At 43.1% G+C, this 122,150-nt stretch overlaps 2 protein-coding genes across 3 annotated transcripts; both read left to right on the forward strand.

The window, feature by feature from the left end:
* Nucleotides 1-11,323: 11,323 nt before the first annotated feature.
* ESPNL (espin like) lies at nt 11,324-21,878 on the forward strand. Its single transcript, XM_077485156.1, has 4 exons — nt 11,324-11,416; nt 12,159-12,275; nt 12,436-12,597; nt 18,487-21,878. The coding sequence occupies exons 1-4, from the start codon at nt 11,324-11,326 to the stop codon at nt 19,939-19,941; spliced, it is 1,827 nt and encodes a 608-aa protein (XP_077341282.1). The 3' UTR covers nt 19,942-21,878.
* Nucleotides 21,879-31,750: 9,872 nt separating this feature from the next.
* On the forward strand, nt 31,751-109,358 carry KLHL30 (kelch like family member 30). 2 transcript variants are annotated; one of them, XM_077488498.1, is made up of 10 exons: nt 47,639-47,950; nt 48,524-48,658; nt 48,740-48,813; nt 62,242-63,064; nt 85,521-85,683; nt 99,128-99,214; nt 102,942-103,097; nt 103,204-103,392; nt 105,166-105,311; nt 106,996-109,358. In XM_077488498.1, exons 4-10 carry the CDS (start codon nt 62,294-62,296, stop codon nt 107,251-107,253), a joined length of 1,770 nt encoding a protein of 589 aa, XP_077344624.1. In that variant the 5' UTR covers nt 47,639-47,950; nt 48,524-48,658; nt 48,740-48,813; nt 62,242-62,293; the 3' UTR covers nt 107,254-109,358. The 2 variants fall into 2 exon arrangements, with proteins under 2 accessions (XP_077344623.1, XP_077344624.1); XM_077488497.1 differs by lacking the exons at nt 47,639-47,950; nt 48,524-48,658; nt 48,740-48,813 and adding an exon at nt 31,751-31,898.
* The last annotated feature ends 12,792 nt before the right edge of the window (nt 109,359-122,150 follow it).

Genomic DNA, 122,150 nt, shown 5'->3' on the forward strand with positions numbered 1-122,150 from the left:
TACCAAGTTGACTACATCCCCAAAAACACATGAGGAAGCCCCCTGGTACATTTTCAAAACTATCTAGATAGCACTTTATATCCTCCCTCCGCTAGGGCTGTGTTAATGATATCCTTACATGTACGAGGAAACTACTTCCACCAGTCACTCGAATCAATCTCCTGCCCTAATTCCTACTCCCAAGCCTGCATATAGACAGAGCTGTATTTGTAAAGCAGGAAGACTACATAGCACAGGATAAACATCAACATAATTATGCTCATCTTGCAGTGAAGTTTTATGAGAAATAAAATCAAATTACAGTAAACCAAACTTTCTGGTTTTTTGGTGATATGTTTCCCTGAGTAGCACTGGCAGGTAAATGAATAATTTATTATTAGTTTAGAGTTGCTGCTGAATAATTTTATTGTATAAATAGTAGCTTTATATCTCTTTTTTTGGTTTCTTTCTGTTAGGCTGCTTTCAGACTGAGGTGCTTTGCAGGCCCCAAAGTGCTAAAAATATCGCCTGCAAAGCGCCCTGAAACAGCTGCTGCTGTGTCTCCAGTGTGATAGCCCCGAGGGCTTTCACACTGGAGCGGTGCGCTTTCAGGGCGGTCAAAAAAGTCCTGCAAGCCACATCTTTGAAGTGCTGTAGGAGCAGTGTATTTACCGCTCCTAAAGTGCCCCTTCCCATTGAAAACAATGGGACAGTGCTGCAAACCGGTTGCAAAACGCCATTGTAACGGCATTTTGCGGGTGGTTTTAACCCTTTTTCGGCCACTAGCGGGGGTTAAAACTGCCCCTCTAGCGGCCGCATAGCGACGCTAAAATGACGGTAAATCGCTGCTAAATATAGTGCCGCTTTACCTCCAGCGCACGCAACACCCCAATGTGAAAGTAGCCTTACTGTTGCTTATAAGTCATTGTTTTTCTCCATGTCTTGTGGCTTCAATCCCTTGTGCAGACATGGGGACAGGGCTGAATGAAGTTTACTGTGGGAGCACAGCAAAGAATAACTATCCAATAATTCAGTTAGAGGTTCCATGAAGTGAGAATTACTGGTACTATATATTGTTAATTAGAAATGGAAGAGAGAAGCATGGCTTCAATTTTAATTTGTTTTCATACAATATATTATACTTTTTCATACAACAGTGCTTATTTTTAACTAGTCGGTTATTCATTTATGCTCGTCAGTCTCAGGACCTTGCCTTTATCTGTTTCCATCTCATTACAATATCATGTACTTACCTTAAAATTTGTTGTCTAAAATGTATATGTATATAAATGCAAAAATCTGCTGGTGGGTATAAGAAATATCATTTGGAAGGTTTAGAACATTTAGAAGGTTCGAAAAACTCAAGAAGTAGGCATTCAACTTTTGGAACCCGTTAACTTCTTATTCCTTCTTCGTATGCAGCGTTTAAGATGACAGGACGCACACAGGTATAAAGAGGTCAGATTTCTGGGGACCTGCCAAATTTCCAGGTTAAATATTAATGAGAACAAAATCACTGCCAGACAGGGACTAATTCACTGCTCTCCGTTGCCCTGTGTCTATCATTCAGTGAGCTTCAAGTGTTGGTCATTTACTCATGAGTGTGACTTATTACTTGTGTGCTCAATTCATTATTCTTCCAGAAATATGTGACTGGTGCCCAGGATATATTCTTATATTTCATATCCTTTTACACATGAAACTAAATGGGCACACAATGCCTAGACTAATATCCTTATACTTGATATAGGCTACAATACTGTCCCATTACACCATTTTTAGCAATTTATCTGTCATAAAGAAGGAGTTTTAAAACTCAAAATCTATATTTTTTTAAATTATTAGTTAGCCCCTAAAAGCTATAACTTTGACAATATTTTTTGTCAACTTCCATTACACAAGAAACTGTCAGGGGACATCATAAAATGTCTTAACCAGCTTTTCACAATTTTTTTTATTTAACCGCTTCAATACTGGGCACTTTTACCCCCTTCCTGCCCAGACCAATTTTTAGCTTTCAGCGCTGTTACACTTTGAATGGCAATTGTGCGATCGTGCAACGCTGTACCCAGATTTAATTTTTATCTCTTTTTTTTCACACAAATAGATCTTTCTTTTGGTGGTATTTAATCACTACTAAACAGGAAATTCCCCATATTACCCCTCCCCTTACAGAGAGTACCTCAGTTTTTTTCACCAGTGTCTTAGGTGTTGGTCATGAGTAAAGATGTGCAGTGCTGAGCTCTGCTGATACAATCCTTTGCTGGGGCAAGCCATGCAACCGGATCCATTCAAAGTGTCTTTTCAGGCTAAATTGAATGGTACCCGGGCCTCATGGTGTAAGAAACAAGGTCTTGCCTGTAACGCTTCTCTTCTTAGAGAGCTGGACCCCGGGATGCAGTGCTTGGTTTTTTCAGCCATATTTCCTGGTGGGGTGCTTTACCGGTCCAGGGGTGTGGATCCCCCGATAAAAAGGGGCCCTGGTCCCTGAAGGTATTTTTTAAATGGAGCCCACCGTGAGTGGTGAAGATTTGGTCTGTCTGGTTTTACCACAGAACCCTGCAGCTGGATAAGGTAAGGGAGATTCCTATGGAATTTTTCTAGTTCTTGTGGGTTTTCTCCTTTAAATAAATGTTTTCATTCCTAAAGTCACCACCGGGGGCTGTCAAGAGCACGTACCTGTTTCCATGCTTGTCAGTCTCACTCTGTGTCCATACAAGCTGCACGCTTCCTCCAGCCCAAGCCCAGGTAGGACGTGGGAAGGGTTTTTTTTTCTTTTAAATGTCCCCCACCTGGACAGAGGTACCTCTTCTCTCCAGGAGGCAGAGGGAGCATGGGCCAGTCGGCGGTATGCTGCGGTGCTTCCGCTGCTGCTGCCATTATGGCGGTTCTCTGTCCTTCAGCTCTCCTTCTCTCCTCCACTCCAGCCCCCTCCACATGCAATCCGGTCAGATCGGAGCCCGCTCATGCAGGAAATCTTTTTTGAAGAGAGTGTGGGGGGACATGGTGGGAAAATAGACAAAGGGGGGAGCGGCTTAGCACGGCGTTGGCGTACCTCAGACGTTCACAAAAGCAGGGCTGTGTCTGCTATAAAGTGCACCTTTTTTCAGATGCATTCAGCTGATGGAGGGACACAGAGCAGATGGGGGCATGTGAGTGCTGGTGACACAGGCATTCCCAGGGCACATTTATTTATTTATTTTGCATCAGCCTGAGCATTAATAGCAGCGGCAGTTGCTGGACTATTGGCTCAACAGTGGGTGCATTTTTTCGGTAGTACCTCTGCATTTGTGTTCGGCACTATGACCAGAGGGAGAGGTACAAACACCTCAAAAGATAAGGGCACAAAGGGGTCACCCTCAGGCTCTAAGGACCCTCTCTCTGCAACACTGCCCCCCCCCCCCCGAAAAGGCCTAGGGAGGCTGGTCAGAGTGAGCCATCAGGGTCATTAGGGGATGCAATTGCTTCCGAAAGTTCAGCCCCTGTCTATATTACTGAGGAGGTTTTTTTCCTCGATTAGATTAAAGGCTTTAATCGCATCTTCACAGAGTGGAAGAAAACGCATTAGGTCCCCTTCTACTACCCAGGATCCTCAAACAGAGGAACAGTGGGAGAGGGAAGATGAATCCCCCTCAGGGGACCGTGAAGAGACTGATGACTCCTCTTCCGAGGGATGAAGTGGGGAAGGACCTTCTTCAGCTTCACAACCTGAGAAATTGCTGGTGCAATCTCTTACGGAAATGGTCCGCTCCTCATTTAAGCTACCCTAACTGAGTCAGTTGAAAAGCCCCCTTCTTGTTTGGGTTTACTAAAACCTCCTCAGGCTTTGTGTGCCTTTCCTATCCATTCATTGCTGGAAAAGCTTATGTATTCTGAGTGAGTCTCCCAGATAAGCATTTTTTCCCCCTTAAAAAGTTTTCAACACTTTATCCTATGGAGGAAAAATTTACTAAGACGTGGCGTATACCAGCAAATGACGCTGCTATATCCTCTGTGAATAAAAGTTTGACTTGTCTGGTTGACAATGCACAAATGCTTAGGGATCCAACTGATAAAAAAAATTGGAATTCCTGTTAAAAAAACATTTTCTCCTTGACAGGTTCAGTGGCTCAACCTGCAGTGGCGGCAGTTGGGGTATGTCAGTCCTTGAGAGACCATTTGAAATAGGTGCTCAAGTTTTTCCCTGAACAGCAGGCCCAGGATTTAGCAGAGCTGCCAGCGGCTTTGTGATTTGCAATTGTAACAATCAGAGATTCTATTCTTCAAACCTCTCGCCTTATGATTGGGTTGGTACATATGCGTAAAATCCTATGGTTGAAAAGTTAGTCAGCCGAACCCCCATGCAAAAAGCTCCTAACTGGTTGTCCTTTCCGCTATGAAAAGCTGTTTGGGGATGATTTGGACAAATATATCCAAAAGATATCAAGTGGGAAAAGTACCCTTTTGCCAGTTAAGAAAAAGAGTAAACATTCTTCTTTGAACTCTTTCTTCAGTGACAGGGGCATCAGCCTCCAGGCAGTTGCGACGGCCTCCACCGTCAGGTACAAGAGGTAAACCTCAGGGTCAACCCTTCGTGGGCAGTGCATCACTGAGCCTCCATGGCTCAAATCTGCAAGGCCGCAACTTGGTCTTCATTCCATACATTCACCAGATTCTATCAGGTGGATGTAAGAAGGCATAAGGATATCACCTTTGGGCGCAGTGTGCTGCAGGCAGCAGTATAAGTCCTCAGGTCTGATTGCACCCTACTTTTGTTTGTGTCTCCCTCCCTTCAGATAGCATTGCTCTGGGACATCCCATACAGTAATTACTGTGGCTCTGTGTCCCGTGATTCACGATAAAGAAAATAGGATTTTTATAACCGCTTACCTGTAAAATCCTTTTCTTGGAGTACATCACGGGACACAGAGGTCCCTCCTCTCTTTCTGGTTACACGTGTATTGCTTTGCTACAAAACTGAGGCACTCCCGGTAAGTGGAGAGGTTATATGGGGAATTGAAATTCCTGTCTAAGGTGTGCCAGTGTCCATCACCTGAAGGTGCCATATAACCCATACAGTAATTATTGTGGCTCTGTGTCCCGTGATGTACTCCAAGAAAATAAGTTTACAGGTAAACTGTTATAAAAATCCTATTTTTTTGCTAAAATTTGGAAAAAAACTTTTTCTTTTTCTGTCAGAAAATTTTGTAATCAAGTCATTTTTCTCCTTCACTGATGGGAACTGATAGGCTGCTCTGATGAGATGGCACTGAAGGGAACTTTTGAGGAGGCACTAATATGCAGCACTGATAGGCGGAACTGATGGGCACTGAAAGTCAGCACTGACTGGCATCACTGATGGGCACAAATTGGCATCACTGATGGGCACTGACTGGCATCACTCATTGGCACAGATTGGCATCACTGATGGGCACTGACTGGCATCACAGCTGGGCACTGTTGGGGCTGCACTGATAATCAGGGCACTGATGATGTGATTATCTGTGCAGATCTTCCCTCTGAGGAGATGCTGTCCATCAGCTCTTCTCTCCTCACACTCTGTCAGTGTGAGGCGAGGAGAGGCAATAACCAGCATTTCCTTGTTTTACATGTGATCAGCTGTGATTGAACACAACTGATCACATGGGTAAAGTGCTTTGTCATCAGCTCTTTACCGAGATCGGGGTTGCGCCATGTGCCCAAGTACGGTGAGACTGGAGAGACAACATATGAGAAAAACGGGAGGGGAGGGACCTTCAGCAGATTGACAGCCTCAGCTCTGTTCCTGTGAGCTGTGTGGATGGGATGTATCTTCCCTCTAATCAGCCCTTGGCACTCTGCAGTGTGTAGTTTCCGTTATCCCCCCCCCTCCCCTTTTTTGTGCACTCTGACAAGTTTTTAAATTCTGGACTTAGAATGGGTATACAGAAGAGAAGACTGCAGATAGACCAGTACAACATATGTAGAAGGATTTGTTTAATCTCTGCACATCATCTGATGCCAGTCACTTCACTGGGTATATGTGAGGGTTTACAACCACTTTAACCACTTGCCGACCAGCTGCCGCAGTTGTACTATGGCTGAATGGCACAGCTGACATTATGCAACATCGATTCGTCCTGTGGCCACTAGGGGTGCGCCCGAGTTGTTCCGAGTGCCTGGCGGTCACGATCACCGTTGGGCTCCCGAGATCGCCGCTGACACACAGAGAACCAGGATCTGTGTGTGTAAACAATGCATTTTTATAGCATTGATCGCTGTATTAAGGCAAATGGTCCCAAAAATGTGTCAAAATTGTCCAATGTGTCACGCTGTATTGATGGGCACAGGTCATGCTGCATTGAAAGGCACAGGTCAGACTGCATTGATGGGCACCGGTGAGGCTGCATTGATGGGCACTGGTCATGCTGCATTGATGGGCACTGGTCGGGCTGCATTGACAGGCACAGGTCATGCTGTATTGATGAGCACAGTTCACCCTGCAATGATGGGCACAGGTCAGGCTGCATTGATGGGCACTGGTGACTGGTGAGGATTCACTGATGGGCACTGATCACGCTGCATTGATGGGCACTGGTTGGGCTTCATTGATGGGCACAGATCAGGCTGCATTGATGGGCACTGGTGAGGCTGCATTGATGGGCACAGGTCAGGCTGCAATGATGAGAACTGGTGAGGCTGCATTGATGGCCACTTGTGAGGCTGTGCTGATGGGCACTGGTGAGGCTGCACCGATGGGCACTCATGAGCAGCACTGATGGGCACTGATAAAGTTGTTAATATTTATTTTTGTAACTTAATTCTGAATAAAACATTAAGGGTAATTTTATGAGATAATTTATGAGGGAGTGTTTAGGGGCGGGGCATGGTAGGAGTTGGGTGGGACAACTGGTGGCAAGTAACCCTTAAGGCCTGGCTAGTAGCTCAAGACTTGAAATTTTGAGCACTGAACTAGTAGGCTTGGATTCAGTGGAATAAGACAGGGTTCAAAAATATGTATGAAGCTTGTGAATTATATAAGGAAGACTAACTTTTATCAGTTGGGGAACAGCTTGTGGCTCAATTTATTTTGGCTGAGGTCCTTTTAGAAGAAATTGTAAGACCACATGTGGTCCAACAGTTTTAAATACCGGGTCTAAGTTATGTTTGCTGGAAATTCTTCCCTCAGTATCCTCAGAGGCTTCTATTGTAGTTCATCTCCAACTATTTATTTATGTTATAATCAGATCATGTATATGCATGTACACCCCGCATTCCACCCAGATCTCTCTCCCAAATCCCTCTCCACAAACAGTTCATCTGCTGCATTTAGCACTGCATACTCTCTGATTTCATGTACTTTGTATGGTAGCCATGGGGTTGCCTTGTGTTTTTGTCTCTAGCATTCTGCACTTCACATTCTCCACAATTCTTTCCTTGTTATGTTGTCTATGTACACCATGCATATTGTTCCCTGGCTACCACAACAGATATTAAATGCTATCTCACATTTTATAAATATTTAGGATCTTTGCATGTGAAATGCCCTGTGCCTTTCTGCTAAGCAACATCCCTATGAAAAATAAGTAAAGTCTGGTGCAAACAGATGCACTACTTCTCCAATATTTTACAAAGGGTAAGAACTGCCCTAGAAGTGCAAAATGACTGTCCCCCACCCAATCCCTGTCCATGATCAGCTCCCTCTCTACCCCTTCTACTTTTACCCTTCAGTCCATGGCCAGATCCTCCCTGACATGCTCTCCAATTAGAACACTATATTGTCCATGATCAGATTTAGCTTTACCTCCTTCTTTAGCCAACATCAGCTTTCACAGCCCTTAACCATACTTTGTACTAGACATGTGCACACTGAAATATTTATTTTAGGAATTTCGTTTTCGTGCGAAAAATAAATGTATTTAGTTACTCCCAAAATATGTTTATATTTATTTCGTTTTTCATTTAAAAAATGCATTTGTCCGAAAATCCAAATTAATTAAGGTCGAATCTGTCATTGAATGCTTATAGTGTCTCTGTCGAATGTTGAAAGAAGATTCGACAGAGCATTAAACTGTATGACTCCGTATAGTTTAGCTGCTCCGTCGAATCTTCTTAGAACTTTCGACAGACACCATAAGCCAAAGATTCAACATTTGTATGTTTTTCGCTGCTTTGTCGAATCTTTGTTGTTCATGTTGAATGTATATAGTTCAAACAGAAAATAGACTGGTGATAGTGATCACTGATCAGACAGGTCACAAGATAGGGTATATAGAATCTATATAGAATCTCAATCTATAATATAGAATCTATAATAGTAAATCCCTCCCCCCCCCCCCCCCCCACAACACGGGCAGCATCTGAGGCTATCACAACACTAGCAACACTAGTATCAACACTAATACCAACACTAGTATCACTATCAAGTTCACAACACTAACACAATAGCAGAAGATTATTATGAAAAAGTTAAGTTGAACTGTAGCTTGCTTCACGATTGTTCTGCTGCTGTGCTTATGCTTAATTGCTAAATAATTCAGGTTCTTTGACAAACGGACCAGCTAAGATTGCCTGTCTTCTGAAATGATTCAGTGTGTGTGTCTCTCTCTGTGAAAGTAAGTTGGCTGTATGAGTGTACTTAGTTCTAGCTATTTTACTGCTCCTCCTCTTTGGTTACAATCAGCCAATAACATTCATCACCATCATTATTTTTATTTTACTTCCCCCACCCAATTCCAGCAGCGATTTTTTTGCTATCTATGTCGAACCTTTCCTCTCTATGTCAAATCTTTTCTCTCTTTGTAGAATAATCTTGGACTAATAGAGTTAAGGTTAGGCACATTCGACCACAGGTTCGATAGACACAGATTGTTATTGTCAGCATCATGTCGAATCTCCTATCTATATCGAACTGCTGTCACAACGAAAATGAGAATAAAGCATTTGTTTATGTCGGATCTTTCGTTTTTCGTATTCTGCACTTTCGGACGAAAACAAATGCGCATGTCTACTTTGTACTTTTTTCACCTATTTTCCTAATGATCCATGATAATCTTTTTCTTCTCCTTGCCCTTGGTCAGTTCACTTTCTGCCTGCTCACTCTCCCAGCTATGATCATTTACTTTCTGCTTTTCCTTATTCCCCCTGCTCTGCATCCTCACTCTTTTCTCTTTAAATAGCGATGTCTTCTCTGCCTCCCCCAATGTCAATTATCAACTGTCAGTCCTCTCCTATTCCCCTTTATCACCTGCTTTGGTCAGCTTACACTTGCGGAACTAAACCCTCCTGTTCTTTACACCCAAGAAAGCTACCATCTTAGCCTCTGTTTGATCTGCAGTTGTCATGGTGCTGCACATGTGATCAGTTATGACACCAGTCATCTGATAGCTTGACACTTCAAATGAGAGCTGGCATAAGCACTCTAGTAGCTTGAATGTAACTTTTTGGGGGAAAAAGGCAAATAGGTGGGTTTGGTTCCACTTTAATGCTTCCTGTGGTTCACATCCAGGTGTCATTCTGCTTCTTCTTTCTTGCCCTCAAGATCCGTAATCAGATCCCACTCTGCCGTGAGGTCTATGATCAGCTACCTTTCTGTCTTTTATAGAACCCAGTTCCACTATTACTGTACAGTCCCCCGTTATGATCAGTTCTAGATGGCACACTTGAGCAAATAATATGCGTCCAGCTGAAATATTGTCTAATTGGCTCATAAAGCATGTGAATTACTCAAAGACCAAACACCATTCAGCCTAAACTAACTAATTTGTGAATGGGGCCATATTTCCCAGCCCCTCCTACATTTAATAAATAGGCACACTTTTGCTAGAGCATTTATTTATTAGGTCTTCATGTTGTCTTCTTGCACATGATACTCCTGTTTGAGCATCTACTTTTTCAGACTTTTTTTTTGTATGTATTTGCATGTATTTTTGCATTTAGGCATTCACGCAAGTTCGTGCATTTTTGCTCAAATGCGTGAAAATCGCTGTCTTGTTCTGCACAATATGTAAATGGCCATTTGTGTGTATTTGCGTGCACTTACACGCACGAGGCGTAAATTTGTGATCAAAAAAGCAGATTTCTTTATTTTAATTTTTTTTACTGAAGAATGCACGGCGCTTGTTTACGCACCAGTGTCCATAGGCACATTACTATAATGTGGCTGCATTTTAGCTCAGTAAAAAACGAACAAACAGTAATGAGCTTTTTTCAAGCTGCAGTGTGCAAGAGGCCTTATACAGCTGTATTAGACTCAGTGCACACTGGGCTTGAAAAAAAGTCATTCCATTGGCAGAAATCTTTTTTTCTCATATAGAGGGATTTTGTACATAATTTAGGTGAGTTTAGCATTTTTTTCTGCCAAAAAGCTCCAATGAGAAATGCAAACTGGAAGGTTTTTATTCCCTGCCTCTAAACACTGAGCTCAAAATATGCCTCTTATCGTCCTAATGTGTATTGGACACATAGGATAACACTGTGCCACGTCTACAAGCAGAACACAAAAATCCTGTAAAAGCAATGATTTTTAAGCCCGTGTTCATGGAGTCTTATAGGTTTACTGGATCCTAAAGTCAGACTACAACACTCCATAAAAGTGCCAAGTGTGTAGGCATTTGTAAACAGATGCTACGTTTTCTCTGACTTGTTTTCTCCTGTCACTGGCTGTCCTTCCATCCATCTGTCAGTTCAGCAGGAACAATAAAAAAGCCTTTATTTTTACTGACCTTTGGCCAAGGTGCTCAGCGTGTGTGTCTCATTTCATTAATGAATCGGATGTGCTATGGATCTTTTCTTGTAGTTACATGATCTCCCTGTCTACCGGTCCAGGGGGCTTTTTCTAAGTGGCAGTGGGTGGAGGAGGCAGTTAAGCGAATCAGTAGCACAATAAGGGCAGGTAACATATCCCACATGCCTATAGAGTCCCCCTCCTCTTGGATACATTACACCAAGATCTCTGCCTTCCTCTCACACTACACCTTAGTTATCATTGCCACATGATCCCCCTTCTCTGTCTTCTATAGCAGCCAGGTCAGCTGTGAGAGACAGAAGTCGACAGGTTTTTGGGAAGGGATAAGTGTCAGTCAGACACATTGTCTGGGCCTTGGTGGGGACAGGTGTTAGAGGGGTAGACAAAGCATAAAGGGTATACAAGTAGGTTAATGATGTGTGAAAGTGAGTGGGGCCTAGACGACTGATATAATTTACATTACAGTTAGGTAGGTATGTAAGTGACAGGATTACGTAGAGGGGAAGAAGAGACCAATTCATATGCAGGAATGAAGAAAAGCACTTGTGGTAAACAGACCATGGAAGAATGGGACTTACATGTATGCTTGACATTTTAAGGATATTTTTGGGTCCTTAGATGTACTTTTCCAGCGTCATCATGGAACGTTCGAACAACGCTGTGATTTCTGACCAGAGGGCAGGACGTCGCTGTATTTCCAAAGCCAAGATTGCAGCACTCTTCGCTAACACCGTATGCAAGATTTAACCTTTTTTTCCCTTATGAACATATATATATATATATATATATATATATACACACAGGCATACCCCACTTTTAAGTACACAATGGAATTTATTTACTAAAGCTGGAAAGTGAAAAATCAGGCTCACTTCTGCATAGAAACCAATGAGCTTCTAACCCCAGCTTTTTCAATTAAGCTTTGGTAATAAAACTTGGAAGCTCATTGGTTTCTATGCAGAAGTGAGCCTGATTTTGCACGTTCCAGCTTTAGTAAATAAATTCCATTGTGTACTTAAAAGTGGGGTATGTCTGTGTATATATATATATATATATATATATATATATATATATATATATATATATATATATATATGAAAAAAAGTATCTATAAGATTGCCACAAAATATTTAATATATTTTTAAATATTAGTTTTGCATTTTAACAAATCATATACTTGTGTACATATTAAAATTTGTTATTGTTTTTCAAAGATTAAACTTTCACCTAATTTGTTTCTAATATTTTCTGTCCAAATTTTCAGTTTCCAAAACTTAACATGCTACTTTTATCAAGACTAGAAAATATCAGTGACTGGATTTAATGGATAAGGCATTTACATTTTTTTCACTAACCTAAAATGTATTTGTTTACTGCATGATGCTTTAATTACGATACATTGTAACAGAGCTCCTTCAATTGTTCAGCTATATAAATCCCTAAAAAGTTGCTCTTTGTTTTTTGTTTTTTTTAGATAAATACACGTGGGGAACCATCTGGAAAGCTGCAAGACGTCCTACAACTTTCAGACCGATCACGATTTAATCAATGTGTTCAAAAAGCAAGAATCACAGGGATTTTTCTCCATGCTGTAAGTTCCTCCTGGTTTTATTGTATTTCAAACCGATAGTTTCAGATACATATACGAAGTCATATAGTGTTCAGTTTTCACAGAGTAAAGCAATTAGTAACTATTTAAAAAAACTATTTGTATAGAAAACTTTTGGTCACACTTTCTATGTCATTTATAGGCAGAACATGCTGAAGATGATAATCTTTCCGAATCAGGATACTCAATGGATTTAGATGCCCTTGTACCTACTCATGATGAACAAGGCCGTACAATACCTGAATGGAAGAGGCAGGTGATGGTTAGAAGACTTCAAGCTCACTTGGAAGAAGAAGCTAAACAGGTAAGAAAAGTATAAGGCATATTATCACAAATTATTATACAGTACTTATTTGTGGATACATAATATTGCATAGTAAAGGGCAAGTACAGTATCTAAGCCCTTGTACACACGGTTGGACATTCTGACAACCAAATCCATTGGATTTTGTCCGAAGGATTTTGTCCGAAACTGTTGCATACACACGGTCAGACAAAGTTGTCGGAAAATCCGATTGTACATAACGTGATGACGTTATTTCGTTACGACGGGACTACGTTCAGGCTAGTAGCCAATAGCTTTGGTCTAGGAATTTGATCTGAGCATGCGTGGCACTTTGTCCGTCGGAGTAGGCTACACATGATCGGAGTATGTCTTATCGGAGCATTTTGTGGAAAAATGTTACCAGCAAGTTGGAAAAGTTGGTCCGTCGGATATTCCGACGGAAACAGTCCGATGGAGACCACACACAGTCGGAATATCCGACAAAACGGTCCGATAGGACACATTCCGTCGGAATCTCCGACCGTGTGTACAAGGGTTAAGACTTATCCTAAAAACACACCTTCACACAAAACTATTTTTTTTCACTGGGGTTTTGCATACTGTCTGTGTTTCTCATAAAAAAAAATGAACGTGATTAAACAGTAGATGTCAGTGGTTTAAAAATGATTCAGAAGAGTCTGCATCCCTTTTCTCCCTCAAACACTACGAACAGAGGCAGTGGGCCCAATTCAATAAGCTAAACACGCGTGTCATTTTCAATATTGATTATTTTTTAGCAACTGTCACTGCTGAAAATAGAGTTTTTTTCTAGCAAAAAAAATTTGATTAGTAAAGTTTAGTAAATTGGGCCCTTTGTCTACTTGTTTCTAAGCCGCAGGTTACTGAGGTCCACATACTCCACACACAGAACAAGGTTATCTACCAAGAGCCACATACTGTCTACATTATACAGAAAGGGCTACTGAAGTGAAGTCCACCTAATGGGGGAGATTAAACTTGTGCACACAGAATCTGGTGTAGGTGTACATAGTAACCAATCAGTTACTAGGTTTTGTTGTTAAAGCTTAATTGAACAAGCTGAAGTTAGAAGGTGATTGGTTGCTATGCACAGCTGCAGCAGATTCTGTGTGCACCAGTTTTAGTAGAACTCCCTCAATCTGTACACTGAACAAAACAGGGCTACTGAAAGCTTCGCAATCCCTAGAATTTTCAATACATGCTATTAAGGTTCACAAAATCTGTACATGGAACATTAAGGATGAGAGACCACTTACTTCGTACAGTTACTGAAGAGATGAGAGACCACCTACTCCTATATGGTACAATAAGGGTTAATGAGAACCACACATATCCTACATAATTCAGTAGGGACTTCTGAATGACACATAATCCATTCTTGGTACAATAGGGGCTACAGAATGTCTGGTACTCCCTACATTGCACAAAAAGGTCTATAGAGAGCACAGCCACAACATTTATATCCAATCTTATGAATCTCCCCAATGCAATCTGCCGTCCTTGTGTTTAGTGTAATTTTCTTGGCACATTTTGCTTGTTGTTGGGTCTTCGGGGGGGGGGGGAAAGCTCAAAAGTGAAGGTAAAAGGGTAAGTGTAAAACTGCACACAAACGGTCTCAGCATCCTCCATGGAAAAAAAGATTCATAAATTTTAGTGGAGTTCTTACTGATTTAAAAATCTTATTTTTTATTTTGCAGATTGACTAGTTTTAAACTGTATTGCAAGTTAAGTGTAAATCCTGGCTACATACAGTAAATAAGCAGGCTATAGTACTGCATATGGACCAGCTGGTTTAAATGTTATTAATATTACAGCCATCTAGTAACAACAACTTTAGTCACACCTCATCATTACTATGCATGCACAAAAGTCCAAATATAACACACTTTATATACTGCATTTAGAAAACGTGAAAATAATTATTTAATCCTCATGCTAGCTCATGTTTCTGGATACATATACTGTACATTTTTTATGAATGGCTTCTTGTAGCATATTAGTAGATAACTCTTTACCGGTCAATGGTGGGCACCCTTTCAAGGTCGCTAAGGTGTTTTTGCTGTTCACAAAAATATAACTGTAGGCAATAACTAAAAGAAGCAATTATATGCATACATTTTGAAATCTGAATTGCCATTTCTATATAAAAAAAACACTTGGATTAACCACTTAAGGACCGAGTCTCTTTCTGAGATTTGTTGTATACAAGTTAAAAACAAGTGTTTTTGCTAGAAAATTACTTAGAACCCCCAAACATTATAAATTTTTTTTCTAACACCCTTGAGAATAAAATGGTGGTCGTTGCAATACTTTCTGTCACACCGTATTTGCTTAGCAGTCTTACAAGCACACATTTTTTGGGGAAAAAAGACACTTTTTTAAATTATAATATATATTATAATTATATATATATATATATATATATATATATATATATATATATATATATATATATATATATATATTATAATAATTTAAAATATAAGACAACAGTAAAGTTACCCCAATTTTTTTTATATTGTGAAAGATAATGTTACACCGAGTAAATTGATACCCTCTACAGATTGCATGTTTTAAGTTACAGAGGAGGTATAAGGCTGGAATTATTGCTCCTACTCTACCGATCGCGGCGATACCTCACATGTGTGGTTTGAACACAGTTTTCATATGCGGGCACTACTCACGTATGCATTCGCTTCTGAATGCAAGCTCGGTGGTACATGACACTTTTAAAATCTTAATTTTTTTTGTCTTATTTTTTACCTTTTACCTTTTTACCTTTTTTTTCTTATTTATTTTAGCTTTTATTTTTAATTTTTACACTGTTCTTTTTTATTTTTTTATTTTTTATTGTGTCACCTTTATTCTTATTACAAGGAATGTAAACATCCTTTGTAATAGAAAAAAAGCATGACCTGTTGGACCTGTTAAATAAAATAAAAAAGCATGACCTTCAGGACCTGTTAAATATGAGATCTGGGGTCAAAAAGACCTCAGATCTCATATTTACACTAAAACGCCATAAAAAAGCGGCAGAGGGCACCGGAGCACAGCGGGAGGGGGTCCTCTCCCGCCATCGATAAAAGAGATCTTGCGGCGGGTCCGCCACAGAGACCACTTTTATCTTGAAGCGGACCGCCCGCTGAAGAAGAGAATACCGGGGTTATGGCAACTCCCTGCTGCCATAACAACTATATTAGTCTTCAAAGTACCGACATATAACGACGGTGGGTGGTCTGGAAGTGGTTAAAGAATCACAGCTAAAATTGCCTCAAAGTCTACACAAATGTCCACATTATATTTAAGCTGGGACAGTTCAACAATGCTTGTTTGGGTTCTTAGTACAGTGCATCCAGAAAGTATTCACTGCGCTTCTTTTTTTCCACATTTTGTTATGTTACAGCTTTAGGATTAAATTGATTATTTTCATCAAAATTCTACAAACAATACCCCATAATGACAATGTGAAAGAAGTTTGTTTGAAATCCTTGCAAATTACAGTCAAAATTAAGCTCATGTGCATCCTGTTTCCACTGATCATTCCTTGAGATGCTTCTACAACTTGATTGGACATGATTGGGAAAGGCACACACATGTCTTCATAAGGTCCCACAGTTAACAGTGCATGTCAGAACACAAACCAAGCCATGAAGTCCAAGGAATTGTCTGTAGACCTCCGAGATAAGATTGTATCAAGGCACAAATCTGGGGAAGGGTACATAAAAATGTCTGCAGTATTGAAGGTCTCAATGTGCACAATGGCCCATAATCCGTAAATGGAAGAAGTTTGGAACCACCAGGACTCTTCCTGTGGGCCTCCTAGCCAAACTGAGCAATCGGAGGAGAAGGGCCTTAGTCAGGGGGTGACAAAGAACCCAATGGTAACTCTCATCTCTGCAGCACTCCACCAATCAGGCCTGTATGTTAAAGTGACCAGACGGAAGCCACTCCTCAGTAAAAGGCACATGATAGCCTGCCTGGAGTTTGCCAAATGGAACCTGAAGGACTCTCAAAACAAAATTGTCTGTTCTGATGAGACAAAGATTGAACTCTTTGGCCTGAATGGCAAGCGTCATGTCTGGAGGAAACCAGGCACTGCTCATCACCTGGCCAATACCATTCCTACAGTGAAGCATGATGGTGGCAGCATCATGCTGCGGAGATGTTTTGCAGCAGCTGCAACTAGGAAATTAGTCAGGTTCGAGGGAAAAATGAATGCAGCAATGTTCAGTGACATCCTTGATGAAAACCTGCTCCAGAGCGCTCTGGACCTCAGACCCCAAACACACAGCCAAGATAACCAAGGATTGGCTACGGGGCAATCCTGTGAATGTCCTTGAGTGGCCCAGCCAGAGCCCAGACTTGAAACCGATTGAAAATCTCGGGAGAGATCTGAATATGGCTGTGCACCGATGTACCCCATGAAACCTGATAGAGCTTGAGAGGTCCTGCAAAGAAGAATGGGAGAAACTGCCCAAAAATTAGGTGTGCCAAACTTGTAGCATCATACTCAAAAAGACAGACTTCTTTCACCTTGTCATTATGGAGTATTGTTTGTAGAATTTTGAGGAAAATAATGAATTTAATCCATTTTGGAATAAGGCTGAAACATAACAAAATGTGGAAAAAGTCAAGCGCTGTGAATATTTTCCACTGTAGTTATGTCATGTAAAGTTCCATAAACATTCTACATGGCATCTTCCACATAGGATTAAATTAATTCTAAATTGAAGCCAAGTTAAAATCCTGTCAAATGAAATTACATTCATAGGGGTTCATTTAGTAAAGGTGAAAGTGCAAAAACTGGTGCAGCAGTGCATGGTAGCAAATCAGCTTCTAAATTGACCTTGTTCAAGTAAAGTGATACTAAAGCCTTGTTTTTTTCCCGTTAAAAATAACAAACATGTCATACTTACCTGCTTTCTGTAATGGTTCTGCACAGAGCAGCCCAGATCCTCCTCTTCTCAGGTCCCTCTTCTGAGTTCCTGGCCCCTCCCTCCTGTTGTGTGCCCCCACAGCAAGCAGCAAGCTATGGGAACACCACAGCCAAGCCGCAGTTCCCTGTGTCCTTTCAGACACAGAGCCGCGGCCCGGCCCCGCACCCTTTATCTCCTTATTAGCTCACTGACTTTGATTGACAGCAGCAGGAGCCAATGGTGCTGCGCTGCTGTCTCAACCAATGAGGAGGGGAGTCCCGGACAGCCGAGTCTCTTGTGCCACATCGCTGGATCTGGATGGACCTCAGGTAAGTATTAGGGGAGCTGAGAGGTGCTGTTGCACACACAAGGTTTTTTAACCTAATGCATAGAATGCTAGAATGCATTAAGATAAAAAAACAAAAAATGTCTGCCTCTACAACCACTTTAAGCTTTGACAAAAAAAAATTAAGCAGAACTGCACCAGATTTTACACTCTTCAGTTTTAGTAAATCAACCTCATAGTGTCTGTATACACAAACCCTTTGTTTGTCTCCACCACTGATTGTCACAATTTATTTACATCAGTCACAATTTATTACACCAGTATACAGAGAACTGTGATTTGATGAACCACTAGCCCCTCCAATAATAATTTTGATTTGTTTTTGAATTCTAAAATTAATTCAGCCCTTGTATACCCATGACAGGTTAAGTTAGGGAAGTTAGCCATGCAAGTGGGTTGGTTTGGTTTCTTTCATTCATTCATTCATCAGCGGTAACACCATTGTAATACCATTTTTTGATCTTACAGTCAGTGAACCTTGCTTTTCTGAGGGAGTGTAACTGGTACAAATAGGAATTACAAGTAGGCATTTCTAAGTAACTGTCACTTTGATCAATATTTAGCATCTCAATTATCATAAATTGCAGATTCTTCAATAAATGCAACTCTGTTTTTTTGTTCTCACAGAGTGAATGGAGGTATTCTCGTTCCAGGGGTGCCCTGCTGGGCCCCTATGGGGAACTAATCACTGAGCAGGAACTTCGTGTATTTGATGGACAAATGGAGGAACTTCGGCGACGCAGAGAGTGTCAGAAGTATGAGAGGCAACTAAGAAGGCAAGTGAGGCAACTACAAGCTCTTCTTCCCGCACCCATGGTTAACGTCAGCATAAACACTGAGCTCCTCAATCAGAAAGAGGATCCTGAATGGTGTACATGCATGACAAATGTGATCGACAGTATGTCCAACCTTCTTTCCACCACTAATGGAGACTCTGCCACTGAGATAGTTAAAGCAGGAAGTAATCGTTCTTCATCACATTCTCCAATGAGAGAACTTGTACAGTGTGGGGTATCAGTAAAAAGACTTAGAGTTCAGTTTGAGAAGCAGCAACCAGGAGGAGGGTCTCCTGTCAAGTCATCTAAAGTAAATCGACAGGCAGAAGATGCCAGTGATTCTGGAGTAAGTTCAGAAGATTCCACATCTCTTAGGGCTTCCCCTATCCCCCCTCGGTCACTAAGGAAAGAACGCATTGTCCTTCTCTTTCTAAGCCATTGGAAGAGGTCTGCATACTCCCTACATGCTACATTAAGGGCTACAGAGAGCATAGACTCCCAGGAAACTGTGTCAGACAAATCTCAACACCATTCAGATAATTCTAATGGTGTTCCTAATAAAAGCCAAATGACCAATAATGTGAAAGAAAAAACTGAAAACAAATGTGATGCTGAAATCTCAAACAGAGTACCTACTAAAAATGAACCAAGAGAAAGCTGCCAGCAAGTAATGGTAAGTATTGAGGGGAATGGCTTGACTCAAGACAATGAGGAAATAAGGAATGGACATGGTTTACAACAGGAAGATTGCCCGCGTGTAGGAAAACTTATAGAGCAACTGTTAAAGCAAAGATCAACTGTTCAGCGCCTGATTGGAAGCTGGAAATCCATTCCCCCAAGTGACACTAAATGTACTGAAAATACTCCCATAATTCAAGCTCCTGAGCAGTTTGTGTCAACATCACGCAATCAGACTCCTAATCATGATAGTCTTTCATTGGACTTGTTCATGTTGGGCTACTTTAGACTACTTGAACAGGACTTGCCAGAAGAAGAACGAAGGATGAGGCACCTGCTATGTTTTGAAGTTTTTGACCAACTAGGGCGCCATGGCTGGCCAATTGCTAGAGAATTTCACTGTACTGTCTTACAGGAGATAGCCACAGGACAACGGACTTGGTCTGATGGCTTTGAGGACATTAAGGTCAGATTCTTTGGGAATGGCACAGACCAGATGCAAAATCAGAGATTAAAATTAAACAAGACTGTCCAGTCATCTGATGGCAATGACATTTATCAGTGTATTGACAGAAGCTTCTCATTCTGGAAAGAGAAAGAGGCTGAAATATTTGGAGTTGAGTCTTAACTAAAGGGTAACATAGCAGCGAAAAAATACTGCAGCTCAAATTCAATTTCAGCACTTTGTAGCCACTGGTACATGTTTAGTAAGTGGTGATACAACTATATATACTCTTTTAGTAAATGGACTAGCTTTTGTTATAATCCAGCCAACAATTCTTGTGTTGTAAACTAAGAACATATACAGTATATATAAAAATATGGTATATATGGAAGGAAATGCTATCCCACCTGGAACTTTACAATTACTTTACATATGTCCCATACCCATTTATCATCACATTTATACCTGCTTTTCGTTCACGTATCTCACTAATGTTAGAAATTTATATGTGTTATAAGTAATATTTTACTTCCAACTAAAAATGACATTTGGAGACACAGAAAAATTCCAGGGCCAATTTAAAAGTACTTTGCTTGCTTTGACTAGATTTCATGCATTGCATATTTCTCACACGCTTTCAAGGGGATGGGGAGAAGAAGGAGGAGCAAAATAGATTGAAGTTCATCCAGGACAGATGTTTAAAGTGGAAGTGGGGCAGACTGACCATTGGGCCACTCGGACACTGCCCGAGGGCCCCGTGCCACCAGGGGGCCCCATCAGGGTTGCCAGCCTCTGTAAAACCAGGGAAAGTATGTAAAAATCTGTGTTTTTTTTTACATCTGTCACTGAAATGTCCCTTACCGACATCCTTTTGGTCTAAAAATCCCAATATTATAGCTGCCCCATCTCTCCAGTACCTTCTCAGCTAATAGAAACATGTCTGTGTGTATTCTGTGTGATTGTATACTGTGTGTATGTGTTTGTGTATACTGTGTGGCCCCATAATGTCTGATTGCCTGGTGGCCCCATAATCTTCTATTGCCCGGGGGCCCCATGAGTTGTCAGTCCGCCCGTGAGTGGAACTAAACTGTATCTGAACACCATATACTGAAAACTCGATTTAATTTATTTTTATTATTCAAAGCAAACTAACCCATCCATTTGTGTCTTGATGCTTTATTTTGTTTAGAAATCACTTAAATAAATCACCCCCTATCATTTCTAGTAATGGCAGTCTTGAGTAAGGACAGATCCTTCATGTAGCATTTACTTCCTAGAAGCCATCTGCCCTTAGCCCAGGCATGCAGGCAGTAGGGTGTTCTTAGCTGAGAAAGACCCTCCTGCAGATGAAAGAGAAAAAAATGCCCATGAAGACTCCTGGGATGTATGACATCAATTTGGTCAGGCCAGAAACCAGGAAGCAACTGAAGAAATGCTAAATCTATTCACTAATATCAGCAGCATAAGGGTTAAAAATAGTTAATGAGAGATGATGATGAGAGATTTTAGTTCTGCATTAATGATACAAGAATTGCAATGTCATAGAATGTTAGCACAGTATTCTCATCATTGTGAATGAACTATACAGTTATTGTACTGTATATGCATCTCTCATATAAAGTACATTAGAAATATGTGCTAAAAGCTCTCATTTGAATCTTTTTGCTCTGAAAGCGGAGGTCCCCCGACCATTCTTTTTTCTTTTTTTTTCAGACATTCTGACAATTTGCTAAACACTATATAACACTCACTTGTTTAGTGTATTAATTCCCCCAATGTCCGTTTTCGATTAGAAAATGAACTTATAAAATCTTATGATGTCCGGTTAGATCTTGCTTGTGGGCATGTGAAGCCCACAAGCATTGATTTCCAGAATGTGGTGAATGCTGAGCTCCCAGCATTCACAGCACCTTTGCGCACATGCTCAGTGTTTACAACGCGGAACGCCCCATTGTGATGGCAGCCAAACAAATACAAAACAAACTGTAATAAAGCAAATCTTAAAAGGGGCAGAGACCAACATCTGGAAAGGTAATGAAAACAAAAGCGGTCTGGCAGAATGTGATTAGCAAACACCTGCATGCCCTCTTTTAAAATGGTAATTTCAGATACGCCCTCATCAGGTGATCAGGTGACCTGCGTCACTTCCAGGTTCACAATCTCACGTGATTTTATGGTAGTGTTCCGCACTGACTCCTTGGAAGCATGAGACTAAGCTCCCAGGAGACAGTGCGGCACTGGGGAAAATCTATATACATGACTACTCCCGTGGGAGTGAAAGACAGGAAGTGCCACAATAAACACCGATACTAACGTAAATACAGCACAAATTTGGTTTTTTTGTTCATTTGCACATATGTGCAATGCACTAATGGGGATAAGATTAGGTTAGTAATTTGTGTGAACCTCCGCTTTAAAGAGAATGGTAAAATAAGAAATATGTAGGCTGCCATTACTGAGCTATTATTTTTAAAATATTTATTGTCTGGCTATATCATGCTGACTCTTATGCTTCAGTGCTTTAAGTCAGTGACCCAAAACAAGTCTGCAAATAAGGAATCCTGACTATTTGTGATTCCTTCTGAGCCAGTAAACTAACATTTTCAGAAGGAAGTAAGCAATGGACTTGATTTAATGTCTGTTGAGGGACACAGGAATGCAGTAGGACTTTTGGGTTATACTGACACCTTTAGGTGGTTGAAACATTAAAAAATAAAAATGTTAAGCCAGCCTAATTTTTTGCTAGTGTCCCAGAAGGTTGGCTGCCTTTTCCTTAGTTCTGAGAAAAAAACTTTAGCTAAATTTTCCTGGTCTTTTTATTTTTTCTTCATTCAAGATACTCTGTACTCTATAGATATTTATTTGGTGACTTCAGTCAAGGCACTGAGCTTTTTATTGGATAACAAACAATATTCCCATCATACGTGTCACTTACTAATTGTGCTTAAGGCTCTTATTATCCTCTGTAATTCAAATTCAAAATCCTTACGGCCTTCTTCTGAAGAGCCTGCCTTCCAGCAAGTTTCATGTAACTTGTGTAGCATCCCTGTCCTAAAAAAAAATGTAGTTTGCTGGCTGGTCTGTAAGTCTACAAGCAATATAGTTGTTGTAAAACCCCATCCCTCTCTCCCATGTAATGTTAAGAGGAAAAAAACACTTTCAAATTCCTTAAAATAACTGATGCCCAAACAAAACACGTCCACCATTTTTCAGCCATGGACTCAGGACAGGGAAATGCTACGTTTGGATTTACAAGGAGTTCACAATAATGTGATGAATGCAGTGTGTTCTATCCTGTAGCTGAAAGATTAGCCTGCTGTTCCAGGCATGGGAATTTTTAGAGCTCTTACAGATGCACAAACCTTCCCAATACACTCAGTATTTAAAACATTCTCTATAAGGCTTGGACACAACCTATGGAATCATGGCTTTCTCCTGACAACGCGAAAAGAGCTTTTTCCCATTTCAAAGTAATTTATTGATAAGTAGTCTCTGCCCACTGTAGACACTCCAGTCATCCACCAAACTTACAACAAAACATAACACCAAACAGGTTGATGATGTTCTTACCTTTATGGATTTCACTGACTACCAGTTGGATTTCTTACTTAGGTTTCAGCTCAGGTCATTTGAAGTAGCTGTCCTCTATTCTAGGTGACTCAAATTTTGGATCTGATGTCCTAAAGGAGACTTGTCCATCTCAGGGACAAACCTTTGTGTCCTGGACCTTTTGGAACAAATGTCTGGATCCTGCAATTCAGCTGTGACCTGGGAAAAGTATGTGTGCCACTTAAGCTCGATAGGGAGGGGATAGACAGTGTGTTCACAGCTGCTGCTAGAATGGTGACAGGGGATAGAGCCCATCCTGGCTCCTGCAAAAGTTCAAGCAAAAAAAAGGTAGCCCCTGGAATTTGCACATCTATTGTTTCCTACTGTGATGAATGGAGTGGTAACCTCAACCTGCACTCTTACCAGGCCACAGACCTAACACGTTTCATTCCACCCCCTCAGAGCTTAGATCATGATTCCCCATGACTAAGTTTCGGGAGGGGGTGGAGTGAAATGGGTTGGGGCGTGGCCTGTTCAAAGTCAAGGCTGAGGTTGCCACTCCATTCATCACAGTAGGACACCATAGATGTGCGACTTCCAGGGGTTACCCTTCTTTCCTACAACCATGTGAGGGTTTCTTGCTGGCATCAAAGCTTGTGTCTCACATGCATGCAGGTCTGATGCATGGGGAGGGGGGGTGGTAATTTTGTGTCTGGCATTCCAAAGATACATTTGGAAATCCCATTCTTCATATGCTAATGATACTACAATAGTATCTCAGACAATCACAGTCTAGCTCCCATTTGTGCCGTAGATCTCTATCTTATCTGCTCAGACCTCTGCATAAATGTACACACCTATTTTGGCAAACGATGGACTGTTTTTTCATCCTGTATTGATGGTTAACTCCTCTGAGTTTGGATGTGGAGTCCGAAGGGGTGACACCTGTGGGCAGTGGCATCGCTCACTCTGCACCCCTACACTGATCTTTGACTCTTGCATGTCCTCGGCTGTCTCCATGTGTCAAGCCTGATATGCAGCAGACAGCTTCTCTTGCACCTCTGACTCGAGGCCCCCCGGTAGAGCAGACAGGGAGTGCAGGAGTGCAGAGTCGTATGAGTGCCTGATTGGTTGCAGACCATGGAATCCAAAACAGCTGTAGGAAGAGTGGTAGCTCAGCAGGATTCTCCAGGCGGAGGAGAGGGATGGTACAGGCAGGCCGGGTCATACACTGGCGGACACGTCAGAAGCAGATGTGAAGACCGAAGAATAATCAGGATGCAGGCCGGGTCGGCAACGGGCTGGCAGCAAGGTAGCAGAAGGAGCAGGCAGGTGCGGTGGTCAGACAAGCCGGGTCGGGTGCAGGCGGATAGCAGGGATCGTCAAAGGCAAGCCAAGTCGGGTAACAGGAACAGGTAACAAGATGCAGGTAGCAAGAACACACGGGAACGCTGTAGAGCAGACAGCACCAAATCTGTGCACTAGCAGTGTCTAAAAAGGCTGTTTGGCGCCAAAGCTGTTACCGGGTGCACGCACACTGATGCGCGCAAAGATACGCAAATGCGCACGGGCGGCAATCTGACAGTTCTTGGATTCTCATGTGCACGTTTGCATGCATATGAGAGTGTGCGCACACGTGCGCACAGATGCACCGGAGGTGTTCGTATTCTTCGGCCGCCAATCTTGGATATTGGCTAGCCTTTCCTGACACCTTGTCTCACGGAGCGGATCAAAGCCGCCTCCCCCTCCTCTCTGTTTACATCTACACAGAAGGAGGGAGTCTGGGGAACACACACCGCGTTGTTCTGAGGTCTGTACAGTTTCCTGTAATGTAGATGGATCATGGATAGAAGAGGGGGACTGTGACCAAGAAGGGGGACATGTTAAGAAATGATGGCAGCGTAATGGGGGAGGGGGGTTTAGAAAGATATGCACTTGGGGGGTACTATGTGAGGAGAGAGGGGGGTTCACTAGCACAAGTGGAGAGGGGGTCTGCACTGAGGGGGTCTATACTGATGAAAGGGGGGTCTGCTCTGAGGGTTTTTTTTCTGATGAAGGGGCTCTGCACTGAGGGAGGGGGTCTGTACTGAGGGGGGAGGTCTATACTGAATGAGAGGGGTCTATACTGCGGGAGGAGGGTCTGTACTTAGCGGGGGGTCTAAACTTAGGAAGGGGGGTCTGTACTGAGGGAGAGGGATCTATACTGCAGGAGGAGGGTCTATTGAGGGAGGGGGATCTATACTGTGGGAAGGGGGGTCTATACTTAGGTGGGGGTCTGCACTTAATAGAGGGGGGGGTCTGTACTTAGTGGAGCGGTGTCTGTACTTAATGGAGGGGGGTCTTTACTTAGTGGAGGGGGGTCTGTACTTAATGGAGGGGGGTCCGTACTTAGCGGAAAGGGTTCTGTACTTAGTGGAGGGGGGTCTGTACTTAGTGGAGGGGGTCTGTACTTAATGGAGGGGGTCTGTACTTAGTGGAGGGGGATCTGTACTTAGTGGAGGGGGGTCTGTACTGAGAGAGCACTATAGTTGGTGAAGGGGGGGTGACACCATGTTTTTCCACACCGGGTGACGCCAACCCTAGTGATGGCACTGCTTAGGCTTCTCTTTGTAGCTTCCATTCTAGGCCCCTGAATCAGGTACCTTCTTCAGCTGCCTTTACTGGATTTACTACATCGCTAATTCTTACTAAGGTAGCACTATATCCTTTATTTTGGATATTGCACTCCTTGCTGTAGGAGAACTCTTTTTCCATCACTGATGGTTACACCCCTTGTGGTGTTTAACATTTTTTTACCCTATCCCTCTCCTGAGGGGTTTTGTGGCCTGCAAGATTGACGGGGATCAGTTCTTATTTATTTATATTTTTTTACTACAAGTATATATTTAGCACAGACAATTTAGGCAACTTTTTTTGTGCATCCACATCAGTCTCTGTCCCCAAGGAACTTACAATATAAGGTCCCTATCTCACATACATACATACATACAAGCACTTGCATAATAGGTCTAATTTGGACAGGACCCAATTAACCTACCAGCATGTCTTTGGAGTGTGGGAGGAAACCGGAGTACCTGAAGAAAATCCACACATGCCGATAGTGTCCTGAGTGGATTAAAACCTGGGCCCCTATTGCTGCAGGGCAGAAATGCTAACAACTATTTAGTATATTCCAGTTGTTCTGGGTCCTACCAATGTTAATAGCCCTGATGTCCATCCTAGTGCCCTTTTTTTTCTGGCATCCCTTTTGTGGTATGATCAGGAGACCTTCACTAGAGAGAGTCAGTGTGCTAGTTGCTTACACTTCCTGTTAAACCGAGGGTCCTATCATTTATACCCAGCCATTTTCCCTAACATTTTTGGGGTTTTATGGGATTGTTGCAAAGTTACAATTCATATGGTCTGTTTCCTTGTCCTGTTACTCACTTTCTCTCGTTCTGAGTTTGGGAATATGGATTAGAAAGTACCCCAGACTAATCTTTTGGACCAGAACGTTATCTTAACTGTGCAGGCTAATGGCCAATGTGGAAATTATTCATTTTGCCATCCTAGGAGGATTCTTCTAATGGTTGTTTCTGCTTTCTTCATCTTGAGTAAGGTTTTGTAAAACAGACATGTTCCCAAGTCAACAGGTGATCCATCTGTTGGTTGTTCTTTTATTCTGACCTCTTATAGATCTCATCTGGAGGTTGTTAGATATTTGCCGCTGGAAAACTTTGAGAACTAACCCTGTATCTGGCTGGGTGAGCCAATGCTTTACACTGTTGGGTGTCTCTTTCTTGATCACATGGTTTATTATTCCTGCAGTCAAGGTATTGGCTTTCAAATCCCTGCATCTGATGTGCCCCACCTTAAAGAGTGAGTGTGCTTCCATTCTTCCTTCTAAGGAAGTATCCATTGCTAATAAGTCTTGTAATTCCCTCTGAGGGTCAGTGGCCATAATAATTCATTACCCTGCTGGAACATTTCCCTAAACTGGGATACTGTGAGTCCTGAGGTCTTAGGGTAACCCGATTACTAGGAGATAGATGTTCTTCTCTTCTGGACTTAACCCGATACGTTCTGTTAAAGTTTCTTTACATTCCTCCCTTTTCCTATTTTCTACCAAACTAAAATTTCTGGTGTGTTAATACCTATGGGATATTTCAGCAACTATTTATCACCCTGCAGTTGGACTGCTTTTGGCCTAATAATGTTCTACATTTCTGTGTCCCTCAATGGACTTCAAGAAAATGATTTTATGGTAAGTGCAAAAATCGTATTATTCCTCTCATTAAAGATATTTTATACTTCTTTAGGGAATGTGGACAACTTTGTATTTTGCCTTTGGCTGCAGACTGGCAGGGAAGTCTAGCTTGGACACCCCCAAATAATTTGTTTTAATAGATTAACCAAACAGTTCTGAAACAACTACAGCCTGGAGGTGGTTGGTTTTCTTCAGGTTCTCTTGACAACTCACTGCCATTCTATCATTCTCAATTAATGTGGGCGAAGTCATGACACTGTTCTTCAAACTCTAATAACGGCATATTACACATATATGTACATATTTATGTAAACTTATATTATTTTGTGTGTGTTTGTATAGTGCAGACATTTCCAAATAATTTACAGATACTGTATACTTCAACACTAGCATATGTATGTTTTTCTTTTTAGGAGATCCTATTCTCTAATATATCATGTATATTGAAATGGTTTATATAATTGTAATGTACTGTATATACTGCAACTGTAATATGCATTTAAAGTACTTATGTTCACTAAATATTAACAAAAAAGCCACAGAAACGTTAGTGTGTAAAAGCAACATATTTTAAACTTGTACAAAAGAAGATGTTTTGACAAGTGCCTTATTCAGTTGCCTTAGACCTGGCTCACACTGATGTATTGCGGGAAACACAGTGATTCCTGTGCGGTTCCTGCACCGCATTAGAATCGTGGCATAATGTATGGCTCATTCCCCTTGCACGGAATTTGCATGTCATTTGTACAGGAATCTGGTGTTATTCCTGTACAAATGCCAGGCAGACCGCATCAGTCTGCACACAACATTAATGCCTAAGTTTATTCAATAAAAAAAAAAAAAATCAACACATGGGTCAATACTTACAATCAATGCAAAGTACCCTTGTGCTGCTAGCTGCTTTCTTAGTTGAAAATCAAAGTCCTCTGTCCCCCTGTTTCCCTATACCCCTAAAGCTGCAATCTTTCGTTCTGCGGGGGTTAATATGCTTGACTAGACCTGTCACAGGTACTCATCAAGAGTGCTGACTATGCCCACCATTTCTGCTCCTCCTTTGCATTCCTAGACGGTATATTATAGCTTCCATCAATGAAAAGCATACTATCAATGGATGGGTGGACCAATAAATTTCCACCTTTTCCATCCATAAATTGCTTTTCATTGATGGAACCCATAGTACAACTTTTGTAACTGGAGGAGGGGCCACATAGGGCCCTGAGCAGAGTTGACACTCTTGATGACTTGTGACAGGTGAAGCACTCAAATTAAACCATACAGCACCTGGAGATTACAGCTGTGTGGTCTGGGGGTAGAAAACTTCAGATTTCTACTAAGACAGCCTCCCTCATTTTGAGCTGCAGCTGTTTTCTGTAAACTACAGACAAGATCGGGCTGAGGCAGAAAAAGCACCCACCTTGGGCCTTCTGCCTCCACATCACACAGCCATCTCCTGCACTGCAGAACTTAGCAGCACTGGCCTGGCAACTCCTCTCACCCTCAATTGTTAGTTCTCCCCTGGAAGCACAACTCTACTTTGGTACCTTATTCCCTTCCTCAGTTCTGCCCCAACACCACCCCATTTGGATTCAACACTCCAGTGTCATGTGCGTCCCCCTGCCTGTGAGCTGGAAGTTGGGGCATGGCTGAGGGGAGAACTGCAGGAGTGAGTGGTGTAGCAAGGCTGGGTGTGAAATGGGCTGACCATGAGTTCTGAGCAGAAGGAAAAGACACCACAGGGGTGGGAGAAGGAGAAAGTGAGGTGGCAGAGGAAGAGGCCAGATAGTTTGGAGCAGCGCTGGGGGTTCTCTGGCACTGAAATTCTTCCAAGGTGAGAGACACAGTTGGGGTTAATTTCATTACATTACACTGTGACACCATCTCATATGACTGTGAAGTTGGGCACATCTACTGCTTTTCACTAATGGGCCTCATATCAGTTTATACTATGAGACCCTCTACTAATTATACCTATCATTTAACTCTACTATGGGATCTCTAATGTATTGTTTACATAGTGCCTGCTATGTATGTGGATCTACCTTGCAGGTACAGAACATTTACATGACTGCAAGGTAGATCAACAGACTTAAATAGGATGGTCAACAGGTGGCAACATATGGTAGTGCATTGCTTTACAAAAAAGGGTCATGTGCCATTGTAGGCACATACAGTAATGCATGTTAATGCACTGCAAAATAAGCCAATGAGCCCTTACTGTTGGAGCATGGACAGTTTTGGAAGAAAATTACCGATCCCTGGTCAAACTAAGGTTCAGAACTAGTCCTTACTTAAAGCAGACCTTCACCCATTCTAGCAAGGTCTTCTCTTCAGCTTCCTCCCCCTTCAGTCTTACATATTTGCCGAAAAAAAGTAAAAACTTTTAAATGATTTGTTTTCTTGCTAAATCCTTGCCTAGAAAAATATGATGTTGCTGGCCCCCATGTATGTGCAGACATACGCTGTTTCCTGGGATGTGTAATATAGAGATCCCAGAAGACAATTTGGGAGACCTTGTGCATGTGCAGAAATTCCTCAGGGTCTCTGCCAGGTCTATGGGAAGTGACAGAGACCACAGAAAATTTCTGCACATGCTCCAGATTAAACATGGCAGTGTGGGAGAAGAGCGGTGAATGGGGAACATCGATTTCATGCAAGGCATTACACTTTATAATGATTTTTTTCTGAGTTTCTGTGGATGCAATTTTTTAAAAAATTTTTTTATTTGAACTCTTTTGTTCAACTCAACATATCTACATAAATATATACATATCATATACATATCAACAAACTCAACTTTGTTGATATGTATCTTTTTTTCAGCTTTAGTAACTTCAGTACACAGTAAGTGGATTCCATGAAGATCATCCCAGCTTATATATTTTTTAATCCTCTGGCCCGTTTCTAGCAGGTTTACTTTACCTTTTGGAATTTTCTCTAGAGGTAATAAACTCAAACAGTCCTTTTTGGCCATTGCTTATCGTAAACCAAAAAAGTTCATCTTGCTACTGATATGCCTTCACAATGGGGCAATTGTGATGGATTTCAGTTCAAATATAAACTAAATTTACCACAATTTGAATTACTAAAATGTGTGTATCTACATTTGGAAATATAGTGGGTATAGAAAAGAATCACCCCCTTTAAATAGAATCACATTTTGTTGCTTTGCATCCTGAAATGAAGACAGACACAGTTTTTGTTTTATCCAGCTGTACTTACTCAGTGCAACTTATAACATCCAAGTGAAAGATACAACACCAACATGTCATAAAAAAAAAAAGAAAATTCAAAAACAGAATTACTGAGTTAGAAAAGGTAAATGTAACTGACCTTGAGCAGCTCTACAAAGAAGAGTGGGCAAATATTGCAAAGTCTAGATGTGCAAAGTTAGTAGAGACATATCCCTACAGACTAAAGGCTGTAATTAAAGCAAAAGTTGGTTCAACAAAATACGGACATAAGGGGGTGATCCTTTTTCCAACTTAGTAATTCTGTTTTTTTAATTTATTTTTTTCTGACATGTTGGTGTTATATCTTTCACTTGGATGTTATAAGTTGCACTGAATAAATACTGCTGACTAAAAAAAAAACTGTCTGTCTTCATTTCAGGCCACAAAGCAACAAAATGTGATAATTTCAAAGGCGGGCAATTCTTTTCTATACCCACTGTATAGGCAATTTTCTTGGTACAAAGGCAAACAACGGCTCCCTATACACTTGCAGATATCCCTGCTAAATGCAAGTGTGTCAGCCGGATTTTTAAATGATTCCACCATACATGGAGGAGAATGATTGTATAGTAATATCTAATATTTTGCAGTGAAATTAACTGATTCCATAAAATAGTTTTACAGTAGCTTGTTACAATACCTTTTTCTAATACATTGGATACCTATCCAGTGAAGACTAGGTGGCATCTGCTCTGAATAAATGACATACCTGCTATAGTGAAGTGGACCATGAAGGAGAAGCAAGATGAGACCAGAAGCTGCAATGATATTACAGAAGACTGGGCACTGTTTTGGAAAATACATCTACAATATGGTATACTATCCATCCAAGTAGCGGTGTCTTTGTGGTCTTTGTGTCTAGCTTTAACGTACACATGTAAGTAAAATGCTGCTTCATGGCAGAGCCTAGCCCAAAGTATTTGTGTGTACAACTTGAACCATCCAGGGTGGGGGCAGCTGACAGGAATGAGGAATGTGAGGGCCTGACTGTCCCTGAGTGGGTGATCTATTAATAATCCCTGGGAGCTCTGGCTACAGACACACACTAGAAATACTCCATGGAAGTGCCAGAAGAGCAGAACTGAGCACACAGCCATACACAGCCTTCAGATCTGGTGAGTTATCGGTGACAATAGTGTGTAATATACTGCTTTCCAGAAACTACAAACATCCCCGTGCACCTCTCCAGCAATGCAGGTCCATCACTACTGTTATATTACTTCTTCACCATCTGCCAGGTTATTTTAAAAAGCAGCATTACGTAATTGCTAGCGGTAAACACATCTTGCAGACATCTGATGCTAGAGAAAGTCATGAGCTTCATAGTGAACAGGCAAAGCACCTAATTTATTAAGCTCACCACATTTTGGAAAATGTTTTATTTTTGACGATTCTACAAGAGGATCTATGAATAGCAGCTTTATTTGGTATCAGACACCGATCGGTGCCCGATGTCTGTGATGCATTAGTTGTGTGTTGCAGTAAAGAGCGTGTTTAAAAACTTGTGGGGGAAATTTGTATTTTATTTAGAAGGTAAACCCAGACATGTTATATGGAAAGGGGTATAATGGAAAGAGCTGCATGGTTCCATCCACTGTTCTAAAATTTGGAATACATTTCTTGTTTTGGGGATTTATGATGGAAATGAGACGTGTAGTACTACCTGCTGTTTTAGGAGGATTTACTGTTCTTGACATTTATTTGATTAGGTAGACTTTTAAATGGGCATGGGCTTAACAATTAAAGCCAGACTGCAGAAAAAACCTCTTATTTAATTTTGGATAAAGAAGGAAAGGCTTACTTACTCTTAGGTTTATCATAATGAAATATGTTATTAATCTTTGCAAATGCAATACATAACTGTGTGTACAAGTTAACAGAACAAAGATATTGATGTAGACCAGTGGTGGTCAACTTTTATTGATATGGGGGGCTCAAGTGCGGCTAGGGTTGCCACCTGTCTGGGATATACCCTGACAGTTCAGGTTTGTAATCATGTGTCCAGGTTTCAGTCTGCCTGAAACCCTGACACATTATTCAGACAGGAATGTGACTCAGAACAGGGCTTGACAGGATGGAGAGGGAGCACTATGTGCACTGCATTACTATTCTCTTAGGTGTGCCCAAAGGTGTCCTGAGCCTGTTACAATCTTATAGTGTATACTAAAAAAAAAATAATAATTCTGTGCGACGCTTAAGTGTTCGGGTCTGGCTTGAAGAAAAAGTGCCAACCCTTACCGTGGCCCTCGACATCACCAAAGGGCTACATATAAAATTCTGTGAATATTCAGTGTCAGACAGAAGAGACAGGATAGGGTATAACAAAAGACTAATGTTATGATACAAGGATGGTCCGAGACTGTGGATATAATACAAGAGATGGTCAGAGACTGCAGACATGATACAAGAGATAGAGAATATGGACATGCTACATGAGACTTTCAGAGACTGTGAACATGCTATTGGAGTTGTTGGAGATTGGGGACATGCTTCAGGAAACAGTCATTGAGAAGAAATGTTACATGAGACTGCTAAAGTGCAATAACTACATAACTGTATCAGTGGTATAACTGGGTGATAGGGAAACACAGATTCGTGACTGCAGGGGCTCCACGAGGCAAACAAAAAGTGCCAAAGGGCCGTACGCAACTCTAGGCCACAGGTTGGGCATCAGGGACATAGACAACGTGGTCATCACATCAACACAGGAGGAAGAATGGTCTGAAAGTAGTATGTAAACCACTACAAATGTTTTATGATTTGTTACAAAGTCTAAACCTCTGCTAGACATCCCATTGTACCAGAGATCCGTGGGGAAGGGGGTGTCGTGGTCCCAAGGCTATCAACAAAAAGTATAATGTTGGCCAATAGTCATTCTTTTGGAGATATGAGCTACCTTATTTTGTGTGGTGGTTTGAATCAGAGTAAGTCAATTTCCTATCCTGTAGAGAGAGTAAAATAGATAATAAATAGATAGCTCTGGAATAAGAATAATAAGTCGGTGAAGGATGGTAAAGGTTAGAGAAAAAGGGGGGCTCTGTAAGGTTTTTATTGCCATCTGTATCCCTATTGGGGAGATTTCAATACATTTCTCGTTTTAGACAGGAAGTGATGGAATATATCTCACTTATCAGAAAAAAAAGTAATATATCTCCCAACAGGCATACAGAAAAAACTTATCTGCAGCCTTTTCCAATTTTGTTATTGATGCCTGAGCCTTCCTGGCCTAAAGATGCTTGCATCCTCATTTCCTATATGTACATCAAAGGGACAGCCTGACAGAAATTTGAACTCTTCCCAAATATATTTAAAAAAATAAAATAAATTGGTGGAGTTTGGCTTTAATGTGTTGACAAACACTCTGGCACTCCTGCTTCTATAACAGAAAATGGCTTTAAAAGATTACACTGCGCATATTGCAGGCTTACGGTTCCCAGGTAATAGAACAAGGTTATGGGTTATAATATGGTTTGCTTGGCCCCATCACTTGCTACAGCCCCATCTAAAACAATATAAGCTCCTAGGATATACATATACAATACATACCTCCCAGATCTGTAAGATTGGTAAAGATAAGAACACGCTTTTGCACCCCCATCCCCCAGTCACATGGCCCATAACAAATTAAGCATACTTTAAAGCAAACCTTTTAGCTAAGAAAAATCACATCCGTCCTCCACAATATTAAAAAGCCAACTTTTTTTCTTTCTTTGCTTCTACCTATTTCTTTTTCTTGCCTACCTTTCTTTTCTCTACTTTAGTTTGCACCTGCCCCTTCCTCGATTCTTGCCTTAGAGAGTGTGATATGTAAGTCTGGCTATACATTATACAATTTTCTTGTAAATTTTTTCTTTAGATTTACCAAAACCATATAATATGAGGTCAAACGTTTTAATTTCAAGGCAGGCGCTTGCACTACATAGTTGAAGGCAAATTGAATAAGAACATTGTATAATGTATGGCCGGTTTATGCCTTCCTCTGAAGCCTTCTGGGGTACTCACTTCACATATTCCAGGAGGCAACAGACCCACAAACAGAGAAGTTGCACAATATCTTGCTGTCTTGGCTAAGAGAAAGAATTGAAATAGACCAGGCATGTTCGAGATTTCGTACCACGTTATCAGGCAGCCAGCTGCAAGTCTATGAAAGAGACAGCTGGCTCCCAGTGCCAAAAAAAAATGGTTGAGTGGAAAGAGTAGTGCACTACATAGTTACACTACGAGCACTCTAGTTGTGAAAAGAACAGTACTGGATTCAATGACATTGTAAGTATATATTCTCTGCTTTACCCCCACTAGAAATTTTCCAACCACTACTTTTCATTTTATATTAATGTTTAAAATATGCAATACAATCATCTAAAGAAAAAATCAAAAGCTTAAAATTGCAAATTTGGCCTCTTTCCCCCCTATGTCTCCTCTTCCCCCTCGTGTCTCCCTTTACTTTCTTATCACCTGCTATTCCCTTGTTGCGCTCTTTCCTACACTCTTCACTTTTCCCCTTTTCTTATTTAGTTTCCTTCACTTTTCTGTCCTCTTACATGCATGTGTTAAATAATACAAGGTATATGTTATGGAGCAGCACCTTTTCACTGCCATCCCTTGGCTCTCCATACATAATCAGCTCACATGCTAAGATGAGTGTCACTTTACTTGGTACTTGTGGCATGCTGGGTTCACATTCCACAACATTTGTCAACAGTCATATATGTGCAGACTGACCTTGAAATATATTTTTGTAATTTTGTAAATCCCAATAAAAAACTTGCATGGAAACAAACAAAAAAAAAGAAAGAAATAGAGGTTAAAAGTGGGACATAGAGGAATGCTGGAATGAGGAGTTAGGTTCTAACAGTGGTATAATCCCTGCAAACGGGAAATAGTTGAGAGCGGTAGATATGTAAGAAAAAGCTATTTTTTTCAAAACACCTAAGTGCAGATTAGTGCCATTCACAACAAATATATTTTCTTTCAATTTTGTTTTTATTAAGAGAGGCTAGCAATAGTACACATATAAATTACAGAAGATTTCATGCAGAATTGCTAACATAGAAGCTGATTTACTAAAACCAGAGAGTGAAAAATCTGGTGCAGCTCTGCATAGAAACCCAATCAGCTTCCAAGTTTTTTGTCAAATTCAGATTTTGCATTTTCCAGTTTTATTAAATCAACCCCATAGTGTCCCAGACCACATGGAAGTAGGGGATGCTAAACACAAGGTGAAAATATTTTCCAGAACACTGCGGTAGATTTAGGCCTCTTTTATGCGAACGATCCGTTCAGGTCTGCCTGTCAGTTTTTTAGGTGGACCTGTCAGCGGTGACATCCGACCCGCTCTGATCCGAAAAAGTGTGACGGAGGAAAAACCTACTTTTCCATCAGTCATCGGATCGGGTGACGACGGACACTGCAGCCCAAAGTCATCCAATCTCCCTTAGGGAAGAGCGGCGCTCTGACAGGTCCATCCTTGCGCAGTGTGCAGAGATGGACCTGTCATCTTCCTGCTCAGCGGGGATCGACGGAGCAATCCCCACTGAGCAAGCGGATGTCCATGGGGCGGATCATAACGGATCCTTCCCGTGTGAAAGAGGCCTTACTGGTACACTAAGAATCTGGTGCAGTTGTGCATGGTAACCAATCAGCTTCTAACTGCAGCTTGTTCAAGTAAGCTCGGGTGCCCCATAGCCAGCTGCTTGCTGTAGGGCACTCGACAAGAGAGAGGGACCAGGAGCTCCAGACGGGGACCTGAGAAGATGAGGGTCAGGGCTGCCATGTGCAAAACCACTACACAGGGCAGGTAAGTATGACATGTTTATTATTTTAATAGAAAAAAAAAACAGACTTTACAATCACTTTAAGCTTTGATAATAAAACCTAGAATCTGATTGGTTTCTATGCAGAGCCACCCCAGATTTTGCACTCTCCATTTTTAGTAAATCAACTCCTTTGTGTCCAGAGCTGCTCATCTGTGGCTGGCGGTAATTACTATTACTCCATGTGTGGCTGTGGAGCCGCAGCTGATCGCAAATACCTGGCCATACCTGCTATGGGAATACACTGACTGATCTAGGCCTGGATGTATGGCCTTGGACTATCGAGGGGGTGATATCTAAATCTATGGCTATTGGCAAAGCCTTTGTTTGCATATTTCCTTTTTTTGTTTTACATTATGAAGGCACCCATTTTCACAGATATGTGAATCCTATTTGTATATGAGACATATCACATCCCAGTGTGGAGTCTCTATTGTAATTTACCAATATACTGCTAATTGTTTTCCTTTATAGTTATATTGCTGTGTATTTATCTTTTTACAGCATGCACAGATTATCACATAGCTCCCAACTGTCCCTGACTTCGAGGGACTGTCCCTGATTTGGAGCAATGTCCTTCTGTTCCTCATTCCTCCTCATTTGTCCCTCATTTTGGTCTGATCTATATCGATGTATATAAAATGCACTTTTTATCTATTAAAAAGTGTTTCCCGGTGCTAAACCTTTCATCTGATTTCTAAATTGCTGCATTTGTAAATTCTAAAAGCCAATATAAAGGAATAGTAGTGGTAAAAACACTTGTGGGTTTAACCAATCTTATTTTGTTGTACAATTCTCCTTTAAGGGGGTGTGGCAAGGGGTGTGTCCTATGCCTGCATACTTTTGCTGATAGGTGTCCCTCATTCCCATCTCAGAAAGTTGGGAGGTATGTTATCATAAAGCCTAAGACAATATATGACTGTCTGTCTGGCTTCATATCTAGAACACTCTTCTGATAAGGTATCAGGGCTATTTGCACTCCAAGCTAAAAAAAAGTCTTATCTCTGTCTTCAGAGCAAGCACTAATGGGGAATACAGAATTAGAGAGAGTTGAGAGCGCACTAATGGCAAATACATGGCCTCTCTTCTCCATCCTGTACACGAGAATGCCAGGCTTATTCTAGAATGTATTTTTACCCATCACTCGTCTTTACCAATTAAGCCTGACACAGTGTGAAGGACTATGAGAGGGTATCACTCCACAGTGCCTTTGTGTCTAGCTATACTTCATTTATAATGTACAAAATTATTAAATGGATCATGAAATGTTGATGTATTGGATTACAGATTTGGCTCCCTACCTGCAGCATGAATGATTCATTAGAGCTATTTCTAAAGATTCGTTTTTTTTCAATCTGGAGTTCAGTTCAGTCCTATATCCTCTATGTTTTTAATTCCCATGATCAATACTATTATCCTTATGTTTTTTTTTTGTTATCCCTATTATATCATCATTGAAATTTTAAATCAGCTTGTTCTAATGGAACAGGTTTGCCAGCTATGCAGAAATGTTTGGATAGTCTGTAAGCACTCTTTCATATTTGCAGTGGAGTGAGTGACTTCTGTTCGCCTCAGGGCACTTTCTTGCCACCAGAGTCCATCTGCGGCTTTTTGCGTGGTCCTTTACCCAGTAAGGTCCTGACATGCTTACAAACACATACACATATTAAGGCCAATTTTTTTTAGACAAGGTCTAATTAACCTACCAGCATGTCTTTGGAGTGTGGGAGGAAACCGGAGTACCCGGAGGAAACCCAAGCTGGCACAGGGAGAACATGCAAACTCCAGGCAGATGGTGTCATGGTCAGGATTTGAACCAGTGACCCTATTGCTGCTAGGTGAAAGTGCTAACCACTACACCACTGTGCTGCCCTCTGTGGTGCCCTCTACAAAGCAACCTGCATTCCAATCGCTTATCAGAGAGCACTTAAAGCGGAGTTCCACCCAAAAATGGAACTTCCGCTTTAAGCACTCCTCGCCCCACCACATTTGGCATGTAATTTTTTTTGAGGGGGGGGGGGTGGGGGCTTCATTAGTAGGGGGACTTCCTGTCCAACTTCCTCCTTCCACCCTGGGATCGCCAAGCCGACTCCTTACACCTTAGGTGTCCCCTCCCTCTAGGCGATCTCCTGGGACACGTGACAGGTCCCAGGAGATCACCTGTCCACTCCGGGAGTGTAGCGCGGCTCGCACATGCGCCATGTGTGCCCGACCATGAAGCCAAAAGCTGTCATGGCAGGGTGCCCAGAGTGGCAATGGAGGCGACGGTGGAAAAGAGGGGGAGAGGAACGCCGCTCCGTTCGGCCGCATCGCTGGACCGTGGAACAGGTAAGTGTCTGTTTATTAAAAGTCAGCAACTACACTTTTTGCGTGGTTTCGTCATGCCCTCTGTTGATGTTGAACGATGACGCCGGTCAGGGCCTGACCAGCACGGAAACCGGAAGTGATGTTGTGCGCTCCACCACGCTCTGCCTTCTACCCGGGAGTGTAATACAGTGTCTGCAAGGAACAGCACACTTCCAGCGGACGGCTGGAGGTGGTGATAGCGCCCTCTATTGTATTTCTTTATGCTTGTTGATTGCATTTTAAATGTAAGCAGCTAGGATTAAGGGGGGTTTCTGCTGTATGGGTATGTTGCATTATAATAAACAGGATTACGCTATGTACATCTATCCTTGTGTTTTATGATACAATCGGAGTACCTTTGACCAGTGGACCTTCTGGATAAGTGGGGTGTCAGCACAGAGCGGTGTTTGGACACTGATACAAGGCTTTATTTCTAGCGGCGTCTGGTGAGTTTGAACCCCAGAGTGGTGTGTGCTTCATGAGGTGGATAATTGCACTCTTACTCTGGTGGAAGGTGCACGCTAAGAGAAAAGTGACCATGAATTATCTGAACTGTCCACATATCCATCTGCTACATAAAGACTGCTGGCCGTGGTGTTTGCCAGTGCCCTATGGTTTCATTACCATACATTTTTTTCCTATTTTTATTTTCGTTTTAGCGCTGTTTTAGTATTTATCTGATGCAAGGAGGACTTTAGCTCTGGTTATACTACTGTAATACTTTATATATATATATATATATATATATATATATATATATATATATATATTTTTTTTTTTACATTGCCAAGCAAGAGATATATAAATTACTCCTAAACGAGCATTAGAAGTGCCTTTTTTAGTTGTTTGATTTTGCAGTATCTTCCGGGTATCGTCCGTGCCATTCTTTGTTCTGTTTTCCGAAGCCGATGAGGATGTAATTTCCGCCCTTAGTTCGTATCCCTGCCGAAATATTGCGAATGCGCCGTAGTATCCTCTGATTCACTCCCCTGTGTGACGTCTTATTCAGTCACAAGGGGGAGTATCAGGAAGACCACAATAATTTCTGCATTGCAAGACTTCTCCTCTGTGCCGTTCAGAGGGGAATCTGGCTCACAGTAAATTCCAGACATGCAGGAAATAAACAAACTGCACAATAAACATGCCGTTAATGAAAGTGCATACTATGCAATCACATATGACGTCATCACAGATAAACAGACAATTCATATTGAAACTACACAAGTAAGTGCACTTTCACAGGCAGCGATCAGCTGCCTATGTTATGTAGTATCTTCTGAGATTAAGTTGTATGTGAGGGTTTACAACCACTTTAACATTTGCGGTGGAGTGTGATGCCCTCTGCAAAATGACCTGCGTTCTGATCACTTATAAGAGGGTGTTTTACAGATGGTGAGGAGGCATTTAATTGCTTTCACACCTGATTTAACCCTGTAACTTTGCACTACAGCCAGGGCCATCTTTAAGGCAGGGCAAAAGGTGCAACTGCCCTTGGCCCCATCAATGTTATGAGACCCAAAGCAGCTGCTTCATACTTGCCAACTATCCCAGTTTAAATTCCCTTGTCCCTTGAAGTTTTAGCCAAGTGCTGTGTCCCAATATCTCAGTGTGAATTGCTGCTACTAATGCTGCCCAGCTCTTCCCTATTGCCATGTACAGTGACTCACCTGCAGACCCTGTGTTTATATGTAAATAGCGAAGGCATTCATATGTTAAGAAAATGTTTGCCCAGGGTGCAATAAATATTAAAGACGGCCCTGACTACAGCACGCATTGCATGCTTAGCATGTGATTGTGGTGAGCTCCAATTGAACTCAGTGTGTGAGTATGACAACTGGCACCACTAGTCAAACTTTGCACCCTGAGTTAAAAATGCTAGAGCCGCAAAGCATCATGGTAAAACTGTGGCTCAACTGCATTTTTTTTCCTGCCCTGGGTCTGCCCATCTAAAAGAGACCTAACATAGGCTGTTTGAGTGAATGAAAAAAAAATAAAACCAAAACTCCAGCCAAAGATAACAAGATAAAATGAATAGCGGAGGAAAAGATACATTCATAAAATGCAGCCTTTAGGTGGGGGGGGGGGGGGGGCAACTACAGGATTGATGCCCTGTGTGTCTCTCTTTCCCTCCCACCGACTTTCAGCTGCTGCAGGGAGAGGCACACAGGGCATCATTTGTGCAACCATTCACCCTCTAAACTCCAATGCCCCTCCCTGTCCTGCCCACATTGAATTCCTGCTGCTATGTGCCCCCTCTGTGTAGGCACCCCTCCCACTGGCAGCGCTGCCAGCTACCCTCTCCCGATGGTTGTTGCAGGTACACAGGGGCTTGTTCTGGATAGAGAGTTGACAAAGGGGACATAAACATGTCATTTGTTAACCCCTTCCTTTTCTGAATGAACACAATAAGTGATCGGTACCGATAGCCTCAGTGTCCATTCGTAACTGAAGCATAGTAAATTGTGTTTGATATAATTCAGTTTATGAATGAACAGGAAACTCTATCTCCTGTTCATTCATCTTCAGTTAAGCTGAGGCTGCAGAGAAAGGAATTGAAAAATCTGTGTCAGCTGTGTATAGTAACCAATAAGCTTTAACTTTTTATTGTCAAAGCCTAATTGAACAAACAGAAGTTAGAAGCTGATTATTATGCACAACTGCACCAGACTCTGTGTTTATCAGTTTTAGTAAATCCCCCCCCACTGTGTCCAGTCATAACTGAAGCATAGTAAACTTAGTTTACTGTGCTTCAGTTTGTGAATGAACAGGAATTTCCCATTCATTCATTGTCCAGTGCAGGGTTTGTTTTGACCCCTGATATTTCAATAGGGCCCTCAACAGCCCCCAACAGGCCTTCTAAAATTTTTAAAAAATAATAAAAAATTGTATTAGAAAATAAATAATTTAATAAATAATAAAAATAAAAAACTACTGACACCATACACTACCCTACTGTCACCAGCCTCTGCCATACTTACACTATCCATGGCCCTACTGACACCATCCGCTACCCTACTGTCACCAGCCTCTGCCATACTGACACTATCCATGGCCCTACTGACACCATCCACTACCCTACTGTTACCAGCCTCTGCCATACTGACACTATCCATGGCCCTACTGACACCATCCACTACCCTACTGTCACCAGCCTCTGCCATATTGACACTATCCATGGCCCTACTGACACCATCCACTACCCTACTGTCACCAGCCTCTGCAATACTGACACTATCCATGGCCCTACTGACAACATCCACTACCCTACAGTCACCAGCCTCTGCCATACTGACACTATCCACGGCCCTACTGACACCATCCACTACCCTACTGTCACCAGCCTCTGCCATACTGACACTATCCACAGCCCTACTGACACCATCCACTACTCTACTGACTGACACTCTCTTCTGCCCTACCGACAACGTCCACTGCTCTACTGACACCATCCACCGTATTTATATTTTTTACAGTGACATTTGTTTTATTATATTTTTCTAAGTTTTCCTTACTATTTAGTTAGGTCTTGCTAATTTATTTCAAACAAAGGGCCCAAACCCCTGTGATCTTTGATCGTTTGCATATTGTTCAGGTAGATCTCCACCTCTCAAAGGTATCCTACCCCTGATCTACATGGCCAAAAGTTTATGGACATCTGACTAGCACTCTAACTTTAGGGGCATAGGTGTGTGGACACCCCTTCAAGTGATTGTGTTAATATATTTCCAGTGAAGGGTACAGCGTGCTGAACACTTTAGACAGTTGTGAGCTTTCAACCTTGTGACAGCAGCTAAGAAGGCCCTTTTTTTACAGCATAGCTGTGCCCCTGTACACAGATACAGGTCTGAAAAGAAATGGTTTGATGAGTTTGGTATAGAGAAGGGGTCTTCAAACTTTCTAAACAAGGGGCCAGTTTACTGTCCTTCAGACATTAGGAGGGCCAGACTGTGGCCAGTGGGAGTAGAAAATGTCCTGGCGTCAAGTGGGAGTAAACAATGCCCCATCTTTGTATTCAGTGGGAGGAATAGTGTCCCATCGTTGGTATCAGTAGAAGGAGTAGTGTCCCATTGTTAGTATCAGTGGGAGTAATAGTGCCCCATCGTTGGCGTAAGTGGGAGAAATAGTGCCCCATCATTGGTGACATTGGGAGGAATAGTGACCCATCATTGGAGACAGTGGGAGTAATAGTGCACCTATCGTTGGTGTAAGTGGGAGAAATAGTGCCCCATCATTGGTGACAGTGGGAGGAATAGTGACCCATCATTGAAGACAGTAGGAGTAATAGTGCACCCATTGTTGGTGTAAGTGGAAGAAATAGTGCCCCATCATTAGTGACAGTGGGAGGAATAGTGCCCCATCGTTGGTGACAGTGGGAGGAATAGTGCCCCATCATTGGTGACAGTGGGAGGAATAGTGCCCCATCATTGGCGACAGTGGGAAGAACAGTGCTCCACTGTTGACAGCAACAGGAATTATGCCCCATTGTTAGTGTCAGCCAGAAGAATAGTTCACCATTGATGGTGTTAGCAGCAGGAATTATAGTGCCCCAAGGTCTGGATAAAGGCAAGCAAAGGGCCACATCCGGCCCCCGGGCCGCAGCTTGGAGACCGCTGGTATACAGGAATTCAAGTAGTCTCGACAGAGACCTGAGCTTCCCCTACTGAATGTCTTTGAGATGAATTGGAAGACATTGTGAGTTAGGTCTTCTTGTCCACCATCAGTACCTGACCTCACAAGTGCTCTTTTGGCTGAATGAACACACAAACATCTTGTGAAAAGGCTTTCTGGAAGAATGGAGACTGTGGAAAAGGAAGAAGGCAACTTCATATCCACGATTTTTTAATTGCACGTCCAACAAACTCATATACTGTAGATGTGGTACTTGGTTATTTTCAAACTTTTGGACAGTTAGTGTAGTTGTATATGGGCAGAAAATAACTTGTCATAAAATGAAGAAGCAGTCTATAAAAGCAGATGAATATTATACTTATCAGTCCAGCCACCGGTGAATCCAATCTCTCTTGGAGAGCTACACCCGCAGCTTGTATCTTTAGCATCTGACACTTCTGAAACTTACAAGCCTGGGTCAAGAGGATTTTGATCACTTTTTAAATATAGGCAACACATTTGACTTACGCCACTCCACTACTTCTAAGTCAGTCATTAAATAGTTTCTAAACAATAAAATATAGCTTATAAAGATCTGATCTCATTTATAAGAGGGTGGGTATAGGGCCTCTTGTGAAGGCACTTTATTAACTGTTTCTGAACCATATCAGTTTTGAGCAATTTTGAGATTTCTTTTGAGATTGTTATTAAACACAGCAGTATTAAACACAAATGCAAACTTTTATTATACTGCAGCTTACCGATTATTAGCTGTTGTGGCTACATTCATTTTCTGTTTTAGGCTTTCCTTTCTTTATTTTCACTTGATGATCCAGCCAGTAAGTCTGTTGTTTTTCAACATAACAAGCAGTTGTGTTGAGACAAACCATTTAACACTGACAGGGGTGCTTACAATGATCAGCGTTTGATTTATTCATGTAAACCTTTACCCCAAAAGAAAAAAACTGTTTGCTGTAATGGCTTATAAAGTATTCACTGGAGTTTGGCTTCGATTTGTTAGTGTATGTAAATCTTCTAGTACATCTTATACGCCCCTCCCCCAAGACTGACAATGGTTCTGCTCAAAGTGCCCCTCTGCTCCATTATTCAGAGTCTGGGCACTAGTACAGAAGGTGTGTTGCTGACTAGATCCCCAGGAGAAAACAGGGAAAAAAGGCCTCAACAAAGAAAATCTATACAGCCTCCACTGCAGTATATTGAATTTTTGGTTTTGGGTTTAATACTGCTATAACCCCTTCACGCTGACTGTACGCAAATCTGTGACCCCACTGGACTGGCCTTTTTTGTTGGGGCTGCATATTTGTGTATCTCCCAGCACAGAGACCAGGGTCTCACAGAGAGCCCTGGGCCACGTACTAACGATCAGGACCATGGATCTCATGATTCCGGATCACCTGATTGCTGTGATAGCCTCTGATTGGCTATCACAGTAATCAGCCACCGTGAAGCCTACCCCCATGTTTTCTTTCTCTGTGAATGGAGGAGAGAAATACTTTCTCTCTTTCAGAGAAAAAAAAAAGTGTGTGTAAAAAAATAAATAATAATGATTATAAAAACATAAAATAAAAAAATACCTAGATCAAGGTCTGATCTAGATCAGTGCCAGGGCTAGTGTTTGGGTAAAGGTCACAGTCAAAGGTCAAGATCAGGGTAAGTATTTTTTTTCATGGGATTTTAATTTTTTTCTTCTATCAGTCAGTTAGTGTTATGCCACACACAATCAGAATTTCCGACGGGAAATGTTCGATGTGAGCTTGTTGGCGGAAAGTCCAACCGTGTGTATGCTCCACCATTGGACATTCGCTGTCGGAATCTTCACCATCAAATGTTTGAGAGCAGGTTCTGAGCAAGTGTACACAATTTCAATTCAGAAAATTCCACGCGTGCTCAGAATCAAGTTTGAGACGGAAGCGGTCAGTTTTGTAAAACTAGTGTTCGTAATGGAGATAGCACATTCATCGCACTGCAAATTTTTTAATCTTTCATTGAAGCTCATTCTCTTCTTCTTTATAATGCTAGAATAATGAAGTTGCTTTGCTGCTGATATTCACACACAGTTCTGACAAATGGATTTCTTATTATTTCTCGTGATCTCCTGAATAATCTTTATTTTTGGTTGTTTTTTTTTTCTCAAGATCTCCAGAATAATCTTTTTTTTTTTTTATAGTGATCTACTTTTTTTTTTCTCAAGATCTCCATAATTTAAAAAAAAATATTTTTGTCATTTTGTGTGTCAAGTTACCACAACACCATTATTATTTTGTATTTTTTAACCTCAAAGAGGTTGGTTGGTGTTGGTGTTCCTTGTTAATTTGACATTGTATTTTTGAAATGTATCTACCTACTCACAAACAAACTGTCCTTTTTGAAGTAAAACACATAGCCAAGTATATCAAAACAAAAATAAAAAATGTATTAGGGGTCCTATCAAAATAAAGAGGAAGGCAACTGTGGAGAAACAGTTGGAATTGGTGAAGCCTTTGTACCTCAAGGCAAACATCAATTATTTGACAGGCCAAATTGGTAGCCTGAGGAGTCCATTTAATACTGAGCACAATACAGTCCAGGACTCCAAGAGATTGGGAGCAGCAACAGACGACATATGTCCAAAGGCCGTGGTCTTACAACAGCCTGAGATTTTTGCCAGACCAGACCGAACCCAGGTCATCACTCTAAAGACTTCCTTGCACGCTTCCTTCCAGGCTGTGGCTGTGGTGTTGGAGGTGTTGCTGGAAGTGGTAGAGAAGTATAGTCCAACTCACAGATGTGACTTTTATTGGTGAGTTGGCCCCTCACCCCCTTATTTAGCGCCAGAAATATTACCTCCCCACAGATGAGGCATTGGCCCTCCTTCGTTACTTTCATTTTACTGGCCGTCATACACGCAAAGGCATCCTGGACACTAGGGGTGGTTGTGAGGACTGCAGTAGCCTGCTGAATCAAAGAAGTCGCTAACTCCTCCAGGTTCTTTGCATTCCTGGTCCTTTTTGTTGGAAGGCGGAGGGGAGGAATCTGGGATTCGGTCAGACTACTGGGCAGACTACTAGGCACGGCCACCTCCGGGCTGCCACTTTCCACGGCCACCTTTTGGCTGCCACTTTCCGCAGCCTTCTCCTGGCTGAGACTATCTTGTTTATGAAAATGGGACATAGTTTTAGTTTTTTGGTCATCAATCAGAAAATAACATACAATTTTGAGCTCATGAGTGTTGCAAATTGAATGTTACCAAATAGAAAAGTCTATCCTTCTGACCCCAGCATTTTTCATTCTTGTCTCAATCATTTTTGGCTACTACTGTCTGAAATTAGTGATCAATAATAACATCTAGTTAACATAATTAATTTTTGAACAAGAAATATGTTGAACAATGCTAGACCTGGCTCAAGCTGGCTCCTCCACATCTTCTTCCTCATCTGATGTGGAAGGAAGAGTGGAAGGAAGGGTTGAGAGCGATGGCCTGGGTTCACTCTGGTCTAACATAAAACGCAGTCGTTCCCAGTACCAGAGCCTGGGGACATAAATGCCATCTGCTGCTACTCCTGATCTCATGGAATCTTGAACATTTTTGCGCTCCCTATTATATGTGCTCCTCGGGCCACCAATTTTGGCCTTCAAATAGGGGGAATCACAGGCTTCACTAATTCCAACAGTTGATCCAGCGCTGCCTTCCTCTTTAGCTTGTTGTTATAATATTGGTGTTTTACCACAGACAGGTCAGCTCTTTATATTTATCAATAAAGTTTGGGAGGAAGTCATGGTCATTAAATTTATCAATTTTCTCTGCAAGACACAACAAAAGACAAACCCTAATGTGAGGCTAAACTCCCCTAATCTCGTCCCAATATAGGCCTCAATCTATAAGCAGTTTAGGCCACTAACCACTTAGTTTCCACGATTGGCGCTTACGTTACTCCGTCCTCCACTCACAGATCGTACGTACGGCACACGCATGTTATGCTTTATATATACTGCGCATGCGTGAAACTCCGCCCAACCTTCTTTCTATTGTATTCCCCGCCCCTTCTGTTTTGGCGCAGTGGGAGAACACATGGTGGAGAGACAACAGGTGCGTGAGAATAGCAGCAACGACGATGAAATCCCGGAGCCAGAAACTTCCCAATTCAGGCGGAGATGCAAGGCCTCAAATATGTCCTTTGTAGAGATGGTGGACATCTTGAAGAGGGCCGACTATGATGGGAAGTATGTACCATACAGAAACCCAAATGCGAGAAAGGCCAAGATCATGACTAAAGTGGTGAGAAGTCTGCAGAGGAATTTTGGGGTACGACGATCCAAGGAGCAATTGAGGAAATGCTGGTCAGACCTAAAATTGAGGGAGCAGGATCAGTACAGAAGGATCAAGAGAGTGCTGAAAAAAAGTAAGTATTTGTCGTGTGTTCCTATTATTATTAGTACTTTAGTGCTAGTCCATGTGCTTTTCTTTGCTGTTGTACAGTTTAAAATGGCAAGTTTCAGGTTCGTGGGCACAGTAATCGTTCGTAGTAAACACTAATAAAATGTTTTTGGCAGATGCAGGTTAACTGCATTTGTTTATGCCTATTTGTATTAAAAGAAGGTTAGTACATTGTTGTCTAGATCTAGATGTTGTCTAGATGGGTTTGTAACTAGAATGAAATGCAAACTTGATTCAGTGTAAGGAGAGGACACTCAGCAGCTGTTTACACATCTGGACGCAGGAGCACTAATGAACACCCTTTTAAGGGTGTCCCACACAGGTGCTGCAGTGGATACTAGAGGTCTCTCTATGTATGATACTTTACCAAAAAAGGTAAGTATTCCAGCTTTAAGAAAGGAAAAAAAAATCTTGTCTTCAGCATGGAACACTGACAAAACAGACAATTGCACGACACTTCCAAGCAATATTTCATATTCCTATTTCTTGCCTCAAATATCTGTGTGTTAATTATACCTTTTTTTTATTATTCACATAGGGGAGAAAAGATTTGGGACATCTGAGGACACCAGGAACCCCACACCTCCTGAATAAGGGGAAATCCTCACACACCCTGAAGAAGATTTAGAGGGAGGAGGGGTTTATGAAGTGGGCGAAATAGGGACCACAACAGGTCAGTGTCTGAGACCACAGCTTCAGGTAATAGATGTATGCCTGCATATTTATAATACATGGTGTGTTATTTTATTTTTAGGTGATATGGATGTTGTGGAAGAAGAAACGCATTTCAACAGTGCAAGTGCACAGATCCTCATCGGGAAGATAATGGTATGCAATCGGAATTTAGAGAAAGTCAAAGAAAACATTAATGATGTACAACAAAAAAATGAAGAACATCATTGATGTTTTAGGCAGAATCTAAAACATCCAAAAATTTAACCGTTTGTCGTTGTATTTTTTATTTTTACTAAAGTTTTTAAGTAATTTGAAAGCCAAATGTTGAAGATGCACACAGTGTGTGAACATGTGCTATCTCCCATCACGGGATATCAATGTGCGCTTTTTGTGGGTGCAAATCCTTCCTCGCAACTAAAGTAGATGAAAGGAAGGGGTTGCACCCCCCAAACACGTCCATTGATCCCCCATTATGGGAGCTAGCACATGTTGACATTAGGCATGGGATCAGGAGGGAAATCCAAATTTTTACTCCCAATTTGTGTGCATCTTCAAAATTTGGCTTTTACAGGGTTGAGATCACCCCATCTGATGAAGGCAAAATCAACACAGTTTTGACATACTAATGCCACATATTGCCTTAAATGTATCAAAGTTGAACTTTGTAAGTTCCTGAGTTGTGGATGTGAATGTTTTATGGTTTTAAACATGGCTGTTTAACAACAAAAGGCTATATACTCTCACACATACATGTTATACACCAAAGATGTTGGTGTGTTAAAAAACCCTTTTTTAACACGCGTGAATGTGCATGGAGTAAAATGTTTTATACTCAACAATGTGTGGCTTATTTCAATGCTCAATACCAGTTTTTGGAGTAAGTTGGTGTAGTTACAGTGACAATAGGGGTATTTACTAAAGGCAAATCCACTTTGTACTACAAGTGCACTTTCAGTGCACTGTCAAGTGCACTTGTTGTGTAAAGTGGATTTTCCTTTAGTAAATAACCCCCACAGTGCTCTAAAATTTTCCCCAATCAGGCCATTTTAGGGACTCAAAGCAATGAATTCATGGAGCTGAAAAGGATAACTATTTTTATCATTAATAAATTACATACATTAACAACAAAAACATTGTGTGTGTGTAGCAGACCCACAACATAATAGTTAGCTGAAGAAGAGATTGTCACCTCATGTATCAAATAAATTACGTTTGCACTATTGAAGAAAATGGCCTAAAATAAAAGGACATTGGTTAACCGAGGAGACAGCTAAAAGAAACACAAGCAGTAAATCAAATGAAATATGAGTTCATTTTCTAAAAAAATATTTGATTTAAAACATGTTTAAGACATTGTCTGGCAAATCAATGGCCCCCCCCGCAAAGTACTCTACATACTTTTGTCAACTTCGCAGGCGCTTTGGGGGGGGGGGCAAGCCAGGACGGCCAGCTTCAAGAGCCATCAGGGTTGAAGGATCAGGAAAGCCGGCCTCAGTCCTAACTGAGGCCACATAGAAATTATGGAGTATGCAGCATGCAAGGACAATATGATTTATTGTATATTCAGTCATGTTGATCGCTGTGAGAAATAGGCAGAACTGGCTGGCCATTATTCCAAAGGCATTCTCCACCAGCCGGTAATTAAAAACCCTCTAGTCTGGGGTGAGGGTCCTCATGGGGAACGGCCGCATCAGATGGTCACCCAGCCCAAAAGCTTCATCAGCAACGAAAACAAATGGGGGTCCTGCCACTTTATCTTCCGGAGGTGGCAAGCCCAAGCCGCCATTCTGGAGACGTCTGAAGAACTCCATCTGGGCGATGACTCCACCATCTGACATTCGGCCATTTTCCCCCACGTCCACATACAGGAACTATGTCGCAGACACCACCGTCAACAGCACAATACTATTAAACCCCTTATAATTGTAATAGTATGACCCCGAGTTGGAGGGTGGGACTATGTGGACATGCTTCCCATCTATTGCTCCTCTGCAGTTGGGAAAATCCCACTGCTTGGCAAACTGGGAGGCCACAGTCTGCCATTCCCGTGGGTTAGAAGGAAACTGTGGAGTCAAAGAAGAAAAAATAAAATTAGCACTTTTGCACATAACATTGCCAGAAGATTAGACACAAATATTCTAGGCCAACATAAGTATAACATTTATTTTAAGAAGTATTTGAATGCAAAAGTATAAGGCCCACTTATCAGATTCCTCACCCCCTCTGATGGCTCACTGGAAAAAAAACGTTAGGGGGTGGGAGGGGGGGATAGGTAGATAATTTTGACAGTTAACCCTCTCCACTTCATTGAGAGATGAATGCATAAATAATGTGTGTAACTTTGGCCAGCCCCCCTTTATTTTTCACTACACTATTGGCAGCCCACTGCCAAGATAATAGGAGAACAAAACTTTAAACAGTACCATTTGAAAGTATTCAGGCAGGCCCTTGCACTAAATGCTTTGGTGAATTTATCCATAAATATGACCACAAAAGAGGTAGGTATAGTGTGTATAGGTTTGGAAAAGTCAGCAGATAGAGTATTGGTATTGGTTGACTTAGCAGTTGGGGGGAGGGAGGGTTCCAAATTAGTTTTGCCCCCCCCCCCCCAAAAAAAAAGCCTCTTGTACTCTGCCTGAATTTAAGGACAACAATAACATTTGTATATATTTTAGGGGGTGTTTAGGTTAAGCACTACAATGGAGCTGACAAAATACATTAAGTGACTAGGCTAGGTGCATATGGGCCCAAGATAGCATGCTGGGGAGGTTAGTGAAGGCAAATATGCATAAAGGACAAAAAAGGAACTTTAAAAGCTTTCAGCATGCATGAGGACAAAGGGGACATTCACAGCATATCACAATAATGGTAATTATGGAATGATGAAATAAAAACAATACATTAGCAAACATTAAATACATAGAATGTGATGTTAAAGGAGAAAACTTACCTTAATATAGTCCTTCTGCAGGACTTGTATGATGGCAGAACAAGTCTCTGGAATAATGATTCCCAGAGCCTGGGGAGAGATTCCAGTTGTGAACTTGATATTCCGGAGACTTCTCCCCGTCGCCAAGCACCGCAAGGTGGCGACGAGTCTCTGCTCGGGAGTGATGGCTTGCCGCATGCAAGTGTCTGGCTTGGTAATATAAGGGGAAAGCAAAGCCAACAGACAGTGAAAAATGGGGTCCGTCATCCAGAGATAATTCCTGAAATCATCAGGATTATTCTCCCGGATCTCCCGCAGCAAAGGCATGTGAGAGAACTGGTCACACTAGAGCAACCAATTCTTTGTCCATGAACTCCCCCTTGCCCTGTTCATGGACTGGACTTGGTTCAAAGCAAGAACTCCAACACCAAGCCCTTGTACAGCACGAACTCTACGATGAGTACGTACTCACAACATGGCTTGAAAACGAATGGTTTGTCAGAACAAACTGCCCAAGCGCACTGAAAATCAGAAAGGACCCGAGAAGGACGATCTGAAAATCAGAAACAAGCAGACAAGAACGCACTGAAAAACAGATACAAACTATTAAATAGAATGCAAAATTGTGCTTAGATATTTAGATTTGTTTTACACTTAAGCGCGAAAGGGGTATAATTCTCATTAGACTTGTGCACAACGGAAAATTTTGTTTAGTTTCGGTTCGTTGTCATTCGTAAAATACATAATTTCGTTCTGTTATATTCGTTATGTTACATTAATACTTTTTCGGATAATTCGTTATTATTCGTAGAGTGTTGATATTCATTATACTGAATCTCGAATCCTGTCGAATGAATTCGTTATATGCGCTATAATTTCGTTCGTATTCGTTGAAATTCGATATTTATGTATGTATATACATTCGTGATAATGATTCGTAGTTTGGAAAGTCATTTGTTTATTGAATCTTTTAACAAACACAATGACGTCTCTTCTCCTCGGCTCAAATACAATACAACACCCTTCTAACTCAGTTCTCAGGAATGCACTTTGCCAGTAATCCAACCTCCAGCACAAAATGAATCAGCTGATTGGACTATAAGATTTACTTTGAGCTGACCTTTTGTTTCATTAGATCTTTAAAGAATTACCGAATCATGTCGAATTCATTCGTTATATCCGCTATAATTTCTTTCGTATTCGTTGTAATTCGTTATTTCTTTATTCGGACATTCGGTCGAATTTTGATTCGTTACGAAACGAATTGTACAAGCCTAGTTCTCATTATGTATATCAGCACTGCTTTCATTTGTATGAAACTGTAAGTATTTTATAGATTTGCTGTTTGTCCCAATGACAAACTCTAACCTTTATTTTGGATGGCTTATGTAGCATTTTTTTTGCTCTCCCACTCTGAATGAATCAGAGGGTAAATGTGGATCATTGCACCTGTTTCTTAAAGAATCGTTAATTAATAGAAATAATATACTGTATATTATATATTAATTTAAATAATTGTGAAAAACATAAAGCACCTAAATATATAAAATGTCAATTTTTGGATCATTTTAAACTCCTTTAGCAAAAGTATAGGGGTGGCTTTATTTTCTGAGAAATATATCTGTTACAAAGTATGTACACCAGCTATGAAAAGACAGGCTAATTTAATGCCATATACTAATTACACACAGCTTCAAAATGTGGAGCTAAGCTGAACAGCAGTCATGAAATTTAAATGAGAATGTTCTAGTCATTGATTGAAGTGGTATTAAGCGCACGTAAAACAAAGCACAGGTAACTGCTAGATGAGGTTCCGCTCTGAGAGGTTTACAGCATGATGGCTTATACCCTCTCATCAGAGCTTTATCCCTTGAAATAGGGGACATGGCAGGTTCTTATAATTTATTATAAAAATAAATAAATAAGGAAAGGTTTAAAGTGATGCTAAATTCTGGTTAAAAAAAAACCATTCAATTAAAGTATGTAGTCCTAACTGAAAAAAGTACCTTCTACTACTCACAGTCTTCTCTAACTCTCCTAATACTTTGTTTTTTTGCTCCTGTGATTCGAATTCCTGTTTGAGGGTGGCTACGTTCATCTATATGTATGTATACAGCCACCCCATATGCATATTGCATGCTCTGAAAGCATGATCTCTAAATGCTCTTATGGACAGGGCTGGATTAAGAACATCATGGGCCTGGTGCTGAGGATTTTGGTGGGGCTTTTTATAAAAATAAATAAATAAATAAAAATGCAACAACATTTTTTTATAACAAATTCAGTTAAATAGAGAGAAGGAGGATGAGAGAGAGAGAGAAAGGGGATGAGCGAGGGGTGAGGGGTAAGGCAGGGTGGATGAGAGAGAGAGAGGATGCGCATGAGCATGCGTGGGAATGACATCAACACAGCCCGGTCAAGGCAAGTGACCGAAGGCACAGAACCCGGAAGGAAGACCGGGTGAAGATGGAAGCACCCAGGATCCGCCGGGTTGATCACAGCGCAGCACTGGAGGACTCAGTCTGACTGATAAGAGTACCTTAATGTGCTAATATGCTGTGCATACTTGTACATTATGGCAAAACCTACCTCAGGGCCTCTAAAAAGTATTAATGTTAGCAAAGTTTACTACCGCTTTAATATCACAGGATCCCAGGAGCCTCTCATGGGGCCCCCTACTGACCCGTTGCCCTTGGGCAGTGCCCAAGTGCATAGTTGCCAATATTTCAAATATAATTTCAGGGACACTTTTTTCCTCTATACGTCACAATAGTAATCACAAAATGAAATGAGTACTAATAATGGGCAGAACAAATATGAGGACTGAGAAGATTTCCATTAGTTGAACTAACAAACGTATGCCCATTCTAGAGCTGGTAGCATTGAGGATATTCAGTATAATTTTAAGGAACTGTTTTTGTGGGTAAGAGGCATAGGGCAGGAGTATGAATGGTATAAAAGTGGGAAGTATGCGTAGGTGAAAGAGAGGAATGTGGAGGGATGTGGAGGGTATAACAGTGGACACTATGTACAAGAGAGGAGTGTGGAGGGTATGACAGTGGGCAGTATGTACAGGAGAGGAGTGTGGAGGGTATGCCAGTGGGCAGTATGTACAGGAGAGGAGTGTGGAGGGTATGAAGGGGGCAGTATGTACAGGAGATGAGTGTGGAGGGTACGATAGGGGCAGTATGTACAGGAGAGGAGTATGGAAGGTATTATGGGGGCAGTATGAACAGGAGAGGAGTGTGGAGAGAAAGACAGTTGGCAGTATGTACTGGAGAGGAGTGTGGAGGGTATGGCAGTTGACAGTATGAACAAGAGATGAGTGTGCAGGGTATGACAGTTGACAGTATGTACAGGAGAGGAGTGTGGAGGGTATGATGGGGCAGTATGGACTGAAGAGGAGTGTGGAGGATATGACAGTAGGTAGTATGTACAGGAGAGGAGTGTGGAGGGTATCAAAGTGGGCAGTATGCACAGGAGAGGAGTGTGGAAGGTATTATGGGGGGGAAGTATGAACAGGAGAGGAGTGTGGAGAGAAAGACAGCTGGCAGTATGTACAGGAGAGTATTGTGGAGGGTATGATGGGGCAGTGTAGACAGAAGAGGGGTGTGGAGGGTATGAAAGTGGGCAGTATGCACAGGAGAGGAGTGTGGATGGTGTGATAATAGGAAGTATGCACAGGAAAAAAGTGTGGAGGGTATGACAGCTGGCACTATTTACAGTAGAGGAGTTTCTGAAAGTGAGCAGTATGTACAAGAGAAGACTGTGGAGGATATGACAGTGGGCAGTATGTATGACAGTTGGTAGTATGTACAGGACAGGAGCAGTGGGCAGTGTCAGAGTGAGAACCCCTGTCAGGCAGTTTGAGAAGTTCCAGCAGAAGATTTGTGAGCAGAGAAAAGTTAAGTTTCTCTGGATTTTGTAAGTCTGGATTGGGGCTGGATACTTGAAAATTTCAAAGAGCATTGGGAGGGATGGAGTCTTCAGTCTTGTGTCCAGGCAATACCCTTGAGACGGCACTCAATGTGGGAGAGGTTGCAGGTCAGTGAGAGAGTTGGGCCAGCTGAGAGAGTCATTTTTGTTGCTTTCAATAAAAGTGGGCTACCACACCCTTAAGTTCCTGTTGGCTGTGAACTCACTGAACTCACTGAAAATGCATCTACCACTGAGCTAGGCTATGACAGTGGGCAGTATGTACAGGAGAGGAGTGTGGAGGGTATGACAGTGAGCAGTATGTACAGGAGAGGAGTGTGGAGGGAATGGCAGTGAGCAGTATTTACAGGAGAGGAGTGTGGAGGGTATGACAGTGAGCAGTATTTACAGGAGAGGAGTGTGGAGGGTATGACAGTGAGCAGTATGTACAGGAGAGGAATGTGGAGGGTATGACAGTTAGCAGTATGTACAGGAGAAGAGTGTGGAGGGTACGACAGTGGGCAGTATGCACAGGAGAAGAATGTGGAGGGTATGACAGTAAGCAGTATGTAAAGGAGAGGAGAATGTAGGGTATAACAGTGGGCACTGTATACAGGAGAGGAGTGTATGACAATGGGCAGTATGTACAGGAGAGGATTGTGGGGGTATGGCAGTGGGCACTATCTATAGGAGAGGAGTGTGGAGGGTATGACAGTGAGTAGTATGTAAAGGAGAGGAGTGTGTAGGGTATGGCAGGGGGCACTATGTATAGGAGAGGAGTGTGGAGGGTATTACAGCGGGCAGTATGTACAGGAAAGGAGTGTGGAGGGTATGAAAGCGGGCATTATGTACAGGAGAGGAGGATGAAGAAATCTAGGAAGGAAAAATGTAAAGGTTTGTGGAAGGATGTTTAGGGACTGTGTAGTGGTTAAGCAGGCTATACATGGATTGAAATTAAGCCAATTAAACAGAGACCAGCCATAGTCGATCTTTGTATGGGATAGCTGGTTGTACACAAGTCTAACTATTAATTGGTTTGAGTACAACCAGCCTGTCAGGGTTTTCCCAAAACAATCAGTATGGCCAGCTATAGTTAGCAACACTGATCATTGTATTGTGTGGGTTGGGAAGTCTCCCCACTGGCAGAACACAATAACACTGCGGGAGTGATTCCCCCATCCACAGGTCAGCAGGTAAGAGGGTGTTTGGGGACAGGCTGGGGAGAGAGGTCTGTCAGCAGAGGGGTGTGAGATGGTCATGGAGGGATATCAATCAGCGGGTGGGGGGGGAGTAACTGGGAGCGATATCTTTTGGAGTAGGGTCTGTCATCTGCAGGTTGGGAAATGGTCACCTGTGATATAAGTTGAAGGGAGGTGTCTAACATGGGAAGTGGCTGGGGACTGACCTGGTTGGTGGGGAGTGTGAAATGGATGATGTGTTTCAAGTTTCTTTCACATTTGCGGTAATGCGTACTGCCCTCTGAAAGGTGATCTGTGGTGGATTGCTTTTCAACAAGTGGTATAGCAGCAACTGACATTTGTTCATGAGGTGCTACTGCCGATCTCCTTGTTTTGTTTTTTTACATTGCGGAATGGTAGTTTTACATTGTTGGACTATGTTGCTACTGCTAGCGATTGAAATCAATAGGCGAGTTTGACAGACGGTGCTGCCTGTCAAACTCTGCAGGCTCCAAGCTGTCCATTGAGCTCAGTGCCTCTGACAAGAAGTGAGGAGAGGCACTATGAGCTTGTATTTAAACTGGTTGCTCTGTATGTAGCCTCTGACAGGCTGCTCAAGGAGCCCCGTATCTCCGGAACCATAGATGATAGGAGGATATTTTGACCAGTGATGGGGTATGTCCTTAGCTACATACCCCCCAAATTGTTAGCCGAGCCATGACCCTCAAAGTCAATCGTTTGTTGTTGTTTTTTTTTTACAGATTGGCCTATCATATGGTAAGGGGCCTGGAGCTGCAGTTCCAATAGCCCCTATGTTAATCCAGCCCTGCTTGTGGATGTTTTACACAACCCTGGGCACATAACCGCATAAAGCTGCCTCTTCTAGTTCATTACTGTTTCAATATTTTTATTAAAGGTTTTCACACAAAAAGAAAATTATAACATTGACAATAGCGATTCTGAACAATACAAAGTTTACACCATGTGAAGTACTAACATATCAAAGAATATCATAGAAAAAGTTTGCATTATCAGTATCATAGAAAAAGTTTGCATTGTTATTCATACAATAAAGATCTCAAACAGTATTGGTCAAGCCCTTATATCTCACAAAGAGGCTACTAATACGAAGATAACTCAATATGGCGAATCATTGGCAGAAGATCAATTTAGATTGATGGATTTCAAAATTAGCCTTCCGCTTATGGAAAAGAAGGTTCCCTCCTCCAGGGGGAATGGGACGTTCTATCTTTGAAACTGAAATTGAGTTTGCAAAATATTTCAAACACTCAAATGAAAGAAGAAAAAGAAAGAGGAAGACGAGAAAGAGAGGGGGGAAAGAGGTAAAGGGAAGGGAAAACCCATGAGTTCTGGCATACGTCACCCAAAGGTATACTAGTCAGGTATAGTCCGGAATCATTAATCAAGTATCGAATCCATGGACCCCAGACTTTTTCAAAACACTTTAATTTTGTCATTTAGAACTGCAGAGACTCTTTCACTGATCATGAGCCAGGATAGCTTATGCTTGAGCTGGTCAAATGGGATGACAGCCGACTTCCACTTTCTAGCTATGGTTATTTTAGCGGAAACAAAAATAAAAGCGAGGAGTTGTCTCTGATTTTTCAAGGCTGCATCCACCTTGCAACCCAACAGGGCATGTTTTGGAAATTTGGTTAGATTGATTTGGGTGAGGGTAAAAAATAAAATTATAAACTCTAATCCAAAATCGTCTCACTTTGGGGCATTTCCACCATATGTGGAATGCCGTTCCCTCCTGACTACAGCCTCGAAAAGACTTGGAAGAAGCTCCTGGGACAAAAAGTAGCCAATCTGGCCGCCCCCATCTACCATCTCAAGAGTACCTTATAGTTTGCTTCTATAATGGAGGTATTGATGAGTGATTTTGATGCTGACTATGCAATTGAATGTCACTCCTCAAGTTCAAGGCTTTCCTTGATGTCTTGCTCCCATTTGACCATGTAATCCTGTTTGGCTGAGGTATATGTTAAAATCGTATACAGTTCAGATATATGCCCCCTAACCTTATCAAATTTATGACATAGATATTCCATGGGTGACATTGTTACAAGATCACATTTACGAGATAGAGTATGTAAATAGTGCTTTAAATGAGTATATGAGTGTTCTGTATCTGTTAATTGGTAATTATCTATTAGGGTCTGCTTGGTCAATATACCCTTATGATCGCAAACGTCTGCTATACGTATGAGACTTTTATTGGTCCACCATTAAAATGTGTGGGGGGTTGAGGCCTGGGGTGAAATCCCTATTTCCCTGCAGAGGAGCCAATGGGCAATGCAGAGACTTAAAATTATGGGATTTAGAAAGTCTATCCCATATTCTGAATGAAAGAGAGAGAGAGGGGCATAAAATTAAAGTCCAATCTCACACTGATAGCAACATAGCATAAGAGATCCGCCTAAACCGACAGGAGTATGATTCCACTTGCATCCACAGTGAGTGAGGCTGGAATGAATGAAATATGATTAACTGGGCTAGCTGGGTGACATATAAATATTTCAATAGATCAGGAACTGCCAAATCTCCCTTTTGCTTTGGAGTATATAGTGTTATTCACCCTAGGCCTCATGTTCCCCCAAAAGAACAGAAAATTCTTTGGAATGCTATCAGATCAGACCGAACCAAGGTGACAGGTAAAGTACAAAAAAATACAGGATCCTTTGGAGAATATTCATTTTTATAGAATGCAGTCTGCCAAACCACGACAAGGGGTGAAGTTGCCATCTAGCCATATCCGCCGTTAAGCGTTTATAAAGTGCAAGATAATTCCGGGAGTATAGCATAGGTAAAGAAAGTGTCAAGTGTAGCGTAGGTAAAGAGGGTGTCAAGTGTATACCCATATAGGGGAGAGCCTCAGTTTCGCTAGCAAACTTATTTGAGAATTTAAAGGCTTCTACCGTTCTGTCCTGTAAGGATATATTTAATGCACACGACTTTTCATGGTTTATTGTTAGACCAGAAATCTTCGAGAAGGGCTGAAAAATTGCATAAAGGTTAGGGAGGGTGGTGATAGGCGATTAGATAACCATTAAGATATTGTCCACAAACAGCACGCATTTATGCTCCCCACCTCTGCACTCTATCCCCTTTACATCTGGGCAACTGGAAATTTTAATAGCCAATGGTTCTAAAGCCAACACAAACAATAAAGGAGATAGAGGACATCCCTGCCGAGTCCCTCTTTGGATTACAAGAGGGCATAGAGAATACCCCTTGATCATTAAGGACACAGTAGGCAAGCTGTACAATACTTGTGTGCCAAAGCCGAGCCAAGACAAGACGTAGAAAAGATAATCCCAAGACAGGGAGTCAAAGGCCTTGCGTACATCTAGGAAGAACAGAATACCCTGTCGTGGCCCTTATCCATCCCAATCAGCTTCTAATTCATTTTAATGAACTCAGCAGCTGCTGGTCCCAGGAAAATGATTACGTAGACTATGTACTCTATACAGGGATGCCTTAAACTCACCTTGTGTCTTAGTGCAGACTTCATGAAAAAGTACCTGTCAGACAGACAGGTAATTACATTTTTTAGTACAGAGCCGCAGACATCGCATGTGATGTGCACAGCAATGGAGTGTGGATCACAAGCCATGGCATTGGAAATGTGTGAAACCAGCCTAAAAGTCAGAAATGGGAGACCTGATTGAAACCTTTAAATACATTAAGGGGGTGAATAAGGATTAGGAGGGCAGTTTTTTTTCAATATGAAACCAAAATCAAGAACACAGGGACATGACCTCAAACTAACTGGAGGAAAGTTCACAACTAAATTTAGAAAGTATTATTTTACTGAAAGGGTAGTTGATGTATGGAATAAATAACCAGCAGAGGTAGTGAGATAGTCAACAGTAAATGGCTTCAAACATGCTTGGGACAAACATAGATCTATGCTCAGACAAAGTTAACAAAGAAAAAACCCCATAAGAAAACAAAAACAAAAAAACAACTACCCGCCCGATGGACTACTCTGTCTTTTTCTGTCGTCACGTTTCTATCTGTATAATGAGAATAATGCTGCCATATTGTTTGAAAGACATTAACAAAAGCAAGGACCGAATGCATATTGAGAGAACAGATTTCACATAGCTATTTACTATTATAACTATATTAAATTAACGTGTTTAATTATAAAGTCTATGTTATGTTATGTTATGTTATGTTATGTTATGCCGCGTACACACGATTGGAATTCTCGTCGGAAGAAGCTCTGATGGTTTTCCCAGTGACGTAGAACACGTACGACGGGACTAGAAAAGGGAAGTTCAATAGCCAGTAGCCAATAGCTTCTGTCTCGTAGTTGAATCTGTGAATTTGTGATTTTCGGCGTGTCGGAATTGCATACACATGATCGGAATTTCCAATAGAAAGTTTTTCCGTCTGGAAAATTGAGAACATGCTATCAATTTTTGGCTGGCGGAAATTCGGACAGCTAAATTCAGATGGAGCATACACACGGTCGCATTTTCCAATGAAGAGCTCTCATCTGTCTTTTTCTGGTCGGAATTCCGATCGTGTGTATGCGGAAATAGAGTGGAAAGAGGCTCAGATATCTCCTATAAAGACTATCATATCTGAAATTCTTCTTTATTTTCCTGCTGTAATGCCATAGTAGTACAACATACAAAGCTGCATAAATTAGCCACTCATTTGGTGCATGCTGGGAAGAATTCAACTCTATAAAAGGTTAATATCATACAATAAACTACACCTGTCATAAGAGAAATATACAGCCAGTGCTGTCCTGTCCTTCTGCAAATGCTAGTCGCCACACTTTTAGCCAATGGATTCATTCATTGCTTTTGACTTAGAGAATTGAAGCAAGTATATAGATCAGTTCTGACTTTTACTGCTGCATGTTTGTTACAGTTCAGTGACTCTGGAAGTATTAAAGCTATTGAATCAGCAGGAGGTCAGTAATAGTAGCAACTATTGTACCTTTGTATTAGTTCCCTTAGTGGGCGCCTTTGGCAAGAATGTTACACCAAGAAAATGGCTTGTGCAAGCCTAAACTTAGGGTGTACTCACACTTGGAGGTCCATTTATAAACCATTTGTTGGACGAATGTCACAAGCATTCGCCCAGGCTGCATGAGAGGTGGGGCAGTGAAGCCACGATCCCTACCTTATTCAATCAGCGAACGCCTTGTATTCATTGAAAAAAATTTAAAAGCATTCTGTGAACAGTGGAGGGGCTCAGCAAGGGACCCCTGTGTTACTATGCAGAAGGGAAGCCACTTGGCACAGGACTCATAAGTTTTTTGTTATCACTGTAGTAGCGACGACTACTACATTGATTTGCAGCTTCCATAGCAATTGCTCCAGTGTGTGATATGCATTTTTACATTGGTCCAAGTTGACCAGTGGTTCTATGCAATATAACTCATACCAAGAGTTCAGCTTTATGCATTACACTGGCATTTTTTTCATATGCTGTAGGTTGAAGGACCAGTCCATGGTTCATAGTGAAATTGCACCTATCCTTTACACAATTTTCATCTTTTCTCTTTTGCAGAACTGTTGGTCAATGTTTGTCCTCCTGTGGTAAAGACTTTTGAGAATAAAGCATGGTGAGGAACATTGATGATCTGGAATTCTGCCTCCCATCTCACTCGGACTCTATACTGTCTGGTCTTCAGTCTCTTCGTTTCAACCCTCAACTCTCAGATGTCACTCTTTTGGTTCAGGGACGGGAATTTCCTTGCCATCGGGCAGTGCTGGCACTGTGCAGTCAATATTTCAATGCCATGTTCACTGGAAACTTCCAGGAAAGCATCTCTGCTCATGTGGAGATTAAAGAGGTTGACGCAGACGTAATGGAGACACTGATTAATTTTTGTTACACTGGCCGTCTCACCATTAACCAGAACAATGTAGAGGGGCTTATCCGTATTTCCAACCAACTTAATTTTTCTGCTGTGCGAAAGGTGTGTATCCGGTATTTACAGCAACAGATGGATGCCACCAACTGCCTAGGCATCTGGGAATTTGGTGAAACACATGGTTGCCCTGAGGTGAAAGCAAAGGCCTGGTCTTTTCTACAGGAGAACTTTGAGGCAGTATGCCAAGAAGAAGAATTCCTACTTTTGCCTCTGGAGCGGTTGCTTCACTACATGGGCGATCCTTTGCTACAAGTGAGAGAAGATCAGAGTCGGGCAAAGGCAATACTTCACTGGGTGAGGCAAGATGAAAAGACCAGAGCTCCACACCTGCCGGAGCTTCTTAGTATAGCCAGGCTGTCAAACTTGACTGACCATTGTCTCCAAGAGCTGGAAGATGAGCCATTGATCAGTGGATCAGAACCATGCAGAGCGCTGATCAGAGGAAATTTCGCAAAGGTGTGTAATGACTTACAGTATATACTTTAGGTAACAGATGTTTTGGGTCACATTTACTTACCAGAATAAAATAGTAACGAGACTTATTAACAGATTGGCATACAGTCAGGTCCATAAATATTGGTACATCGACACTTCTAATCTTTTTGGCTCTATACACCACCACAATGGATTTGAAATTAAACAAACAAGATGTGCTTTAACTGCAGACTTTCAGCTTTAATTTGAGGGTATTTACATCGAAATCAGGTGAACGGTGTAGGAATTACAAGTTTGTATATGTGTCTCCCACTTTTTAAGGGACCAAAAGTAATGGGACAGATTAACAATCCTCCATCAAACTTTCACTTTTTAATACTTGGTTGCAAATCCTTTGCAGTCAATTAGAGCCTGAAGTCTGGAACGCATAGACATCACCAAACGCTGGGTTCCATCCCTGGTGATGCTCTGCCAGACCTTTACTGCACTGTCTTCAGTTCCTGCTTGTTCTTGGGGCATTTTCCCTTCAGTTTTGTCTTCAGCAAGTGAAATGCATGCTCAATCAGATTCAGGTCAGGTGATTGACATTGCATAACATTCCACTTCTTTCCTTTAAAAAACTCTTTGGTTGCTTTCGCAGTATCCTTCGGGTCCTTGTCCATCTGTACTGTGAAGCACCGTCCAATGAGTCCTGAAGCATTTTGCTGAATATGAGCAGATAATATTGCCCGAAACACTTTAGAATTCATCCTGCTGCTTTTGTCAGCGGTCACATTATCAATAAATACAAGAGAACCAGTTCCATTGGCAATGGATGAGGTGGTATGCTTTAGATCATGAGCAGTTCCTTTCCTTCTCCATACTCTCCTCTTCCCATCACTCTGTTATAAGTTGATCTTGGTCTCATCTGTCCATAGAATGTTGTTCCAGAACTGTGAAGGCTTTTTTAGATGTTGTCTGGCAAACTCTAATCTGGCCTTCCTGTTTTTGGCTCACCAATGGTTTACATCTTGTGGTGAACCCTCTGCATTCACTCTGGTGAAGTCTTCTCTTGATTGTTGACTTTGACACACATACACCTACCTCCTGGAGAGTGTTCTTGATCTGGCCAACTGTTGCGAAGGATGTTTTCTTCACCAGGGAAAGAATTCTTCATTCATCCACCACAATTGTTTTCCATGGTCTTCTGGGTCTTTTGGTGTTGCTGAGCTCACCGGTGCGTTCTTTCTTTTTAAGGATGTTCCAAACAGTTGATTTGGCCACACCTAATGTTTTTGCTATCTCTCTGATGTTTTTTTTTTTTTCAGCCTAATGATGACTTGTTAGGATCTCATATTGAGAGTTGACAGCAACAAATTCCAAATGCAAATAGCACACTTCAAATGAACTCTGGACCTTTTATCTGCTCCTTGTAAATGGGATAATGAGGGAATAACACACACCTGGCCATGGAACAGCTGAGCAGCCAAATGTCCCATTACTTTTGGTCCCTTAAAAAGTGGGAGGCACATATACAAACTGTTGTAATTCCTACACCGTTCACCTGATTTGGATGTAAATCAAATGAAAGCTGAAAGTCTGCAGTTACAGCTTGTTTGTTTAATTTCAAATCCATTGTGGTGGTGTATAGAGCCAACAAGATTAGAATTGTGTAGATGTCCCAATATTTAAGACCCGACTGTATAATCAGTTGCCTTAGTCAGGGGTTTAGGGAAAATCACTTGCTAGTACTAAGATGGTATTAAACCCCAAGCCAAAAATGTAATATATTGCAGCTGATCAATCCTTTGATGTTGTGGCTACATTCGTTTTCTTTTCTTAGATTTTTTTCCTTCTGTTTTCACTTGATGATCTGGCAAGTAGCACACCTCCTGTATTAAAAGTGCCCCCACTTTGGTTGAAGGATCCAGGGGCAGCTTTGGACAGCAGCATTGCCAGTCTCGGGGGAGGGGAGTGTTAAATGGACTAGCAGATTTAGATACACTAGCAAACTGAAGCCAAAGGCCAACACGCACTGCAGTTAAGCAAGCATTTTTTTTCCATTTTGGAATAAAGGAATGACATAAAATAACATGAATAACATAAAAGGCTGATCATTGTAAGCACTCCTGTCAGTGTTAAATGGTTTGTCTCAACAAGACTGCTACGCTTGCAGGAGAGATTGTTCTGTTGAAAAAGAGCAGACTTACTGGCTGGATCATCAGATGAAAATAAAGGAAGGAAAATCTAAAAAAGAAAAGGAATGCAGCCATCACACCTAAGAATTGCTCAACTGCAATATAATAGTAGCTTGTTTGTGGCTTTAATGCCACTTTAATATAATCCCCAGAGGACAAGGTACTATATATTTTTTAACATAGAAAAGGATAACTTACACAGTTGGTTAATTTAGTCTCATTCAGGCCCTATCTTGAACAAATTATAAATATGCACTAGTGCTTTTATAATAATCTCCAGAGGAGTAACAGATACTGGTAACTATAGGATATGGTATGTGACAAGATAGGAGTCTCTGTCAGCAGTCATAAATCATAAAGGGCCTTACAATATGCTTGAAATACAGACATCATATCCAATGATCTGGATAAGGGGGCAATAGTTGTAGAACAAATATTATGTATAGTGGATATTTTATACATTTGTAAATGTTTTTGACAGATTTATTTGAATTTACACAGAAGTTGTGGTTGGACCAATGCATATCTATCTCAGGTGTTTAACCACTTGCCTACTGGGCACTTAAACCCCCTTCCTGACCAGGCCAATTTTCAGCTTTCAGCGCCGTCACACTTTGAATGACAATTATGTGGTCATACAACAATGTACCCAAATGAATATTTTATCATTTTTTTCACACAAATAGAGCTTTCTTTTGGTTGTATTTAACCACTTCCCGACCAGCGCACGACGATGTACAGAATGGCACGGGCAGGCATATTGGCGTACAGGTACGTCCAATATTCAATGCCGCCCTGCCATCGGGAGCGCGCCGCCGTCGGCGCGCTCCCGCACTGGTCGGGACCCCCGTGAGTCCGGTCGCGGGACCCACGGACTCGATCGCCGCGGGCATCCCCGCGATCGTCTCACGGAGCGGCCGAATGGAGGAAATGCTGAGTAAACAGCATTTCTCCATTTTGCCTAGCAACTAGTAACGCTGATCTCTGCTCCATGTGATTGGAGCAGAGATCAGTGTTCACTAAATGAAAGCCCAACCCCCCCACAGTTAGTAACACACCCCTAGGAACACTTAACCCCTACACTGCCACCCACTGGTTAACCCCTTCACTGCCAGTGTCATTTACACAGGAATCACTGCATATAGCAGTGATTACTGTATAAATGACAATGGTCCCAAAAATGTGTCAAAAATGTCCGATGGGTCCCCCACAATGTCGCAGTCACAATAAAAATCGCTGATCGCCACCATTACTAGTAAAAAAAAAAAAATAAAAAATTATTAATAAAAATGCTATAAAACTATCCCTATTTTGTAAACGCTATAACTTTTGCGCAAACCAATCAATAATCGCTTATTGCGATTTTTTTTACCAAAAATATGTAGAAGAATACGTATCGGCCTAAACTGAGGGAAAAAAATGTTTTTTTATATATTTTTGGGGGATATTTATTATAACAAATAGTAAAAAATAATGCGTTTTTTTCAAAATTGTCGCTCTATTTTTGTTTATAGCGCAAATAAAAAAAATCCGCAGGGGTGATCAAATACCACCAAAAGAAAGCTCTATTTGTGGGAAAAAAAGGACGTCAATTTTGTTTGGGAGCCACGTCGCACGACCGCGCAATTGTCAGTTAAAGCGACGCAGTGCCGAATCGCAAAAAGTGGTCTGGTCTTTGACCAGCAAATTGGTCCGGTCTGAAAGTGGTTAATCACTGCTGGGTGTTTTATTTTTTTGCTAATAAACCCTGAAAAAACACACAGTTTGTTACAAAATTTTTAAAACAGGTAATTTTTTTCCTTCATTGATGTGCGCTGATGAGGCAGCACTGATGGGCACTGATAGGCTGCACTGATAGGCTGCATTGATGGGCACTGATAGGTGGCACTGATGAGGAAGCACTGAGAGATGGCATTGACGGGTGGCACTGATGGGCACTGATAGGTGGCACTGATGGGTGGCACTGAAGGGTACTGATGGGTGTCACTGAAGAGAACTGATAGGTGGCACTGATAAGTGACACTGATGGGCACTGATAGGTGGCACTGATAGGTGACACTGATGATGAGACACTGATGGGCACTGATAGGTGGCACTGGTGGGCATTGATAGGTGGCACTGGTGGGCACTGGTAGGTGGCACTGGTGGGCACCGGTACGTGGCACTGGTGGGCACTGGCAGGTGGCACTGCATAGCAGCAGTGCCTCTCCCTGTTCAGGACCGATGCCCCTCTGTCAGAAGCCGGTGAACGGCTTTTTTTTTCGTGTGAGGAAAATAAAAAGCCGCTTACCGATCTTCTGTTTGCATGACATGATCAGCTGTCATTGGCTGACAACTGATCACCTAGTAAGGGGAAGGAAAAAGAAGTATCACCACAAATTTTCAATTATAAGAGTGGTATTAAACACAAAAGCAAACATTTATTATATTGCAGCTTACCAACTTGTAAATATGATGGCTGCATCTGTTTTCTGTTTTAGGCTTTCTTTATTCTAATTTCATATGGTGATCTGGCCAGTAAGTCTGTTGTTTTCCAAAATAACAAGCTCTCTTGCAGATGTATAGGCCTGTACACACGATCGGACTTTTTGACAACAAACATGCAAATTAGCTGTTTTGGAGCAACATCCGACCGTGTGTACGCTCCATCGGACAAACTTTTTCCGTTTTCATGGGACTTTTGTTGGCTGTGCGAACGGACAAACTTTTTGACAACATAAGTCCGATGGAACAAAGTCCGATCGTGTGTACGCAAAACCATCAGACTTTTGTACAAGGTACAAACACGCATGCTCAGAACCAATGCAAAAGATCAGACAACAATACAGAAGTTGACCAAAGGTGGCGCTGGAGTAATTGAACATCCTCTTTTGAAGTGTCATCAGTACGTTGAAACGTCACTACGTTCGTGTTTGTTGCCTAAAAAGTCAGATCGTGTGTATGCAATACAAACTTGTGGACTACGCCTTTTGTACAAAAGTCCACGGGAAAGTTTGTACAAAGTCTGATCGTGTGTATGAGGCTTATCAGTTACATGGATGAGACAACTTATTCAACACTGGCAGGTGTGCTTACAATTGTCAGTTTTACTTATGTAAGACCTTTATTCCAAAAGAAAAAAAAAAATGTTGCTATAACTGCTTATATAGTGTTACCTGGAGTTTGGCTTCAGTCTGTTAGTAGTGTAATCTAAATCTGCTAGTGTATCTAACACTCCCCTCCCTTAGATTAGCAATGCTGCTGTCTAAATGTGCCCCCAAAGTGGAGTCACTCTAATATAAAGGGTGTCTTAGTGGTCAGATCACCAGGTGAAAAAAGATGTAAAAAAGCCCAGAAAAAATTATTGCAGCCACCGCATCTGATGATTGGCAAGTCGAACTCTATTACATTTTTGGCTTTGGGTTTAAGGAATTCCCTAGGGAACCAAGTGCATGGAGCACTTAGACCCATTCTGTCCCATGGCCACATTGTCTGCTGACTGTCAGCGCCACCCCAGGGTAAAGCCCAATTTGTGGGTGTTCTTATAAGGCCTTGTCATGTGGCCCCTGCACCCAGTTTTGCAGCTGGAACATGGCAGAACTCCATTTCACCACCTACGGCTCTCACCATCTGCTCCCGCTCCTCACTGTCACTTGTAAACACAGAAGCCTTCTGTGTTTACATAGAAATCTTTGCTCTCAGCAGTTCCCAAATCCCTGCTTGCACTCACTGTGAGGCATAGTGGGACAGATTCACAGAATCTGAGATAGAGTACAGTCTCCCTGCAAAACGAGGCAGAGCCGTCTACACAGGGAGGTACTAAAACCGTCAACACAGGAAGGCACTAGAGCCAAGTCAGGTAGGTGAGAGAGATGCGAGGAAGCTTTGGGGGGAGAAGTTGAGGTTGCACACTGTGCATAGTGCACCCCTAAACCCTGCACTCTGTACATAATGCACTCCTAAACTCTGCACTCTGTACACAGTAAACTGAGCATAGCGTACACCTGGAACTGCACTCGGTACATAGAGCACCCTTCAACACTGCAGTTTGCACATAATGCGCTCCTGAACTCTGCACTCTTTACATAGCGCACTCCTGAAATCAGCACTCTGCACATAGTGTAATCCTGAACTCTGCACCCTGTACGTAGCACACTTATGAACTCTGTACTCTGTACGTAATGAACTCCTGAACTCTGCACTTTGTACATAATGCACTTCTGACCTCTGTATGTAGTGTAATCCTGAACGCTGCACCCTGTGCATAGCGCACTCATGAACTTTGCACTCTTTACATAGCACACTCCTGAACCCTGCACTAGGTATGTAGTGCACCCCAGATACAACCGACACTTTGAGGGCAACCATACTGCTGATGCGGCCTGTGATGAAATTGAGTTTGAAACCCCTGTTCTAAGCAGTAGAGATGGATACAACTATTAATCAGACAGCAAGAATTATTTTTTTCAACAGTATTAGACCCCTAAAGAAAGTGAGGGTTTTGAAAGAGCATCATTGGATTATGTATAAAGTAGTCAGAAAGATATGGTAAAAATTTTGTATTTTCCTGACTTATACTCATATCACAATACTACGGGTCAACTGTGCCCCCCTGACCCCATTGGACCACCTTCTAACTAATAAAAGATAGTGAGTTCCTTAGACCAACATTCTTTTTTGTTTGTTTTTTTTGCTCCAGGCCACCTTATTTTTTTAATGTTTCTTATACTTCTTAGCCCTTGTACACAGGGTCAGACATTACGATGGACAATGTCCGATAGGACCGTGTTGTCGGATAATCCGACAGTGTGTGGGCTTCATCGGACTGTTTCCGTCGGAGTATCCGACGGACCAAGTTTTCCAGCTGGATTATAACATTTTCTGACAACATGATCCGATCGGACTTTGTCCGATCATGTGTAGAGAATTCCGATCGGACAAAGTGCCACGCATGCTAATATCAAATTCCTAGACCAAAGCTATTGGCTACTAGCCTGAATGTAGTCCCGTCCTAAAGAAATAACGTCATCATGTTAAGTATGATCAGAGTTTCTGACAACTTTGTCCGACTGTGTGTATGCAACAGTTTCGGACAAAATCCGTTGGACAAAATCCGACGGATTTGGTTGTCGGAATGTCCGACCGTGTGTACAAGGGCTGTCATTTCTTGCATCAAAATAAACTGTCTCCCTACTCATTGCCCGCCCAGGTTTAGCCTTTCCTGGATTTTGGGGGATCCTGATGTTGTTTGTAAATTCTCCTGAGTCAGGGTAGTGCTGTAGTGCTGGTGTGTTTGGTATAGTGTAGCTTAATTAGTTGCTGTATTGCCTTGCAGGATAAAGGTTTGTTTTTTTTATTTTATTTTTATGCCTGTTACTCTTTATGTTAGTTTTATGTTTCTCCTTTATTTCCTGGGTTCAGATTGTGCCCTCTATTGCTGTTTTATGGCTTCTGCCCTCTGATTTCCTACTTCCTGAGTGTCACGGCATGTGAGCAGGCCATGCATTGGTGTGTGTATATGTCTCTATATGGATGCAAGCGGACATGCACGCAGTGACCTGCGTCTGCCTGAATGCTGGAGCTGGCTGGCATCTCTCTCTTTTGTGTTAGTCAGGTATCTGGTCTGGTTCCTCTGCTCTCCTATGCTTTTGCCCAATTCCTCTAGGTATGTGGGGAGCTTTACTATTTCTATCACTTGTCTGCCTTTTGATCATTTATTCTCCTCTGGTTTTCTACCTATAACCTTATATTTGGGTGATGGTTCCTGAGAACACGACTGACTTTTTTCCTGTGGTCTTATTAGCCTTTGCCTTGCATTTCACATATGAGCTTGCCACATACTGCTTCTGAGGCATGGAAGCTATTAAGGTAGGGGTTACTGGCTATTAAGGTAGGGGAAGCTCTGTGGGAGTGTTATGGGTAGTAATGCCTTTATTTCATGAGTCAAGTTCCTCTTGCATAGGAGTGAAAGCCTTAAAATGAAAGCATTTTAAGAAACATAAGCCATGGCACTGGTCATCACCTGATTCTGCAAGACACGGATCTTCAAGTTCTCATCATTCCAGGACGTTACCAGAAATGTTCCTCTTGCATAAGTGCCAGCTGAGCAAAGGGGCTGTCAGCTGCCTACTAGCCGGGGGTGGAAAACCTACTGCCAGACTGTCTGAGTCAGATTTTGCTCGACAACAAATTTGTGAGGCCTATATTTACAAAACAGGGGGCTCCTTTGCCTTGACCTGATGGTGAATCTGATATACATGCCAGCATTAATCAGAATTCATCCTCGTGGGAAGGTCCTTCTTTCTGTCTAACACCTAAATTGGTGTTAAGTTCTCTAATGCAGTATACTTTTGTGCCGTTAGAAGATAAATCCATCTGGTTCTTGGTGTTAAAAGTTGTTTTTCCAATTGCCTTTACATCTGCCAGAAGCATCTTATGCCGTGTACACACGACCGGACATTCGACAGCAAAGTTCAGACGAAATAAATCCATCGGACAATTCGATCATGTATGGGCTTCATCTGAACTTTTCTGTTGAAAAATCTGACAGACTTTAGAAATAGAACATATTTCAAATCTTTCCACCGGAACCAGTTCCTATCGAGAAAACCGCTCACCTGTATGCAGGTCCGACAGACCAACAACGACGCAAGGGCAGCTATTGGCTACTGGCTATTGAACTTCCTTTTTCTAGTCCCGTCGTATGTCATTGCGTTAAACAATCGGACTTTGGTGTGAACGTGTGTAGGCAAGTCCGTTTCAGCGGAACTCCATTGAAAAGTCCATTAAAAAGTCCATCAGAATTCATTCCGATGGAAAGTCTGTTCGTGTGTTAGAGAATGGGAATGCTATTCTGCAAGGAACCTTTTTGCACCCATCTTCTGGACAAAGTTATTCTGCGACCTTCACTAGAATTTCGTTTGAAAGTAGCATCTAATTTTCATAATGACTGTGAAGCAGTTCTTTCAGTTTGTCGTCCAGAATCTTCCAGTCTGCAGCAGGAGGATTTTAGCTCTTTAAATACGGTAAAATTGCACTATGTTTACCACGACTGAATGCAGTATTTTAGAAAAGCAGATAGTCGACTTATGTTACCGAGTGATCCAAGGAAAGGTGCAGCAGTTTAAATTAGAATGATCTCATCTGGGATTTTAAAAGTAATCCACTCCACTCAGCTTACCTAAAGTAGGACTTGGCTCCTCCGGCTGAAGTATAAGCTCATTCCATTGGAGAAATTTCGGCTTCTTGGGTGACCAGTACCAAAATGTCAGTGTATGGCACCTGCAAAACAGCAAGCTGGGGTTTCATTCAAAAGTATGATGAGATGAGCCAGGAATATAGAAAACTGTTACCTGTTACTTACTTACTGTAATTTCCAATCCTGGATAAGAAAGGAAAATTATGGCAAGTATCAACTAACAATTTTCAGTATCCTTGCAGAGTATTGAAACTGCCAAAGTTCTACTGGAGAGGAATTCTAAAGGAAAATTTGTAATTTTGTGGAGAGAATTGTTAAATGGTAATGAGCTAAAACTCTTATCTAAGGTCTGATGTAATTTGGCATTAAAAATGTCCATTAACATTTTCAATTCAGTAGTAGAATATTGTGCCATGTTAACCCTTAGTTACACAGAAGTTTAAAGTGATATTAAACCCAAAACCTAACGTTGATTATATTGCAGCCTACCAATTCTTAGACATGAAGTCTGCATTCGTTTTCTTTTTTAGGCTTTTTTTCTTCTATTTTCATCAGATAATCCAATCAGTAAGTCTGTTGTTCTTCAAAAGAACAAGCTCTCTTCCATATGTATTAGTTTACAGGGATCAGACAAACTTTTTAACACTGACAGGGGTACCTACAGTGATCAGCTTTTATTTAGTAGCCTCCCTGGCAAAATGTGGCGTTTTATAGTGTAGGACTGTAATTCTTAGTAATAATACACTTAAATCTGTCCAAACAAGAGTCTAGTAGACATCTCAGGTATGAAAACGTTTGAAACACGAAATCATAAATGATATTATAATAAATAACTATAAATAATTATATTTAAAAAAAATAATAATAAAATGAATTTCCCCCACGATTCACTATCTCTCAATTCTGCAAGAGTTCAAATCCCAGAGTGACCACGTGTGACAGGCATTCACATTGAGAGATATCACCTAGCTTTTTTTTTCTGAGGACTATCCTTAAAAAAAAAAAAGTCTATACTCTTCTTGTACATATAGATGGTCTAATCTTCCCAATAGGGATACAAAGAGCAATACGAACTCTAGACAAATGGTCTAACCCTTATAAACTCTATAAAAAACAAAAAATGTTTTGCCTAGAGATACATATAATCAGGAGCAGTTACCTAGTCTGCCACTAGGTGACTCTGTCCCAAGATAGATAGTGTGGTATTAGGGAATTATGTAATTGGGTGTTCAGTACCCTTTTAGACAAAAACCTCCTGTTGTGATCTCATGGGTGCAGTTAGTGCCTATATAAATGCCAGCAGGGGGGGAGTCTAGAGAGTTGGGACACGGGAGCCAAACACCCCAGAGCTATACATATGTATAGGGATTTCCTTGGGTCCCTTGGCCTGCTGGAGGAACCTATTTATTTGGGTGGAGTCAGGTGATCGGAGGTCTGTGCCACCTGAATGGCTGTCTGGGTGGACGTGTGTTGTATTGCCATGGGCTGCTTGGCCAGAAACCTAAGGCCTATCACGGGAACATCTGGCTGCTAGGCTATCTGAGAGCCTATCCAGAAGAAGTGCAGGGTTGGGACTGTGGGCTTGTAGTCCAACCTGAAGTAACGGTTCTGCCGGGGAACCAGTCATGGTCGAAGGTAGAGGGGAAGCTGTCGCCACAAAGGGACCATTCACTGTGTTACCAGAGAGACAATTGTGAGTAAGCTGAGACCAGTACCAGACTTCTTGCCAACCGGGGACGGTGAAGAAGTGGGAAGGCATCAGCAAGTGCCAAGTCAGGGACCCAGCGGGGCAGAAGAGGTGACGCTTGTGGAGTGCCAAGCCAGGGACCTAACATGTCAGCAGGGGTGAAGCTTGAGGAGCATCTGTGAGTGCCAAGCCAGGGACCCAGCAGTGAAGCCGGGGTGATGCTTGAGGAAGATACTGAGTGCTACAGTGAAAGAGCTCAGGGGATCCAGTGGCTAGTGGATCTGAAGTCTAGTGAGAGAGATTGGGAGCTCTTTTAGTGAAGACCCACAGTGAGTGAGAGTGGGGTAAAAAGAACTGTTCGTGTTGCAGATAGTTGAATACCTTTACTGCTAACAGCTACAAGATTGTTGCCATAGGAGACAGCGGTCCTACCTATACAGAAGTGGTGTCCGGCTGGAGGCCTTCACCTGTATAGCTGTCCACCTTTAGAAGTCTTGGAGTCTGCCAATTAACATTGCATCTACCTAAGGGTGTCCTTGCCCTAATCCTCTCTCCCACAGTTCTGTTTAAGAGACAATAAATCTCTTTGAATTCAAAAAATGTCTGGCGTCCACCTGTTCATCTTGCATTATACCCACCATGCCTTGTAACCCACTCTACACTGAAGGATGTCAGCTCTCCCTAACTCTGGAGGTCACCATTAGGCTGCAGGGGCCCCGGGACTTTGCTACATGAGCAAAAGACATAAATAAGGTCTCCGGACCTTGCTTTTTTTAAATGTAACTTAGCCATTAAGGCCTCATGTACACAGGATGTTTATTTAACGCTCCTAGAAGAAAGATAGCAGAATTTTTGCGAAAAGCAATGCCTACCACTTGTAAAAGTGTCTAACCCTTTGAAGACCAAGGGACGTATTTGTCCCATGTTTTTAATTGCCTGTATCATCTGATTAAGAACTTAAAATACTTTTTTTTTGTTTGAGTCAAAATATTAGTTCTTATCAACAAATGGATCTAACTTTTTGCCAGTTATTTCATGAAATTGCTTAGCTACAGCAACTGAAGTGTAGGAACTTAAAAAAAAAAAAAAAAAATTGACGTTAATTTTATGGTCCTCAAAGGGCTAAGGCTTCATGTACACTGGCCTACATTTATCTTCCTGTAGTGCTGTCATGGTTGGAGTTAGTGCCTATATAAGGCTTTATGTTCACTAGTAGCTCCTAAACTTAAAGTGTTACTAAACCCAGAGCCTGCATTCACTATATCTGGTCTCCCACAGTACACAGAACATGGGCATGCAATTATTTCAGTAAATATAATCAGCTAAATACCTTTTTTCATCAGCAGTTAGAGCAGTCTTGTGACGTCTATGCGTGCCTGGTTAAAGCTTGTCAGAGGAGTTTTCATTCTCCCATGATTATCCTATGAGAATGCAGGACCCTGGCCCTCTGTCTGGACAGTGCTGATTGGCCCTGTGCTGATCACATGCACTCGCTAAAGAAAAAAATACTCGCTAGCAATACGCGTCAAACTGAGCATGTGCAGCCTGACTCCTGGCTCTATAAATATCTGGAAATATATTGGAGTCAGTGGAAGAAGGAGATGATCAGAGGAGACAGGATTGAACAGCCTTTTTACACAATTCAGAGCTTCCACAGTGAGTATAACAAGCATGCTTTACTGCATATACAGGCTGATTTTACTGTTGTGGGTTTAGTAACACTTTAAGATTAGGAGCTTTCAGCGTTTTTTTGACTCTGCAACATAAAAGCCTATGTGTCAATGTACACATAGGTTTTCAGTAGAGTTTAGGAGCTGCTGCGGTTAGGTGAGGTTCAACCTCCCTCTCCTGGACGTGAAAGAAGAAGTGTAACAGAAGTGATCTGAGGTGCAGGGGGAGATGCCGATTAGAGAATATCAATTTGTGGGTAAGTGACCATGGGGTGAAAATATGGAGTTAGGGGGGAACAGAGATGTGCTGGGGGTTGGAGGTGGAGTGGGTACAGAGCACAGATGTGTTATGCCCCTTTCACAATGATGGACTGATCGTGTGCCCCTGTCAGTTTTTCAGGCAGACCTGATCAGGCCATCCATTACCCTCTGTGCAGCTGACACCCATCACCATCCGATCTGGTTCACTAAAAACAGGCAGATGGGAGATCCATTCCCCATATGTCTGGTGGAACAGATTTGGATGGTCCGGTTCCATCCGAAACATCAGCAGACCTGACACAGACATGTAATCCATTTGCTCAGTGGTAATCAGGGGAGAGATCTCCCATTCAGGGCCGCTGTTAGAAATCATGGGGCCCCATACAGCCTACCTGACGGGGCCCCCTTGACCCCACCCCTCGTTCCGCCCCTGCCTCCATGCTGTCAGGGTGGGGGGGGGGGGGGGGTGTCTGGAGGCAGGAGCTGGAACATGTAACATTTACAGTGCCCCACCATTCATAACTGCATCTGAATGGGAGAGATGTCAGTGTTTTGACATCTGTGCCCTTTCATTTTGTGTCTTCATACACCACCGACTTGTGTCCATTTACATCAGGCTACTTCTGATCTGTCACATTTAGGTCTGGAAAAATAGAAAAGGATATTCTTTTCCCATTTTTTTTTTCCTACCTGAATGGACACGGAGGAAGGTGGATCTAAATGCACACAAGTCAGTTCATACCTGTAAACCTACATGGAGCTTTCAATCAGGTCTGCATGAAAAAGGACCTAATTGCAAAGCTTGGGTGAAAGGTTATCAAAGGGGAGTGGTTTGGGGGTGGTAAAAATGCAGCTTGGCTGTGTGTTGTTACTGTCCCTTCCCCCATCACATGTGTAAAAGTAGCATCTCACTATGTGCTCATGATGTATGGCTCTCTCAGTGTAACATGACTGTGTGGTGCTGACATGGCTATTCTGAGTTATAGTCTGTAACACACAGTACAGCCATATATCAGGAAAGTCAGCACCCAACAGTCATGTTACACTGACAGAGCCATACAGCACCTGCTGTGCCCTGATCATCATAATGATAATGACCATGAGCACACAATGAGAGTGTGGGGACTGCACATTCTACAATAGTGTGACCTGTCAGTGTGTGTCTGTGCAGGGGACTGCTTGCCTGTGCACCACTGCCATTGTCCAGATTACTCCTGCTGCTCTGTCTGTCTCAGCCGCCTCAGTGATAAGTCCAGGGGCGTAACTATAGGGGGTGCAGCAGTCGCGACCGCAACCGGGCCCTGTGCTGCAGGGGGCCCATGCAGCCCCCTCTACATATGGCCGGCAGCAGCATAGGCAGCTAGGGGTACCAGTGCACCATGCACACGGGTGGCTGAAGGTGGAGGGTGGCTAGCAGAGCTCCAGGCTCGACTATGGCACTGGCTGCTCTTTAGTTGTGCATTCCCCGCATGACCTGTGTCCTTGGCCGGCTCCTCAGAGTACCCCTCTCCTGCTCCATGCATTGCCACTCAGTCCGATGTCTGTTCTCCCCAGCCAGATTTAAAAAAAAAAAATTAATAAAAAACTACTGATGCCAGTGGTGGAACTACAGGGCTCACAAAGGTCATACCTGTGGCCACGCCCTGGAGTTCCACCGCCAGCCTCAGAGGGAAGGGCCCTGGCTGGGGTCAGGGGGGCCCTTCATGGTTTCTTGCATCGGGGCCCTGAAGGTTCTAGTTACGCCACTGGATAAGTCCCTCAGGCTGCAGCACTTACTGAATGAAGGGAGCCGTATAACAGTAATATCCATCCGCCGGAGAGGCACAGTGAGCAGGAAGAACTTTAGTTTGTGCAGGTATACTGAGAGCAGCATGCAATTGTATCCCTGCACCCGAAAATGGAAAAAAGTCCCTCTTCTGATTTCACCTCCTGGGCCCCTCTGGTAACCTGATGGGGCCCAGGAAATGAATATATATTCCTTATATACCTTAGTAATCAAGTGGGTGCAGGTTAATATAGTTATTTAGCTTTTTTTTTTTTTTTTTTTTTTTGGGCTAGAAGTTAAAAGCTGCTCGGGCCCCCCCTGCTGGCCAGGCCCGGTACAACAGGGCTGATTGTACTGCCCTATCAGCGGCCCTGCTCCCATTGAGCAAACAGCTTCTGCTGTGTCAACTTTAATTTAATTCACCGGGTGCCTGCCATCAAGCAAGTCCCACCTTCTGGTTTTCTCCTTTGATAGACAGCACACTTGTCCAATGTCAGATCATGTGTGCTGTCTATCATAGGTAGGAGCAATCCAGGAGGCGGGACTTGTGTGATGGTCCGGCGAATCAAATTAAAGTTGACACAGCGGGAGACGCTGGCCTGACACCCCACCACCGGATGCCCCCCTCTGCCTCATCACCCGCCCAGGATCCGTGTGATGATCCTACCATTTTTGGCAGAACACTTTTTTTCTCTTCTCTGATCCCCTGCACGCGTGAGGCTGCATTCCTGGGCACAGATGAAACTGCATTGCTGGGCACAGGTAAGGCTGCATTGCTGAGCACAGCTGAGGCTGCCTTCCTGGGCACAAATGAGGCTGCATTGATGGACACAGGTGAGGCTGCATTCCTGGGCACAAATGAGGCTGCATTGATGGACATGGCGAGGTTGCATTCCTGGGCACAGGTGAGGTTGTATTGCTGGGCACAGGTGAGGCTGCATTGCTGGGCACAGGTGAGGCTGCATTGCTGGGCACTGGTGAGGCTGCATTCCTGGGCACTGGTGAGGCTGCATTCCTTGGCACTGGTGAGGCTGCATTCCTGGAGATAGGTGAGACTGCATTGCTGGGCACAGGTGAAGCTGCATTCCTGCTCACAAATGAGGCTGCATTGATGAACACAGATGAGGCTGCGTTCCTGGGCACAAATGAGGCTGCATTTCTGGGCACAGGTGAGGCTGCATTGCTGGGCACAGGTGAGGCTGCATTCCTGGGTACAGGTAGGGCTGCTTTCCTGGCCACTGGTGAGGCTGCATTCCTTGGCACTGGTGAGGCTGCATTCCCAGAGATAGGTGAGGCTGCATTGCTGGGCACAGGTGAGGCTGCATTCCTGCTCACAAATGAGGCTGCATTGATGAACACAGGTGAGGCTGCGTTCCTGGGCACAAATGAGGCTGCATTTCTGGGCACAGGTGAGGCTGCATTGCTGGGCACAGGTGAGGCTGCATTCCTGGGTACAGGTAGGGCTGCATTGCTGGGCGGCACTGGCGAGGCTGCATACCTGGGCACTGGTGAGTCTGCATTGCTGGGCACTGATGAGTCTGCATTGCTGGGCACTGATGAGGCTCCATTGCTGGGCACTGATGAGGCTCCATTGCTGGGCATTGGTGAGTCTGCATTGCTAGGCACTGGTGTGGCTGCATTCTTGACAGCCATACTCAGCCATCCCATCCATACTTAGCCATACCCAGTCATCAACATTCATGGCTCAATCATGCTTAGCCATCGCTATCCACAGCTTATCCATGCCACATCAGTTCGCATTCATGCCACTACAGTGCCACTACAGTGCCTCAAAGTGTAATGGATAGTCAAATTAGATTTAAAATGTATAACCTTAGAACACCTGATGGTGCCCCCTGCATGTTGGGCCTCTGTATGTGACCACTCTGTGTAAAAGTCTCACACGTGTGGTATTGTCATACTCAGGAGGAGTAGGACAATCTATTTTGGGGTGTAATTTTGCCATGTACTTGCTATGTGTTAGAAATATTGTATAAATGGACAACGTTATGTAAAAGAAAATGCGTTTTCATTTTATTTCCACATTTTCCAAAATTTTTTGGGCATTTCCATTGTCCTGGTGCTCCAGGGCCTTCAAAAGTGTAATGTCGTGTACACACAATCAGAATTTTGGTTGGAAAAAGCTCTGATGGTTTTCCTGACGGAATTCCGATGGGATTTTGCTCAAGCTGTCTTGCATACACGCGGTCACACCAAATTCCGACCGTCAACAAAGCCGTGACGCACAACACGTACGACGGGACTAGAAAAGGGAAGTTCAAAAGCCAGTAGCCAATAGCTTCCGTCTCGTAGTTGAATCTGAGCATGCATACTTTTTGCGCATCGGAATTGCATACACATGAATGCATTTTTGGATAGGAACTTTTTCCGACCAAAAGAGAACATGCTCCCAATCTTTGCTGGCCGAAAATTGGCCAGCAAAAGTCCGATGGAGCATACACACTATCGCATTTTCTGACCAAAATCTCTCATCGGTCTTTTGCTGGCTGAATTTCTGATCGTGTGTACGTGGCATTAGAGGTAGTCAAGAAATTAGATGTGTAATTTAGCCTCCTAGAACTTCTGATGGTGGTGCTCCCTGCATGTTGGGCCTCTGTTTGTGGTCATGGTGTGTAAACGTCTTACACATGTGTTATCGCCATACTCAGGAGGAGTAGTAGAATGTATTTTGGGGTGTAATTTCTGTTATGAACATGCTGTGTGTGAGAAATAACCTGATAATATGACACTTTTGTGAAAACAAAATAAAACATCTTTTGCAAAGAATTGTGGGAAAAAATTACAACTTCAAAAAACTCACCATGCCTCTTTCTAAATACCTTGGAATGTCTACTTTCCAAAAAGGGGTAATTTGGGGGGTATTTGTACTGTCCTGGCTTGTTAGGGTCCATTCACACAGGGGCAACTCAGATCCGACTTCAAGTCGCCCCAAGTCGCCTCAGGTCACACAACATGTAGAAATCAATGTAAGTGAATGAGAACCGTCTTAATGCACACTACTGAAGTCGTTCCAACTTCAGAAAAGCTTCCTGTACTACTTCAATCCGAGTTGTAGGCGACTGGTACCCATTGATTTCAATGGAGGTCGCCTCCAAGTCGGATCTCCGTCTATACGGAGGCGACTCTCGGAGAATTATCAGCTCTCAAAAGGGAACTCCACGCCAAATTTATAAAAAAAAATTGGCGTGGGTTCCCCCTCCGAGAGCATACCAGGCCCTTAGGTCTGGTATGGATTTTAAGGGGAACCCCCCTACGCCGCGAACACGGCGTGGGGTTCCCCCCCATATCCATACCAGACCCTTATCCGAGCACGCTACCCGGCCGGCCAGGAAAGGGGGTGGGGACGAGCGAGCGCCCCCCCGAACCGTACCAGGCCTTGTGCCCTCAACATGGGGGGGTGCCTTGGGGAAGGGGGAGGGCCGCCCACCCCAAACCACCTTGTCCCCATGGCCGACCCCTGGCCGTTGGTTGTCGGGGTCTGCGGGCGGGGAGCTTATCAGAATCCGGGGGCCCCCTTTAATAAGGAGCGCCCCCGGAATCCCGGCCCCCCCACCCTATGTGAATGAGTATGGGGTACAATGTACCCCTACCCATTCACCTGTGAAAAAAAAGTAAAAAAAAAAAACACAACACACAAGGGTTAAAATAGTTTATTGCTCCGGGGGTCTTCTTCCATCTTTGGGGGTCTTCTTGCCGGACTCCTCCGCTATCTTCTGCTCTTTTTCTAGCTATTTCACTGGCGGAGGAGCCCGCCTTTCTTCTTCGCCGCCGCCCTCTTCTTTCGATTTCGGGGGTCTTGTCCCCCTCTTCGGTTCTTCTTGCCGGGCCACCGTGCCTTCTTCTAGCTCTTTTACAAGCGGTGGCCCGGTCTTCTGTCGCCGCTGTCTTCTGTTCTTCTCTTCTGTTCTTCTCTTCTGTTCTTCTCTTCTTCTCTTCTGAAGATGTTGCCTCGTCGCTGTCTCTGGTCACAATGGCAGGGATGAGGCGTGCGGCGATTTATATAGGGACATCACCGGATGTCTGGGACTGTGACATCATAATGGGCGGTGACATCATCCGGGATGTCCCTATATAAGTCGCCGCACGCCGCGTCCCTGTCATTGTGAGCAGAGACAGCGATGAGGCAACAGCTCCTGAAGAGAACAAGAGAGGAACAGAAGACGGCGACAGCGGCAGCGGCGACAGAAGATCTAGAAGAAGGCACGTGGCCCGGCAAGAAGAACCGAAGAGGGGGGACAAGACCCCGAAGTCGGAAGAAGAGGGCGGCGGCGAAGAAGAAAGCAGGGCTCCTCCGCTAGTAAAAAAAGAGCTAGCAGAAGATAGCGGAGGAGTCCAGCGAGAAGACCCCGGAAGACTCCTGGAGCTGTGCAATAAACTATTTTAACCCTGGTGTGTTGTGTTTTTTTACATTTCTTTCCACAGGTGAATGGGTAGGGGTACATTGTACATTCACATATTAAAGGGGGCTCCCGGATTCTGATAAGCCCCCCACCCGCAGACCCTGACAACCAACGGCCAGGGTTGTCGGGAAGAGGCCCTTGTCCTCATCAACATGGGGACAAGGTGCTTTAAGGTGGAGGGGCCGCGCGGCCCCCCCTTCCCCAAGGCACCCCCCACGTTGAGGGCACGTGGCCTGGTATGGCTCGGGGGGGGGGGGGGGGGCGCTCGCTCATCCCCACCCCCTTTGCTGGCCGGCCGGGTAGCGTGCTGGGATAAGGGTCTGGTATGGATCTAGGGAGGACCCCCACGCCATTTTTTCGGCGTAGGGGTTCCCCTTAAAATCCATACCAGACCTAAGGGCCTGGTATGCTCTCAGAGGGGAAACCCATGCCATTTTTTTTTTATTTGGCGTGGAGTTCCCCCTTGAGAGCTCATTCTCTCATTGGCCACGGCAAAAGTCGCCTGGCCTGGGGCGACTTAAAGTCGTGTTGTAAGTCGCCCCAAGTTGTGTCCAAGTCGTGTTGAAGTCGTGTCCAAGTTGCTTCCAAAAGTCGTGTTGAAAGTCGTGTTGCCCCGTGTGAACCGACCCTAAGGGTCTCCAAAAATAAGCAATAAGTGTGATCAATTTTCAGTGATTTGCACCATAGCTTGTGGACTCTATAACTTTCATACAGACCAAATAATCTACACTGATTTGGATTATTTTTACCAAAGATATGTAGCAGTATAAAATTTGGCCAAATTTTTGAAGAAAAATTCTTAATTTGCAAGAATTTTCGGTCTTTTTTAATTTATAGCACAAAAAATAAAAAACCCACCAAAAGAAAGCTCTATTTGTGTGGAAAAAAGGACATAAATGTCATATGGGTACAGTGTTGCATGACTGTGTTAGGCCGCGTACACACGAGAGGATTGTCCGTCCAACTTAGTCCGCTGAAACGTGTTTCAGCGGACAGTCCGCTCGTGTGTGGGCTTCAGCGGACTTTTTTAGCGCACAGTCTGGCGGACTAAGTCTTTCGGAATTTCCGTAATACAGTCCGTCCAAACTTGGTTTCAGCGGACAGTCCGCTCGTGTGTAGGCAAGTTGGACGGACTAAGTATGGCGCATGCTCAGAAAGGATTTACACGGCCGAAGGTTGCATTGCAGTGTATTGGACGTCATATTTCTAGTCCCGTCGTACGTGCTGTACACGTCATCGCGCAAGCTTTCAGCGGACTGTCTGTTCATCGTGTGTGGTCAAGTCCGTTCATTCAAAAGTAGGACGGACTGTCTGTCGGATTGTCTGACGGACTTAGTTGGCCAGACAATCCGCCCGTGTGTACGCGGCCTAATTGTCAAAGTGTGAAAGCACCGAAAACTGAAAATTGGTCTGGTTAGGAAGGGGGTTTAGTTGTCAAGTGGTTAAACCTTTCTGATACTAAGGTAAATAGTCCAAACTAAAGAGGTGGAAGGAAACACAAAACGGTCCATTCTTTAATAACATGGTCTTAATTGGAACCAAGTCATAGTCTAGATGAGTGATACCCAAGCAATTAATAAGGAATATTTAATTACAAACAAAAAGTTCTAACAGTAAGTCACAGTAAATCAAGCAAAAAAAATGACGAAGGCCGATCTGCTTCATATGCCGCGTACACAAGACAGGACCTTCCAGCAGACTAGGTCCGACGGAATCAGTCTGTGCGACAATCCGATCGTGTGTGGGCTAATCTGATCATTTTTCGTTAAAAAAAATCAGACAGACAGACTCAATTCCCATCGGGAAAACCGTTCGTCTGTATGCTGCTCCGACGGACCAAATACGACGCAAGGGAAGCTATTGGTTACTGGCTATTGAACTTCCTTTTTTAGTCCCGTCTTATGTCATCACGTTCAAAATGAACAGACTTTCGAACGGACTTAGTCCGTTCGTGTGTGGGCAAGTTGTTTGGAAGGTCCGTCGGAACTCCGCTGAAAGTCCGTTGGACCTAGTCTGCCAGAAAGTCCGGTCGCGTGTATGCGGCATAAGAATTACTGACTGTAAAATCCCTCTAGCTGTAGAAGGCCTCTTTGGTTTCATTGTGTAAAGAAGCCTTTCTCAGCCAGGGTCCTCCAGGCATTTCTATAGGTTTCCTCAAACACTAAGCAGTGGCCAAATGATTTTCACTGTCTGGTAGTAGCTGCAGAGTTCCCACACCAAGGTCACATAGCAGAACCAAGCATTCTTTCCACTGACCACCAGTATGGGGTATTCTTCCAACTGCCAAACAATGTAAGGGGGCTACACTGTAAAACAAGCCCATCTCCAATTTACCACCAATGTAAGGGGGCGCTTTGTCACTGAACATCAATGTAAGGGACACTTTTCCACTGGCCACCAATGTAAGCAGCACTTTTTTTACTGGCCACCAATTTAAAGGGGCACTGTTCCACTCAGTATTAACTTCTTTTTTCTTAAGAATTTAACCATAAGCTCTGATCCTGAGCCAAATTATTTTAGATAAATATCACTCAGTAGGCACATTAATGGTTTTGTTAGACATTATAAAGCAGTTATCGTACAAGGCAATTCTTAAATTCTTAGCACCAAATAGATATGGAATACCATATTTTCCAGGTGAATTGGACTTTTATATCAGAAAGTATAATTTTTTGGATATTAAAAAAATACAGCTACGAAGAAACTTTTTACATTAACAATGATGAAAAGTAGACGTGAATTAAACAAGCTGTGAACTATGGTGACCTTTCACAACTCATCAGTATTGACATCTGTAAAGGTTGAGTGCACATATCACCTGTCTATGCCTCCTGACTTGGGTCACTTTCTGGTTTACTTTCTCTCATTGGACTTAAATCTGTTGTAACCTGTCACCTTTCACTGATGTGTTAACCTGCTGAACTTGTGTTAGTTGTGTCATCGCACATCAGTTTCAGCTCTCCCACTTCAACAGACATTACACCTGGATAACCTCACAGGGCTGTGCTACCCAGATCACCTGTTCTTGTTATCATCAGACACCTAACTTATCTTCCTAACTGTATCTCTTCTCACACAGCGCCTGTTATCAGTTACATCTCGTGTCATATTCCACACACCTGTCACCTTTCAAATGTGTCTCACTTCTCACGGCTATGAGTCTTTTGTTACCTGTACTAACGCTGGTAATTATAGATGTATTATTAAATGCTGCAACAGGATTATAGACAAGGGTAATGAAAAGGTTATAATAAGATGTTAGACAAATAGGGGAGAAGGTCACACATGGTTTTATGCAATGCTTTGTCTGCACCTGCAGGTGACAAAGGGACATACAGAGCTGGCCACAGCGTCTCTCCAGCAAGTGCTAGTGGTGGTAGGTGGAAAGGTGCTAGAGGAGGAGGAAGATGATGATGATGACGATGATGATGATGCGCCTCACAAAATAACACCAAACTTTGCCTACTATAATCCTAAAACTAGTGAGTAAAAAGCCCTCTTTACAGTATATGGCTACCAATTGTTATTTTTCACATTTGAATTGTTACCATTGTTGCAGTACTCAGTTCAGATATGGCTAAGGCCCTGGTATCCATAGTTTTACTATTGCATTGTCTAAAAACACAGTGAAAGAAGTACACAAAAGTTATATATATATATATATATATATATATATATATATATATATATATATATATATATATATAAGTAATATATAACACTATCATCTCCATGACATTGGTGTCCATGATGTCGGTGTTATCTAGAAAAATATCATTCAATATATAGACACATTCAGAGATTATTAGCAGCTATTTTTTCTCATGGATGTGAGCTGTACCAGTAACTGTATACCCGTGTCACACAGGCTATTCAATCCCTGGAGAAATCTTGGTGGAATTCCTCTTGCCCATCACCACCCAAACCTGCATTTTGCCATTCCATTGCTGCGTTGGACCAGCAATAAAGGAAAGATCCTCCAGTCAGTACACCTGTTCAGATGACAGAGATATTGGAGTGATGTCCTTCCACTTTTTGCTGCGTCTGTGTAATAGGATATTAACGAATACCTCAATAATGGGACACTGACAGCAGTAAAAACGTGTGTGAAACTAAGGGACCAAGTGCCAAACAATCATTTCTAAAGTTTATAAATCCTTTATTTTTCATAGTAAAGTCACAAGCAGTAGAAAGAAAGTAGCCAACTTGTTTCAGGAGCCAAAAAAAATCCCCCTTTATCAGTCCATATTGAAATTCTAACAACCAAGTCTGAGCCCTGATGAAGGTGGATTTCTTGGTTCCTGAAACACGTTAAATACTTTATTTTCACTGGTTGTGACCTTAATGTCAAAATAAAGGATATATGGATTTTTGAATGAATTATTTGGCACTAAGGTCAGACATACACATAGCAAATTTGTTTCCTGCAAACACATTATAATGCGTCTCCATAAAGTTCAGTGTTCCTACATCACAAACACAAGCATTTTCTAGATCATAGTTTTTCCCAGATTTCTCAGGAAGGATTTGGCTTTTAACAAGTTTTTAAAGTATGGAATAAAATTGTGGTTTTATGTATACTCACCTTGTGTAACCATATGTTAAAATGATGATGTCCTTTGACAAATATTTTTTATTATGTTTTTGTCAATAAGTGTTGTTGGGGTTAAGCCTTGGTAAGCAATTATTTTTTGGTGGGTCATTTTGCTACTAATATTTACACTGCCTGTGCTCCCCTTTTTCCTGGACCAACTCACATCAGCACACAACAAGTTAACACCTCCTTTGGAACTCTACAGGACCACCTGTTCCAAGCTGAATAAAAGACAGCCCCTACCCCAACTAAGATGTTTTCTTTTTTGGTCTGCTCCAGCCATCTGTTGATTGCAGTTGTTAAGTAATTTGTTTGCTGCATCCCCTCTGCCAAACCTATCCCTCCATGTTCAGCCTCTCATGGAGTTGTAAGACCCTGAATGCTGGAGGAAAATCCTTCTAAAAAAACAGGTGCCATTTGTGCCAGGCCTGCGGGCAAAATAATGCTTAAACAGTATTGATATTGTACAGGTGTGGTATTATAAGAGCTCTGCAATGTCATCATTGCATCTCCCTTTGGATTTTTTCCTGTCTTTTTATATGCAGCTCGCCGCAGTGCTCTCCTGGCTTTATTGTCAGTCTGAGAGTGGCTGTGAATGATGTCACAAGGGGATGTGAGATGAGCAGCACAGGATGGGAACTTCCAGACGCAATGGTGTAAATGATCTTGTAGGTCTGCAGTTGAGAGGGCTTCTCTCCCTCTCTCTCTGCAGTCCTGCCAGTTAAAGGACTTACCTCTCACTGACTCTCCTGTCAGCCTCTGGATGTGGGGATGGGTCAGCTGATAGCCTCTCTTGGCTTTCAATATCATTTCTACGCTGACGACACACAAATCTATCTCTCCACCCCTCAACTGACTCCATCAGTCTCCTCACGCCAGGGGCGGATCCAGAGTCTAATCTCGGGAGGGGCACTGCTATAAAATATGTTTTTTTGGGGACAATTTATATGGGAAATGGCTGGTATTTGCGCTTCAATCATTACGGCACCATGGTTGTTATGGTGTCAGGATGATTGAAGCGCATTATTTCTATTAATACATTGTAATATAAAATTAAATGGTTCAACTCACCATAATGCAGAATCAGTGGGAGCCCTGAGGATGTCACTTGCCATGTCGCCTGCCACCAAATGTGGATTGTCACTTGCCACGCCACTTGTCACCAAATGCGGATTGTTACTTGCCACGTCACCTGCCACACATTGCGGATTGTCACTTGCCACGTTGCCTGCCACACATTGCGGATTGCCACTTGCCATGTAGCCTGCCACACATTGCGGATTGTCACTTGCCATGTAGCCTGCCACACATTGCGGATTGTCACTTGCCATGTAGCCTGCCACACATTGCGGATTGCCACTTGCCATGTAGCCTGCCACACATTGCGGATTGTCACTTGCCACGTCACCTGCCACACATTGCGGATTGTCACTTGCCACGTCACCTGCCACACATTGCGGATTGCCACTTGCCACGTAGTCTGCCACACATTGTGGATTGCCACTTGCCACGTAGTCTGCCACACATTGCGGATTGTCACTTGCCACGTCACCTGCCACACATTGCGGATTGTCACTTACCACGTCACCTGCCACACATTGCGGATTGTCACTTGCCACACATTGCGGATTGCCACTTGCCATGTAGCCTGCCACACATTGCGGATTGTCACTTGCCACTTAGTCTGCCACACATTGCGGATTGTCACTTGCCACGTCACCTGCCACACATTGCGGATTGTCACTTGCCACGTCACCTGCCACACATTGCGGATTGCCACTTGCCACGTAGTCTTCCACACATTGTGGATTGCCACTTGCCACGTAGTCTGCCACACATTGCGGATTGTCACTTGCCACGTCACCTGCCACACATTGCGGATTGTCACTTGCCACGTCACCTGCCCCACATTGCGGATTGCCACTTGCCACGTAGTCTGCCACACATTGTGGATTGCCACTTGCCACGTAGTCTGCCACACATTGCGGATTGTCACTTGCCACGTCACCTGCCACACATTGCGGATTGTCACTTGCCACGTCACCTGCCCCACATTGCGGATTGCCACTTGCCACGTAGTCTGCCACACATTGTGGATTGCCACTTGCCACGTAGTCTGCCACACATTGCGGATTGTCACTTGCCACGTCACCTGCCACACATTGCGGATTGTCACTTGCCACGTCACCTGCCACACATTGCGGATTGCCACTTGCCACGTAGTCTGCCACACATTGCGGATTGCCACTTGCCACGTAGCCTGCCACACATTGCGGATTGTCACCTACTGTGTCACTTTTCTGCTAAGGTGGTCTTTTGTTGGGTCCCAGAGTGAAGATAGGCAGCAGAGAGATGATGCAATCTCTCTGCTGCACACAGCTTCCTACACAGTGAGGGCGGAACTGGAGGGATGCAGGGCAGTGAGAGATGATGTCATCTCCCTGCTCCCCTGCCTGCTGGCTTCCTGATTGGCCAGCAGCCCTCCTAAGCCGCCCTGCTGCCCCCCCCTCACCCGTCCACTCAGCGCGGGTACCCGCGGAACCGGCCGCGATTGGACCCGCGGAACCGGCCGCGATTGGACCCGCGGAACCGGCCCGCTGGTACCCGCGGAACCGGCCGCGATTGGACCCGCGGAACCGGCCTTGCTGTCATCAGCTGCCGGTATTCTCGGGGGGGGGGGGCAATTGACCCGTTGCCCCCCCCTGGATCCGCCCCTGCCTCACGCATCACTAACTTGCTAACAGACATACCTGTATGGATGTCAGAACACTTCCTCAAACTCAACTTGTCCAAAACTGAGCTTATAATATTTCCTCCCCCACGTGCCTCTTCCCCTGACTTATCTGTCAAGAGCAATGGCACAACCATCCAGCCATCCCCACATTCCAAGGTTCTAGGTGTTATCCTGAACTCTCCTTTCGGTCCCACATCCAATCACTTTCCAAAGCTTGCTGCCTCAACATCTCCTAGCTACGTCCCTTTCTAACCAAGGAAACCACAAAGCTCCTGATTCACTCCCTGGTTATCTCTCGCCTTGACTACTGCAACTCCCTCCTCATTGACTTACCTTTAAATAGACTATCCCCCCTTCAGTGGATCATGAATGCTGCTGCCAGACTCATCCACCTTACAAACCGCTCAGTATCTGCTACCCCTCTCTGCCAATTCCTCCATTGGCTGCCACTTGCCCAACTAATTAAATTCAAAATCTAACATTAAGTTACAAAGCCATCCACAACTCTGCCCCCAGCTACATCACTAGCCTAGTCTCAAAATACCAACCTAATCACCCTCTTCATTCCTCCCAAGACCTCCTGCTCTCTAGCTCCCTCATCGCCACCTCCCATATCCGCCTCCAGGACTTCTCCAGAGCCTCGCCCATCCTCTGGAATTCGCTACCCCAATCTGTCAGACTGTCTCCAAATGTATCCACTTTTAGGCGATCCCTGAAAACTTTCCTCTTCAGAGAAGCCTATCCTGCCTCCATCTAACAACTGCACTATTTTCTCCATTAGCTCATCCCCCACAGCTATTACCCTTTTGTATAACTTGACCCTCCCTCCTAGATTGTAATCTCTAACGAGCAGGGCCCTCTGATTCCCCCTGTCTTGAATTGTATTGTAATTGTACTGTCTGCCCTAATGTTGTAAAGCGCTGCGTAAACTGTCGGGGCAATATATAAATCCTGTATAGTAATAATAATAATAATAATAATGTGCTGTCCTGGCTCCATTGCTGTGCTGTGTGTACGTCTGTGGGTTTTACAGTCTGACTGTTTTTTGCCTCAGACTCTGACTAAGGCCTCTTTGACACAGGACAGATCCATGATGATCCTCCCCGTGGACATCCGCTTTCTCAGCGGGGAACGCTCCGTCAATCCCCACTGAGCAGGAAGATGACAGGTCTGTCTCTGCACACTGTGCAGGGACGGACCTGTCAGAGCGCTGCTCTCCCCTATGGTAGATCGGATGACGACGGACCGCAGAGTCCGCCGTCACCCAATCCGATGGATGGAAAAGTAGGTTTTTCCTCCTTCACACTTTTTTGGATCGGAGCGGGTCAGATGTCAGTGGACATGTCCCCGCTGACTTCCAACACTCCATAGAGGTCTATGGAGCATCTGTTCAGGTCCGCCTAAAAATCTGACAGGTGGACCTGAACGGATCGTTTGTGTGAAAGAGACCTATGTCTGCTACCTGCCTTTGTAAAATCTGGCTGGGCTCACCTGCTGTTGCTTCTGAAGTGAGCGGATGAAGGCAGATGGCTCATAAGGAGACAGGGTACCTGTTTTTTGGTGAGAGGTAATATGCTTTTCTTCATATATGCTTTTCTTCATATATTTTGTGCAAATATGAGCTTGCCACACCTGTTAGTGGCACAGAAAATTAGCAAAGGTAGGAGGGGGCAACGTGGGACATGGTTTTTAAAAGAATGTGTTTTTGCATTTTTTTTAGGAGCACAAACCCTGAATGCCAAAGCTCCAGATAAACATAACACCCGCCAACGATCATCTTATCCTGACCAGAACAAAAACACCTAACAGGTTGTCACATTCATTAAGCAAGTGGTCAACACACTCTAAAGGCGTAATTACCACTTACCCTGTGAAGGGACAGGATCCAGGAAATTGGCACATGCGTTTATGCCAGCATGATAAAAAATGCCTCGCCCCGCTCAGGGTGCATTTTGGGCCTGCATGCAGTCTGCAGTGGCAGAGAAATGAAATTGCACAGTTTGTCTCACAAGGAAGGGGTTATTTAAAATTCTAAGACCTATTAAGGCAGTTATAGCAGAAAGTATGCTGCAAATATCCACGCCACAAGCAACACCCATAATGATAGAGCATAAATCGCTCGTAGATAAAGGATGTTTTTTTCCCACAATGATAGAGCGCATAGCACTCATTGATAAAGCATGGTCTTTACACACAATGATAGAGCGTAAAGCGCTCATTGATGAAGGATAGTCTTTTCCCATAAGTATAGAATGTAAATTACCGTACTTGTTGATGAAGGATGACAGAGACCTCGTTAGAAGAAATTTACAGTAACAGGCTCTCTAAACTTTATCCAAATAGGATGGCTGATGTATGTTTATGCACTGCACTTCCAGGGGTGGATGCTGCCCTCTAGCGTCTGGCGTCTGGCAAGTGTCTTTGCCTTTTTATAACTTGATTGCCTTCAGAGATCCTATGGATGAGAAAGTGGACTTGTTCACACCAGATGCAGTCCAGTGCGTTTTTATTCTGCATCAAGAATGCATGGACAGTGTTAACTTTTATTCCAATTACCTAGTTCACACCAGTACAGCGCATTCTAGTGCAGTCAACAAAATTAGGATGTTGTATGGGAAGTGGCAAAATGCATTGAGATACATAAAAAACACTCATGCAGAAACACATCTGGAATGCAGAAATTGTGGTGATCTGGCCATCAGGCTTGCACAGAATCTATACAGTGACAGATTTTGCCTGCCAAACAGCAGAGTTAACTTCGATATATAAACTTCAGAAATGGCATTACATTCAACACTGGAAACTGCAAGATTTGGCACATTTTCTGGAAAAAGTGGAACCTGGCAACTGACTTTTGGTTGATGCTTTTGACAGACCTAGTACAAGCGCTGGTGCACTCTATGTCACTAGTAACTGTTGTTATAGGACAGGCTGCAGATTTAACAGATCACAGTGGAGGTGTTTCAAAGTTACTTTGTACATGAAATCAAGTCCAGAGCAAGTTGTTAAGATGGTTGGAAAGTCTTTTTGAAAGCGTGTCCATCCAGTCTTTTCCAGTTGAGCCCAGGGGGCCTGAGTGAAGTTGATGATTGTATCCTTCTTCTGGAGGGTTTGGATGACAATCATCAAAGACCAGTGGGTCCAGAAGACAAGTGGGAGTACAATGAAGAATTCCAAAGTTGATCACTGGAACCATTTTATCTATGACCAACAGCTCTCAGAAGAGAAAATGTTTGCAAGATTTTTATACTGCTACAAGGCCATCAGGCCAGTGATGCCAAAAACATAGAATCTCTGGGGGCTTTTCTCTCCAGTTTGTCTAGTACCTAAGTTAGGAGCCTTCTTGCCTGTTTCAATTTGAAGGCATCGAATGTGTTCATACACACCAAGAGGTTCAAGATGGAGTCCATGCAGCCAGTTACAGAGACAGTTCAGCAGCAGGACCAGTTGGTATCAATCGAACGGCCGACTCATACTTCCATGTACCGATCAATGCCGAGCACCAGATGCGTGTGAGATTTGCGGTGGCCAGATGTCACTTCCAGTTCAGGTGCCTGCCTTTTACAGAAATGACACAGCCCCAGGAAAATTTTTGAAGATCTTGTTGGCAGTGGTGGTACCTTTGCCAGGTGGCACATAAGGGCGTTTCAATTTGCCTTCTTTATCCTATGAGCTGAGCTGTCTATGGATCAGAAAATCTTTGTGCCTATACAAATTCAACATTTTGGGGATTTTGTACATCATCACTATGCTTCTTTTGGAGGCACGTCTCTCGGCCCAGGAGATGATTCTGATGCCAGTGTCTGGGGCTGGGGAGTCCACAATCTGAAGAAACAAGTGCAAGGCCATTGGAGTGCGGTGAAGTGCAGACTTCCCAAGTATCTTGAATAGAAGGAAGCCTTTTCTAGCATTGCAAGCCTTTCAGGATCTCCAAGGGGGCCTGAGTAAGGTTGACAACAAGACATTGCCTGGCAAGGGGACACCAAAGTCTTCTTGCATCTTGCAAAGAAACGTGGGGCAGAGAACAACTTACAGTCCGTTAAGGTTGATCTTCTTGCCAGGGCTGCAGAATTAATTATTGGTTCAGTTAGGCAGAATATTTTTTAAACAAGTACCTCATACAAAATATTGGCCCTATGGGGCGTTTCAGCAGTAGTTCTTAGGGAGACTTCACTGAACATGCAGCTTCTGATATTTGCAACAGGATACCAATGCAAAGACTCCATCATACAAGATAGGTTCACAGTGCTTTTGTCTCTGGTCAAATGAAATCTTTTATGGTAAGATCTGTAACAGCACCTCGATCCAATGACACTACTTTTAATACCCTGGCTATGGAATAGGCTACACTAGAGGTGCAAGGATTCTCATCTGAGGTTGTTCAGACCTTGGTGACCAGAAGATCACTACATATGTGGATGTTAAAGAAAATTATTTTGTTTGCTCAGCAAAAGCTTTCTCTACTGTGTTCCCTGCTCTAGCCCATATTCTTGACATGTTACAGTCAGCGCTAGAGGTTGATCTGGCATACATCTATATTTAAAGGTACAAGTCTCTACTTTATCTTTTTACAGGCTGCAGATAGGTGCAAAAGCCAGTGACCAGATGCTTCTTGCAGATGACAATCTATATACACTATGACCTTGAGGGAAATCCTTGTTCCCTCTGTGGGACTTAGGCTTGGATCTGAGAGCACCCTTTGCTCCAATGGTTTAATTTCCATTGAAGTACCTCACGGTACTTCAAAAACTACCAGTTCTCCTGACAGCAACCACTTTAGACAGAAGGATGTTGAAGATTGCAACACTTTCCTGCAAGGGTCCTTTGGTGTCTTTTTTTCTTTTCTTTTTACCAGAGATAGGGATACCACATCTAGCTCCAAGGTTCAATTTTAAAGTGGTATCCAGTTTCCAGAAAAACTGGGAACTAGTCCCTCCGAGTTTTTACACGAGAGTCGCTGAGTGCACAGTAGGAAGACTTCAGATTTCTTGCACATGGTCGAGTTACCAACAGTGTACTTGGTCAAAAGAGGAAAGTGTACAATCTTTTAATTTAGCCATCAGGCCCTCAAGAGCCATCCACTCTTGGGTTACAAGGGTGATTAGATTGGCATGCAGGAAGTAGGCCTTTCTGCTCTGAAACAATTGCAAACCTATTTGGCTAGAGGTGTGGCAGTCTTTGGGGCAGTTATGCCAGGATTGCTTGGAAGATATAGGTAAAGGCTAGCTTGAAGGTCTGGTGTGGCCTTCATTCAACCTTACAAACTAAGTATGCAGTCAGCAATCTTACTCGCGTATTGATAATATCTTTTTAGATCACCATCATCTCCAACTCCTGCAGTCCGCTCATATAGGTACAACTACTATTTCCGATCATGCGCCGGTATCGATGTGCATGGCCATGCCCTCCTTAGTACAACGCTCCAATAATTGGAAGCTCAATGACTCTCTCCTCTCTATCGAGGCTGATGTAGCTGAGTTATCCTCCCATATGAAACAGTATTTCCTTGAGAATACTTCTCCCGAGTCCTCCCCCTCTGTTGTATGGGAGGCTCACAAGGCTACCATGCGGGGACGACTCATGGAACTGGGAGCTAGAAAGAAGAGGGAGCATGGCCGGCAAATCGAACAGGTCATCGGACAAATTGCAGAATTAGACAAGCAGCATAAACTTACCTTACATGTGGCCCATTTAAAAGCTCTTACTTTGAAGAGGGAAGAATTAAAAACCCTCCTTGATATGGACACCGCCAGGAAATTCCGACGCTTCGCCCAGACGTTGTATGAATGGGGAAATAAACCCGGCAGGCAATTGGCGAGATCCCTCAAGGCGAAACAAACCAGGTCATTCATCCCCAAAATCAAACTCCCCAATGGCAATTTAGTACACGCCACTCCCCACATTGCTGCGGCTTTTAGCGATTATTACGCGGATTTGTATAAGGTACAGAGCGAAATGGCCTCGCTAACACTGGGGGAAAAACGCAATCGCATACAGGCTTACTTACAAGAGGCCAATTTGCCCACGTTACCCACGTCCGCACTTCAGGCCCTAGAAGAAGACTTTACGGTGGAAGAATTCCAGGCAGCCCTGAAGTCATCCCCAACGGGAAAGGCTCCCGGCCCCGACGGCTATACTGTTTGCTATTATAGCACGTTTAGCGACGTTTTACTCCCTCACCTCACAGCTTACGCCAACTCTATCTCTCGCAATTCGTGTTTGCGCCCGGAATCTCTTGCGGCCCACATAACGGTATTACCCAAACCGGGTAAGGACCCCACAGCTTGTAGTAGTTATAGGCCAATTTCCCTACTTAATGTTGATGTCAAGCTATACTCCAAAGTTCTGGCTAATCGGTTACTTCCCTTAATACCTGGTTGGATCTCTAAAGACCAGACTGGCTTCATACCTGGCAGGGAAGCCAGGGATAACTCCCTCCGGACCATATCCCTGATTCAATACGTTCGTCGGTGCTCCCAGCCCACCCTACTTGTTTCCACAGATGCCGAAAAGGCGTTCGATAGGGTGGACTGGGACTACCTCAAAACGACTTTGCATCACCTAGGCCTTGGCCCTAAAATGTTCTACCGGATAACCTCCCTTTACTCCACCCCCACAGCCCGTGTTCGCATAAATGGCTCTCTGAGTGAATCATTCTCACTGCACAACGGGACCAGACAGGGCTGTCCTTTATCTCCGCTCCTATTTGCCCTTACTCTCGAACCCTTCCTGTCCACCATTAGACGTAATATTGACATCCACGGTGTTCAAATAGGGCCAGTGACCCATAAATACGCGGCATATGCTGATGATATTTTATTTTTTATTCAACAGCCCCGTGTCTCCCTGCCTAATCTGATGTCGGCCCTCTCTACCTACCAAAAACTCTCCAATTTTAAAATAAATTTTTCTAAATCAGAAATTCTGAATATTAACCTCCCTAGACGGGAAGCGGATCTACTTCGGCCCCTCTTCCCTTTTAAATGGGTTCAGCGTAGTATGAAATATCTCGGTATTTTTCTTACACCGAATATCCACTCCCTCTTCCGTTATAACTACCTCCCACTACTAAACAATCTCAGGGAAGACTTGCGGAAATGGAAGAATCTTTCACATTCCTGGCTGGGGAGGGTTAATGTAATTAAAATGAACGTATTGCCCAGAGTCTTATTCCTATTCCAAATGATTCCCCTGGGGGTACCTATAGGTTTTTTTGCAATTTTACAGACCATGATCTCCCGCTATGTCTGGAGGAACAGTCGTCCCAGAGTGTCTCGGGACGTCTTATATCGTGCCAAAGATGCTGGGGGTCTGGCCCTTCCAAACCTTAGGTTGTATTATTATGCAGCAGTACTTTCAAGGGTGGCAGACTGGAAGTACGCTGCTAACACCAAACTGTGGGTGTCCATGGAGCGCTTATTATGTGGGGCAGACCTCACGGTTGCACCGTGGATCCCTCGAATACACAGACGCCTTGGCACTGACACCTCTTCCCTTACTTCCTCCACCTTGGCTATATGGGACAATCTTCACAGACAGTGCTCCTGGTCTTACAACTCCCCTCTAATGCCCCTTCTTCACCATCAGTACTTTCTACCGGGTCTGCTAGATCCAGGCTTCCGGGCCTGGTCCTCGGATGGGCACCTGATGATACACCAAGTCCTGCGGAACTCTACCATTAAGTCTTTGTCGGATATACTCGGTGCTAAACCGGCTACATCCCTTGACAGGTGGCGGTATGTTCAGTTAAGCTGCTTCCTGAGGGCCTTGCCCCAGCCACTGAGAGGTTCCGAGACTTTGAATGAAGTTGAGGTAGTGTTCTACCCCAAAGACCCCCCCCTACGCTGCATCTCACTGCTCTATAAGGCCCTCATCAGACTCCTTCACAACTCATTCCCGCCCTATCTGGCCAAATGGGAGGATGATTTCAATATCAGCCTCACAGATTCACAAAAAAGGAAGGTACTACAACTCTGTCATGTCTCATCCATTGCTACTCAAATTGCCGAAGTTAATTATAAATTGCTCACCAGATGGCACTACACCCCTGTGAAATTACACCAGATGTTCCCTGAAAATTCCCCGTTGTGCTGGAGGAACTGTGGGTTTAGGGCCACTCATGCACACATCTGGTGGTCATGCCCCCTTATTCAGCAGTTTTGGTCTGACGTCATCCAGATTACGCAACGTATCACTGGCATCCTCCTCCCTAATGATCCCTGGACCATTCTCTTCCATGCTACTACAGATTCGGTGGGCCGGTACAAACGCTCCATCATCCCCCACTTGCTGAACGCAGCTAAGGCACTTATTCCTGCCTTCTGGGGTCAACCCAAGATCCCGTCGCTGAAAACCTGGATGCATAAAATAGCGGCGGTTCACCTCATGGAGGACTTTACTCATGCTAATAAGACTACCTCTCAAAAAACCCTATTGACTTGGTTTTGTTGGGGGGAATTTACCTCAACTTCATTCTACAAAGATATCTTAACGCAACCCCACTGAGCCGTGTATGCTGAATGTTACCGCGCAGGCCACCGCCCACCCATTTTTCCCCTCCCCTCCCTGACTCTTTTCTGTTCTTCATGCCCCCCCTTTTCTTTACACTCTCTTGCCTTTCTCTGTTCTTTAATTACACTTCTCAGTTTCTATGATAGACAACATGATGCCCGGTCCTTTTATAGGTGCTGCGCACCTTGTTCATAACCTCCAGAATGTTTGTTCCTTTGGCACTTCCGTTATTATTGTTCTACTGTACTGATTCCAGGCTACTCTAGTGCTATTGATCATCCTGCCCCCTGGTTTGTGGGATTGGGCATTGATGGATTGATTGTATGTTTGATTGTATGTTTGTTTGTGAATTCTACAGTCCATGTTTGTTGTTTATCTCCAATAAACATTTATTAAACAAAAAAAAAGTATGCAGTCAGCAAGTTTGGGGCAAGAGAGATCAATTCTTTCTGGCTTTAGCAGCTTTTCTTTGATTGTCAGTGTCCCTTCGTTTGTTCTCTCCCACCCTATATTAGCTTTGGTATATCCCATTGTGTGTGATGTGAGGTAGGCCAAGAAAACGAAAAATTGTTATCAAATACTTACCGTAATTTTCCTTTCCTGGCCCATCCTCACATCAGCACAGGACTCTCTCCCTAGTGGCCTGTCGCAGGCTAGGTTATCGAGCATCTTAGTTGGGGGAGGTGCTGTTTTTTATTCAGCTTGGAACAGGTGGTCCTATGGGGCGCCGCAGGAGGTGTTAACCCATTGTGTGCTGACGCGAGGACGGGCAAAGAAAGGAAAATTACGGTAAGTATTTGACAATTTTCCGTTATTCATGTAATTACATATGTGTGGAGCACCCTTTTAGGATTTTGTTTCTGAAGGCAAATAAAGTAGACTGCACAGTTATACTACTCTATCTTCAAATGTTAATTCATAATGAGACTTGATAATAAGCATGTAACATTGTTGGGTACAAGAGGGCCTGAGGCTGCAGACAGGTCAATATCATTCAAGTGCGCCTAAGGTGTGCTCTCTAAATATATGGCTTTGTTGTTGTCAATGTGTTGCTTTTCTATTCTGATGTGTCTTATGTCTGTGACAGAGATGTGGATGGCTCTCCCAGATTTCCCAGATTATAATAAATGGGGATTCTCCCTCACCTCCTTGAACAATGATGTCTATGTTACAGGTCAGTATGACAGAACATTGGGAAGAGTAAAACCTGCTATGTTCATTAGCTTTAAGTAATTTTTTTGTAAATAATGCTATGCCGGAAAGATCTTTTTCCTGCAACCGACACACATTACCTGTTGTAAGCATACGGAATTGTTTACAGAGAGCAATAGGGGATCAAAGGAAAAATTCCATCCTATCAATTAACATTTAGTCTGATGCCTTATGTTAAGTACACCTTGGTTGAAAATCAGCCGAAAACAGTCAGTTCTGTAGTTCCCGGCTGGCTTTTCGGCCCGTGTGTACAGTTCCTTGTCTGACAGAAACCAATCTCACCACCAGCTTCTGTTGAACATGCATACTGAAAAACCAGCAGCCGATCTGCATCCAATCAGCGCATGCAGCCAATGCTTGTGAGTGCTGCTGACAATGTATTCTGGGGGGGGGGGGGGTCTGCCCTCCTGTCAGAGCACAAAAGTACAACAGGGGAGATCTCTGTACTGACATGGCATAGTTAGTACAGCGACCATCTCAGTTTTTTTGTTGTTCAGCTCACTGGGTTGAACAAAAAAAAAGACTCCCTGTTTGTACCAGGCTTTAGGGTTATTTCTTAGATTCATTCCTAGCACAAACCTTGTTTTATTGTAGGAAGCTGTCAAAGCAATTTGAATATGAAAGAACTTTGTTTTGGTGTAAGGAAACCTTTGTAACATTAAAATATCTGCTTGATTCACTTGTCATGCTCTGCATTCTAAACAATCAGAAATATCCATACACAGGACATACAAATTAAAAAATATGTAAACCTAACATTTTATATTGTTGCTATGTGCCTGCTCTACCATGTACTTGTATGAAAAAGTATCAAAAAAACAGACAACACTAAGCAGGAGAACACACCGTGGTCAGTTCTCTTAGCTATTCTGGGAACTCAGCCTGCACTCCAACTATGATTAGCCTTATCCTGACAACCCCTCCTTGCACAGTCATTCAATAGGAAGATCAGTGTCCTGCTGTTTCTCTGCCACTAGCTCTTATGCAGCTAAGTACAGAGGTAAAGTGAAAAGGGGAAAAAAAAAGTATTTACAGTATTTCACAAAAGTGAGTACACCCCTCACATTTTTGTAATTATTTTATTATATCTTTTCATGTGACACCACTGAAGAAATTACTATTTGCTACAATCTAAACTAGTGAGTGTACAGCTTGTATAACAGTGTACATTTTCTGTTTCCTCAAAATAACTCAACACACAGCCATTAATGTCTAAACCGCTGGCAACAAAAGTGAGTACACCCCTAAGGGAAAATTTCCAAATTGGGCGCAACGTGTCAATATTTTGTGTGGCCACCATTATTTTCCAGCACTTCCTTAACCCTCTTGGGCATGGAGTTCACCAGAGCTTCACAGGTTGCCACTGAAGTCCTCTTCCACTCTTCCATGACGGCATCACAGAGCTGGTGGATGTTAGAGGCCTTGCGCTCTTCCACCTTCTGTTTGAGGGTACCCCACAGATGTTCAATAGGGTTTAGGTCTGTAGACATGCTTGGCCAGTCCATAACTGTAGGCAAGAAACACTTGTCTTTGTACTCCTGGTTGCCGCCACACACGCTTGACACCATCAGAAACAAATACGTTTATCTTGGTCTCATCAGACCGCAGGACATGGTTCCAGTAATCCATATCCTTAGTCTGCTTGCCTTTAGCAAACTGTTTGTGTGCTTTCTTGTGCATCATCTTTAGAAGAGGCTTCATTCTGGGGCAACAGCCATGCAGGCCAATTTGATGCAGTGCGTGACGTATGGTCTGGTCTGAGCACCGAAAGGCTGAGCCCCCACCCCTTCAACCTCTGCAGCAATGCTGGCAGCACTCTATTTCCCAAAGACAGCATCTGGATATGACTCTGAGCACATGCACTCAACTTCTTTGGTCGACTATGGCGAGGCCTGTTCTGAGTGAAACCTGTCCTGTTAAACCGCTGTATGGTCTTGGCCACCGTGCTGCAGCTCAGTTTCAGGATCTTAGCAATCTTTTTATAACCTAGGACATCTTTATATAGAGAAACAATTCTTTTTTTCAGATCCAAGAGAGAGTTCTTTGCCATGAGGTGTCCTGTTGAACTTTCAGTGACCAGTGTAAGAGAGTGAGAGTGATAACCCTGAGACTTTGTAACACTAATGAATCATATGACACAGGGGAGGGAAATTGGCTAATTGGGCCCAATTTGAACATTTGTACTTAGGAGTGTACTCACTTTTGTTGCCAGTGATTTAGACATTAATGGCTGTGTTGAGTTATTTTGAGGGGACAGCAAATTGACACTGTTATACAAGCTGTACACTCACTACTTTACATTGTCACATGAAAAGATATCATAAAATATTTACGAAAATGTGAGGGGTGTACTCACTTTTGTGAGATACTGTATATCTACACACATATGGATGGATCGGTTTACAAGGTGAGGGTGTACAATCACTTTAAACTATCCATATGCAGGATACATATTTTCATTGACAAAAATTACTTTTTTCGACTGGTAACAACATGAGTGTAGAAGACATCTGCCACTTACAGCAGGAGCACAGACAAGCTGCTACACAGTTGAAATAAAAATCTGAGGACTGTTTTACCTGCCAAAGGATTTGTAATTCTGTTCAGCTGCTCTTGTGATTCATACATTTCTTCCAGACAGCACAGACAGATCCTTGACAGCCACTTAGACTAGCACAGCTTGATTCGGAATACTGGTTGAGAATACACCCCAACTGTCATTTTCCTGTCAAATATTATTGTCCATATTGGTCACTGAGGCTCACTGGACAGGGGGATGGCATTTGTCAGGCTTTAGCCAAGTGAGGTCCCTGGGTGCTTTGGGTGCTTGTGTAGCCCTACAGAATTTGCCCATTTCATGTTGCTAGTAAATCAACAGCTACATTTCCCAGAGGGCTGAGAAGATCCTGGAATAAGTGGCTGCACTGGTTGGGTGCCAAACCAAATCCCCTTTAGCTTATTTTATTTTATTTTATTTTTTTAAAGTACACTTTCCTTAGCTGTTTGATCAATTATGGCTGATACATTTTCTGTGCAATTCAGGGAAGTCTGTCCCCAGTAACAACATTGAATTATTTTCAAAGAGGCCTGCTACATACATGAAAGTGAACATCCCTTGCAGTTTGTCTTAGGAAAGTCTTGTGCACACAATGAGAATATTGGAAGAATGATCGTCCATATTTTTTTTTGCATGCTAATCTCATATCAAAAATGAAGAGGTTACTCAACTTACGAAAACTCTCCTGCATCAGTATACAACTTTGGAAGTGATGTAATGGGTTGAATTTCATTGTATTGTAATGTATTATTTCATTTCTGATTTCATTTTCATGAATAAACTTGGGGAGAAAACTGTACTAATTAAACGAAAATCGGACGTTGTGTTCATGTACTATACACATTTTATAGCTTGCAGCTACAGTTTTTGTTGTCCAAAGAGATTCGAAATTGGCTGTTGAAAGCACCATACTAAGGATCAGAAAATCGACCAATTGAGCCCCATATGGAAATTTTCAGACAATTTTCTTATTGTGTGTACGGGCCTTTAGAATCTGATATTTAGAAGCTTGAAGTGACTAAAAGGTTCCATTAAGCTGTGTGCTGCACAGTTTTCACAAACGTGAACAGTAAATTAACACAATAGTAATGTAAAATGTAGATTTTTCTCACTGTCACTCTATTTTTCCCAGGAGGCTCTCGAGGTTCAAGAGATGATTCATGGTCCACACGTCATGGCTGGTGCTTTGTATTAAATGAAGGATTATGGAAGCCATTATCACCAATGATACATCCACGCACCAACCACGCTAGTGCCTCTTTGAATGGGGAGGTATATGTCATTGGAGGTTAGATATCTCAGTACATAATTATAAAAAAACTCTGGTAATGATTAGCATTCCCCATAGTATTTAAGGAAAACCACTGGGCTGTAATTGCATACTCTGTTCACAGGAACTCTACAGGAAGAAGTGGCAGTCGAGTGTTATGATCCCTACGGCGGCACATGGTCAGCTGTAAGCCCCGCCCAAAAGTATGTCAGCAACTTTACTGCTGTTGGCTGCAGCGGAAAGTTGTATGTGGTTGGCTCCTGTGCTGTAAAGTACAATGCATTAACCCTTCAATGTTACAACCCATCTACAGGTATGACACCTCTCTTATTTTAAAAACAAGTTTTTTTGTTTCTTTTTTCGTTTTGAAACACTCTGCTTAAAGTGTAATAAAAAAAATCTAGTGCTCACATGTTAATCTATAACTAATTTAGTGTTAGTATCAATTTAAATGTAGCGCTATAATACAGTACAAAAAATGTTCCAAAAAAGTACAATAAACTCAATTACAGACAGATATAATGATAACATATCCACCCAGTGTCCAATCTTTATGATTATCTTTATGATCTTTATGATTACTGTCATACGATCCGATCTGCCAGTCGGATGGGGAGCGGATCCCCATTCGTCTGTTTTTAGCGGACAGGATCGGATCATATGTCGGCGGGCATTGAGGGTCTGATCAGGTAGGTCTGCCTAAACCACGGACTGGCAGACCCGATCGGTCTGCTTGTGTGAACGGGACCTTACACGTGGGACATACTGTATGTGTGGAGAAGGAGAGCACAGATGACGCTGTGGGATTAAACTATCGTCTCATAGAGGTTTATTTACTAAAGCTGGAGGGTGCAAAATCAGGCTCACTTCTGCAAAGAAACCAATCTGCTTCTAGCCTCAGCTTGTTCAATTAAGCTTTGGCAATAAAACCTGGAAGCTGATTGGTTTCTTTGTAGAAATGAGCACGATGTTGCACTCTCCAGCTTTAGTAAATAAACCCCATACAATGCTATATGCCAATCTGTCTTTATAGAGGCATATTGTTTTGGTGAGTGTCTGTCGGTTGGTAAGTGGAGAAAGACAGAAGCACTAGTGTGTCGCTTTGGAAGATTGCTGAACACAATCCCTGATATTCATAAAGACTGGTGCAGGCAGATTATGCCCAAGTGTCTCTCATGCATTCTAAAAGAGGTGAAGAATGCATAAAATTCATATGCCTGTCCCGAACTTTGGCTCACCACTTTTAGAATGCCCGAGAGGCACTTTTGCCAAATCTGTCTGAGACAATTTTTCTCTCTGTATGCCAAAAGAAAGTTGGTCTTAATTAGCTCTATTTTTACCTTTGACGCATTCAAAGCGACAAAATGTAACAGGGCTCCAATACAAGGTGACATCCACAACCTACAGCCATAACAACAGTGTAGTGCCCAGCCAGCCCGATCCCATATTCTGGTTGCTGCTTTTTTTAAATGGTACTGAGTTGGATATTAATTTTTTTATGTGTTATTATTATATCTGTGTGTAACTGAGTTTATTGCACTTTTTTGGCCCATACTTTTATGTACTGTATCACAGCGTTACATTTGAATTGATACTAACACTAAATTAAAGTGTAAGTTCCCCTTTCACACTGAGGCATTTTTCAGGCGCTGAAGGGCTAAAAATTGAACCTGTAAAGTGTCTGAAAAACGCTTCCCCTGCAGCCCCAGTGTAAAAGCTTGAGTGCTTTCACACTGGAGCGGTGCACTTGCAGGACGTTAGAAAAAGACCTGCAAGCAGCATCTTTGGGGCGATGGAGAAGCGGTGTATATGAAATGAATGGGCAGCTTCGGCAGCGGCGCTACATGGGTGCTTTCAACTACTTTTTAGCCCCTTCTAGGGGGTTAAAAGTGCCCCGCTCCTGCCAGAATAGCGACGCTTTACTGCTACCGACCCCTCCACCCCACATATGAGTGTTTAATGGGAGTAGTAATATGGCAGCAGTAAAGTCTATATCATCTGCTAATGTTGGTGGGTGTGCATACATATTTATTATATTTTTGGCACTTAAGGATAAGGATAACTTAATTTCTTATTCTTTTTACAGATAGTTGGTGTGTCATTGCATCACCATTTATTCCAAAGTACCTCTCCTCTCCTCGATGTTGTGCACTGGGGGGCGCTATCTATCTTATAGCTGATAACACCAAGAAAGTTTATATGTATCACATAGAAGTGAACCTGTGGAAGAAGGTAAGCAACTGGGTAGGGGCAGAATTTGCTGTTATTCTGTTTTAGGTTGGAGATTAGTCCTTTTAGACACAGCCAAATAAATGTATCCTTACAAAATCATCATCCTCTTTAAATCTGACAATGCAGATTATTATCGAAATTGATGGCCGGCTCATACACATTTACGTTGGCAAAATGGTTCATTACCGCAAATCAAACGTACCTGTACGTTGGCCCCTTTAAAAGCCATAGGAGGTGCGTGCGTTCGCCCGCTGCATGCCCGCTGCACTGTGGGGGACCCAATGTGCGTGGCCGGCAGGCGTGATCGCCACGGCCACCTGCATTTGCGGGCACGAGAGCCAGAACGGGGATTGGTGTGTATAACCACGCAAATCCCTGTTCTGACAGATGAGAACAGACACATCGGCTGTTTGTAGTAATTACAAAAAGTGATATATCTCTTCCCCCAGTAAGTAATGCTCAGGAGGGAACACATTTATCTCCTTGATCGCCCCCTAGTCTTAACCCCTTCCCTGCCAGTGACAATTACAGAGTAATCAGTGAATTTTTATAGCACTGATCGCCGTATAAATGTCAATGGTCCCAAAAATATGTCAAGTGTCCGATCTGTCCTCCGCAATATCGCAGTACTGCTAAAAATCGCAGATCTCCGCCATTACTAGTAAAAAAAAAAAAAAAATGCCATAAATCTTTCTCATAGTTTGTAGACGCTATAACTTTTGCGCAAACCAATCAATATATGCTTATTGCAATTTTTTTACCAAAAATATGTAGAAGAATACATATTGGCCTAAACTGATGAAGAAATTAGTTTTTTAAAAACATTTATGGGGACGTATTAGAGCAAAAGTTAAAAAAAATTTTTTTTTCAAAATTGTCGCTTTTGTTTGTTTATAACGCAAAAAATAAAAAACGCAGGGGTGATCAAATACCACTAAAATTGGCTCTATTTGTGGGAAAAAAGGGGCGTCAATTGTGTTTGGGTACAGCGCCGCACAACCGTGCAATTGTTAGTTACAGTGACGCAGTGCCGTATTGCAAAAAATGGCCTGGTAATTAAGGGGGCAACTCTTCCGGTCTGTAAGTGGTTAATCAATGCAACTGATAACGAAAAAAAACAAAAAACATGGATGGCTTTAGAATTAAGATAGTGTATGCTTCATTCAATTCTAGGTATGGGCTGTTGTACATTCCCTTATGGAAAAACAAATAAAACATTGAAAAGAAAGTTACCGTAATTTACGCTTTATAGTGACATGGATAAATAGTGATAGCTCCATCCCCCCCCCCCCCCCACCATGGTATCATCTCCAATCTGTAAAGAAGAGTTACAATGGTGAGTGCTCAAACTAAATAAAAATTAAAGTGACCTGACACTGGGTATTACATTTACTTAATCACAGAGTGTGATATGGTAGGTTATGGTGATGGTAGGAAAGGGTAAGTGACTAATGGGACTGTAGTTATGCGTAGAAGAGTTTATCAAAGGCGCCGAAGGAAAGTTATCAATCGGTCAGAAAAAATGAATACTGTATATACACGTACAAATTTCACCTACTTCTGTTTTTGTACAAAAAAAAACGTTTTATGAAGGAATGCCCGTGTATTTATCTATTGTATCTGTGGGATCATGGATTCTTTGTACAATGATTTTTTTTTTTTATCCACTGTGTATCTTGCTCAGGTGCAGCTCCTGCATACCCTTCATGAGAATGGAGGCATGACCTCTGCAGGGCCACAAATCTATGTGACAGGTGGCCACTGGCATGGCATGGCACGTGAATACAGTGTGGTGATGGAGTCATATGACAGCAGTACTGATATTTGGACTCGGGAAGGGGCCCTACCAAGTCGCTGGATGTACCACTGCACATCTGCCATCTTCATGGACACCTCTCGCTGGCCCAGAATATTCCGAGGACGATCAGAAATGGAAGTTTGACAGAACATATATAGTCTGTGGAGAGTGCAAGACAGACTTTGCAGAATTTACTGTATTAAAATATGGTTTACCGTGGTGCTCATCTGGAGAACATCAACTCACTGATAATCCTGCAAATCTGTACTTCATTATTTTACAAACATGATGCCTTCGAATTAATTACAGAGAGTGAATTCCATTGTTATCAGTGTTAAGCTAGTCACTGATGTTATATTTACAGTATGTACTTTTATATTTTTAAGCATTTAAAGCGATGTAGAGCCCACTGAATAATATATGGCTATGTTTGTACTGATAATACACCAAGGGTAGTTTCGCACAGTCACACAACGTAAATTGCAATGCAAAGCCACAGCTATCAAAGCTAGCAAAACACTCACACTTTAAGCACTTTTTTTACACCTTCCTGCCCAGACTAATTTTCAGTTTTCAGTGCTATCTCACTTTAACTGACAATTGTGCGGTCATGCAGCACTGTACCCAAATACATTTTTTTAATGATTTTTTGAGACAGATAGAGCTTTCTTTTAGAGGTATTTAATCACCACTGGGTTTTTATGTTTTGCTAAACACATGAAAAAGACAGAAAATTTAGATTAAAAAAAAATGCTTTCTTAAAGAGTAAGTAAACCCTGATGGGTTTTACTTCCTCTTTTTATCCCTGCAAAGTAAAAGCATAATTGGCTAGTATGCATTGCATACTAGCCCATTATGTGCTACTTACCTGTAAACAAAGCCCACACTGTCCCCGCTGGTGGCCGAGTCCATCTTCGCCCCTTTTCCAGCTCTGTGACTGGAATGCACGCGGGAGCCGTTCGTCACGGCACTTGCCAGTGAAGAAACGACACGGAGGGTCGTTTATTCACAGCGCATGTGCCAATGACATCATCGGCGCACTACAAGGTAAATATCTCCTAAACGGTGCAAGTTTAGGAGATATTTACAGTACCTTACTTATTATAGGCTTACCTATAGGTACAACTTCCGCATTGGGGGTATATAACCACTTTAATTTCTGTTAAAGAATTTTGAAAATAAGTAATTTTCATCTTCACTAATGTACACTAATGGGCGCTGATAAGCTGTGCTGATGAGGATGCACTGATGAACACTGATGAGGCTGCACTGGTGAGGATGCACTAATAAGCTGCACTGATGGACACTGATGGGGATGCACTAATAAGCTGCACTGATGGACACTGATGGGGATGCACTGATAAGCTGCACTGATGGGCACTAATGACGATGCACTGATAAGCTGCACTGATGGGCACTGATGACGATGCACTGATAAGCTGCACTGATGGGCACTGATGAGGATGCACTGATAAGCTAAACTGATGGACACTGATGAGGCTGCACTGATGTTTCACTGATAGGCACTGATGGGGCAGCACTGATCATTAGAGCACTGATGATCAGTGCCCTGATTATCAGTGTCATCTTTGCCATTTATCGGCTCTCCTTTTCTCACTCAGAGACAGGGTGAGGAAAGGACTGCTGATAACTGGCAAGTCTGTTTACATGTGACCAGCTGTGATTGGCAGCTGATCACATGGTAAAGGGCAGCTGTGGTTGGCTTCTTACCACGATCTGTGATCAGCTGTGTCCAAAGGAAACAGCAGTCACAGAGCAAGCCTGATGCGTATCCCATGGGGTATGGTTCTGGGAGGATGTCAATGGGGGCCCTGCCAGAACTAGAGAGCCACACTGTAGTCGTAGCTGTAGATCACTTTTTTTTAGGAAGCAGAATGTACAGGGCTATGGGAATTGTTAGGGAATAAAAATCACACACATACATTTACATCTGGATAGACCAGTGGCTTTTTTTCAACCTTATAAACGTAATGGTAAATGTCCTAAAATGTTATGTATTGTGTCTTTTCAATACTAAATGAACGATTTATTGTCCTGGCCTAGAAGGTCAGCTTCTTTCTTTGTGGCATTGTGCAGCAAAACACAATTGATACTCTTTTATTTATACTGAAGCAATTAAGTAATTTTCAGCATTTTTAAAGAGTACGTAAACCCAACATTTCATATTACTGATATGTACCTGCTGTACCATGTATAGTACGAAATTAAAATGTATCCTATTCTCTTTGTATTGCTTCCTATGTATGAAATCCCTGGTGTTCCTGCCAGTCCTAAACATGAAAGCACATCATGGTCAGTTCTCTAGCTTTGCTGGAAACTCAGCCTGCTCTCCTGCAATGATCAGACTTGTCCTGACACCCCTCCCGCACAGCTCAGTGTGATGTTGTTTCTCCTTCCCCCAGCTTTTATGCAGTTGAGAACATAGATTATGTGATCACTTATAAAAAGGGAAAACATTTATTTATATTGTTTTTTTTTTTTTATATCTATACACAAATGTTTTGCCTTTGATTTCTATTGTAAACTGAATGGGTTGTTTTACAAGGTAATTGTTTACAATCACTGTAAACTTATAGCTTTACTTTCAGTGATACTTGGTGATTTTGTTATGAAGGTCCTTGTGCAGGCAATTTCTGTTCTACATTGTAGCCCTTTCAAACTAAGACTACAAGCAGCTGTTCTGATACACAGGCATGGCCCCCATGTTATCATCATAAGAACAACCATACTGAGAAATGATGTTAAACAGTCGCTGAACTGTATGTACAGTAGATAGTAAGTGGCTGCAGGAGATCTGCAGCACTGACATGCAACATGCAAAAAGAAAAAAAAAATGTTCATACACAGCGAGTGCTTTAGAAAACTAAATATCAACTGATTATGTTTAACATGTACCTAAACTTTGTCTGAGCCTGACATTATAGCTAGAGTAAAAGTTTGAGCCAAAGAATAAAACATAAAAAAAAAAGAAAAGAGAAGAAAAAAAAAAAGAAGCGTGCAAATGGTTGTCTTTTATTAGCAGTCGAAATCCAACTTGTTTAAAAGGGAAAGATTCCTCCTTCTTTAGAGCTTGGATATGAAGAATAGTGCCCGCCTTGGCAGGAGAAAGTGTAGGTGCTATTTTGGTGTGTGTGTTTGTGCTTCTATTTATGGAGTTTTGATCAAATGGAATCTGGAGGCAGCAATCCAGTGCAAGCAGGGCCGGTGCTACCACTAGGCAAACTAGGCAGCTGCCTAGGGTGCACTGCTGCCTAGGGCGCCCGGCCACTGGTGTTCCTACTCTCTTCTCTCTGCAGCAAGCAGTCTCAGAATCAGCAGGCAGCCGCCGCTCCGTTCGCTCATAGTGTCAGAGGTGCAGCGGCGGAGAACTGTGTCTGTGTCCCGACTCCCGAATGAATGGAAGCAAACAAACATTCATTGATGTGCAATGGTGGGCCGCATTTGATGGGCGCTGGTGAGGCTTCATTTGATGGGCGCTGGTGAGGCTTAATTTGATGGGCGCTGGTGAGGCTTCATGTGATGGGCGCTGGTGAGGATGCATTTGATGGGCGCTGGTGTGGCTGCATTTGATGGGCGCTGGTGAGGCTTCATTTAATGGGAGCTGGTGAGGCCACATTTAATGGACGCTGGTGAGGCGCAATTTGTTGGGTGCTTCATTAAAAAGGTGGGGTATACATGGGCACCCCACGGGGGGCGGCAAAATTAGGTTTCGCCTAGGGTGTCAGAAATCTTTGCACCAGCCCTGAGTGCAAGGCATCTATATTAACCTCCCTGGCGGTATGATTCAGTCTGGAATTAGGTGCTGAAAGCGGTACAATTATTTTGCACGGAAATCTGGCTTTTATTTTGTAGTCCTGTAATTCTTAGGAATAACGCTCTTAAATCTGTTCAAACCAGAGTCTAGCAGACATCCCGGGTATGATAAAGTTTATAATATAATAAAGAATAATAACATTTATTCAATAATGTAATAAAATCCTAAAACACTGAAAAATTGACACTTTTTGGTTGCTATGGGCAATCTCCAAATTCCAGGCAGTAAAAAACAGTATTTATAATATAAAAGTGCATGCAGGGCATTGCACAAACCACTAGGGACAAAGGGGGTGTGTATTTTTTAATACAGCACTGTAATCTGTAAGATTACAGTGCTGTGTGTGTTTTGTGTGTTTTAACTTTTTTGAATTTGCCGCCGTTCTCCGCTCCCGTGCGCCGTAACGTCGCAGGGAACGGAGCTCGGCGGCATTCGGCACTGTGAATCGAGCGCAGGACGGCTCGATCACACAGCGCGGCGGACATCGCTGGATCCAGGGGACAAGGTGAGTAACGATCCCTGTGTCCTCCCCTGCATCGAGCGAAGCAATCCCGAGTCTGGCTCGGGGTTACCGCTCCTATCAGTAAATTCCTAACCCGAGCCATACTCGGGATTACCGCTAGGGGGGTTAATCAATATACACTGCTCAAAGAAAATTAAAGGAACGCTTTTTAATCAGAGTATAGCATCAAGTCACATTAACTCCTGGGATATTGATCTGGTCAGTTAAGTAACAGCAGGGGTTGTTCTTTCGTTTCAGCTGCTTTGGTGTTAATGAAAATAACAACAGGTATACTAGATGGGCAACAATTAGACGACCTCCAAAGCAGAAATGGTTTTACAGGTGGAGGCCATTGACATTTTATTTCCTCACTCATCTTTTCTGACTGTTTTTCACTAGTTTTGCATTTGGCTAGGGTCAGTGTCACTACTGGTAGCATGAGGTGATACCTGGACCCTATAGAGGTTGCACAGGTAGTTCAACTCCTCCAGGATGGCACATCAACTCATGCCATTGCCAGAAGGTTTGCAGTGTCTCCCAGCACAGTCTCAAGAGCATGGAAGAGGCAGTAATGCCCTGTACACACAATAGGATTTTCCAACAACAAAATCCATTAGATTTTTTCCAACAGATGTTGGCTCAAACTTGTCTTGCATACACACGGTCACACAAAGTTGGTTGGAAATTTCGAACGTCAAGAACGCGGTGAAGTACAACACGTACAATGAGCCGAGAAAAATGAAGTTCAATAGCCAGCTCTTCTGCTTGATTTCGAGCATGCGTGGCACTTTGTGCGTCAGAATTGTGCACACACGATCAGAATTTATGCAAACAGATTTTGTTGACGAATAAATTGAGAACCAGCTCTCAAATTCTGTGTGACGGAAATTCCGATGGAAAATGTCCGATGGAGCCTACACACGGTCGGAAATTTCCAACAACAAGCTCCTATCAGAAATTTTCCATCAGAAAATCCTATTGTGTGTATGAGGCATTACTCTAGGAGAGCCAGACATGTCCATAGAAGGTCCTTAACCCATCAACAGGACCGGAATCTGCTCCTATGTGTAAGGTGGAACAGGATGAACACTGCCAAAGCCCTACAAAATGACCTCCAGCAGGTCACTGGTGTGAATGTCTCTGACTAAACAATCAGAAACAGACTTCATGAGTGTGGTCTGAGAGCCGGACATCCTCTAGTGGGCCCTGTGCTCACTGCCCGGCACTGTGGGGCTTGATTGACATTTGCTATTGAACACCAGAATTAGTAGGTCCATCACTGCTGCCCTGTGCTTTTCACCGATGAGAGCAGGTTCACCCTGAGAACATGTGACAGACGTGAAAGGGTCTGGAGAACGTTATGCTGCCTGTAACATTGTTTAGCATGATAGGTTTGGTGGTGGGTCAGTGATAGCCTGGGAAGCATATCCATGGAGGGACGCACAGATATCTGCAGGCTAGACAATGGCACTCTGACTGCCATTAGGTATCGGGATGAAATCCTTTGACCAATTGTCAGACCCTACTCTGGTGCAGTGGGTCCTGGATTCCTCCTGGTGCAGGACAATGCCCAGCCTCATGTAGGGAGAGTATGCAGCCAGTTTCTGGAGGATGAAGGAATTGATACCATTGAATGGCCCCCCATGCTCGCCTGACCTAAACCCAATAGAACACCTCTGGGACATCATGTTTTGGACCATTCGACGTGGCCAGGTTGCACCTCAGTCTATTCAGGAGCTTATTGAAGCTATGTTACAGATCTGTGAGGAAATACCCCAGGACACCATCCGTCATTTCATTAGGAGCATGCCCCAACATTGGTAGGCATGCATACAAGCACGTGGGGGCCATACAAACTACTGAGTACCATTTTGAGTTGCTGCAATGAAATTCCAGCAAAATGGATAGGCCTGCTGCATCATTTTTCACTTTGATTTGGAGGGGTGGGGGTCTTTGAATTCAAACCTCTGTAGTTTGATCATTTTAATTTCCATCAAACGATGTGGCATCCTTTCATTCCTAACACATTACCCAGTCCATATCAGTACAAATATCCAGCATAATGTTTTTTCCCATTGAGGTCTGATGTGTTTTCAAAGTGTTCCTTTATTTTTTTTGAGCAGTTTAGATGCTGTGCTCTGGACCTTGAAAGAAAATCTAAGTCCTGCTTATCTCAAAGTCCCCACCCCTCAAATTAAAAAAAACACAAAAAAAGTTAGAGTGATACTAAATCTTTGTTTTTTAAAACATTAAAATAAAAAAAAGATGTTATACTTGCCTGCTCTGTGCAAGGATATTGGGCATACCTTCTCTTTTTTGGTTCTCCACTGGTGCTGTCCACTCCTCCTCTTTTCCGAGTGCCCCAATAATGAGCCATGTGAGCGTGCTCCTGAGCCAGACTGTATGCGTCCATAGACACACGCAGTGTGGTTTGGCCCCTGGCCCCCCTCCGCACAGGATTTGACTGGCAGCAGCAGTAGCCTATGGCTCCCTCTGCTATCAGTGTAGCCTGCTAGAAGAGGAATAGAGAGGAGGACTCTAAAACATGTTGGGGGGGGGGGAGTGAGGTATTTTTGTTGCCTTCATGCAGGGTCAGTGACCCTTCATGCGATTCAGTTTGCATTGTGCGCTATACAAGTATTTCATTCATTCATGCAGGGAATGCATTAAGGTAAAAAGACATTTTAACTTTAGAACCACAAATTGAAGACAAAAAACAAACAAAAAAAAAAGTTCGCTCTGCTTATAAAAGAACTGCATACTACCTTTTAATCTCTCCAGATTGCTTGCACTGGTTCCTCACAATGTAAATGAAAGCCTTTTGTAGACCATTCTTCATTCTGATCAGCAGGAACACAACAAATTTAAGAGCAGCATTTTTAATTAGATCTTATTGAGAATACTGTGTTCGTTTCTGGAGAACTCACCTATTGTAAAGATAGAAGTCCAGAGACTGGCAACAAATATAATGAAAGGTCTGAGGAATTAAACCAGTGTTTCTCAGCCAGGGTTCCATGAGAGGTCCCCAGGTGTTCCTGCCATGATCCACCGTTCATCACAAGCAGATCACATCCCCAAACATCTGACAGGCTGTGGAGGAAAACTGACATCACTGTCCTGTGCCTGTTGTGGGCAGCCCTTCCCTCCAATATATCCCAGGAGCCTGTGTGTGACGTCACTTGGGAGGGATGGGAATCAGCGCACAAGATACGATTGCATCCAGGTGGCCATGCAACCATTTCGCTTCACGGGATAGTATCTTCAAAGCAACTTAGCTGGATCTCTGGGTAGACTTAAACTGCTTCCCCGTCGGGATCCGGCGAACTTTAAGCCTCCTTGACAACCTGGACCCTAAACTGTGCATTTTTTCTTTTTTTCAAGTCTCCCCGTTCTTTTCACCCACTCTAGAGGGTATTTACCCAAGGGCTACGGAATGTAATTATTTAGTTGGTATACTTAGATCGTTTGGTCTGATAGGACCTGTTCGGGTCCGCTTATTACAACACAAGAGGACTGTATGTAGTCTATTGTTTGCTGTTTATTGTGCAGGAATCTGTTTCTGTAAAACTCTACAGCTATGTTTTGTAATTTTTATTTGTAAAACCAAATAACGGAAAATTCTATACTCACCTTTCCGTAATTTTCCTTTCCTGACGCATCTTCATGGCACCACACACTGGGTTGTGACTCCGCCCCCACAACCTGACAGGATTGGTTAACTATAAATTTGAAGGGGAGACCTCCCGCTGCATTCTCTGTAAATATCATCATAAATTAAACAAACGGGAGGGATTTGTGTGGTGCCATGAAGATGCGTCAGGAAAGGAAAATTACGGAAAGGTGAGTATAGAATTTTCCGTTTTCCTGACGCCTTCATGGCAGCACACACTGGGAAATAACTCGCCAGACGGGTGGGTAAATGCAAAATATATTTAATTCCTATAATGCCGAAGAGTTGGCTCTAATAACAGATCTACCAAACTCTGCCAAGGACAAAAGGGCAGAGTTCACTCTATAGTGAGAAATGAAAGTATGTTCAGAAGACCATGTAGCTGCCCTACAAATCGTCTCCGGAGAAACTCTGCAATATGCCGCCCAGGAAGTAGCCACTGCCCTAGTAGAATGAGCCCTGACGTCTTCTGGAATCGTCAAATGTTGCGTAGAATATGCCTTTTTAATGGCCCTCACCAACCAGGTCGCAATAGTGCGTGAGGAAGCTGGCATTCCGCGTCTAGTTCCATGAGGAATAACAAAGAGAGAGTCCGTTTTCCTAACAGAGGTTGTAGCTGACAGGTAGTTGGTGATGGTGGATTTAATGTCCAGCGGATGAGGATATCCCTGATCATCAGTGAAGGATGGAAGGACAATATCTTGGTTATAGTGAAAGGAAGAAGCCACTTTGGGTATAAAACGATCTGAGGGTCTAAGAACTACCCTGTCTGGAAAGAAAACCAGATAAGGCTCCGAAATAACCAAGGCTTGAATTTCCGACACTCTTTTGGCCGATGTTATGGCAATCAGAAAGGCAAGCTTCAAGGTCAGGTCCCATAGTGAAATAGATTCCACAGGAATAAATGGTGGACTAGAAAAAGCGTGGAGAACTACCGATAGATCCCATGCCGGAAACATAGGCTTCCTAGGAGGCTTTATCTTCAGACTAGCCTTAAGAAATTGGATGACCAGGGGATGAAAAGCCCATTTTGTGCCTGTTTTAGCCGAGAGAGCCGAAACCTGCACCTTGAGGGTGCTTGAACTGAGGCCTTTGTTAATTCCTGACTGAAGAAACTCCAGGATTTGAGGTGGTCCCGGAGCAAGAGGGTTCCAACCTCTTTCTTGGGCCATAAGGCAGAACTTTTCCCAAATTCTAGTATAGATGGAATTCGTGGAAACTTTCCTAGCCTGCATTAAAGTAGAAATGACCTCCTGGGAGCAGCCTTGCGCCTTCAACCTAGACCTTTCAACTTCCAGGCCATCAAATGTAACCTCTCGGGAGCAGGATGAAGAAACTGCCCCTGTGAGAGGAGGTTTGGTTCTAGTGGCAGAGCAATTGGTGGCTGGACACTGAGTTGTAGAAGAGTCGTAAACCACGGCCTCCTCGGCCAGAACGGAATTATTGCGATTACTGTTACTGAAGACCTCCGAAGTCTGGACAGGAACCTCGCAATTAGAGGAGTAGGCGGGAATATATACCCCAACTTGAAACTCCATTGATGTGTCAGGCAGTCTATTCCCTCGGCTGACGGAAACGGATTCCTCGACAGGAACCTGCGACATTTGGTGTTCAAGGGAGTAGCTGCTAGATCTATCTCCGGTGTCCCCCAGGTTCCCGTCAGGAAAGAAAAAATTTGAGGACTCAAAGACCACTCGTTGTTGGACAACGGCTTCCGACTCAGATAGTCGGCCAATGTATTCTGTGTTGCTGGAACATATACTGCTCTCAAGTCTGCTAGGTGAACTTGGGCCCATTCCAAAATGGGACGAACTTCCTCCATCAAGGTGACACTTCTTGTACCTCCCTGTCTCTGCACATAAGATACTGCCACCTTGTTGTCCATCCTGATAAGCACGCTCTTCCCCGAGAGCAGAGATGTGAATGCCGTTAGGGCATGGAAGGCTGCTCTGAGTTCCAGAACATTGGAAACTACCCCTAGGGCTTGGAACTGCCACTGGCCCTGGACTGCTAGATCCTGGTAGTGTCCTCCCCAGCCGCTCTGGCAGGCGTCCGAAGTCACCACTTCTGGGTCTGGAGGGACTATTGGCTTGAATTTCTCTAAATTGTTCTGGTGTGTCCACCACCATACTGACCGTTTCACCGGCTTGGAAATGACAATGGTCTAATGCATGGACACTCCATTCCACTGCCTGAGAAAGGAGATTTGTAGGATCCTCATGTGCCATTGGGACCATTGCACCATGGGTATGGTGGCCGACATGGATCCCAGCACGCTCAGACAGGCCCTGGCTGAAAGATGACTTGCTGACAGCAGTCTCCGCATCTTTTGAATTAGGAGCTGAATCTTTGCCTGTGGTAACTGAACTCTGTTCTGTTTGGTGTCCAGATGTGCCCCTAGAAACACCATCTTCTGTGTAGGTTGTAAACTGCTTTTTTCGAAGTTGACGATCCACCCGAAGTTGTGGAGAGTTGAAAGAAGAATTTCCCGATGCTGAAGTAATAACTCTCGACTTTTGCTAACAGCAGGATGTCGTCTAAATAATGGTGAATTCGAAGACCTTTCCCCCTCAGGAACGCTACTAACGGTAGAAGAGTTTTGGTAAAAGTCCTGGGAGCCGACGAAATGCCGAATGGAAGGCATCGAAACTGGAAATGGGAATGATTGATGGAGAACCGAAGAAATTTCTGAAAGGCCGGATGAATTGGGATGTGAAGATAGGCGTCCGACAAATCTACGGACAGCATCCAATCGCCCAGATTTATTGCCAGGAGTATGGACTGGAGACTCTCCATTTTGAAGGCTTCTATTTTGATGTTCTTGTTGAGCTTCTTGAGATCCAGTACTGGACGAAAATCTCCTGTTCTCTTCCTTACCAAAAATAACGGGGAGTAGAAACCTCTCCCTCTTTGAGTTGATGGAACCTCCACAATAGCCCCCTTCTGTTTTAAATCCGCTACATATTCTATCAGGAGGCTTTTCCTGAATAGTGTGGAAGGCATTCTGGTAGGCTGAAAGTGGTTGCCTGGAAACCCGTTGATGAATTCCCACTTGTGCCCATACCTGATTGTGGACAGTGCCCAATTGTCCTGTATATGTCTTGTCCAGATCTGAATAAACCCTCTTAGCCTGGCGCCCACCTGGGCTGGGTGAGCGGGCAAACTTTCAAAAGGATTTTGGATGCTCCCCTGCGGGTGTAGCCTTGGTCTTTTGCATTCTCAGAAAAGAAGGCTTGGTATTCTTCCAATCCCTCCTGAATTCTCTGCCGGGACGATAGGATCTGGACTCTCTATACTTGTCCGGAAGATTTCGCCTGAAAGAAGGCCCTTTGTGAGCTTTGGGTCTTCTGTCGGAGGGAATCAGACCAGATTTCCCTCCTGTGACTTTGGAAATAGCCGAATCCAGTTTGGCCCCAAAGAGATTAGAACCATAGTAAGGGATCTTGCACCAATTTATTTTAGAGGCTGTATCGGCCATCCATGGCTTCAGCCATAGGGCCCTTCTAGCTGTTACCGATGCCAACATTGTTCTGGCCGAGGATCTTATGATGTCCACTGAGGCCTCTGCTACAAAGTCGCCTGCCAATCTAATCTCTTGCAAGGAAGAGACTAATTTCTCCATCTCTGCACCTTCTAGCAGATCCTTCTCCAATTTAGTAGCCCATCCAGAAATAGCTCTTGCCACTGCCGCCGTAGTAATAGCCGGTCTGCAGGAGCCCCCTGCCATGGAATACGCTTTCTTTAACTCCAAGTCCATTTTACGGTCCAATACGTCTTTAAAAGAGACCGCATCTTCAATGGGTAAAGTGACATGACGGGCCAGGCGCATCAGGGAGGAATCCACTATGGGAGCAATCATCAGAGGTTTAACCTTTGATTCGTCCAGAGGATACATCTTCGCTAATCTGTTCGCTATGCTGGGTCGTTTGTCTGATTCCCACTCATCTTTAATAAGATCTCCGAGTTCCTCAATAAATGGGAAGGACTCTGGTCGTCTTTTTAAATTGGGAAAGTACTTGCGGGTCTTCTGAGGTTCAGGAATAATATCCTCCCAGCCGATAGCCTCCTTGACCGATTTTGCAAATGGTTCCACCAAAGAAAAATCAAATCCTGCAGACATTTCCTGGCCGTCATTATCTGAGGATGATTCTGAAGCTTGGGAATGATATGTGTGCGCAGTGGATGTGCTAGGGCCTGCCACCTCCATAGCAGGTGCTGTTGCCAAAATAGATTCACGCACTGATTCCCTTATGAGGTCAGTCGCAATTCTGGCGTCTGCTTCCTTCTCTTTAGTTGCTTCATTGAAGCAAGAGCGACAGGCAAGCTTCTCCGGAAGGGCCGGTGCGCCACATATCCAGCAGGCGTTAGCTGCGGGTCTGGTGCGATGGCTGTGATGAGAGGAAGGAGACCTGTGGTCCGAGCGGCTATGCCGAGTGCGACCGTGGTGGGAGCGACCATGTCTCTGACGAGATGAGGACCTGGAGCGACTTCTGTGCGATCTCCTACTGGAAGTGCGACTTGAGCCTCTTCCATGCCTGGAACTTGCTCCCCTTGATCTGGTAGGGCTGCAAGAAAAGCAGCATCTTTAGCAGTCGGCACTCTTTTTCCCCTTCAATACTCACCTACGACTTTTGTAGAGCCTCTTACCTTTCCAGCTGTCGATGGTCTGCGTGGGCAGTGGACTCCATGAAAAAAGGTAGACAGAGTAGGCTGAAGGGAAGAAGAAAAGAATTTTCCTTGCGATACCGATAATAAACAAATAATTAAAAAACATACATTTTTTTTTTTTTTTAAAAAAGGATTTTTTTTTTTTTTTTGGAAACCTGTCCCTTTAAAAAATTTAGCATCTGCAAAACAGGAGGTAGTATACATACAAAAAGAACTATGCAGCTACAGTAGAAAAATAAGGAATATTCTTACCTTATCCAGTTGATAACCGAAATACAGGTCAGTATTTTGTAAACAGCAGCATGCAGAAGCATACAGCTGTGATTTTAAAAACGGCGCCATAACGGCGCCGAATGACGCTCCGCGCATGCGCAGAACGGCTCGAGGATGCCGGCGCCATCTTGGAAGAGGGAAAAACCCTCTCTTCGGGGAGAAAAAACAAAACCAGATGCCAACAGACATGCGCAGAGCGGCGAGGACACTAGCGGCGGCCATGACAGCTGTCCTGGAGGACAGCAAGACCCAGCCACTCCTGCAAGAAAAGTAAGATAGGAGATATATACTTAAGCAGACAAACGAACAGGATACATAAAAAGGGAGCCCACTGCATAATAAAGGCTTATTTAAAGCCTATAAAAAAATCCATGAGAAGTCCCCTGAGACCACCAGAACGGGGATTCCCTCCATAGAGCTCATTTAGAGACTGTACAGGAGGGACTTCCAAACAGGAGAGGCTTGAACCTGCTGGGGTGAGGCGGTAAGAGGCTTATTCATCTGTAGGTATCTTTGAAACTCGAACGCTCCAACCTGTCAGGTGAGGATAAAAAAGAGAATGCAGCGGGAGGTCTCCCCTTCAAATTTATAGTTAACCAATCCTGTCAGGTTGTGGGGGCGGAGTCACAACCCAGTGTGTGGTGCCATGAAGGCGTCAGGAAAAACTTACTTAGATACTTAGATCGTTTGGTCTGATAGGACCTGTTCGGGTCCGCTTATTACAACCAAAACCAAATAAACATTTTTCAAAAAAAAAAAAAAAAAAAAGATACGATTGCAATCCAGCAGCTTCCCTGTGGTTCACAGTAAACCACTACAGATGCCAGCATGGTGCCCTCCAGTTTCATCCTGCCTCCTCCCCTGTACTATACTTTTCTCTCCTGGCCCCCCTATCTGATATAGGTATATGATATCAGTATAGGCTGCGGTGCTTATCAATTTCTCTCCTGGCCCCCCTGTACTATTCTCTCCTGGCTCCCTGTACTATTCATTTCTACCCCTCTGTACTATTTTCTCCTGGCCCCCATGTACTATTCTCTTCTGGCCTTCCTGTGCTATTCTCTCCTGGCCATCCTGTACTGTTCCCTCCTGCCCCTCCCCGCTGTACCATTCTTTCCAGCCCCCCCCCCCCCCCAAGTAACGTACCCTCATGGCTCCCTTTTAGTATACAGTTACCTACTGGCCCCCCTTTACTATACAGTTAACTCCTGCCCCCCTTACTATACAGTTCTCTCCTGGGCCCCCCTGTACTATACAGTTTCCTCCTTGTCTCCCTGTCCTGTTCTGTTACCTCCTGACACCCCTGTGATTTGACCCTCTGTACACTGTTTATCTTAGGTTTGACCCAAATTGAGTATCTGTGCAAAAAAGTAAACACAAGTTTCACATTAACCACTTACCGACCAGCGCACGACGATGCACGTCCTATTTTTGAAGAGGGATATCTCGGTAACGGCAGCAGCTGCTGCCACAACCGAGATATCCATCTCTTCAGGCGCCGGTCGGCTTTACGGTCCTACTATCGGCGACGGGAGAGGTGCCACCCTCCTGCACCTTCCGCCGCTTAATGGAGCCGTCGGTAGCGACGGAGGAGATCGGGTCCTTTCGCTAGCTGGGTATGGAGACGAGTGAGGCTAAGATGGCCCCCACTCGTCTTTATACCATAGGAGGGCAGAAGCGACGTCAAAACGTCACTTCCGCCCATACCTCTTAAAGGTATATTTTTTTTAAATGTCATTTTTTCTTTTTTGTTGCATTTTAGTCCAAATATGAGATCTGAGGACTTTTTGACCCCAGATCTCATATTTAAGAGGACCTGTCATGCTTTTTTCAATTACAAGGGATGTTTACATTCCTTGTAATAGGAATAAAAGTGATCCATTTATTTATTTTTTGAAACAGTGTAAAAATAAATAAAATCAATTAAAATAAATAAGAAAAAAAAAAAGGTTTTTAAAAACACCCCGTCACGACGAGCTTGCGCACAGAAGCGAGCGCATACATGAGTAGCGCCCGCATATGAAAATGGTGGTCAAACCTCACATGTGAGGTATCCCCGTGATCGGTAGAGCGAGAGCAATAATTGTAGCCCC

The sequence above is a fragment of the Lithobates pipiens genome, unplaced genomic scaffold (assembly GCF_037356315.1).
Source record: "Lithobates pipiens isolate NorthernLeopardFrog02 unplaced genomic scaffold, aLitPip1_a1.2 Scaffold_18, whole genome shotgun sequence".
Classification (NCBI taxonomy): Eukaryota; Metazoa; Chordata; class Amphibia; order Anura; family Ranidae; genus Lithobates; species Lithobates pipiens.

Coding starts and splice junctions, on each gene's coding strand:
- ESPNL (XM_077485156.1), top strand. CDS start 11,324: ATGGAACGTTCGAACAACGCTGTGATTTCTGACCAGAGGGCAGGACGT. Junction 11,417..12,158: donor CAGCACTCTTCGCTAACACC/GTATGCAAGATT, acceptor TGTTTTTTTTAG/ATAAATACACGTGGGGAACC. Junction 12,276..12,435: donor CAGGGATTTTTCTCCATGCT/GTAAGTTCCTCC, acceptor TGTCATTTATAG/GCAGAACATGCTGAAGATGA.
- KLHL30 (XM_077488497.1), top strand. CDS start 62,294: ATGGTGAGGAACATTGATGATCTGGAATTCTGCCTCCCATCTCACTCG. Junction 99,215..102,941: donor CAATGATGTCTATGTTACAG/GTCAGTATGACA, acceptor TATTTTTCCCAG/GAGGCTCTCGAGGTTCAAGA. Junction 103,393..105,165: donor ATGTTACAACCCATCTACAG/GTATGACACCTC, acceptor TTCTTTTTACAG/ATAGTTGGTGTGTCATTGCA.